This window comes from Amia ocellicauda, unplaced genomic scaffold, assembly GCF_036373705.1.
Source record: "Amia ocellicauda isolate fAmiCal2 unplaced genomic scaffold, fAmiCal2.hap1 HAP1_SCAFFOLD_108, whole genome shotgun sequence".
In the NCBI taxonomy this organism is placed as follows: domain Eukaryota; kingdom Metazoa; phylum Chordata; class Actinopteri; order Amiiformes; family Amiidae; genus Amia; species Amia ocellicauda.
This window is the reverse complement of record NW_027102673.1, coordinates 1-119,338: the sequence shown is the minus strand read 5'-3', so window position 1 is coordinate 119,338 and position 119,338 is coordinate 1. Positions and strand designations below refer to the sequence as shown.

At 42.6% G+C, this 119,338-nt stretch overlaps 26 non-coding genes and 8 pseudogenes across 26 annotated transcripts; 10 read left to right on the top strand and 24 right to left on the bottom strand.

Annotated features, from left to right (window-relative positions):
* The first annotated feature begins 15,811 nt into the window (after positions 1-15,811).
* Positions 15,812-15,888, top strand: LOC136720704 (small nucleolar RNA SNORD66). The gene has a single exon (XR_010805612.1). It is a non-coding gene; the product is annotated as a small nucleolar RNA SNORD66 (small nucleolar RNA).
* Positions 15,889-44,495: 28,607 nt separating this feature from the next.
* Positions 44,496-44,614, top strand: LOC136720691 (uncharacterized; annotated as a pseudogene).
* A 216-nt stretch (positions 44,615-44,830) lies between these two features.
* Positions 44,831-44,949, top strand: LOC136720699 (uncharacterized; annotated as a pseudogene).
* Positions 44,950-45,158: 209 nt separating this feature from the next.
* Positions 45,159-45,277, top strand: LOC136720709 (uncharacterized; annotated as a pseudogene).
* A 210-nt stretch (positions 45,278-45,487) lies between these two features.
* On the top strand, positions 45,488-45,606 carry LOC136720690 (uncharacterized; annotated as a pseudogene).
* Positions 45,607-45,823: 217 nt separating this feature from the next.
* On the top strand, positions 45,824-45,942 carry LOC136720695 (uncharacterized; annotated as a pseudogene).
* Positions 45,943-46,157: 215 nt separating this feature from the next.
* On the top strand, positions 46,158-46,276 carry LOC136720707 (uncharacterized; annotated as a pseudogene).
* Positions 46,277-46,494: 218 nt separating this feature from the next.
* On the top strand, positions 46,495-46,613 carry LOC136720700 (uncharacterized; annotated as a pseudogene).
* A 209-nt stretch (positions 46,614-46,822) lies between these two features.
* LOC136720693 (uncharacterized) lies at positions 46,823-46,941 on the top strand (annotated as a pseudogene).
* A 975-nt stretch (positions 46,942-47,916) lies between these two features.
* Positions 47,917-48,023, top strand: LOC136720702 (U6 spliceosomal RNA). Its single transcript, XR_010805610.1, has one exon. It is a non-coding gene; the product is annotated as a U6 spliceosomal RNA (small nuclear RNA).
* Positions 48,024-49,417: 1,394 nt separating this feature from the next.
* trnak-uuu (transfer RNA lysine (anticodon UUU)) lies at positions 49,418-49,490 on the bottom strand. Its single transcript has one exon. It is a non-coding gene; the product is annotated as a tRNA-Lys (tRNA).
* A 235-nt stretch (positions 49,491-49,725) lies between these two features.
* trnay-gua (transfer RNA tyrosine (anticodon GUA)) lies at positions 49,726-49,814 on the bottom strand. Its single transcript is given in 2 exon segments — positions 49,726-49,761; positions 49,778-49,814. It is a non-coding gene; the product is annotated as a tRNA-Tyr (tRNA).
* Positions 49,815-53,208: 3,394 nt separating this feature from the next.
* Positions 53,209-53,297, bottom strand: trnay-gua (transfer RNA tyrosine (anticodon GUA)). Its single transcript is given in 2 exon segments — positions 53,209-53,244; positions 53,261-53,297. It is a non-coding gene; the product is annotated as a tRNA-Tyr (tRNA).
* A 3,337-nt stretch (positions 53,298-56,634) lies between these two features.
* On the bottom strand, positions 56,635-56,707 carry trnak-uuu (transfer RNA lysine (anticodon UUU)). Its single transcript has one exon. It is a non-coding gene; the product is annotated as a tRNA-Lys (tRNA).
* Positions 56,708-60,278: 3,571 nt separating this feature from the next.
* Positions 60,279-60,351, bottom strand: trnak-uuu (transfer RNA lysine (anticodon UUU)). The gene has a single exon. It is a non-coding gene; the product is annotated as a tRNA-Lys (tRNA).
* A 235-nt stretch (positions 60,352-60,586) lies between these two features.
* On the bottom strand, positions 60,587-60,675 carry trnay-gua (transfer RNA tyrosine (anticodon GUA)). The gene is given in 2 exon segments: positions 60,587-60,622; positions 60,639-60,675. It is a non-coding gene; the product is annotated as a tRNA-Tyr (tRNA).
* A 3,244-nt stretch (positions 60,676-63,919) lies between these two features.
* Positions 63,920-63,992, bottom strand: trnak-uuu (transfer RNA lysine (anticodon UUU)). Its single transcript has one exon. It is a non-coding gene; the product is annotated as a tRNA-Lys (tRNA).
* Positions 63,993-64,218: 226 nt separating this feature from the next.
* trnay-gua (transfer RNA tyrosine (anticodon GUA)) lies at positions 64,219-64,307 on the bottom strand. The gene is given in 2 exon segments: positions 64,219-64,254; positions 64,271-64,307. It is a non-coding gene; the product is annotated as a tRNA-Tyr (tRNA).
* Positions 64,308-67,551: 3,244 nt separating this feature from the next.
* On the bottom strand, positions 67,552-67,624 carry trnak-uuu (transfer RNA lysine (anticodon UUU)). The gene has a single exon. It is a non-coding gene; the product is annotated as a tRNA-Lys (tRNA).
* A 235-nt stretch (positions 67,625-67,859) lies between these two features.
* trnay-gua (transfer RNA tyrosine (anticodon GUA)) lies at positions 67,860-67,948 on the bottom strand. Its single transcript is given in 2 exon segments — positions 67,860-67,895; positions 67,912-67,948. It is a non-coding gene; the product is annotated as a tRNA-Tyr (tRNA).
* Positions 67,949-71,508: 3,560 nt separating this feature from the next.
* On the bottom strand, positions 71,509-71,597 carry trnay-gua (transfer RNA tyrosine (anticodon GUA)). Its single transcript is given in 2 exon segments — positions 71,509-71,544; positions 71,561-71,597. It is a non-coding gene; the product is annotated as a tRNA-Tyr (tRNA).
* Positions 71,598-74,823: 3,226 nt separating this feature from the next.
* On the bottom strand, positions 74,824-74,896 carry trnak-uuu (transfer RNA lysine (anticodon UUU)). Its single transcript has one exon. It is a non-coding gene; the product is annotated as a tRNA-Lys (tRNA).
* A 235-nt stretch (positions 74,897-75,131) lies between these two features.
* trnay-gua (transfer RNA tyrosine (anticodon GUA)) lies at positions 75,132-75,220 on the bottom strand. The gene is given in 2 exon segments: positions 75,132-75,167; positions 75,184-75,220. It is a non-coding gene; the product is annotated as a tRNA-Tyr (tRNA).
* Positions 75,221-78,341: 3,121 nt separating this feature from the next.
* Positions 78,342-78,414, bottom strand: trnak-uuu (transfer RNA lysine (anticodon UUU)). Its single transcript has one exon. It is a non-coding gene; the product is annotated as a tRNA-Lys (tRNA).
* A 235-nt stretch (positions 78,415-78,649) lies between these two features.
* trnay-gua (transfer RNA tyrosine (anticodon GUA)) lies at positions 78,650-78,738 on the bottom strand. Its single transcript is given in 2 exon segments — positions 78,650-78,685; positions 78,702-78,738. It is a non-coding gene; the product is annotated as a tRNA-Tyr (tRNA).
* An 11,729-nt stretch (positions 78,739-90,467) lies between these two features.
* trnak-uuu (transfer RNA lysine (anticodon UUU)) lies at positions 90,468-90,540 on the bottom strand. The gene has a single exon. It is a non-coding gene; the product is annotated as a tRNA-Lys (tRNA).
* A 235-nt stretch (positions 90,541-90,775) lies between these two features.
* Positions 90,776-90,864, bottom strand: trnay-gua (transfer RNA tyrosine (anticodon GUA)). Its single transcript is given in 2 exon segments — positions 90,776-90,811; positions 90,828-90,864. It is a non-coding gene; the product is annotated as a tRNA-Tyr (tRNA).
* A 3,122-nt stretch (positions 90,865-93,986) lies between these two features.
* Positions 93,987-94,059, bottom strand: trnak-uuu (transfer RNA lysine (anticodon UUU)). Its single transcript has one exon. It is a non-coding gene; the product is annotated as a tRNA-Lys (tRNA).
* A 235-nt stretch (positions 94,060-94,294) lies between these two features.
* trnay-gua (transfer RNA tyrosine (anticodon GUA)) lies at positions 94,295-94,383 on the bottom strand. The gene is given in 2 exon segments: positions 94,295-94,330; positions 94,347-94,383. It is a non-coding gene; the product is annotated as a tRNA-Tyr (tRNA).
* Positions 94,384-103,394: 9,011 nt separating this feature from the next.
* trnak-cuu (transfer RNA lysine (anticodon CUU)) lies at positions 103,395-103,467 on the bottom strand. Its single transcript has one exon. It is a non-coding gene; the product is annotated as a tRNA-Lys (tRNA).
* Positions 103,468-103,702: 235 nt separating this feature from the next.
* Positions 103,703-103,791, bottom strand: trnay-gua (transfer RNA tyrosine (anticodon GUA)). Its single transcript is given in 2 exon segments — positions 103,703-103,738; positions 103,755-103,791. It is a non-coding gene; the product is annotated as a tRNA-Tyr (tRNA).
* Positions 103,792-111,389: 7,598 nt separating this feature from the next.
* Positions 111,390-111,462, bottom strand: trnak-uuu (transfer RNA lysine (anticodon UUU)). Its single transcript has one exon. It is a non-coding gene; the product is annotated as a tRNA-Lys (tRNA).
* A 235-nt stretch (positions 111,463-111,697) lies between these two features.
* On the bottom strand, positions 111,698-111,786 carry trnay-gua (transfer RNA tyrosine (anticodon GUA)). Its single transcript is given in 2 exon segments — positions 111,698-111,733; positions 111,750-111,786. It is a non-coding gene; the product is annotated as a tRNA-Tyr (tRNA).
* A 7,376-nt stretch (positions 111,787-119,162) lies between these two features.
* On the bottom strand, positions 119,163-119,235 carry trnak-uuu (transfer RNA lysine (anticodon UUU)). Its single transcript has one exon. It is a non-coding gene; the product is annotated as a tRNA-Lys (tRNA).
* Positions 119,236-119,338: the final 103 nt, after the last annotated feature.

Here is a 119,338-nt window from a genome sequence, read left to right as displayed (position 1 = left end):
ACTGGTCCTCTCCCGCCTGGACTACTGCAACTCCCTCCTGGCCGGCCTGCCTGCAACTACTACCCGCTGCTCCAGCTCATCCAGAACTCTGCGGCTCACCTGGTAATCTCTTTCCCTCGCACACACTACTCCACTGCTCCGCTCCCGCCACTGGCTCCCGATACCGACACAATATTATTATTATTTTTTTTATTTCTTGGCAGACGCCCTTATCCAGGGCGACTTACAAAATAAGTGCAATACAAAGTGCAAGAATACAGTTAAATACAAGGCATCAAACATTACAGATTCAAATTTACATTAAACAAAGCAATTCAAGATATAATACATTTTACAACTTCCAATTTATACAGTTAAGTGCAGTAAGTGCGGACATACATCCTGGAAAGTAAAGCTAAGTGCTGTCAAGATGTAAGGTACAGTCAAGGGTTACGGGAAAGGGAGCAAGGAGGAAAATCAATCAATAATCCAAGAAGCATGACAAAATGCTATGAAGTGCTATCTAACGGGGATTAAAGGGACTAATATTACAAGTACTGTCTGAAAAGATGTCTTGAGTTAGCGCCGGAAGGATATATTAGTTGTAATATTAGTCCCTTTACTCTCCTGTAAGGTAGCACTTCACAACATTTTACCATGCTTCTTGCCTTGTATTACTAATACTTGTATTATTGATTTCCCCCTTGCTCCCTTTCCCGTAGCCCTTGACTGGGACCTAACATCTTGACAGCACTTAGCTTTCACTTTCCAGGATGTACGACTTTACTTATTGTATTTACTTGTGTAAATTGGAAGTTGTAAAATGTATTATGTTTTGAATTGCCTTGTATAATGTAAATTTTAATTTGTAATGGTTGATGCCTTGTACTGAATTGTATTCTTGCACTTTGTATTGCGCTTCTATTTTGTAAGTCGCCCTGGATAAGGGCGTCTGCCAAGAAAAAAAAATAATACTAATAATGTGTATTCCGAACATACAGTGAGGGGAAAAAAGTATTTGATCCCCTGCTGATTTTGTACGTTTGCCCACTGACAAAAAAATGATCAGTCTATAATTTTAATGGTAGGTGTATTTTAACAGTGAGAGACAGAATAACAACAAAAAAATCCAGAAAAACGCATTTCAAAAAGTTATAAATTGATTTGCATGTTAATGAGGGAAATAAGTATTTGATCCCCTATCAATCAGCAAGATTTCTGGCTCCCAGGTGTCTTTAATACAGGTAATGAGCTGAGGTTAGGAGCACTCTCTTAAAGGGAGCACTCTCTTAAACGTACAAAATCAGCAGGGAATCAAATACTTTTTTCCCTCACTGTAACCCATTATCAATACAAATAAGGGGAATGTTTTTTTTTCTTTCTCTCAATGTTCTAACACTCCTCAAACAACAAAAATGCAGTAGAAGAAAAGACATTTGTGCTAGGAAAAAGAACAGAAAAAATTAGTCTACATCTCACCTTCTTTGTGGGTCTGGCCATAAGACTTCATCCACATCACATGCGATGTTGTCTTGAGCCAGGCAGCATGGAAAGTATCACTTGGAGTGCCATATCCAGGCCTGGCATGACCCCTGATCGAGGTCTCCACAAGCCTCCTCCATTGCCTGTAGAAGGGGTATGCGTTGGTGGGGCTGGCGATCATACACCTTCCAACGTCATACAGAGAAGAATTCTTCAATAGGATTCAAGAACGCAGATTATGGGGGCGATTGAGTGTGATGAAAAGTGGGTGACCTGTGAACCAATTGCGGACCACAGCAGCCCGGTGGAAACTAACATTGTCCCAGATGATAACGTACCTGGGCTGTTCTGGCACCCAGTCATTAGGGATTAGTCTGTTTGTGGAGGGTGTCCAGAAATGTGATGATGTGTGCAGTGTTGTATGGGCCAAGGATTGCATGATGGTGAAGGACCGCACACATTGTTACGTTGCCACCACATTGTCCTGGGATGTTGATGATTGCACGGTGTCCGATGATATTTCTGCCGTGGCCGCTTGTTTTTGCAAGGTTGAAACCTGCCTCGTCCACATATATTAGCTCACGATGCACTGAATCTGCTTCTAGCTCCATGACAAAACAATGTAGCACAGTATGAAAAGACAGGGATCAGTCAATATGATGTAGCACCATGCACTTCCAGATCCAGTACCAATGATAGGATAGTATATCTTACGTGCAGATATTCATATCTCAGTTGTTTTACACGGTCTGAGTTTTGTTCAAAAGGAACTCTGTATAGCTGCTTCATCCCAATTCTATTAAGTTTCAGTAGACGAGAGAGTGCAGAGAGACTCACTCTGTTGATGTTGTGGAATGTGTGTTATCTGCCATTATGTGGTCCTGCAGTTCTCTGAGTGTGATGCAGTTATTTTATATTTACAATGTGCGTCTCCTGCTCTGGGGTGAACAGTCGACCAGATACTGGTTTTCTTGCAGTCCTCTAAAAACATTTGAATGGTTTTATAGTTTTTCCCAATTGCATACACACTATTATACCACAATACTCCTAAACTGTTAACACAATGCCCATAATAAAAAGTCACATCTGCTAAACACACAGAGGGGAAAATTCTGGCCTAAAAACTATATACACAGCCCTCAAAATCAAAGAATTGGGTCAGAATCACACACACATACATCATATCTGTTTCTCACACTGAGCATTAAGAATACACTGTGTTTAGAAAAATAAAACTCTCTCCTCAAAATGGAAGATTCATGTAGGAAAACAAAAAGAATCCATCAACACAGACAGTAAAGAACTTTATATTATACAATGTTTGATCCTGGCCAGGCGTGGCACAGTGGTGTGTTGCCTTACAGCTCTAGGGGTCCCAGGTTCAAGACCCAGCTTGGGTTGCCTGTCTGTATGGAGTTTGCATGTTTTCCCCGGGTACATGTGGGTTTCCTCCCACCGTCCAACGACATGTGGGTTAGCTTAATTGGCCATACTAAATTGCCCTGTATGTGTGTGTTGCCCAGTGCTGGCCTGGCATCCTGCCCTGGGTGTGTTCCTGCCTTGCACCCTATGTGTGCTAGGATCAGCTCCAGCTTCCCTGCGACCCTAAGTGGTTTTGAAAATGGATGGATGCATGGATGATCCTGCCTACCCAAAAATTATCAATGTATTTATATATAACAAGCATAAAAATGCAATGACTGATAGCAGCCCACATGGTTATGTTTCCACCCCTTTGGCCAGGGACCTGCTCGCTGGCCAATGATGTTCCTTCCCCAGCACTGCCTCTTGAATCCTACCTCGTCCACATAGATGAACTCAATGTGGTCATCGCTGGCATCAAGCTTGAGTATTCTCTGACCATGTAGGAACAGTGATTAGAACATGGTGCATTACTGCACTTCCTGGACCTCTGTCTCTTCCAAGTGCACAATAGTACTGGAAACAGTTTCATACTCACTTGCATGTAAAAGTAGCACATCTCTTTCACACGATCAGAGTTCCTCTCAAATGGTACACGATATATTTGCTTCATGCTCATCCTGTGCCTTCTCAGCAAACGATCAATAGTGGATATTGAAACATGGTCTATGTTCTGAAACATCCCATTGTCCTCTATTATACACGTTTGGATTTCTCTGAGTCTAATCGCATTTTTTGCCAACACCATGTTGACTATTTCAGCCTCGTTTCTCCCACCAGCAGCTGGTCTTCTCAGCCCTGTATGCAAACAATACAATGTGATGTACAGACTTGCAGTACTCTTGTTGATATATGAAATCCAAATATTGTGCATGGTAAATTTATACCCACTCACCGGTTCGTAGTCCTGAATGTCCTGATGATTCCAGCCACAGTAAAGAGGCTCAAATTGGGCTGCACTCACTGCCCAGCTTTTCGCATACTCATCCCATGGTTGATTACACTATCAACCAGTGTGGCTCTTATTTCATTCAATATATTCCGTCGCCTTCATCGTCCTCTGTGTCTTCCCCTCCCTCTTCCCCTTTCTGCTCTTTGTGGCTCCATTTTTCTTGTACAATCATGAGTCCTCGTGTGACCTTTTTATATACTTGAGAGAACGAGGACAACTGAGTGAACAATTTGGTTAATTGGGTTTGCACAGGGTGGTGCGGTGGTTAGTGCTGCTACCTCACAACTCCATGGGTCATGGGATCTAGTCTGTTTGGAGTTTACATGTTCTCCCCGTGTCCGTGTGGGTTTTCTCCAGGCTCTGCAGTTTCCTCCCACTGTCCAAAGACATGCAGTTTAGGTTATGTTAAATTGCTGTGTATATGTTGCCCAGCGATGGCCTGGCATCCTGTCCTGGTTGTATTCCTGCCTTGTGCCCTATCACTGCCGGGATCGGCTCTGGCTGCCCCGCGACCCTCACAGGAATTGTGTGTTTTGAAAATGGATGGATGGGTTTGCAGACGTGAAGTGTGTTGTAGTACATTAGCACTTTGAGTTTTGTCTGATGACTCATGTATTGCACAAAAGGTACAGGTGTTTTCTCAATGACAATTGTGCCAACACATTGAGAGTTGCGAGTAATGTTTTGCAACATGAGTGAACTGGACTCACCAATTGAGTTGAAGCAAGGTGAAGGTGTGCATAGTCCTGCAGAAGTGGTTCTGGGATGTTAGCTTGAACCTCGGATCACTCTGTGCATGCTTTCGGTCACAGTGTATAAACGACTGAGAAACTGTAGTGAGAGATCCTTCTCATTATGAAAGTACAGTACATATTACTGTACCAGTAAGACTACAGCACTTACCGGTTTCCATCTCAAAATATCCCAATTATACCTGCAACAGTATAACAGCTCATATTTGATTGAACCCATTGCTCACTTGTTAAATACATTGCCTAAAAGTGTTAATTATTTCAGAGATAGTACTTCAAGAATCACTGTTAGTGTTTAAGCATTCAGAAAAACCTGAAAATTGTCACGAGTGGCAGTGAACAGTGGGTCCAGGGGTGTCGCAAATGGGAAACCCCACCATGCTCTCCCTGGCTTCACCATCAGGATTTATTTTGCCTGGGGCCCCCACATACCCTAGAATCACCTCTGACTGGGTCGCATGAAGTCTCGCTATGCCATCCCAACTGAGTTACACTCACTTATTTCCCCCTGCAGGTAAGGTCCCAGGACAGACGCCACCAGTAAATAAGAAAGGTCTTATTCTAGTCCATTAAATAAAATTCACCATGTACAATACAACAGGGGCAACTAGCAGGGCACCGTTCCCTCGATGTTTTTTTTACAATTAAAATTGCCTTTAATCACCTGGGCAAAAATAAAAATACAGAAACCTATACAAAAGCTGAAAATATAATAAACTATACTAAATTCCCAAATAAAACTAAGCCCAGACAATACCCCCTATATTCACAATCAAAAAACGTATGTATGAAACGATGGAGAATGGCGAGAGAATGGTCTCAATTACACAGTCCCAACCCGGCTCGGCCTCCGGTTCCGTCCCAGGCTAGAGATCCTCACAAACGAGCAGCTCGTCCGCACAAGCAGCCCCAATCCAGGACAAAGAGCAGTCTCAGGAGGAGGACACGCTCGCTCACTGGCAAGTGCTGCGATCACAAGCTCACAGGGATATTGAGTGCGTCCCTCTCACCCGTCCGCTATGTGCTTCTCCCTCCGGCTGCTGGTCCGGAGCCCCAAAGTGCCGTCTATCGCCGAGAAGCTGGAAACCGCAGAACCAAGAAGGCAAGTCCAGGAATACAGTCTTGTAGAAGCCAAGTCAATGTCTCTGGCCAGTAATAGTTCCTTAGATCCTCTTGTCGCTGTCGAGTCACTGCGTCCAGCGGCTAATGTTTCTCCAGGCAGCTCCCGATCTGCAGGGACCCGCTCCGACCCTGCGAGGAGTTAGTGCCTACCGGCTGGCACCCTCACAGCCGATATCCTCTCCTCTGTAACCCGTCCCGCAGTCACTGTCCCTGCTGGTGCTCCGCCGTGCCCCTTTGTTCTGGCAGGGCAGCCTTTATCTCCAGCTGAGTGTCCACAGGTGTAGTGGCCGTGAGGGAAGGCGGCCGCTGCTCAGTGATACAGGTGCGCCGCATCGGGGATCAAAGCTTCTGCCTGTTCAATAATAGTGAATATCAATAAAAGTCAATCAATCAGTGAATACAATCAATGAAAACAAACAATTTGAGAACATGACTCAATCAGTGAATAATTAAAATTAAATCAAATAAACAATAATAACAGTATAAGTGCAATAAAGAATCACATGGAGCCTTGGTACAGTCTGTGATTAATGCAACACTGTGGAGTAGTGCTTAGGGCTCTGGACTCATATTGTGGGTTTTGGGTTCAAATCCCAGGTGGGGCAGTGCTGTTGTACCCTTGAGCAAGGTACTTCACTTAGATTGCTCCAGTAAAATACCCAGTTGTATAGACCAACTCTGCCTCCTCCAGAACCGCTCCTTCTCATCCCTGGCACCTAAATGGTGGAACGACCTGCCCACCGAAGTCAAAACAGCAGAGTCCTTGACCTCATTCCGGCACTTACTCAAGACGCATCTCTTCCGACAGCACTTGTAATATTAGTCCTCTATCCCTGCTAGATAGCACTTCACAGTTTTATTATGCTTCTCGCGTTCTTGATTGTTTTACTCCTTGCTCCCTTTCCCGTAGCCCTTGACTGTGACCCTACATCTTGACAGCACTTAGCTTTCACTGTCAAGGATGTAGGAAGTCACTTACTGTACTTGTGTAAATTGTAAATTGAAATTTGTAAAATGTATTATTTTGAATTGCTGTTTTAGCTAAATTTAATTTGTAATGATTGATTGCCTTGTAGGAGGAGTAGAATTAGACACACGGAAAGGAACATAGAAACTCGCTGCCTAAATCCCACTGCTATTTATAAAATCACTATCCTCTTGCCAAATGCTAGCTTTATCAAAAGAAGGATCTGCAGATGAATTATTAAATAATTTCAACAATACACTAAGCACTGCTTTAGTAGCCCCATTAAGGACACGACAAATAAAAACCAACAAAACACTCACCGTGGTTCGACGAACAACCCGCGTTTTCTTTTTAATACAATAGCGACACTTACTAACCAGAAGGTAAAGCCTTCAGAGGTCATCCCCCCCAATTTCACCTGTAGTGACTTCGTGGATCATTTCAATAGCAAAGTTAACAGCATTAGAAAACAGATAGAACAGGAAACATACACAGATTTTATAGCTGACACATGCAGTCCTTCACAGCCCCTGCCTACCTTGGACTCGTTTAACGTAGTAAATCACCAGGAATTGGTCTCCTTAATTACTAAAATGAAAACAACAACCTGCGCACTAGACCCTATACGCACTAAACTGCTAAAACAATCTCTGCCATGAATTATTCACAGAATACACAATATTATCAATGTCTCTTTATTCTCAGGATCTGTTCCTGAATCATTTAAAATAGCTGTAATTAAACCACTTCTTAAGAAACCCAGTGTCGACCCTAACCAACTTAAACACTATCGACCTATCTCAAACCTTCCCTTCCTTTCTAAGGTTCTAGAGAAAGTAGTTGCAAACCAACTGCAAGCTTTTTTAACCGATAATCACCTTTATGAAGAATTTCAATCAGGCTTCCGTTCCGGCCTGAGTACAGAAACGGCCCTGTTAAAAGTATTGAATGACGTGTTTCAGTCCTCCAATGTAGGGCACACCAGTGTTATTATTTTATTAGACTTAAGTGCGGCTTTTGACACAATCGACCACAAAATCTTGATACACCGCTTAGAAAACCGTATTGGCCTATCTCGCAATGTGCTTTCATGGTTTAAATCATATCTGTCAAACAGACTCCAATATGCACAGATTAACGAGAACCACTCAAATTTAACTGAGGTTAAGTACGGAGTCCCACAGGGCTCAGTCCTCGGACCTGTACTTTTTTCATTGTACATGCTCCCTTTAGGTGATATCATTCGACGACATAATATTAACTTTCACAGTTACGCAGACGACACACAATTATATCTGTCAGTAAATCCTAACAACACCATAGACCTAGAAAAATGAATCTGCTGTCTGTCTGAGATTAAAACATGGATGAGAAAAAAAATTCTTATGCTTAATTCTGACAAAACAGAAGTCATAATTTTAGGAGACAAAAATCGAACTGTTCATCATTCACTAACAAAACTGAGTAATGATAACTTTAATTTCTCCCCTAAGGGGATGGCATGAAACCTGGGTGTCATCTGTGATCATAATCTATCTTTTGAATCACACATTCAGAATGTGTCGAGATCTTCCTTCCTCCAGCTTAGAAACATTGCTAGACTAAGACAATTCCTCTCGTTACAGGACACTGAGAAATTGATACACGCATTTGTTACATCTAGATTGGACTACTGTAATGCCATTCTGTCAGGCAGCACAAACAGAGCTATTTGTGCACTTCAGTCCAAAATGCTGCTGCAAGAATCCTAACAAAAACATAAAAACATGAACACATCACTCCAGTATTGGCTTCTCTTCACTGGCTGCCCGTGCACTACAGGATAGACTTTAAAGTGCTCTTATTAACATGTAAAGCACTAAAGGGACTGGCACCTCCCTACCTGTCTGATGAGGCACAACCCATCCCAGAAGCACCTCACAATGGAGGGTCAACGGGGCATCCACACCCAAGGTTTGATGAGCCATCGCAACCCAAAGCCTGTTGATGGTCCAAACCCTCCACCCCCGATGGCCAGCGAGAGGCCTCCTCCACAGGGAAGACCACAGCCAGCAGCACCGATAAAGAACTTTCTGATCTCCTTGCTGCTGTAATAAGTATACTGCCTGGAGGGGAGGCAACCATTAGGCCTAGGCCCTAGGCCGTGGACCCCCAGAGATTCATTTTCTCCTACATGCCATTCTTAGGAGTTTTCTTGTTTTTCTCTCCTCCGTTCCTAAATGCTTTATTTACTTAAATGTTCACTCACTTTATTCTAGATCATGTAAAATGTTTACAGGTCTATATTTGATTTTATTGTATTTATGTTTTTTATTTTGCTGTACGTTTGTTGTATGTTTACCAGTCTGTAAAGCACTCTGTGGCTACCCTGCGAAGGGCGCTATACAAATAAAAATTGATTGATTGATTGATTGATTGATTGTACTTCACTGTATTTTTGCAGTTATGTTGTAAGTCGCCCTGGATAAGGGCGTCTGCCAAGAAATAAAAATATTAATAATAATAATAATAATAAATGGGTACAAATGTAAGTCGCCCTGGATAAGAGCGTCTGCTAAATGACAAATAATGTAATGTAAACTCTGCCACCTACTGTTTGACATGTTAAATAGATAAATTCTGTGATCAAATTGCATTTCAACGATACAAACCAAGACCAGTTAGGGGAATTAAGAATTAAATATTTGAGACCCAAAGAAAGTAGAGATTAACTTTAAAGCTTTCCTTTTATACAAGTTAAAATGGTATTTCCACAACACAGTCCTTAATTCCTGTCATTTCTTTGGGGATTGTGTGCTGGAAATAAATCACATTGACCATTTATAATGTGCTCTTTTTAGGGGTTTTAACAACTGATACAGAAAACATTGTCAATAATGTATAATATCCTTACAAAAATGAATTATCTATAGCTGTACTTTAAGATTTACTTGCTTATTTATTTGGTGATCCTATTTTTGAACCCAGAAACATTGTGGAAATATCTCAGGTTCATGTTTAACTTACAGTTTCTCTGCTGTTCCTATGGATGTTTTACACCATCCCCCTTAAAGTATTCTTTATTTATTAATATGCTGTAAATGCATTGTTTGCTAGGGCTGTTAAGAGGGACATGAAGTCTTTGAAAATTGATATGTTTCACTGACTATTCAAAATGTATCAACACTATTTTCCTGGAAATTACACAAAATTAAAGGTGAAAAATGCACGTTACTGAGACTAATGTGTTAATATATTTCTATATTGGATAATAATAATCATAGTAATGCAGTAAACTAGGTATTTTGAATAGATGAGTAATGCATTACATGCATTTGCTGGCAGTTTGTAATAGCAGGACTTTCTTTATGTTTGTACACTTATGTCCTCATTACTGGCATATTCCACTGAGGAGCTGTTTCCAATTGTCAACGGTGACTGTTGGGGTAAAATTGCCTCCTATGTATTGTATATACCCACTGTATAACTGTTAGAAAATATAGGAAACTTTCCAGTAAGTTACTAGTTAGGAACTGTGAGTTATTCATAACTTTACTTATTATCTATGTCTTATGCACACTGCTGAAATAGCTTGCAGAACTGCTTGTAATCCAAGCAGCTGTGGCAGACACAAAACATGTTGTTCGTACAGTATGTGCTACATTTTCCCCTTCCCGAAACACAAATATATTATGGGTTACACACATCCTCGGACAATAACATTCCCACGAGGCATGACATGTGCACCTGCTTGTGGGAACACTGCAAAATCAGTACTATTATGGTGTGTAACTACATATCGGGACTGCCCCGTAACTATCACTGAAGATGTTTGTTAGACTGTATAAAGGCTGTGTGAAACTTTCAATAAACTGAAGATAAACGAACAGACTACTTCTGTGTCTGTGCATTTTTCTTCCCGAGCGCTCGTCTCCTGCTGAAAAGTCTCCCCTGTAGCTGAAATGCTGACTGACCTGACTGCCCGATTCACTGGGATCCGAAGGGCTGCTTCAACTGAAGCGTTGTACCTTAACAGTGACCTTGACAGATTTCCCTTCAAATAACCGAGATGTTTGATAGAGTCAGAGGGACATTAGTTATAGAATCAATAGCAAACTGTGATCACAATATGGTCATCTTTGAGGCATTCTTTCTAGAAACAAGGCCCAAGTCTAAAGCAATGGTCTACAATTTTGGTCTACCTTGAAGGTATGAGGCGACACTTGGAAGAGGTAGACTGGAGCACACTGGATCAGATTCAGTTGAAAATGGATGGGTATATTTAAGAATATACTACTTGAGGCTCAGGAGAAATTTATACCAAAACTTAGCAAATTGAGGACCAAAAAACATTGGCCAAAATGGTTTAATGGAAGTATGCAAAAAAATTTGAAGAGAGAGAAAATGTGGTATAGCGCATACAAAAGGGATAGAGACTAAACAAAATACAAAGAATATGTTGAACTGCAAATAGATCTTAAGAAAGGGATCAGGAAAGCAAAGAGGGAAATAGAAAGAAACATAGCTCTATAACTAATGCAAAGAGCTTTTTTCAATACTACAACAGCAAGAGGTCAATAAAGGATGAAGTGAAACAGATAGAGGGCAAAAATTGAAGTATTTTGGAAAATGAACAAGATATGGTAAATGTTCTAAATGAGTATTTTAGAGGTTTTTACAAAAGAAAAAACAGATAACATGCCACAGGATAATAACCAGTCCAGTCAAACCCTAAGAGAGATCAGGAAAAATGAGGTGGAGGTACTACAGGGACTAGCAGAATTAAAAACAAACAAATCACCTAGGCCAGATGGTATATTTCCAACAGTACTTAAAGAAATGTGGGAAATTATTTACAGGCCGCTAACTCAAATATTCCAAAAGACACTTAGAACAGGGGATGTGCCAACTGACTGGAAGATAGCAAATGTCATACCAATCCACAAGAAAGGGGACAAAACTGAGCCAGGAAATTACAGACCAATCAGTCTCACCTGCATTACTTGTAAAATGTTGGAAAAAATGATTAGACAGAAATAGAGGAGCATTTTAATGAAAACCATATTCTTGGAGATAGTCAACATGGGTTTAGACGAGGCAGATCATGTCTTACAAATGTATTAGAGTTTTTTGAACATGCAACTGCAGCTGTAGATCATGTGAAAACACATGATATGATATACGTACATTTTCAAAAAGCTTCTGATAAGGTTCCACACCAAAGACTGATCCTCAAATTGGAAGCTGTAGGAATTCAGGGTAATGTAAGTAGTAGATTATGAACTGGTTGATGTAGAGGAAACAGAGGGTGTCGATTAGAGGAGTTGCTTCTATCTGGAGTGAGGTTGTTAGTGGAGATCCACAGGGATCAGTGTTAGGGCCATTGCTTTTAAATCAAGGGCAGTGATGTTCAGACTGTACGATGCACTAGTTAGAGCTGATGTCCTACTGAGATGTCCTACTGAGAGACTGAGGAACTGAACCTTTTCACCCTGGAACAGAGGAGACTACATGGGGACTTGATTCAAGTCTTCAAAATCATGAAAGGCATCGACCACATCAAACCAGAGGAGCTTTTCCAGATCAGCAGAGACACAAAAAGAAATTGGGCTTCAAAGCATTCAAGACGGAAAACAGGAGACACTTCTTCACACATAGAGTTGTCACAATCTGGAACAAACTCCCCAGTAGGGTTTCCAAAATCGGGGGAAAATTCCAGGCCAGGGTTTTTGGAGTTTAAATTTCATAAACCCTGGGTCCCCGGGGCATCTGTGATTGAAGCCAGATTATCTCATAGGCATATAAATTGAATAAATAATCAAAATGGAAACAAAATTAAATAAATAAAAAACACACTGTTAGACACATCAAACGTATGCTTGAACTCCTCGGATCTTAGTTTTCCCCCTTATTTTAATCATTAAACTACAACCTGGCCATATCATCAATGTTATTCTAAATAAGTAAAATAATACATGTCATTTTTGTGTCTGTATTTTATGTGAAGCTAAAATTAAACACGAACTCAGTTCATTCACAGAGTTATTATGTATTGATCATTTGTATGAACTGAAGTGACCTTGTAGAGCCCCCAGCTGTTTGCAATACGTTGTTTGCATACTTTTTGCATTTGTAGGAAGTAGAACCAAACCGAGCTTGGATCAGAACATTTTTTTTGAACTCCTCGTATTTTGCAACAGTGCTCAATTATATTGTAGGTTACGGAATGAACATCAATCTTCTCACCGAATGAAAAAACACAAGAGCTCACTGAGGCTCTGTGCACGCAAGTATGATTTTTGTTGGTTTGTTTCTCAGCCCCGGTTTTATACCCATGCCAAACCCGGGCTTGTGAGATTGACAAATCGTCCGGGTTGCCCGGGTTTTCGGTACCACGGGTCCCCGGGCTGGAAACACTACTCCCCAGTGATGTGGTTGAAGCTGAAAATTTGGGAACAATTAAAATCAGACTGGATAGGATCCTTGGATCACTTAGTTATTAATGGACACCAAACGAGCACGATGTGGCAAATGACCTCCTCTCGTTTGTAAACTTTCTTATGTTGTTATGTTAAATATTTGAAAAAGATTTGGAAATGCTTGTGCTCTGTGCAACGGAAATGATAACAGTGCTACTCTTGGGACAAGAAAAGGTTCACATATATGTCGCTTATGCTCACAATGTATTTAATTTACCAGCAATTCAATGAATTGTGCACTGTGCGGTAGATATACCAGATCACAGAGTGTGGAGGGGGTGATGTGGGGAAGTGTGGGCCCCTGCTTTGGACCCTGGGGCCCTGCAGAGGTCTGCGGCCCGGTGTGGGTGCCTAGGCTGGTGTTGGTGCCTGCTGACCACTGTCCACCCTTGACCAGGAGACGGCGCTACAATCAGGCCCTATTTAATGCATGGGATTACCGGCGCAGTTCTGTCCTATCAGAGTTGGTTTCTCTGCTTGAAGGTGGGACTAAGCAGACTGACAATCCAGAGAGCCTTTCACGGGTTCAATTACTGTAAAGACAAAGCGGGGGAAAGTAATAGCGAAGTTTGGAAACAGGACGGACATCAGCTCTCATCTCAAGAACCCCGATCCTGTGCTGTTGCTTCAGAGGAAACACTGCGCTGATCTAAGAGGATTTCACAGACGCAATGTCTCATTTCAAGGGATATATCAAAACTGCAAGCGCCTTGCTTCAGTCACTGCGTGAAAGAAGCTGCAATCTGTGGCCCGAAGGTGGACATTGCATTGCGCATATATGTCACTTTCCCAGTTGCGTGGCTGTGCAGGTCGCTCTGTGTGTAACCCGGCCTGTGCAGAACAGGGCGCCTCTACAGTGGGGCTGACAGACTGAGCACTCACTCTGAAGCCCTTAAAGCACCACCTGGGTTTTGGTGACATCATCAAAGACTTGGCTTCCTGAAAATCCAGAGGAAAACACATGTAAGGTAGGCCCTCTCTCTAGACTTACAGCCTTGTATTGATGAATAGGGTTGTTCCGCTCATTTTACAGGAGGGGGTGCCAGCCTACTAGCTCTGCTGTTGATCGGGAGTTACAGGCCACTCGTGTGTGTTGTGGACTTGGACTGAGGGACACTTGTGCTGCTCGTTGCTTGTTGTGTTGGCGCTGATGTGATAAGCCATGCAGATCAAATGTTGATCCTTAATGATCAGTAGTGCGACTCTTCACCAGCAAAAGACAGCATCCAGGGAAAGCCACGCTGCCCGCCTCTCAGACTCGGGTCGGGTTGTAAAAGTGCGCAGTGTGAGCCTGGCTGAGGGACTGATTCTTTTGTGAGGCGATGCGAACCGATTGAGTGACTCGATTCAGTGTGTTTGGACACAAATGGAAATTGGGCTTCAAGCCATTCAAGACAGAAAACAGGAGACACTTGTTCACACAGAGAGTTATTACAATCTGGAACAGACTCCCCAGCGATGTGGTTGAAGCCACAATTTGGGAACATTCAGAAATAGACTGGATGTGATCCTTGGATCATTTAGTTATTAATGGACACCAAACGAGCTGATGGGTCGAGTGGCCTCTCGTTTCTGAACTGTATTATGTTGTTCTGATATGTGTTGGGTATGACGTCAGTTGTTGTCAGTTGCATACGTAACAGTTGCTGGAATTCGATTCTGTTTGCTCTGTGGATATTGCCTAATTAGAGCTGATAGTGTGTTTGGAGACGGAGTCGTACGGTTGATTGATTTTACCTCTGAGTAATTTCAGTGTTCCCGAGAGCCTTTTGGTTGTATTGAATTCAAAAGCATGGCAGCGATTGCAAACTTCAAGTTTTGTCTTGAAGACTCCGCAAGATTCAGGTAGGCCGTTTCATTAATCTATCTTTTTCTTTTCATTGCAGCAGGGTATGTATAGCCTACATTTTTTTAAATGACATATTGTGAATAATAATGTTCTTCACCAGTACAAGATCGTGTGAATTGCTCCTAAGCATAGGTGTGTAGCTACAAATTGAACCATTATTCTCGTTTATTGATTACTGTATGAGAGGATGTGAATATGGTGAACTGGATATGGTATAAATACAAAATAAACCTGGGTCATTTCAACGCCGAATGGTAGGGATTTTGAGCCGACGTCTAAAATGTATTGCTTTCATTATTTCGTAATCCTCGGCACAACCAAGACTCCTGTGGAAATGTTGTTGCTTTCAAATTATGTTGCAGGTGTAATTATGTCCCTGATGAGAAGGAGAAAAATGAGCGTCAGTTCCTGCTGGACTTAGAGTTCATCTGTGACAGGCTGCAGAAACTCCGCATTAGCGATGTGGTCCTGGCTAAGGTATGCAGCCCCCTGCTTGTCTAGGAGACCCTAGAGTTTTATTTTCATGTTTTTATATATAAATCCTTCTGATTGAGATGGTTACCTGCATTGTTCTGATGGATCTGTTTAATGCTGATCTTGGACATTTGTCTCATTTGTACTTTTTGTCAACTGCTGTCTAATTGCGATTGTTATTTAGATGACTGTATGTGTGTTACCTGCCTACAATTAAGAAGGCTCCCACAGTGGGTGATGACCCCGAGGTCATTAAGACCCAGGTATGTAGGAGCAGAGGACACGGTTCATGTTTGGGGGGGTGGGAATAATAATTTGCTAGTCTAGTAAAGGGGATTGTGGGTAAAATTGGAGCCCCACTGATGATCTATTTGTAGTGCATTGGTGTCTGGGCCACTGACCTCTACTGATGGAGAAGATGAACTGAGGGGCTGAGTACGCTCACATGCACCCACCTCTCCAGAACAAATAAAAACACGGACTTGGCCGAGGTTTGCAGAACTAACTCTTTTTCCTTCCTTCCCTCCTCCCCCCTTTCCCCTTCAACAGGAGCTCTTCCGCAGGGTGAGTGGTATTCTGAACAAGCTGACCCCACAGATGTTCCAGCCGTGGATGCGTCAAGTGAACGAGCTGACCATCGACACGGAGCAGCGACTCCAGGGTGTCATGGAGCTCATCTTCGAGAAGGCCGTCTCCGAACCCAACTTCTCCGCCTCATACGCCAATATGTGCCAGTGCCTTCTGAGGGTGAGAGAAGGAGGGTGACGGGGAGAGTGAAGTGAAAGAGGGAGGGAGGGAATGGTAGAGGATTGTGAAGATGCTATTTGTGTAAATTTGAACTTGTAAAATGTATTACGACTTGAACTGCTCTGTATTATTGCACTTTGTATTGCTCTTATATTGGACAAGGACATCTGCTAGGAAATAAATAATAATAATAATAATAATAATAATAATAATAATAATAATAATAATAATAATAATAATAATAATAATACATGGATCAGATTTGTTTAGCTCTGGAATTGTAATTTGTGGGAGTTCAGTTTTGAATGGACTAGCAGATGCCTGTCTTGTGATGCGCATATCAAGAGTTTTCACTCCGATACCTATTAAAGCTGGAAGCCAGCCTAGCACACCATCTTGCTTAGGGTTTATGTTGTTCCTGCTCCCCTTTCTGTAGCTCAAAGTCCCAGCCGTTGACAAGCCGGGAGAGACGGTGCCTTTCCGCTCTCTGCTTTTGAACCGCTGCCAGAAGGAGTTTGAGACGGAGGAGGATGGAGACGAGGTCTTGGAGAAGAAGCAGAAGTTGCTGGATGCATCCTTGGTGGTAGGAACATTTGAACGTATTTTTAGGGCTGCCTCGATTAATCAATTAATCGGGTCTATGAATCAACTAATTGAATTGACGATCAACATTTTTTCTATTTAATCGAGCTGATTTAAAAAACAAAAATGTCATAATAGTGATATACGGTTAACAGTAGAATCACAGAGTTTTTGAACCACCTACAACAGCCGATAGCTCTTTAAATGCTGTGGTATAATGAAAGGCAAACAATCAAATAAAACTAGCATAAGTAGTATTTACATTTAAATATGAACATAAAACATTCAAATGATTGGTATAAATAAGATCAAAGCACTTTGTTTTCTGAAGGCGTCCACAGCACAATCAAAACTAAAGAAACAAGTGTTTAATCACTCAATCTGACTACACCTGTAATGCTATACAATGCGTGTGTTTTTCAAGCACATGAAAGACTGTAGACTGTAGGTGAGGTAGAGATCGTGACAGCTAAAACGCTTCTTAGGCATATTTGATACATATATTTAGTAAAAGTAAAGAACGGGTCTGCACAGAGTATTCAGGAACCCAGAGTAATTAACATTAAATCAGTCAAACTGAGCAGCCCTGCGCTTGTATAGTGTTAATTATAATGATTTAGTGTTTTTTATTTAATATTCATTTATATATTTTTCTCCTTTCCCATTCAGCATTGTTCTACTGTATTATCAATGACTAGTATTTATTAAAGTATAACTGTGTGGCACAACCACTTAAAGACTGTAACACTTATTGTAATTTGAATCGACTGACAACCCAAGTATTTATTTTAAATATAAACAGGGTTTGTACGCTAGTCTGGATGTCTGGAAAAAGTCTGAAAAAAAAAAACTGATTTCCAGTGCTTGAAAATGCTTGTAGAATCATGCCTCTGTTATGATAGTATGTAATTAAGTGCCGTGTGTGCGCAGGGTGAGGAGTGGCAGCGTCTACGTGACGAGCTGCAGGAGGCCAAGTGCAAGGCCCAGCAGCGCTCACTAGGCAACATCAGGTTCATTGGGGAGCTGTTCAAGGTGAAGATGCTGATAAAGACCACCATGCACAATTGCATCGTCAAGCTGTTGAAGAACCACGAAGAGTCCCTGGAGTGCCTGTGCCTACTCCTCTCCACTATCGGCAAAGACCTGGACTTGGAAACCGCCAAGGTAAGGCAGTTCCGGCCGTCGTGCCAGACTGAGCCCTGGCTAAACATCCAGCAACGTGATGAGGCCTATTGACAGTGGTCTGAATAAGTGTTTCTGAGCATCTGCAGACGCCTTCTTGAAGGAATGCTGCTTCACTTGGTGGTATAAAGTTACTTTTGTACCTGCTGTCTGCTCAGTTTTCTAATCGACCTTTTCACCAGCCCCGCATGGACCAGTACTTCAGCCAGATGGAGCAGATCATCAAAGAAAGGAAGACCTCCTCTTGAATCCGCTTCATGCTGCAGGACGTCTTGGACCTGAGAAGAGTAAGTCATGAGTGTTGGGAGAATAGAAACCTTCCTTGCTTTCAGCTTCCCAGCCCCCCAATCCCTGTCTGCCTCTCGTTCTCTCTCTCTACCATGGTCACTGACTCTTTCTCCTCTTCTTCAGGATAACTGGGTGCCCAGGAGGGGTGACCAGGGTCCTAAGACAATCGACCAGGTCCACAAGGATGCAGAGCAGGAGGTGCACCGTGAGCAGATCAAGGTGCAGCAGAAGCTCATGATCAAGATGTACAACCGACGTGAAGCGAACTCCAGCGAAAGTGTCCTGTCACGCGTCGGTCAGGCCTGAGCAGAGCAGGCCAGGAAGAGAGGGCCTTTTGTGAAAGCACTAGAAATAGAAGCACCAGTCCTTCTCTGGCGAAGATGAAAGCATCAACATACAATCATTACATTTCTTTCCCTTCTCTGTCTAATCTACAAAATAAAATGAAAATGGATATCTATATCTATACTATATTGAATAATAATAATGGTGGTGCACTGTAGATCAGAGTGTGGAGGGAGGACTGTCTTCACAGCACCAGCTGCTGGTGGGTCAATCCTGTTTAAAATAATCTCGGTACAAAGAAGTACGTGGGGAGTGAAATATGTGTTATAATGTGGAGTTATTTCAAGTACAACAACGTTTCAGATACAAGCAGGCTACATATGTAGTTCAGACTACAGGACTTGCAGAAATAGTGTGATGATCACTGGCCAGAGATGTAAACTCAGTTTCACCGACCTCGGTTAGCACTAGTCTCGGAGTTCTCTACCTCATATAAAATCTGATAGTCAGAGACAAGTACTAAACTGTGTTTGTGAAGCCACCGGTAAGAAATTGTGAGCAGAAGCTCAATAGATGTACAGGGGGACAGGAACTGCTACAAATTAGAAAAAGGATGTTTTAAGACCAATTCAAATAGTATCTAATGAATGTAAGCAGTTCAGCATGTTAAATGCCTTTTAAATAATTGTAGCTTCAAAGCAGCTTTATAGCTTTTTTCTGGAAGGATTTATGAGAGGACTTTGAATTTGAGCTGACAGGAAGGTCAAAGGTCATCAGAAAGGGCATTTTCAGGTACATACATGGGTTCCTATATGTGCTCCATTGTAAGTATGAGCCTAAGTGCACTATGAAAGGAGTTATGAGTTAGTTCTCACTTTGATCTTAAGTAGAGGTCAATGGTCACAGTGGAGGACATTTGTGAACAGACCTCATATGAGTTACTATCTGAGTTCTGTAGCAATCATCAGCCTAAAGGAAGGGTCAAAGTTCAAGCATTTATTCAGAAGAACATATTTGGCACTTTATGACATGTATGATGACTGTGATGACTTTTGAAAGCTGTAAGCCAAAAATCAAAAAATCACCTTTGACCTGAAAGGAAAGGTCGGAGGTGAAGTTGAAGGTTGAAGAGCCGTTATTAATATTTTATATAAACTGTATTATGTTTTATATTAATAATAATATGCAGACAAGCAAAGTAAATGTATTATGGTAGCAACAACCATTTTGTAAGTTGTTCAGGGCATACCCTCTAGACATTCCTGTCAATAATAGAAAAGATCAAACTGCAGAGAGAGAGGGCCCACAGATGTTTGTTAAAAGTCTGTGGACTTAATCTTTTCTCCAGATAGGCAGGAACTGTTTTTGTTAATGAACGATTGACAGTTGTTAAATAAGATCCGTGGGATCGGACCTTTCCTAGTATATCAAAGGAAGACATCTGTTCTTTGAATCCCACACCTCTACCAAGGAAGACTACCATGAACATTACAAGGGTCAGAAATCTGACCTCAAGATAACACTCTGGCAAACCCCCAGTGACAGACTCCGGCCACAGACCCACATGTCCTGCAATGTATATAAGGCTGACCACTTGTGCTGTTCAATAAGTCTCTGCTGAGGTAGAGTGCTTCCATGCTGGGCCCCTTTCAGGCCTGGCATGTTAAATAAATAAATGTACCATCTATGCATCCAGACTGGGTTCTTCAAAGGTCATGCTTGGAAAGAGCCCATCTGGTTACATATATGTGTTCTATAGTGACAAACATTATATCTGCCACCCGTAAAGCGTTATAGGCTGTCAAATGTCAAAAAAATTTTTTTTACAGTATCCCATGATCCTTAGCTCCGATAGCAAGCTAGATAGCATTTTTGGAAGCTTCATACACACTTTTCTATCTATGTTCCATTCATATTACTCTTAAATGCATGCTGGAAGGAGAAATGAGATGTTCAACATCTGAAAACAAGTTCTAACATAAACAGCATGCAGTACTTGGCTCTCAGTGGGTCAAAGGATAGATATATATTCAGAAAGATAATCTATGGTTTACTATTAGTGTTAAATTGTAAGTATGGTGCTAAAAGTAAGCTATCAGCAGTTATTAGATGTAAAAAATGTTAGGGTCCTTGGGGGCCTCAAGAGGATCTGGACCTGGAGCAATAGCATACATTCTCAGATATTGTACAAAAAGTGTTTATCGTGATGTTTGAAAAACTGAAGGAGGAGACGCGTTTAAAAAAGTGGTCAGAAACGAGAAGACGGAAAAATTATTAAGAAACCAAGAAAGAACGAGATAACTAACTTAAATCCAATAACTATAACTAAATACAACTAGGATCAAAAATCGTTAACTATTAGTGTAACTATCCGAAAACCCATAACTAAACAACACTGCCCCTTACCAGGGGATTGAGAATGACTGGATGAAACCCAAGACAGCCTCCCAGGACCAGGATTGTGTGACAGCTGTTTCCTCTGAATCTGTCAGCATGACACATGTTAAAAAAAAGAGACTCATCCTGAGTTTTTGCTTTCCCTCACAGGAAAAGCACTGTAACTTCGAAGGTCACCTGGGATGGATTTCCTGGTATCACTCAACTTGAAGAGTGTAATTTTAGGACAGAATTGACCCATGTCTAAGGAGGTGTTCAGGCTGGCTTGTCCCCCACTAGGATGTCCAGAGTAAGGGATCCTGGCTCCTGCAGATGAGGAGGAGAGAATCAGGACAGTCAGGACCTCACACAGACGTCCAGAGGCCCAGAGTGGCCAACATGCTCTGTTGTGCACATCTGCCTTAAGCACAGAGAGCAGTCTTACACATCGCAGCTGTCTGGAATCAAGATACGGACCTGCCCTCCGCAAATCACCAAACCTCTTTGCTGGAATTTTTGTTTGGTGATGTTCCAATCCTGCAAAATATAAAAACATAGAAGCACTGAATGTCATTGCCAGAAATGATGGGACAGATGGGACTTCTCATTCCTGACGTTTAAATTACTAGACTAGATGGGGCGCTGTTGAGCATGGTTTCGGTGTAGACGTGTGAAGAGAGCTCCTGCGATATTTAGATTTTTTTTTCCAGCAAACAGGTTATTTTCTTTTATTTATTTTAAGCAATAAGCTGCAGTATATTATAAGTGTATTATTGTTTTAAAAACATGTCTAAACAAAAGAGCAAGAAGGGGCCAGCGACAGAGGCAACTCAACCCGAGTTAGATTCAGGCCTGACAGGGGGTGGCAATCCCTCACCAGAGAGTGGCGGAGACCTGGCCTTTCTTGTCGCAGCGGTGAGCAAAATACAGAGCTCCATTAAATCGTTTCAATCTGAGACGCGAGAGTCTATTGCTACTCTTCAGGGCACCGTCGATTCGTATGGCAGCCGACTGCAGGAGGTAGAGAGATCTCTGAGCGACTGAAGACTCTGTATAGGAAGTTGAAGAAAGTGTGTTGTGATTATTATATAATGTTTTATATTAATACTAGCATTAGAAGTAGTTTTGTATACAGACTGAGCAGATTCGATTTAGCAGGACAAGTAAAGGGTCAACAAGGTCGATTTGTTAGAAACTCCTGTCAGTAATGAAAGATCACACAGTGCCGAAATAGCCTACAGCTGTCTGCTGAGAATTTGTTTATGACTTAATCGTTTCTCCAGATAGGCAGGAATTGTTTCTGTTAACGAGCGATTGACATTAGGTAAATGACGACCGTGGGATCGCATCTTCCTAGTGCACATCAAAGACGGACATCTGCTTTGGATCCATCACCTCTTCAGGGGAGAACAGATCATAAAACGGACCCGGACATGTATCTTCTGATTGGATGAACGGCCATAAGATGTTACGTCATTTTCCTATAAAGTTGTACTCATGTTTGTAAACATTAAGTCTCACTGAAGGAATTATTTCTGACGTGGAGCTTCCGAGCGGCTCGATTAAAGTTCTATTTGCTTTATCTCCACGACTTCTCCACTTATTTCCCATACGGTTCTACACATACATATATATATAACAGATCGGGCTTTTTTCTGGAAAACCATAACTCTGGTCTTGTCCAGATTGACTGCCAGGGCCCATTTCTGACAGTACTGCTCTAGTAGCGCCAGGTTCTGCTAAAGCCCCTGCTCTGTGGGCGACAGCAGCACCAGGTCGTCTGCGTAGAGCAGGAACTTGATCTCTGTGTCATGGAGAGTTAGGCCGTGGGCGTCAGACTGCTCCAACACTGTGGCCAACTCATTGATGTAGATGTTGCAGCCCTGTCTCACTCCCCGCCCCTGAGTGAAGAACTCTGTTCTTGAGTTGCCAATTTGAACTCTGCATTTGTTTTCAGAAAACATTGATTTAATGATGTCATAAACTTGACCCCCTACACCACTCTGTAGAAGTTTATAAAATAGTCCTTTGTGCCAGATTGAGTCAAATGCCTTTCTAAAGTCTACAAAACAGGCAAATATTTTTCCTTTATTGTTTTGGGTATATATATATATATATATATATATATATATATATATATATATACATATATATATACGTATATATGTATATATACATATATATATATATATATATATATATATATATATATATATATATACGTATATATATATATATTTATATATACATACATACATTCATACATGCTAGAAAGTCATTACTATGTTATCTTAAAGGCTAACTAAGCAGAACATATATCATTATAGAACAGAGTTCATAGGTCTACACATGGTTTTAGGGAACAGGCACGTAGGTCATACCGTTTGACATTGTCTCCAAGGTTCTCATCGTTAAAATAACAAAGTGAAATCAAACTACCTTATGGCCTCCTGACCTTCTAGCTTGACCTTATCTTTCTGGAGTATGCAAGAGAGAAAAACAGGTGTGAGAAAAGAATTTCTAACTTTCCTTCCATATATACATACATACATACATACATACATACATACATACATACATACATACATACATACACATACATACATACAGAAAATAAATAATAGAATTATGAATCACAATAAGATGTAATGAAGTACAGAAAAAGAAAATGTAATAAAAGGTGATCTTTAATACATACAAATAAAGAAAATAGGTTTACTATTTCCAGATTCCTTTTTTGAAATACAATGACATGCATTACAAACGAGTATTTACATTATAATTACAGCCGGTGCTCATGTGTCACTGTGTCCCTCAGGCTGTGGTAGGCGCTGACATATTGGGCAGCCAGGGTGGCTGTGTGTCCCTCCCCCAGGAGGACTGAGCGTTTTTCTTTTTTCTCAGTTTTGTCACAGGTTGGGTGGGCATCCATTATGTTGTTACAGAATGTGTCCCTTATTTTGGGCTAAAGTTTTCCGTGGAGGGGAACGTGAATCAGTTTGTACCATTTTTGGGAGGATCTGCCTTGTTGGGGCGGAGCTGTGATCCAGGTGAACAGCAGATCGGGCATAGGTGGGCATGTGGGCAGAGGAGTAGGAAGGCCGGTCAACCAAATAAGCTTGCTAAGGTACGCAGAAGCAGCAAACAGCCCCCCCATCCAGCCAGCCAGCCACTCTGGCTGGCAGTGACTGAGTGGTTGACAGACGGCAAGCAACGGAATGTACGTGCTCTGTGATGTCATAGCAGTCAGCTGAGAGAGGCTCGTGATGTCATCGCTGAGCTGGCTGGCTGGCGGGCTGGCTGGCTCTGTGTTTGTGTGTGTGTGTGTGTGTGTGTGTGTGTCTGTCTGTCTGTCTGTCAATTCATTTCAATTCAATTCAAAGGTGCTTTAATGGCATGATCTATCACAATATTGCCAAAGCAGATACAAATGTTCTATCAAACAAGACAAAACATTGCAATACAAGATTCAGTGGAACAAATATCATACACATTGAAATAAAATTACGTAGAATATAAACCATATTTGTTGTTTGTATCAAAATTTGTGTCATGACATCAGAAAAATCACTGTTTTTATTTTGTTTTGCAAATGGAGTCCCACAGGCTGGTGTCTACACACTATCTCGCAGGCTGTGGCAGGTGGATACATATTGTGCTGCTAAGATGGCAGTGCGCTCCTCCTCTCCCAGCAGGACGGGGAGTTTGCAGCAATCGGGGATCATGTTGAACTCAGGGATTTGCATTTTGAATATTTTAAAGTATGTCTCCCTGATTTTTGTGTATTTAGGGCAGGACAGCAGGAAATGCGCCTCTGTTTCGACCTCCCCTAGGTCACACTGGCTGCACAGCCGCTCTTCTCTGGCAACCCAGAATTTTCTGTTGCGGCCTTTTTCAATGGCGAGGCTGTGGTCAGTGAGCCTGTATTTAGTTAGATTTTGTCTCTCTTTTATATTTTGGATTTTTAAGTATTCAGCCAATGTAATGTTTCTATTCTGGGCCCGGTAGCATTCTAATTTGTTTTGTAATTCTAATTCGTGTCTCCATTCTTTTGTGTATTTGCTTTTCAGGTACATGTCAATTTTCCCAATTGTTGTTGTTTTGGTCATTGTGTGTTCGGGCTCTGTGAGCCTCAGAGCCAGCCGGCCAAGGGGGTCCTTGTCTGGGGAGAGGTGGTAGCTCAGTGGAGCCTTGTATTGTTAGGACTGGGTCTCTGCTGTGTTTAGGTGCAGCCAGAACTTGGCTGCTCTTTCTTGTGCAGAGTGAAGAGTCCTAATTCGGCTCTGCAGGCGATGTTGGGGGCGTTTCTGTGTACGTGTAAGATGTTTTTAATAAATTCTAGGTGGAATATTTCCGTGGGGCTTTTGTCCCAATTTTTGTTATTGAGGTTCATGAGGGGACCCCACACTTCGCTCCCATATAGCAGGATTGGTTAGATGATGGAGTTGAATATTTTAATCCAAATAGTTATTGGTATTGTTGTTTTCCCAAATCGTGTCTTTATGGCATAAAATGCCCGTCGTGCCTTGTCTTTTAATGCGTTTATATCCAGGCTGAAGCTCCCTGACACACTGATGGTCAGGCCAAGGTAGTTGTATCTGGTGCAGTGCTCAAATACAGTGCTGCCCAGAGTGAAGCAGTACCTGTTTCCCTGAGATCGGGCTTTTTTCTGGAAAACCATAACTCTGGTCTTGTCCAGATTGACTGCCAGGGCCCATTTCTGACAGTACTGCTCTAGCAGAGCCAGGTTCTGCTGAAGCCCCTGCTCTGTGGGCGACAGCAGCACCAGGTCGTCTGCGTAGAGCAGGAACTTGATCTCTGTGTCGTGGAGAGTGAGGCCGGGGGCGTCAGACTGCTCCAACACTGTGGCCAACTCGATGATGTAGATGTTGAACAGTGTTGGACTCAGACTGCAGCCCTGTCTCACTCCCCGCCTCTGAGTGAAGAACTCTGTTCTTGAGTTGCCAATTTGAACTCCGCATTTGTTTTCAGAATACATTGATTTAATGATGTCATAAACTATACCCCCTACACCACTCTGTAGAAGTTTATAAAATAGTCCTTTGTGCCAGATTGAGTCAAATGCCTTTCTAAAGTCTACAAAACAGGCAAATATTTTTCCTTTATTGTTTTGGGTATATTTATTTATGAGGGAGTGTAGAGTGTAAATATGATCGGTTGTGCGGTGTATTGGTAGGAAGCCAATCTGACTCTTATTCAGGACACTGTGCTCGGTAAGGAAGGCCAGTATCCGGGCGTTGATGATACTGCAGAACACCTTCCCCAGGTTACTGCTCACACAGATGCCCCGGTAGTTATTGGGGTCTAATTTGTCTCCACTTTTAAAAATCGGGGTGATCAATCCTTGATTCCAGACCTCAGGGAAACACCCGGCTCTCAGCACCAGGTTAAAGCGTTTGAGCAGAACCTCCTGCAGCTGCGGGCTGCTGTGCTTCAGCATCTCAGGGCTGATGCTGTCGGGGCCGCTGGCTTTCCTGGGTTTGAGGATTTTGAGTTGATGTTTTAGGTCCTGTATTTTGTAATTGGGTTATCTAAGGGATTTTGATTATTCTTAATGATTTCTTCCAATTTATTTAGGTTTTTTAATATTTTAACCTGTTCTGGGTTTGGATTGTTTTCAACATTTTGGTAAAGTTTTTCAAAGTGTGTTTTCCAGATTTCTCCATTTTGAATTGGTATTTCATTTTTTGTTTTTGGGGTATTTATTCTGCCCATATAGTGGTCTTTTTTCTTCCTGAAGAGTTGCTTGTAGTGCCGCAGGGCCTGGCAGTAGCTGGCCTGGTTGTCGGGCTCTCTGTGTTTAGTGTTGGAGAGATGTCTCAGGTGTTTCCTAGAAGTTTCACACTCCTGGTCACACCACTGTTCTTTTTTTCTTTTAGACGATTTTATATTTTGGTTTTTAATTGTTTTAATGTTTCATTTTAAAGCCAGTCTTTCAAATATTTCATTCAATGTTTTGGTGGCTGAGTTTATTCCGTTTTGGTTTATTTGATAGTGTGAGGATTGATATCTGTCTAACATGTTTTCAATCTCATCACTATTCAGGGCTCTTGTGTAGTTCTCTGTGCTGGGCTCTGACCATCTGTAACTGGGGGGCAGGGAGACCAGTTTTGTGGGAAGTTTGGCTCTGATTTGTGGCTGCGCTGATCTTTTTAGGTAAAGTGTTATTTGGCTGTGGTCTGATAGTGGAGATTGTTGTCTGACTATAAACGCATTGATGGCTTGTGGGTCCAGGTCACTTATGGCGTAGTCCACCACACTTCTGCCCAGAGCCGAGCAGTATGTGAATCTCCCCAGAGAGTCCCCCCTGGTCCTGCCATTGATGATATATAGACCCAGGCTTTTACATAGGCGCACTACCTGCTTCCCGCTCTTGTTTACCACGCTGTCCTGGCTGTGTCTCAGTGTGGAGGTGTGTGTGTGGCACAGCGGGGAGTCTCAGAACAGGTGTGTGTTCCCCTCTGCATTGATGTAGTCCATCTCTCTGCCAGTCCTGGCATTGAGATCGCCACACAGCAGTACAGAGCCCAGGGTCTGGAAGTGGCAGATTTCTTTTTGAATCTCTTGAAAGCCTTCCTCATTATAGTAGGGGGAGTCTGCGGGTGGCATATAAATTGCACATAGGTATATATCTGTGTTATTTTGTAGGGTGTCTTTTCTGATTTTCAACCGCAGGTGTGTGTCTCCTCTCTGTACTGGGCATAGGGCTGCTCGGAGCTCCTCCCTGTACCACACGATAATCCCCCCCGAGGCCCTGCCACACCTGACTTTGGGTTTTTTATAGGAGGGCACAATCAGCTCCCTGTATACATTGGGACAGGATGTAGACATATCTGCACAGCACCAAGTCTCTACAAGAATGAAAACATCTGAACTATTTACAGTGTTGATCAGTTCAGGGTCTGTGCTCTTCATTCCAAAAGTTGAGGAGCGTAAACCCTGGATATTCCAACTGCTTATTTTAAAGGACATGTTAATATATTTTATTATACTTGTCTCTTCTACATAAGAAAGTTTAATTTGTGGTCTACAACTGATATTATATTACTATTAATAATTATATATGGATATACATAATGTATAGAATTCTATTATTATTATTGGTAGCGTTATCACTCACAGATTTAATCTTTGCATCAAAATATCAGAATAATTAAATTACATTTTTTCTTACTCTCCATCTCCACAACCATATATATGTGTGTTGAGGCTCAGTTAACTCAGCAGTGTGGTACAGATGACACTGAGGAGTTGCCTTATCTGGGCCAGCTGGGCGGCATTGGGCCTCCAGGCTCTGGAAGCCGCTGCTGCGTGGCTGTGTGGCTGTGCTGGTCCTCGGCTGTCCGCTCTGCTGTGCTGGACGGGCCCTCTGGGGATGGGGGGTGGGGCCGCGGGGTCTCAGGGGCTGGGGCTGGAGTGGGGCCGGTGGCTGGGGATGTGGCCGGGGGCTGGGGGGTTTGCTCCTGGTCTCGAGGTGGGGGTGTGTGGGGTTTCGGCACAGGGTTGTGTCCTTGAGGACCTTTGCGAAGATCCTCACACCCGTCTTGTTGAGGTGGTCGTGGTCATACAGGTGATGTGGCTGGATGTCTCAGTGGTGTGCCAGGTGTACATTGGGGAGGAGGGCACATCTTCGGGACACATCTGCGTTGATGGCCTGGATGATGTGCAGGGGCATGTCTGTGCGGGGCAGCAGTGTGGAGATGGTGATTTTGGCAGTTGGGAATTCCTCTGTGGCTTTCGTTGCCACCTGTCTCAGGGCTGAGGCCACATCGCCCATGCGGGCACTCAGGTCGTTAGTGCCGGTGTGGATGAGGATGTGTTTGACCTGGCACAGCCTCCTCTTGGAGAGCAGCTCCAGGGCTCTCTGTGCTGTCGGGCACCAAAGCTTTTTCACTTTTCACCCAGGGAAGAGGCACCTCTCATCCAGGAACTTCCCATTGGAGTCGCTCAGAATGACCACCTCTGTGTTGACCTGCCACTCCGGGTTTGCGTCGGAAGTGGTGGGGGCAGCGGGTGTGTTTTGGGGGAGTGGCGTTTCAGGGGTTTGTGTATTAGTGGCAGGTCTGGTGATAGTGGGGGTGTCAGGAGTGGTGGGGAGTGTGGGTGGATCAGTGGGTGTGTCAGTGTTGGAGGTGTCAGGGGTTGGAGGTGTTGTGGGGTCAGTGCAGTGTAGTCTCTGTGCTCCAGTGATGTGTAGCTCCTCTCTTAGCTCCTCCAGCTGGCTCTGCAGGCTCCTTAGCTGGCTGTGCTGGGGTGTCCTGGTCAGCTCTTCCCTCGCTCTGCACAGCTCCGTCCTCAGGGTTTGACTCTGCTCCTCCAGGTCTCTCACTGCTGCTCTCAGCTCATGGATCTCAGCCTTGTGCTGCATCTTTAGTCTGTGCATCTCATCCCGGAGCTGCGCAAACTCCAGCTCCAGCACTGATAGGCATTCCTTTAGTGTTTTAATGTTGCTGGAGAGTTTTGGGTAGACAGGAGGGCAGTCTGTGGGAGATTGGGCACTGTCTGGCTCCGTGTGGCTGGGGGCAGACTGCAGGGTGGCCGGCTCTGGCACTTGTTTCTCTACCTCAGTCTGCTGCTTTGAGGTGTGGAAGCCGAGAGATAATTGGTCCAGGCTGCTCTCGCTGCCCTGCACCATGATGGTCCCATTGTGGTATACATTAAAAGTGAGCATCACACTGTCTGTGTCTTTCTCTACCAGCACTGAGATCTGCCTGCCTCTGCTAATGCCCCTCTTGTTGTTATTGGGGTATGTCTGGCACAGGGTTTTGTGAAAGGCGGTGTAGAACAGTAGATTGTTCTTGACCCTGTTTTCTCCTTTACCGGTGTAGTCTAGGATGAGGGTCTCAGGAGATGCTCTCATCACAGCTTGTTTGTGTAGTCCTTCTTAGCCTGTGTAGAGCGAATGTCTTCAGGGTATCGGATTTCAAAAGGCAGCTCTGCAGTCAGACTGCTGTTCGATAGATTTGTATCAGTCTCAGTGGCAGTTGGGCTCTCTCCTACTGTCACTCTATTCAAAGTGAGCTCTGCATTTTCATTAGCTGAGTCAACTACTGAGAATGCTTATTTATTTTATTTATATATATTGTTTTGTTTAATAATTTGTGTCTATAGGTGAAAGGTCTTACCTCCAATTCTTGTCTTCAGCTTTTCTTTTCTGACTTTTCTTCCTGAACTGTCTCTCTGCTTTCTACTTTTTGTGTTTTTATTAAAATTATTATTTTTTGAATACTTTTTCTTCTGAATTTCTATTCCATGTCTTCTGTGTATGTTTATAGTGCTATATATTCATTTGTAAATGACAAATTAAATCTGCTTATGTATAAAAACAAATGTTTTTTAGGAGCTCATATTCCTCTCTCTCTCTCTCTCTCTCTCTCTTTCTCTCTCTCCCTCTCAATTCAATTCATTTGTATTGTCAAAGCAATTGGACATACATACATATACATATATATATATATATATATATATATATACACACATACATACATACATATATACATATACACGGAAAATGAATAATAGAATTATGAATCACGTAATCAAGTACAGAAAAAGAAAATGTAATAAAATGTGATCTTTAATACATACAAATAAAGAAAATAGGTTTACTATTTCCAGATTCCTTTTTTGAAATACAACGACATGCATTACAAACGAGTATTTACATTATATTTACAGTCGGTGCTCGTGTGTCACTGTGTCCCTCAGGCTGTGGTAGGCGCTGACATATTGGGCAGCCAGGGTGGCTGTGTGTCCCTACCCCAGGAGGACTGAGCGTTTTTCTTTTTTCTCAGTTTTGTCACAGGTTGGGTGGGCATCCATTATGTTGTTACAGAATGTGTCCCTTATTTTGGGCTAAAGTTTTCCGTGGAGGGGAACGTGAATCAGTTTGTACCATTTTTGGGAGGATCTGCCTTGTTGGGGCGGAGCTGTGATCCAGGTGAACAGCAGATCGGGCATAGGTGGGCATGTGGGCAGAGGAGTAGGAAGGCCGGTCAAGCAAATAAGCTTGCTAAGGTACGCAGAAGCAGCAAGCAGCCCCCCCATCCAGCCAGCCAGCCAGTCTGGCTGGCAGTGACTGGGTGGTTGACAGACGGCAAGCAATGGAATGTACGTGCTCTGTGATGTCATAGAAGTCAGCTGAGAGAGGCTCGTGATGTCATCGCTGAGCTGGCTGGCTGGCTGGCTCTGTGTGTGTGTGTGTGTGTGTGTCTGTGTCTGTCTGTTTTTCTGTTTGTCAGTCTGTCTGTTTGTCTCTCTCTCTCTCTCCCTCTCAATTCTATTCATTTGTATTGTCAAAGCAATTGGACATACATACATTCATACATATATATATATATATATATATATATATATATATATATATATATATATATATACATACATACATACATGCTAGAAAGTCATTACTATGTTATCTTAAAGGCTAACTAAGCAGAACATATATCATTATAGAACAGAGTTCATAGGTCTACACATGGTATTAGGGAACAGGCACGTAGGTCATTCTGTTTGACATTGTCTCCAAGGTTCTCATTGTAAATAACAAAGAGAAATCAAACTACCTTATGGCCTCCTGACCTTCTAGCTTGACCTTATCTTTCTTAAGTATACAAGAAAGAAAAACAGTTGTGAGAAAAGAAATTCTAACTTTCCTTCCACACATACATACATACATACATACATACATACATACAAACCAGAGGCATGCAAAAAAATATAAAGAGGAAGAAAATGTTGTATAGCACATACAAAAGGGATGGTGATGAAACAAAATACATAGAATATGTTGAGCTGCAAAGAGATCTTAAGAAAGGGATCAGGAAAGCAAAGAGGGAAATAGAAAGAAACATAGCTCTTGGAGCTACAACCAATGCAATGAGCTTTTTTCAAAATTACAACAGCAAGCGGTCAATTAAGGAGGAGGTGAAACAGATAAAGAGCAAAAATGGAGGTATCTTGGAAAACGAACAAGATGTGTCAAATATTCTAAATGAGTATTTCACAGAGGTTTTTAGAAAAGAAGAAACAGATGACATGCCACAGGTTGACAATCAATCCAGTCAAACCCTAAGAGAGATCAGGATAAATGAGGAGGAGGTACTAAAGGGACTAGCAGAATTAAAATCAAACAAATCACCTGGGCCAGATGGGATATTTCCAACAGTACTTAAAGAAATGAGGGAAATTATGTATAGGCTGCTAACTCGATTATTCCAAATGACACTTAGAACAGGGGATGTTCCCACTGACTGGAAGACAGCAAATTTCATACCAATCCACAAGAAAGGGGACAAAACTGAGCCAGGAAATTACAGACCAATCAGTCTCACCTGCATCACCTGTAAAATGTTGGAAAAAATGATTAGACAGAAAATAAGAGGAGCATCTCAATGAAAACCATATTCTTGGAGATAGTCAACTTGGGTTTAGACGAGGCAGATCATGTCTTACTTACATAATAAATTTTTTTGAACATGCAACTGCAGCTGTAGATCACGTGAAAGCATATGATATGATATACTTAGATTTCCAAAAAGCTTTTGATAAGGTTCCACACCAAAGACTGATCCTCAAATTGGAAGCTGTAGGCATTCAGGGTAATGTAAGTAGATGGATTATGAACTGGTTGATGTATAGGAAACAGATTAGAGGAGTCACTTCTAACTGGAGTGAGGTTGTTAGTGGAGTTCCACAGGGATCAGTACTAGGGCCTTTGCTTTTTCTAATCTATATTAATGATCTGGACTCTGGGATACTTAGCAACCTTGTCAAATTTGCAGATGATACTAAAATAGGTGGCTCAGCAGATACAATCTTGGCAGCACATGCTATTCAGAGGAACTTAGATAAATTCAGTTGTGGGCTGACACCTCGCAAATGAAATTCAATGTGGACAAGTGCAAGGTAATACATGCAGGAAACAAAAATGTCCACTATAATTACACTATGGGAGGTACAGATCTAGATGAAGTAATGCATGAGAAAGACCTAGGAATCTATGTGGATTCACTTTCTCCATCCAAACAATGTGGGGAAGCAATACAAAAGGCATACAGAATGCTAGGGTATATCGTCAAAAGTGTAGAATTTAAAACAAGGGAAGTAATGTTAAGACTGTACAATGCGCTAGTTAAACCTCATCTGGAATACTGTGTACAGTTCTGGGCACCACACTTCAAGAAGGATATTGCTGCTTTAGAGGCAGTTCAGAGGAGAGCAACCAGACTTATTCCAGGTCTGAAGGGAAAGTCCTACTCGGAGAGACTGAGGGAACTGAACCTTTTCACCCTGGAACAGAGGAGATTACGTGGGGACTTGATCCAAGTCTTCAAAATCATGAAAGGTTCCTCAAACCAGAGGAGCTTTTCCAGATCAGCAGGGACACACACACCAGGGGACACAAATGGAAATTGGGCTTCAAGGCATTCAAGATGGAAAGTGGTAGAAGCTGAAAGTTTGGGAACATTTAAAAATAGACTGGATAGGATCCATGGATCACTTAGATATTAATGGACACCAAACGAGCATGATGGGTCGAATGGCCTCCTCTCGTTTGTAAACTTTCTTATGTTCTTATGTTCTTATGTTCTTATGAATGTTCCCTAAGCATGTTTCAAATGTTCCCTAATTTATGTTACAAATGTGCCTTAGCACCTCTCTCTCTCTGTCTCTCTCTCTCTCTCTCTCTCTCTCTCTCTCTCTCTGTCTCAATTCAGTGCATTTGTATTGTCAAAGCAATTGGACATGCATACATACATACATACATATATATGGAAAATAAACAATATGTGTACATCTCTGCATTAATGGTGCCCTAACAGATGTGCAAGTTACATGACAGACAGACAGACAAACACTCACACACACTTTCACACACACACACACACACACACACTTTCACAGACAGACAGACAGACAGACAGACAGACACACACACACACTATCACAGACAGACACACACACTTACAGACACACACACAGACACACTTTCACACACACACAGGGGAATAGGCACCCCACCCTGACACGTATAGAAGACTGGATAGGGAGATATAAATAGCAACGGGGAGACTCTTGTACTTGGTGTGGCTCTATCCATATAGTGGGGCCAGCAGCCACTTAGCAGGTGTAGCAATAGAAGCTCAGCCTGGGGAGACTGGATTTAGCATTTCCTCTCCATTTTGATAAGTATCCTTAATCATTTCTGCAAAATACTTCTATGATACCTATGTATGTTTTTTACTTGTACTATATTATACTATCAAGTATCAGTGTACACATACAATGTGACCTGTTACATTAATACAGAGGCCATGGAAGGCCAGATCAGTAATAGCCACTGTCCCCTGATATTACACTTTTTTACAATCACTTTGGCACTCATTTCAGAACCTTGATGTCATTTTTCAAAACTCTAGACACAAAACTCACACCCAATGATCAAAATGCACATTTTTCAATTGCTTGGATACAATACACATCAACCTCAGATCATTTGTTCATTGAACTAAAATGACACAACTTAACATCAAAGAATTACCATTTCAAAATGCAATTCACACATTACATCTGAGATCACTGTCTATTCATTTCATTACAAAGATCTAACTATCAATTGATACAGCTGCTCAAAATGATAAGTGACTGTTGCATTACTCTTAATTCATAGTTTTATGGAAACTGACGAAGAGTATTCCATGTTTCGATAATGAAAGTTTCAGGATAATGAGATCCATTGACACCAATAACCGAGGAGCATGAACCAGTTGGACTACATTATCTATGGATGTAATATTTCATCATCATTCATCATCATGTAGCACTTTTCCACACCATGTTTTCAGTGTGGAAGGAAAGTTGGAAATTCTTTCTCTAATACCTGTTTTTCTTTCTTGTATACTTAAGAAAGATAAGGTCAAGCTAGAAGGTCAGGCCAGAAGGTAGTTTGATTTCTGTTTTTTATTTACGATGAGAATCTTGGAGACAATGTCAAACAGTATGATTGAAGTGCCTGCTCCCTAATCCATGTGTTGATCTATGAACTCTGTCCTATAATGATATAAATTCTGCTTAGCTAACTTTTAAGATAACATAGTAATGACTTTCTGATTATAACCAGCTCTTTGATTTTTGTGTATAAAAGCTCTGACTGTTAAAATGAAGGCAGAGTGACTTTGGGATCTTCTTGAGTCACTGTTCCTCTCCACGCTGCGTGTATTAAAGGCATTGCAACTAACGCTCCAACCTGGTTGAAGATGATTGTTCTTCCACATCAGATTTGACATTACTGTATGTATGCAGGCCCTTGTAATTGCTTTTCCAATACTGCCAACTGGTTATTGATGATTGATTTCACATTGTGGTACGAGTATCGAGTGAAATGAGTGCTATCCACCCCAGCAACACAGTGATAACATGGAGCCGGCAGGTCATCCAGGTCACAATAGAGGTAAAGCAGTGGGAGGAGGAAGACGTGGTGGTCAAAGGAATGGAAGGGGACATGCACCCCTTCTGAGAGGTGGTCATGGGCCTCGTCATAGAGGAGGGCTTAGGGCTCACCAGAGAGGCAGCCATGGGCCTCATTTGAGAGGTGTTGGGGGAACGTGGTAGAGGACAAGGCCACGGACCAGACAGCGGCAGCAACAGCAAATAGTGTCCAGTGAAATCCGAGAAATAGTTGTAGAGCATGTTATAAATCATGGCATGACCATGACTGAGGCAGCTACAATGATTCAATCAAACCTCAGAATCAACTCAGGATCAACTGTGGCCTCAATCATCAGAAATTTCCGTACTGAGAAGCGGCAAGTCTTCAGCATGCACAAAACATTAGGCTACTCTCAATTGTCAAATGACTGTATACTGCATACCAATGTGTAGCACAGAGTATAGTGTGCCTTTTGAAAGAAATGCAGACAGAGTGAAGCAGCTGATGACTGAATATGTTCAGGTATGTTCAGTTTCAAGATGCCTCTTGTGAAAAATGGTTGTGAGAACCTGAACCTGAACACAGGGCTGATGGAAATTTAGAAGTACGGTAATCAATCCTTTGTTTTGCTTTTTACACTAAGCCAGGTGAGGAACACTGCAGTTGACATTTTACTGTAGTTTTGTTCTTTTTTGTAGCTAATTATTGTTGCATGGATTCAAAGAAACCTATGGTGTGATTTGATTGTATTGTATTGTATTGTATTTCAGATTTTGTTCAATGATTCCACTGTGTCTGTAGTATTCTCTCTACTAGTCCTTTTACAGTGATGTATTTATGTGTAGTACCATAATGAAACATGTATCACATATTTTGTACTACAATATTTAATGATTGTACGAACAACTACACAGTGAAACTATCGGTATCTTCTGTTTTACTATGTTACTATGGTATTTCATGATAAATGAGTTATTTGAACCAACAAGTCTGCAAGTGCAAGGTTTCTTTAAAGATATGAATGCACAATGCAATGTCTTGAACATTGGACAGCCTGTGTTACAAGTGATGACCGTTTTGAGTTTTGTGTCTAGAGTTTTGAAAAATGACATCAAGGTTCTGAAATTAGTGACAAAGTGATTGTAAAAAACTGTATATTCATCCTATTTAATGTGCTCTTTTAAAATGTACTTTTCTTTTTTATGTTGCCATTTCTGTTCTACCAATGTTTCAGTTGTTAGCCAAAGATTGACAGAGTACATCTCATACACACAGGCCAGACAGCAAGGATTTCTTTTTGAAATTCAATTAAAAATGCTGCATGAACTCATCAATACGATTAGAGCTCCTGAAAGCAATATAACTAACTCACTCTACAGCATCTCATTAGCAGTGAAAAGAAACCAAGAAAGTTGGGACAGTCGACTGTTTACCACTATGTAACATCACCTTTTCTTTTAATAACACTTATTAAGCACTTGGGCACTGAAGACACCACTTGGTTAAGTTTAGCAAGCGGGATTTTCCCCCATTCATCCATTATGCATTTCCTCAGCTGCGCAACTGCACAGGGCCTTCATTGTCTTAATTTGCACTAGTGCGCCACACATTCTCAATTTGGAGACAGGTCAGGACTGCAGGCAGGCCATGCTAGCACCCGCACTCTCTGCCTATGCAACCATGCGCTTGAAATCTGGGCAGAATGTGGTTTGGCGTTATCCTGTATGTATGTGTGTGTGTGTGTGTGTCTGTCTCTGTGTGAAAGTTAGTGTGTGTGTCTGTACGTGTGTGTGCCTGTCTCTGTGTGAAAGTGAGTGTGTGTGTGTGTATGTCTCTCTGTGAAAGTGTGTGTGTGTGGGGGTGTGACAGTGTGTGTGAGTGTCTGTCTGTCTGTCTGTCTGTTTGTCTGTCATATAACTCGCACATCTGTGAGGGCACCATTTTTGCAGAAGAGATGTACACATTTTGGAGCAACATATGCTGCCATCCAGACCTCATCTTTTCCAGTGACGTCCCTGCATTTTCAAAAAGATCACATTTTATTACATTTTGTTTATCTGTACTTTATTACATCTTATTGTGATTTATACTTGTAATGTTTCTTTTCCATATATATGTATGTACAGTGGGGGAAAAAAGTATTTGATCCCCTGCTGATTTTGTACGTTTGCCCACTGACAAAGAAATGATCAGTCTATAATTTTAATGGTAGGTGTATTTTAACAGTGAGAGACAGAATAACAGCCAAAAAATCCAGAAAAATGCATTTCAAAAAAGTTATAAATTGATTTGCATGTTAATGAAGGAAATAAGTATTTGACCCATTTTCAATGCCCTGGCTTAGGGAAGGAGGTTCTCACCCATGATTTGACGGTACATGGCCCCGTCCATCGTCCCTTTGATGCGGTGCAGTTGTCCTGTCCCCTTAGCAGACTTTATACTCGAGTGGTCTATGCGATTACACCCTGTTGGTGTTATTAAGAACGCCAAGTACCAGAATGCAGAGCGGGACTGTTTTTTGTGCCGTGACTTGTCGGGGGAAAAACGCGCAGAAAAAACGGATGAGAAGGTGAAGGTAGTATGGCGGTGATGCACGCGTTGGTGAAGTGGGAAAGCGGGGTCGACAAAGACTCTTACAGCGTGATTCCCACTGCTTGCTTTCGCAATTTTGATTTATTCAGCATTGCTGATGATGACGAAGAGACGACTCGAAACTTCAGAGCAGAGTGGAGAGACATGAACAAACCTCCAAAAGGTGGATGGCCTGTCCATGAAGCGCAGATCATTATGACTGGTAAAAATGTTTATTTAAAAAAAAAAAACATTAAAGTCTTTACATGCTATTTGATATATACAATCACAGTATATTTGAAATGAATGTTTAAGTTATTAATGTGTTGTACTTCTAACATACTCTTATAACATGGTAGGTGGTGGTGAGGGCACTAAAAACTCGTCATACTTGACTGGCATTTGTAAGAACGATTTATTGTGTGTTGTGCTTTACAATAAAATCCCCCAAATCACAAAATAAATTAAACCAGATATAATTTAACTTCAGTTTTGATTCAGTGTTGGCTGTTCATCTTAATTTGTATGGTCAAAGCACAGTATTTTTATGACAAATAAATATAATCCCCAAATATCTGTGGACATAATGCAGGGTTTTATTTATTTTATTTTTATTTTAGGAAAAGAAGGTGAACTAAGAAGAAAACTTAATGACCTAACAAAAATGCCCTCTCCTAAAATGAAGAGAGTACCTAAAACAAACAAAAAACTTCAAATTTCAGATGATAGTGACCTTGATGAACCACAGTTACCGGTGAGATAATTACTGCAAATATTAAATAAATGTATTGCAGGATTGTTTTTTTTTAATCATTTTCATATATATATATATATATATATATATATAATTTCATTTTAAACTCTTTTTCTCTCTGAATACAGCACAAAATAAGAAAGAAAACCGATGGAGCTTCAAGAATTAGATCCCATCACATTCTACAGACATTTAAAGAGTCCAGTGAAGTTGAGCTACAGCAAAAAGTTAAGCAGCTCGAAAAGGAAAACACAAGACTTAAAAATGAAAACCAATGTCTTCGAAACCGTATGGTTGATGGTAAGTTTTTTTATTTATAGCAAATAATTCCTTACCTTGATAAATGTTATTCTTAAGTAATTTAGATTCCAGAGTAATGTATTATAGTTGATCATACTGAAGTAATCTAGAACCACAATACAGACTCGTAATGTGCACTGTCTAATAGTTTAATAATACTGATTATTAAATAAAGTTTTTCAACATAACTTCATAATCCTACATTAATGACTATATGCATTACATTAGACCTGGTAATTGTTGTATTTTATCTTTTTTATTTTTTTCGTAGCTAATGTTAATGACCCACAAAAAGGTCAGTTTGCCAATAACATAGAGCAAGTCTCTCAAGTATAATTGCAGGCATTGATGGTTTTGTTTTCACTTTGTATTAAATATATTACTAGAAATGATTATCAATCAATTTTGGACAATCTGAAAAAAATTGTAACAAAAGCCACATTTATCAGCAATGAAGACAAAAGTGTGTCACCATCAAGTGGTTCTGACAGCCCCACAGCAAATTGTTCTGAATCTGACAAAGAATCACCAAAACAGGTGTAACACTCTTGGTCTACAATATTACAAAGACAAGGTAAAAATATATATATTGAAAACAAATATTGGTTGTAAACAATCTAATGATGCTACATTATCAGGTATATTCATAGTTATAGTTGATAATAAGAATGTAATTGAATTATGGGTGTCACAGATTCACTGACTTTATTATGTCTGTAAATTAATAAACTTAGAATTGAGACATACTGTGGTCTTTAATAACACATTTCTGTAACAAAATCACAGCCTCACTGATAATGTCTGAGTATTCCACTTAACATAATATAAGAATAGTTTGGGGATAAACTTGTTTTTTATTTACCATTGTCTTTTAGGTGGAAATATTCCCAGGCACTGGAGTTTACATTGACAAACTGTCCTGGATCCTTGCAGAGAGGTGCAGCACGAATACGTCATATGCAAGAACCCTGACGGTTGCTGTCTTTGACTTTCCAACATTACTAAAGAGCAATCTTCGTGGTGGTGGCAGAAAGAGAGATCCAACTTCGGAGACATTAAGATCCTCATTGATGTTATTGAGGATCATATACAGCTGCCTTCGGAAGGACACGACGTGTTTCAGTTGCGGGGCTTTGCAGCCCAGCGGGACCCTCTTAATGCCGGACATCAGCTGCCCGAGCCGGTGCGGATGAACAGAGGGACGTTAGACAGCGTTACCTTCCGGGCAGGAGCAGCGAGCGGCAACACCGGGGTGAAAGTGTCGTCTAACACTGTGCCATTAGCCACTAGCTGATTGAGCAGATCAGTGGTTTTTAAGAAGATAACAATGGCAGCAGACTTGATATTTTCACACCCTGCTACCTCCCCAACCGCTAACACACACTGCTCTAGGGGGCAGAACTGCACCGGAGCGATCTTGACTCCATGGCGTCGGGTCAGTTTTTCTTATCAAAGACGCATTCAGGGGGTCCGACCCCCCGACCCGGGAAGAACTACCGGTACTCCCCCCTCCCCTCCCCTGTTCCCCCACAATAAGAAAAGCACTGAAAACAGAAGACAAAATAAACAAACTGAAAAAAGTAAAGCAACAAAAAAACGCAGCCAAAGGACAGAGCTCTCAGCAGCACTCCCGCTCACTGCAGACCCCTCCCACACACTCCCAGCTGAGAGAGAGAGAGAGAGAGAGTGTTAGTGTCTGTCTGTCTCTCTCTCTCTGTAGATGCATCATAGGGAACATATGTAACAATCTCTCTTTTTGTTTACCAAAAATGAGAATTAATGTATTTCAAGTGGGTGTTGCCTTGGTTGGAAACGTTTTAAGATTATTTATGAAGTGTAAAGTGGATTTGTCTCAGTTCTCTGTAGTTTTCAATGTATGTGCCATTCAGTAGCGTTCATGTTACAGATATGCCCTATGCAGTGGTAGGGTCAATAAAATGTCAGTAAAACTTTATTTTAGCAATTATGGAGGGGAAGAACTGCAAATAGAGGGTCCCCACTAATTATCTAACTTACCAACAACGTTTAAAATTAGGTCTTGCGAAGCTGCCAAATAATGCTGTATAATCGTATGTGTCTTCATACAACGGCTGCTATAGTCTGATAGCTTTGATTATATATATATATATATATATTTTCTTGTGAACCACAAATGCTATTTGCTTGATTTTTACAGAGTATGTTATAAATACCATTCTTATGAAGCCTGACAAATTGTATGCTGTAATTATGAATATTTTCAAATCATTTGTTTGTTTTTCCTAACATGTTACAAATGTTCCCTATGTGAAAGATGCATTATATCTTAATAATGTCTAAACAATTAAAGATATACAGATTATTATTTTTGGTAAAGTTATAATACATTGCTATTAACTATGTGTGTCAGTAAAAGTTTAAATTTCCTAAAGGATTTTTATTGATCTTGCAAAATAAGTGTTTAGGGAACATTTGTAACATAGAGGTGGGTTAGCCACCGAGTAAGGGCAGCGGCTCCGGCTCCAGCACCATCACCATGTCGCTGGAAAAGCACTAAGTGAGCTCACAGTGAGCTCAGTGTAATGTCTGCTCTGGTGAGCTCACAGTGTGACCTAGTCGTGAGTTCACGTCTTCACTGGGTAGTCCTTGACAACTTAATTGACTCAAATCTTGGGCTTAATTGGTCAAAATGACCATTGGTTGAAGGTACTCAGGGACTGATGTGTAGAGAGACTTATTAAACCTGCAGGATTGTGGTTTTCCCAGATCAGAATTAACCAGATCACCACAAAGGAACATGGTAGGTGCTATTGCAACACACATTACACAAATACATTGAAATCCAAGTTTGCAGTGGTCCTTGGGCCATTGTGTGGTGATCCAGATCACTTCAGCAGGAATTTTGCAGCGGTCTGGACTACCTCTCTCTCTCTCTCTCTCTCAATTCAGTGCATTTGTATTGTCAAAGCAATTGGACATGCATACATACATACATACGTCTGATGAGTCTCGATTTCAGAGTCAGAATTTGGTGTATACAGAATGAGAACATGGATCCATCATGCCTTGTTACCACTGTGCAGGCTGGTGGTGGTGGTGTAATGGTGTGGGGGATGTTTTCTTGGCACACTTTAGGCCCCTTAGTGCCAATCGGGCATCGTTTAAATGCCACGGCCCATTGTTTCTGACCATGTCCATCCCTTTATGACCACCATGTACCCGTCCTCTGATGGCTACTTCCAGCAGGATAATGCACCATGTCACAAAGGTCGAATCATTTCAAATTGGTTTCTTGAACATGACAATGAGTTCACTGTACTAAACTGGCAACCACAGTCACCAGATCTCAACCCAATAGAGCATCTTTGGGATGTGGTGTGTAGCGTTATGTTGGGTGTATTTGGATAAGAGTATTTGGGCTCTGAGCTGAAGCACGGATCTAAAGAAGACCTCTCCCCCCCAAAGTTATCAGATTTCCTTAGCTCATCAGCTTGGAACTGGTTTGCATCAAAGTGACAGTTTTGGGGAGGATGGCACCGAGAAGAGGCCAAATAGTTTGTTATTCTGCTATGAGATGTCTGGAGAAAGGGGCCTGTTGGTGATAAAAACTCTTTGAAGTGGATGAGAGCTGAAATCCCGACATAGAGCTACGAACCCAGGCCAACCGGCATTTCCAAAAGATGGCATGGATTGACATCAGTCATAAATCAAGCCCCCCTCCAATAGGACACTGGGGGCTGAAACCGAAATCCAATCTCAAGAACTCAGGAACCAATCACCTATTGATCTGACAGACTATAAAGGACAAACACGGCCTTTCTTTCTCTCTCTCTCTCACCTGAACCAGTAACTCGCTGCCACAGCATAACCTGTAGCTCTGTTGCCAGAACCGGAACCAGAAACCAACCAAGTCTTTGCCGGCAACAGAAGAGTTAAACTGGGAGAAGGAGATTGAGCCGTACGAAGAATTCTTTTAAAGGACTTTATTAAATAAAGAACTTTACAGACTGCACTGCCCGCCTGTGCCCACCTGATCAGTGGAGTTTTACAGCTGGACAATTGACTAAGTCGACTGAATACGAAAGTGTCAGTCATTTAAATAGCTAATTGAGTCTTAAGAAACTTGACCCTTGGAACAAACAGGGCCCTGCTTTCCTCAAAGACTTCATCTTCAAGTAACTACGGTGGAACCCCAGCTTACAAAGAAGATTTTGTGCACAACCTTGGAGCCTTCAAACCAGTGGAAAATCTGTTTGGAAACGACTCTACTTTCGCGAAACCCCAACTTCCAGGTGCATCGACTGAGTGGAAGTTCTTGGACAAAGCCGAACCGGACTGCCTTTGTTCCAACCACACGGAACTCGTGCCGTGTGCTGTTATCTGAGCCGGAAGCCAGAGAGGCCTATCTGCGACGAAGTTCACATAAGTTTAACAGTTTGGAGTTCATGATTCATGACATTTGAGAAATCAATTAGAAATGTTAATCTGTGATTCATAACTCTAGAATGTGTAATATCATTTAGTTTTCTTAAATATAAATGTGTGTTGCATTAAACTGTTTTGTTGATAATTTTAGAAATAAAATCTGTCAACGCCGAGAAATATCTTCTCATTCCTGTTTTACTGTTTATTCTGAAATTGACACAAGTTAATAGACATTAGATTAGTGGTGGCCCTGCCTATCCTTAATCATTGAATAATAATCAGTTAAGGAAAATTGTGGTAACAAGTAATGATAGGATCTTTCTTGGCACCTAAACGTAAATGAGACTGATATATATATATATATATATATATATATATATATATATATATATATATATATATATATATAATGAGAAGTTACCTGACATAAATACTAACCTGCGTAGTTATTTAATGTGTGACTAATAATACTAACGAGAGACTCACCTTCGTCTTACTAACCGGTATTGTAGTCAATGTGTTTATAACCTTTTTTGTTTAACGATTTGTGTGTTATCATATGCGATCCCATGGTCTTTGATTTGGTCACGGAAGTGATTTGTCTTTGATTTGTTGATCTAGAGTTGAATTTTAATTAGTTTTTCCCTTTTGTATAATTAGTGTAGTGCTACATTTAGTCTTTGTTTTGAATAAATTTGACAATTTATATCTTTGGAAATGGTGTCTGCGTCAAATTATTACAGAAATTGAGTTCTACAAGATTCCAGGATTCGTGATAAGGTGATACTATAAATACACTTCTATAATTGAAATTTATAAGTGTACCTTACGCTACATAATTGGTGCCCCGTGAGAGGAATCTTAGACTGAAAAGAACTAAGTTCTGTAATAGTTATTGGAGAGCTTTGTCCAGAAATCCAGATTCCAAAGGTTAGTAACAAGAAAACTTTTGTAGGCACGATACACTGTTTGTACTCTAGGGGACGCTCTAGAATTGCCCACGTGGTATGTGTATTTTTCTTTTTTTTTTTTTTTTTGCTGGAAGTTCTGTCAATACCCTCCAGCCTTTAAGAGACATCATGCAGCCAGGCCTCTTGGCTTGCGGCCACACCGTTCTGAACGCGCCCGATTTCATCAGATCTCGGAAGCTAAATGGAGCAGCGCCTGATCAGTACTTGGATGGGAGACCTCCTGGAAATACCAGGTACTGCAAGCTTTTTACGTCTCCTGGGTAACTTCATCGTAGATCTTAATACTCTCTTTCTGTCTGGAGGAGATATAATTGATGAAATGTACACGTACCCGGCTACTTTCAACACCCTTTGCTGCACTGATATTTTTTCCTCCATTTTTCTTTTTCTTTTTTCTTTTTTCTGGAAGTTCCGTCAATATCCGCCAGCCTTTAAGAGACATCATGCAACCAGGCCTCTCGGCTTGCGGACACACAGTCCTGAACGCGCCCAATCTCGTCAGATCTCGGAAACTAAACGGGGCAGGACCTGGTCAGTACTTGGATGGGAGATCTCCAGGAAATACCAGGTGCTGCCAGCTTTTTACGTCTCCTGGGGAACTTCATCGTAGCTCTTAATACTCTCTTTCTGTCTGGAGAAGATATAATTGAAGAATTGTACACGTACCCGGCTACTTTCAACACCCTTTGCTGCACTGGTATTTTTCCCTCTATTTTTCTTTTTTTTTTTGCTGGAAGTTCCGTCAATACCCGCCAGCCTTTAAGAGACATCATGCAGCCAGGCATCTTGGCTTGCGGCCACACCATCCTGAACGCGACCGATCTCGTCAGATCTCGGAAGCTAAACGGGGCAGGACCTGGTCAGTACTTGAATGTGAGACCTCCTGGAAATACCTGGTGCTGCAAGCTTTTACGTCTCCTGGGTAACTTCATCGTAGCTCTTAATACTCTCTTTCTGTCTGAAGGAGATATAATTGAAGTATTATTCACATACCCGGCTTCTTTCAACACCCTTTGCTGCACTGGTATTTTTCCCTTCATTTTTCTTTTTTTTTTTTTGTTGGAAGTTCCATCAATACCCGCCAGCCTTTAAGAGATATCATGCAGCCAGCCCTCTTGGCTTGCGTCCACACCGTCCTGAACGCGCCCGATCTCGACAGATCTCGGAAGCTAAACGGGGCAGGGCCTGGTCAGTACTTTGATGGGTGATCTCCTGGAAATACCAGGTGCTGCCAGCTTTTTACGTCTCCTGGGAAACTTCATCGTAGCTCTTAATACTCTCTTTCTGTCTGGAGGTGTTATAATTTAGGAATTGTACACGTACCCGGCTACTATCAACAGCCTTTGCTGCACTGATATTTTTCCCTCCATTTTTCTTTATTTTTATTTTTTTTTGCTGGAAGTTCCGTCAATACCCGCCAGCCTTTAAGAGACATCATGCAGCCAGGCCTCTTTGCTTGCGGCCACACTGTCCTGAACGCGCCCAATCTTGTGAGATCTTGGAAGCAAATCGTGGCAGGGCCTGGTCAGTATTTGGATGGGTGACCTCCTGGAAATACCAGGTACTGCAAACTTTTTACGTCTCCTGGGTTACTTCATCGTAGTTCTTAATTCTCTCTTTCTGTCAGGAGGAGATATAATTGAAGAATTGTACACGTACCCGGCTACTGTCAACACCCTTTGCTGCACTGATATTTTTCCCTCCATTTTTCATTTTTTTTTTTTTTTTGCTGGAAGTTACGTCAATACCCGCCAGCCATTAAGAGACATCATGCAGCCTGGCCTCTTGGCTTGCGGCCTCACCGTTCTGAACACGCCCGATCTCATCAGATCTCGGAAGCTAAACGGGGCAGGGCCTGATCAGTACTTGCATGGGAGACCTCCTGGAAATACCAGGTACTGCAAGCTTTTTACGTCTCCTGGGTAACTTCATTGTAGCTCTTAATTCTCTCTTTCTGTCTGGAGGAGATATAATTGAAGAATTGTACACGTACCCGGCTTCTTTCAACACCCTTTGCTGCACTGATATTTTTCCATCCATTTTTCTTTTTTTTTTTTTTTTTTTTGCTGGAAGTTCCGTCAATACCCGCCAGCCTTTAAGAGACATCATGCAGCCAGGCGTCTCGGCTTGCGGCCTCACCGTCCTGAACGCTACCGATCTTGTCAGATCTCGGAAGCTAAACGGGGCAGGGCCTGGTCAGTACTTGGATGGGTGACCTCCTGGAAATACCAGGTGCTGCAAGCTTTTTATGTCTCCTGGGTAACTTCATTGTAGCTCTTAATTCTCTCTTTCTGTCTGGAGGAGATATAATTGAAGAAATGTACACGTACCCGGCTACTTTCAACACCCTTTGCTGAACTGATATTTTTCCCTCCATTTTTCTTTTTTTATTTGCTGGAAGTTCCGTCAACACCCGTCTGCCTTAAAGAGACATCATGCAGCCAGGCCTCTCGGCTTGCGGCTACACCGTCCTGGACGCACCCCGTCTCGTCAGATCTCGGAACTTAAACGGGTCAGGGCCTGGTCAGTACTTGGATGGGAGACCTCCTGGAAATACCAGGTGCTGCAAGCTTTTTACGTCACTTGGGTAACTTCATCGTAGCTCTTAATACTCTCTTTCTGTCTGGAGGAGATATAATTGAAGAATTTTACACGTATCCCGCTACTTACAACACCCTTTGCTGCACTGATATTGTTCCCTCCATTTTTTTTTTTTTTTTTTTTTTTTTTTGCTGGAAGTTCCGTCAATACCCACCAGCCTTTAAGCGACATCATGCAGCCAGGCCTCTCTGCTTTTGGCCACACCATCCTGAACGCGCCCGATCTCGTCAGATCTCGGAAGCTAAACGGGGCAGGCGACCGATTGTCATTTCTCACTACTTCTTTCTTAGCAGACGCCCTCTTCCTGTGCGACTTGCCAAGGCACAAGAGATTTTTATAATGGTGCAATTCAGAATCAAATTACCCACCAAGGCTTAGTACCAATGACGTGTTCAAGACGTTACACAGGTGCAGTGGAGAAATCTACAGGTCACGCACGTCCTGCAGCCCACATTGTGAGCTAATCATTGCAGACCAGGTATGGAGTCATCGTTAATGGCTCAGGGGAGGGGGGCTGTAAGGGAACATCAAGATACGATACGATACGATACACCTCACCTCACCAGCGCAGCCCCGGCCGCTCCGCCTGGCGGCTGGCAGGGGGGAAGCATCTCTGCCCACTACTTCGGCGTATCGGGGATTGTAGTGGATTTCTGCTCCGTTTTCCAATGACACTTGGGATTACGGTTGATTGATTACCTCTCCGGATTTGCACATTCCCCCAGCATGCCTCTGCCCGGCATGGGGATGGGGTGAAGTGTCCCTGTCTGCCATGGTGGTACGGACGTTTGGTGAAAGAGAGGCGCTAGAGTCTCTCCAGGGAAGGCCCCCGGCCTCACCGCCAACGAGCAGGGAGTGGGACAGGCTTCCCGGCCCCAAACAGCGAGTCGCCTCGCTCCCCCGGCCCACCTGGGTACAAAGGCGGGTGCTCTCTAACCCAGCCCTTGTGTTCGCGACGGCAATACGTATAATAAAACTGGAACGATACAGAGAAGATTTGCATGGCCCCTGTGCAAGGATGACACGCAAATTCGTGAAGCGTTCCATATCTTGGTCAGTTTCTCGGTAGCGCGCCGGTTCCCATTGTCCTTGCGGGCATCTGGTGCTTGCGTCGCGGGCGGTTTCTCACACCGTGGGTATCTCTCCCTCTCGCGCCCGTGCTCGGTGGTGTCGAGTCCTCTCGCACTCCTGCGTCACAGCGGATCTCTCGACCCCGTTCGGCGCAAGCGAATTTTCCCTCCGTTTTTGTTCTTTCCACTGCTAGCGCTGCCTCTGTGAAGGCGGATGGTGCTTGTGAGAAGTCAACAGCGTGTCCACCGAAAAGGGTGTCTGACTCCTGGTTTTGGATCCGGAAGGGTTGATAACAGACCGAAACGGTTACAATATGATACTGCTTAGATTAATTGTGAATATGTATTGTGATCGTGCTCGGCTCAGGTGTGCGTTCAGTCCGCACACAAAACATTTCGGTCGCGAAACGTCTAATCAAATCGAATAAAATGGCGGGGATAGCATGTTTGATCCGTGTGCTATTGTTTTTCAACAATTGTAATGCCCTTTGTAACGTTTAACCACTTCGTTACATACAGCTTGTTATAGGATATTTTGAACTGAACCTATTTTGCTGTGAATTTATATTTACTGCGAATAGTTTATTGTGGCTGGTCTTGGTCTGTCTGCACTAAATAAATGATTTGTATCAAGGGATTATTTAGTTTGTCTGTGTACTTTTTTACCTAACCACTAAAGGCCACTCCTTGCACTTCACACATTTGCCCTTTTAATTACTCCCTTACTGACATACATTAACATGCAATGTGCGTGTGATAATAGTTTTAGCAGCCTGTTGCCATTCAGCTGAGACAATAACTAGTAAATCCTTTTATTTATTTTTTCATGTTGGTGCGCCGCGAAGGTTTTTGGTCTCAGCAAAGTGTGCCGTGGCATTACAACGCTTGGGAACCACTGGCTTGGCTTGTTGGGCATCCAGGTATGCACTGAGATTACGATCGGCACGATGATTGTCGTTCTCAGGAGAATTGTGTTTCTTTGCTGATCACGTTCTCTGTCGCTTTTTACACAGTTCTTACAAGTGGCACATTGGGGATGAGGAGCAGAGCATGCTGACACGCATAGCTGTGGACTTCTGCATGGCATGGGGCCACAGGTCATTCCAAGTATTTCAAGACGACTGCAAATGTGTGGACACGTTGTGTTGGCCCAACCCTCACAGATTGTGCCAAGTCAAGTAGAGATGCATGTTGTGCTGTTCTAAAGTGACACGTCGTCAACGGCAAAAACACCTCTCAGAGTTCCTGGCTTGACTTGCCTCTGGAAGACAACAGGCTGGATATTTGCCGAAAGAAGCAAAGAGGACTAGACACCTCGCCTAGACGCAACTGCAGATTTCATTGTCATTTTACCATCATGGCCCTCGGTCAACAAGGCACCCAAACAGGGACTTGAACCCTGGACCCTCGGATTAAAAGTCTGATGCTCTACCGGCTGAACTACCCGGGCTTCAGTGAGGTGCTTCACAATGTGTTGGCTTCATGATATTTCCAGACCGCTTTCTGGACGGTTTAGAAAACTGGGCTCAGGGTGAAAAGGGTCACATGCATATGAGATGTGTGGGCAATGCGAGTTCTCCACAACAAATCCGAATTTCCGGGGTTTTTTCCTTGTCCTCATGCAATTCCAATGGCTTGACATTTGGGAGCTCGTCCAAAACCGATGTCAAACCATAATCACGCCTTTCTTCGAGCCGGAATTGAACCAGCGACCTAAGGAAGCCCGCTGCCTGAAACCTACAGTCCTCCACTCTACCAACTGAGCTATCAAAGGGAAGCTTCTCACCGTCTTCCTCTGGAAGTCTCTGTGGCTGTGCAAAGCCAAGAAGCACCGTGGCTTGGCTCAGTGGTTTTCAACCCGTGTACCGTGAGTACTACCCAATTGTGTCGTGAGATTTTTATCCCCTGAAAAATATTATGTCATTTTGTTTGGTCAACTTCATAAATCTTGTATCAAATCAAACTTATTCAAATGTGTGAAAATATTACATTTATACATCACCTGTAGAAAGCGTTTCATAACTGAAATGTTGTGTTTGCCGGACTGAACGCACACCTACACTGAGTTGCAGTGCTATCAGTTGTATCGTAAGGTACACTTATAAATTTCAATTTAAGAAGTGAATTTATAGTATCACCTTATCACGAATCCTGGAATCTTGTAGAACTCAATTTCTGTAATAATTGGACACAGACACCAATTCCAAAGATATAAATTGTTAAATTTATTCAAAACCAAAGACTAAATGTAGCACTACACTAATTATACAAAAGGGAAAAGCTAATTAAAATTCAACTCTAGATCAACAAATCAAAGACAAATCACTTCCGTGACCAAATCAAAGACCATGGGATCGCATATGATAACACACAAATCGTTAAACAAAAAAGGTTATAAACACATTAACTACAATACCGGTTAGTAAGACGAAGGTGAGTCTCTCGTTAGTATTGTTAGTCAGACATTAAATAACTACGCAGGTTAGTATTTATGTCAGGTAACTTCTCGTGATATATATATCAGTCTCATTTACGTTTAGGTGCCGAGAAAGATCCTATCATTACTTGTTACCACAATTTCCCTTAACTGATTATTATTCAATGATCAAGGATAGGCAGGGCCACCAATAATCTAACGTCTATTGACTTGTGTCAATTTCAGACTAAACAGTTAAACAGGAATGAGAAGATATTTCTCGGGGTTGACAGATTTTATTTCTAAAATTATCAACAAAACAGTTTAATGCAACACACATTTATATTTAAGAAAACTAAATGATATTACACATTCAAGAGTTATGAATCACAGAATAACATTTCTAATTGATTTCTCAAATGTCATGAATCATGAACTCCAAACTGTTAAACTTATCTGAACTTCGTCGCAGAGAGGCCTCTCTGTCTTCGGGCTCAGATCACAGCACACGGCACATGGTCCGTGTGGTTTGGAACAAAGGCAGTGCGGTTCGGCTTTGTCCAAGAACTTCCACTCAGTCGATGCACCTGGAAGTTGGGGTTCCGCGAAATTAGAGTCTTTTCCAAACAGATTTTCCACTGGTTTGAAGGCTCCAAGGTTGTGCACAAAATCTTCTTTGTAAGCAGGGTTCCACCGTAGTTACTTGAAGACAAAGTCTTTGAGGAAAGCAGGGCCCTGTTCGTTCCAAGGGTCAAGTTTCTTAAGACTCAAATAGCTATTTAAATGACTGAACACTTTCATATACATTCGACTTACTCAATTGTCCAGCTGTAAAACTCCACTGATCAGGTGGGCACAGGCGGGCATGCGCAGTCTGTAAAGTTCTTTATTTAATAAAGTCCTTTAAAAGAATTCTTCGTACGGCTCAATCTCCTTCTCCCAGTTTAACTCTTCTGTTGCTGGCAAAGACTTGGTTGGTTTCTGGTTCCGGTTCGGGCAACAGAGCTACAGGTTGAGCTGTGGCAGCGAGTTACTGGTTCAGGTGAGAGAGAAAGAGAGAGAGAGAGAGAGAGAGAGAGAGAGAGAGAGAGAGAGAGACTGTGCACTGTTCCTTATAGTCTGTCAGATCAATAGGTGATTGGTTCTTGAGTTCTTGAGATTGGATTTCGGTTTCAGCCCCCAGTGTCCTAATGGAGGGGGGCTTGATTTATGACTGATGTCAATCCATGCCATCTTTTGGAAATGCCGGTTGGCCCGGGTTCGTAGCTCTATGTCGGGATTTCGGCTCTCGTCCACTTCAAAGAGTTTTTATCACCTACAGGCCCCTTTCTCCAGACATCTCATAGCAGGATTCAACCTATTTGGCCTCTTCTCGGTGCCATCCTCCCCAAAACTGTCACTTTGTCTCATTTGGCTTTGGTTTCCCCCCTCTGTGTTGAATAATCGGGCTCTAAATAGCCCCGGCGTTTCTCCTGCAGTTCTTCGTTCTTTCCACTGCTAGCGCTGCCTTTGTGAAGGCAGATGGTGCTTGTGAGAAGTCAACAGCGTGTCCACCGAAAAGGGTGTCTGACTCCTGGTTTTGGATCCGGAAGGGTTGATAACAGACCGAAACGGTTACAATATGATACTGCTTAGATTAACTGTGGATATGTATTGTGATCGTGCTCGGCTCAGGTGTGCATTCAGTCTGCACACAAAACATTTCGGTCGCGAAACGTCTAATCAAATCGAATAAAACGGCGGGGATAGCATGTTTGATCCGTGTGCTATTGTTTTTCAACAATTGTAATGCCCTTTGTAACGTTTAACCACTTCGTTAAATACAGCTTGTTATAGGATATTGTGAACTGAACCTATTTTGCTGTGAATTTATATTTACTGCGAATAGTTTATTGTGGCTGGTCTTGGTCTGTCTGCACTAAATAAATGATTTGTATCAAGGGATTATTTAGTTTGTCTGTGTACTATTTTACCTAACCACTAAGGGCCACTCCTTGCACTTCACACATTTGCCCTTTTAATTACTCCCTTACTGACATACTTTAACATGCAATGTGCATGTGATAATAGTTTTAGCAGCCTGTTGCCATTCAGGTGAGACAATACCTAGTAAATCCTTTTTTTTTTTTTTCATGTTGGTGCGCCGCGAAGGTTTTTGGTCTCAGCAAAGTGTGCCGTGGCATTACAATGCTTGGGAACCACTGGCTTGGCTTGTTGGGCATCCAGGTATGCACTGAGATTACGATCGGCACGATGATTGTCGTTCTCAGGAGAATTGTGTTTCTTTGCTGATCACGTTCTCTGTCGCTTTTTACACAGTTCTTACAAGTGGCACATTGGGGATGAGGAGCAGAGCATGCTGACACGCATAGCTGTGGACTTCTGCATGGCATGGGGCCACAGGTCATTCCAAGTATTTCAAGACGCCTGCAAATGTGTGGACACGTTGTGTTGGCCCAACCCTCACAGATTGTGCCAAGTCAAGTAGAGATGCATGTTGTGCTGTTCTAAAGTGACACGTCGTCAACGGCAAAAACATCTCTAAGAGTTCCTGGCTTGACTTGCCTCTGGAAGACAACACTTGCCCAGGCTGGATATTGAAAAGGGTCACATGCATATGAGATGTTTGGCCAATGCGAGTTTTCCACAGCAAATCCGAATTTCCGGTGTTTTCTCCTTGTCCTCATGCAATTCCAATGGCTTGACATTTGGGAGCTCGTCAAAAAACCGATGTCAAACCATAATCACGCCTTCCTTCGAGCAGGAATTGAACCAGCGACCTAAGGATGCCCGCTGCCTGAAACCTACAGTCCTCCACTCTACCAACTGAGCTATCAAAGGGAAGCTTCTCACTGTCTTCCCCTGGCAGTCTCAGTGGCCGTGCAACGCCAAGAAGCACCGTGGCTTGGCTCAGTGGTTTTCAACCCGTGTGCCGTGAGGACTACCCAATTGTGTCGTGAGATTTTTATCCCCTGAAAAATATTATGTCATTTTGTTTGGTCAACTTCATAAATCTTGTATCAAATCAAACTTATTCAAATGTGTGAAAATATTACATTTATACATCACCTGTAGAAAGCGTTTCATAACTGAAATTTTGTGTTTGCCGGACTGAACGCACACCTACACTGAGTTGCAGTGCTATCAGTTGTATCGTAAGGTACACTTATAAATTTCAATTTAAGAAGTGAATTTATAGTATCACCTTATCACGAATCCTGGAATCTTGTAGAACTCAATTTCTGTAATAATTGGACACAGACACCAATTCCAAAGATATAAATTGTTAAATTTATTCAAAACCAAAGACTAAATGTAGCACTACACTAATTATACAAAAGGGAAAAGCTAATTAAAATTCAACTCTAGATCAACAAATCAAAGACAAATCACTTCCGTGACCAAATCAAAGACCATGGGATCGCATATGATAACACACAAATCGTTAAACAAAAAAGGTTATAAACACATTAACTACAATACCGGTTAGTAAGACGAAGGTGAGTCTCTCGTTAGTATTGTTAGTCAGACATTAAATAACTACGCAGGTTAGTATTTATGTCAGGTAACTTCTCGTTATATATATATCAGTCTCATTTACGTTTAGGTGCCGAGAAAGATCCTATCATTACTTGTTACCACAATTTCCCTTAACTGATTATTATTCAATGATCAAGGATAGGCAGGGCCACCAATAATCTAACGTCTATTGACTTGTGTCAATTTCAGACTAAACAGTTAAACAGGAATGAGAAGATATTTCTCGGGGTTGACAGATTTTATTTCTAAAATTATCAACAAAACAGTTTAATGCAACACACATTTATATTTAAGAAAACTAAATGATATTACACATTCTAGAGTTATGAATCACAGAATAACATTTCTAACTGATTTCTCAAATGTCATGAATCATGAACTCCAAACTGTTAAACTTATCTGAACTTCGTCGCAGAGAGGCCTCTCTGTCTTCGGGCTCAGATCACAGCACACGGCACATGGTCCGTGTGGTTTGGAACAAAGGCAGTGCGGTTCGGCTTTGTCCGAGAACTTCCACTCAGTCGATGCACCTGGAAGTTGGGGTTTCGCGAAATTAGAGTCTTTTCCAAACAGATTTTCCACTGGTTTGAAGGCTCCAAGGTTGTGCACAAAATCTTCTTTGTAAGCAGGGTTCCACCGTAGTTACTTGAAGACAAAGTCTTTGAGGAAAGCAGGGCCCTGTTCGTTCCAAGGGTCAAGTTTCTTAAGACTCAAATAGCTATTTAAATGACTGAACACTTTCATATACATTCGACTTACTCAATTGTCCAGCTGTAAAACTCCACTGATCAGGTGGGCACAGGCGGGCATGCGCAGTCTGTAAAGTTCTTTATTTAATAAAGTCCTTTAAAAGAATTCTTCGTACGGCTCAATCTCCTTCTCCCAGTTTAACTCTTCTGTTGCCGGCAAAGACTTGGTTGGTTTCTGGTTCCGGTTTGGGCAACAGAGCTACAGGTTGAGCTGTGGCAGCAAGTTACTGGTTCAGGTGAGAGAGAAAGAGAGAGAGAGAGAGAGAGAGAGAGAGACTGTGCACTGTTCCTTATAGTCTGTCAGATCAATAGGTGATTGGTTCTTGAGTTCTTGAGATTGGATTTCGGTTTCAGCCCCCAGTGTCCTAATGGAGGGGGGCTTGATTTATGACTGATGTCAATCCATGCCATCTTTTGGAAATGCCGGTTGGCCCGGGTTCGTAGCTCTATGTCGGGATTTCGGCTCTCGTCCACTTCAAAGAGTTTTTATCACCTACAGGCCCCTTTCTCCAGACATCTCATAGCAGGATTCAACCTATTTGGCCTCTTCTCGGTGCCATCCTCCCCAAAACTGTCACTTTGTCTCATTTGGCTTTGGTTTCCCCCCTCTGTGTTGAATAATCGGGCTCTAAATAGCCCCGGCGTTTCTCCTGCAGTTCTTCGTTCTTTCCACTGCTAGCGCTGCCTTTGTGAAGGCAGATGGTGCTTGTGAGAAGTCAACAGCGTGTCCACCGAAAAGGGTGTCTGACTCCTGGTTTTGGATCCGGAAGGGTTGATAACAGACCGAAACGGTTACAATATGATACTGCTTAGATTAACTGTGGATATGTATTGTGATCGTGCTCGGCTCAGGTGTGCGTTCCGTCTGCACACAAAACATTTCGGTCGCGAAACGTCTAATCGAATCGAATAAAACGGCGGGGATAGCATGTTTGATCCGTGTGCTATTGTTTTTCAACAATTGTAATGCCCTTTGTAACGTTTAACCACTTCGTAACATACAGCTTGTTATAGGATATTGTGAACTGAACCTATTTTGCTGTGAATTTATATTTACTGCGAATAGTTTATTGTGGCTGGTCTTGGTCTGTCTGCACTAAATAAATGATTTGTATCAAGGGATTATTTAGTTTGTCTGTGTAATTTTTTACCTAACCACTAAGGGCCACTCCTTGCACTTCACACATTTGCCCTTTTAATTACTCCCTTACTGACATACTTTAACATGCAATGTGCGTGTGATATTAGTTTTAGCAGCCTGTTGCCATTCAGGTGAGACAATACCTAGTAAATCCTTTTTTTTTTTTTTCATGTTGGTGCGCCGCGAAGGTTTTTGGTCTCAGCAAAGTGTGCCGTGGCATTACAACGCTTGGGAACCACTGGCTTGGCTTGTTGGGCATCCAGGTATGCACTGAGATTACGATCGGCACGATGATTGTCGTTCTCAGGAGAATTGTGTTTCTTTGCTGATCACGTTCTCTGTCGCTTTTTACACAGTTCTTACAAGTGGCACATTGGGGATGAGGAGCAGAGCATGCTGACACGCATAGCTGTGGACTTCTGCATGGCATGGGGCCACAGGTCATTCCAAGTATTTCAAGACGCCTACAAATGTGTGGACACGTTGTGTTGGCCCAACCCTCACAGATTGTGCCAAGTCAAGTAGAGATGCATGTTGTGCTGTTCTAAAGTGACACGTCGTCAACGGCAAAAACATCTCTCAGAGTTCCTGGCTTGACTTGCCTCTGGAAGACAACACTTGCCCAGGCTGGATATTTGCCGAAAGAAGCAAAGAGGACTAGACACCTTGTCTAGACGCAACTGCATATTTCATTGTCACCTGGAAGGCCATCCAGGCTTTTCACCATTATGGCCCTCGGTCAACAAGGCGCCCAAACAGGGACTCGAACCCTGGACCCTCAGATTAAAAGTCTGATGCTCTACCAGCTGAGCTACCCGGGCTTCAGTGAAGTGCTTTACAATGTGTTGGCTTCATGATTGTTCCAGACCGCTTTCTGGCCGGTTTAGAAAACTGGGCTCAGGGTGAAAAGGGTCACATGCATATGAGATGTTTGGGCAATGCGAGTTTTCCACTGCAAATCCGAATTTCCGGTGTTTTCTCCTTGTCCTCATGCAATTCCAATGGCTTGACATTTGGGAGCTCGTCCAAAACCGATGTCAAACCATAATCACGCCTTCCTTCGAGCGACCTAAGGATGCCCGCTGCCTGAAACCTACAGTCCTCCGCTCTACCAACTGAGCTATCGAAGGGAAACTTCTCAACGTCTTCCCCTGGCAGTCTCAGTGGCCGTGCAAAGCCAAGAAGCACCGTGGCTTGGCTCAGTGGTTTTCAACCCGTGTGCCGTGAGGACTACCCAATTGTGTCGTGAGATTTTTATCCCCTGAAAAATATTATGTCATTTTGTTTGGTCAACTTCATAAATCTTGTATCAAATCAAACTTATTCAAATGTGTGAAAATATTACATTTATACATCACCTGTAGAAAGCGTTTCATAACTGAAATGTTGTGTTTGCCGGACTGAACGCACACCTACACTGAGTTGCAGTGCTATCAGTTGTATCGTAAGGTACACTTATAAATTTCAATTTAAGAAGTGAATTTATAGTATCACCTTATCACGAATCCTGGAATCTTGTAGAACTCAATTTCTGTGATAATTGGACACAGACACCAATTCCAAAGATATAAATTGTTAAATTTATTCAAAAACAAAGACTAAATGTAGCACTACACTAATTATACAAAAGGGAAAAGCTAATTAAAATTCAACTCTAGATCAACAAATCAAAGACAAATCACTTCCGTGACCAAATCAAAGACCATGGGATCGCATATGATAACACACAAATCGTTAAACAAAAAAGGTTATAAACACATTAACTACAATACCGGTTAGTAAGACGAAGGTGAGTCTCTCGTTAGTATTGTTAGTCAGACATTAAATAACTACGCAGGTTAGTATTTATGTCAGGTAACTTCTCGTTATATATATATCAGTCTCATTTACGTTTAGGTGCCGAGAAAGATCCTATCGTTACTTGTTACCACAATTTCCCTTAACTGATTATTATTCAATGATCAAGGATAGGCAGGGCCACCAATAATCTAACGTCTATTGACTTGTGTCAATTTCAGACTAAACAGTTAAACAGGAATGAGAAGATATTTCTCGGGGTTGACAGATTTTATTTCTAAAATTATCAACAAAACAGTTTAATGCAACACACATTTATATTTAAGAAAACTAAATGATATTACACATTCTAGAGTTTTGAATCACAGAATAACATTTCTAATTGATTTCTCAAATGTCATGAATCATGAACTCCAAACTGTTAAACTTATCTGAACTTCGTCGCAGAGAGGCCTCTCTGTCTTCGGGCTCAGATCACAGCACACGGCACATGGTCCGTGTGGTTTGGAACAAAGGCAGTGCGGTTCGGCTTTGTCCAAGAACTTCCACTCAGTCGAAGCACCTGGAAGTTGGGGTTTCGCGAAATTAGAGTCTTTTCCAAACAGATTTTCCACTGGTTTGAAGGCTCCAAGGTTGTGCACAAAATCTTCTTTGTAAGCAGGGTTCCACCGTAGTTACTTGAAGACAAAGTCTTTGAGGAAAGCAGGGCCCTGTTCGTTCCAAGGGTCAAGTTTCTTAAGACTCAAATAGCTATTTAAATGACTGAACACTTTCATATACATTCGACTTACTCAATTGTCCAGCTGTAAAACTCCACTGATCAGGTGGGCACAGGCGGGCATGCGCAGTCTGTAAAGTTCTTTATTTAATAAAGTCCTTTAAAAGAATTCTTCGTACGGCTCAATCTCCTTCTCCCAGTTTAACTCTTCTGTTGCCGGCAAAGACTTGGTTGGTTTCTGGTTCCGGTTCGGGCAACAGAGCTACTGGTTGAACTGTGGCAGCGAGTTACTGGTTCAGGTGAGAGAGAAAGAGAGAGAGAGAGAAAGAGAGAGAGAGAGAGAGAGAGAGACTGTGCACTGTTCCTTATAGTCTGTCAGATCAATAGGTGATTGGTTCTTGAGTTCTTGAGATTGGATTTCGGTTTCAGCCCCCAGTGTCCTAATGGAGGGGGGCTTGATTTATGACTGATGTCAATCCATGCCATCTTTTGGAAATGCCGGTTGGCCCGGGTTCGTAGCTCTATGTCGGGATTTCGGCTCTCGTCCACTTCAAAGAGTTTTTATCACCTACAGGCCCCTTTCTCCAGACATCTCATAGCAGGATTCAACCTATTTGGCCTCTTCTCGGTGCCATCCTCCCCAAAACTGTCACTTTGATGCAAACCAGTTCCAAGCTGATGAGCAAAGGAAATCTGATAACTTTGGGGGTGGAGAGGTCTTCTTTAGATCAGTGCTTCAGCTCAGAGCCCAAATGCTCTTATCAAAATACACCCAACATAATGCTACACAGTGGAACTGCAAGGCAATTGATTAAAGGGACATGTGGTGAATTCCTTTTTATCTTTATACTGTTGTTGGATGTCTCCTGTTCCTCTAAGTCTCATTTGGCCTTGGTTTTCCCCCTCTGTGTTGAATAATCGGGCTCTAAATAGCCCCGGCGTTTCTCCTGCAGTTCTTCGTTCTTTCCACTGCTAGCGCTGCCTTTGTGCAGCTTGTTATAGGATATTGTGAACTGAACCTATTTTGCTGTGAATTTATATTTACTGCGAATAGTTTATTGTGGCTGGTCTTGGTCTGTCTGCACTAAATAAATGATATGTATCAAGGGATTATTTAGTTTGTCTGTGTACTTTTTTACTTAACCACTAAGGGCCACTCCTTGCACTTCACACATTTGCCCTTTTAATTACTCCCTTACTGACATACTTTAACATGCAATGTGCGTGTGATAATAGCTTTAGCAGCCTGTTGCCATTCAGGTGAGACAATACCTAGTAAATCCTTTTTTTTTTTTTTCATGTTGGTGCGCCGCGAAGGTTTTTGGTCTCAGCAAAGTGTGCCGTGGCATTACAACGCTTGGGAACCACTGGCTTGGCTTGTTGGGCATCCAGGTATGCACTGAGATTACGATCGGCACGATGATTGTCGTTCTCAGGAGAATTGTGTTTCTTTGCTGATCACGTTCTCTGTCGCTTTTTATACAGTTCTTACAAGTAGCACATTGGGGATGAGGAGCAGAGCATGCTGACACGCATAGCTGTGGACTTCTGCATGGCACGGGGCCACAGGTCATTCCAAGTATTTCAAGACGCCTGCAAATGTGTGGACACGTTGTGTTGGCCCAACCCTCACAGATTGTGCCAAATCAAGTAGAGATGCATGTTGTGCTGTTCTAAAGTGACACGTCGTCAACGGCAAAAACATCTCTCAGAGTTCCTGGCTTGACTTGCCTCTGGAAGACAACACTTGCCCAGGCAGGATATTTGCCGAAAGAAGCAAAGAGGACTAGACACCTTGCCTAGACACAACTGCATATTTCATTGTCACCTGGAAGGCCATCCAGGCTTTTCACCATCACGGCCCTCGGTCAACAAGGCACCCGAACAGGGACTCGAACCCTGGACCCTCAGATTAAAAGTCTGATGCTCTACCGGCTGAGCTACCCGGGCTTCAGTGAAGTGCTTCACAATGTGTTGGCTTCATGATTGTTCCAGACCGCTTTCTGGCCGGTTTAGAAAACTGGGCTCAGGGTGAAAAGGGCCACATGCATATGAGATGTTTGGGCAATGCGAGTTCTCCACAGCAAATCCGAATTTCCAGTGTTTTCTCCTTGTCCTCATGCAATTCCAATGGCTTGACATTTGGGAGCTCGTCCAAAACCGATGTCAAACCATAATCACGCCTTCCTTCGAGCCGGAATTGAACCAGCGACCTAAGGATGCCCGCTGTCTGAAACCTACAGTCCTCCGCTCTACCAACTGAGCTATCGAAGGGAAGACTCTCACCGTCTTCCCCTGGCAGTCTCAGTGGCCGTGCAAAGCCAAGAAGCACCGTGGCTTGGCTCAGTGGTTTTCAACCCGTGTGCCGTGAGGACTACCCAATTGTGTCGTGAGATTTTTATCCCCTGAAAAATATTATGTCATTTTGTTTGGTCAACTTCATAAATCTTGTATCAAATCAAACTTATTCAAATGTGTGAAAATATTACATTTATACATCACCTGTAGAAAGCGTTTCATAACTGAAATGTTGTGTTTGCCGGACTGAACGCACACCTACACTGAGTTGCAGTGCTATCAGTTGTATCGTAAGGTACACTTATAAATTTCAATTTAAGAAGTGAATTTATAGTATCACCTTATCACGAATCCTGGAATCTTGTAGAACTCAATTTCTGTAATAATTGGACACAGACACCAATTCCAAAGATATAAATTGTTAAATTTATTCAAAAACAAAGACTAAATGTAGCACTACACTAATTATACAAAAGGGAAAAGCTAATTAAAATTCAACTCTAGATCAACAAATCAAAGACAAATCACTTCCGTGACCAAATCAAAGACCATGGGATCGCATATGATAACACACAAATCGTTAAACAAAAAAGGTTATAAACACATTAACTACAATACCGGTTAGTAAGACGAAGGTGAGTCTCTCGTTAGTATTGTTAGTCAGACATTAAATAACTACGCAGGTTAGTATTTATGTCAGGTAACTTCTCGTTATATATATATCAGTCTCATTTACGTTTAGGTGCCGAGAAAGATCCTATCGTTACTTGTTACCACAATTTCCCTTAACTGATTATTATTCAATGATCAAGGATAGGCAGGGCCACCAATAATCTAACGTCTATTGACTTGTGTCAATTTCATACTAAACAGTTAAACAGGAATGAGAAGATATTTCTCGGGGTTGACAGATTTTATTTCTAAAATTATCAACAAAACAGTTTAATGCAACACACATTTATATTTAAGAAAACTAAATGATATTACACATTCTAGAGTTTTGAATCACAGAATAACATTTCTAATTGATTTCTCAAATGTCATGAATCATGAACTCCAAACTGTTAAACTTATCTGAACTTCGTCGCAGAGAGGCCTCTCTGTCTTCGGGCTCAGATCACAGCACACGGCACATGGTCCGTGTGGTTTGGAACAAAGGCAGTGCGGTTCGGCTTTGTCCAAGAACTTCCACTCAGTCGATGCAGCTGGAAGTTGGGGTTTCGCGAAATTAGAGTCTTTTCCAAACAGATTTTCCACTGGTTTGAAGGCTCCAAGGTTGTGCACAAAATCTTCTTTATAAGCAGGGTTCCACCGTAGTTACTTGAAGACAAAGTCTTTGAGGAAAGCAGGGCCCTGTTCGTTCCAAGGGTCAAGTTTCTTAAGACTCAAATAGCTATTTAAATGACTGAACACTTTCATATACATTCGACTTACTCAATTGTCCAGCTGTAAAACTCCACTGATCAGGTGGGCACAGGCGGGCATGCGCAGTCTGTAAAGTTCTTTATTTAATAAAGTCCTTTAAAAGAATTCTTCGTACGGCTCAATCTCCTTCTCCCAGTTTAACTCTTCTGTTGCCGGCAAAGACTTGGTTGGTTTCTGGTTCCGGTTCGGGCAACAGAGCTACAGGTTGAGCTGTGGCAGCGAGTTACTGGTTCAGGTGAGAGAGAAAGAGAGAGAGAGAGAGAGAGAGACTGTGCACTGTTCCTTATAGTCTGTCAGATCAATAGGTGATTGGTTCTTGAGTTCTTGAGATTGGATTTCGGTTTCAGCCCCCAGTGTCCTAATGGAGGGGGGCTTGATTTATGACTGATGTCAATCCATGCCATCTTTTGGAAATGCCGGTTGGCCCGGGTTCGTAGCTCTATGTCGGGATTTCGGCTCTCGTCCACTTCAAAGAGTTTTTGTCACCTACAGGCCCCTTTCTCCAGACATCTCATAGCAGGATTCAACCTATTTGGCCTCTTCTCGGTGCCATCCTCCCCAAAACTGTCACTTTGATGCAAACCAGTTCCAAGCTGATGAGCAAAGGAAATCTGATAACTTTGGGGGTGGAGAGGTCTTCTTTAGATCAGTGCTTCAGCTCAGAGCCCAAATGCTCTTATCAAAATACACCCAACATAACGCTACACAGTGGAACTGCAAGGCAATTGATTAAAGGGACATGTGGTGAATTCCTTTTTATCTTTATACTGTTGTTGGATGTCTCCTGTTCCTCTAAGTCTCATTTGGCCTTGGTTTTCCCCCTCTGTGTTGAATAATCGGGCTCTAAATAGCCCCGGCGTTTCTCCTGCAGTTCTTCGTTCTTTCCACTGCTAGCGCTGCCTTTGTGCAGCTTGTTATAGGATATTGTGAACTGAACCTATTTTGCTGTGAATTTATATTTACTGCGAATAGTTTATTGTGGCTGGTCTTGGTCTGTCTGCACTAAATAAATGATTTGTATCAAGGGATTATTTAGTTTGTCTGTGTACTTTTTTACCTAACCACTAAGGGCCACTCCTTGCACTTCACACATTTGCCCTTTTAATTACTCCCTTACTGACATACTTTAACATGCAATGTGCGTGTGATAATAGTTTTAGCAGCCTGTTGCCATTCAGGTGAGACAATACCTAGTAAATCCTTTTTTTTTTTTTTCATGTTGGTGCGCCGCGAAGGTTTTTGGTCTCAGCAAAGTGTGCCGTGGCATTACAACGCTTGGGAACCACTGGCTTGGCTTGTTGGGCATCCAGGTATGCACTGAGATTACGATCGGCACGATGATTGTTGTTCTCAGGAGAATTGTGTTTCTTTGCTGATCACGTTCTCTGTCGCTTTTTACACAGTTCTTACAAGTGGCACATTGGGGATGAAGAGCAGAGCATGCTGACACGCATAGCTGTGGACTTCTGCATGGCATGGGGCCACAGGTCATTCCAAGTATTTCAAGACGCCTGCAAATGTGTGGACACGTTGTGTTGGCCCAACCCTCACAGATTGTGCCAAGTCAAGTAGAGATGCATGTTGTGCTGTTCTAAAGTGACACGTCGTCAACGGCAAAAACATCTCTCAGAGTTCCTGGCTTGACTTGCCTCTGGAAGACAACACTTGCCCAGGCTGGATATTTGCCGAAAGAAGCAAAGAGGACTAGACACCTTGCCTAGACGCAACTGCATATTTCATTGTCACCTGGAAGGCCATCCAGGCTTTTCACCATCATGGCCCTGGGTCAACAAGACGCCCGAACAGGGACTCGAACCCTGGACCCTCAGATTAAAAGTCTGATGCTCTACCGGCTGAGCTACCCGGGCTTCAGTGAAGTGCTTCACAATGTGTTGGCTTCATGATTGTTCCAGACCGCTTTCTGGCCGGTTTAGAAAACTGGGCTCAGGGTCACATGCATATGAGATGTTTGGGCAATGCGAGTTCTCCACAGCAAATCCGAATTTCCGGTGTTTTCTCCTTGTCCTCATGCAATTCCAATGGCTTGACATTTGGGAGCTCGTCCAAAACCGATGTCAAACCATAATCACGCCTTCCTTCGAGCCGGAATTGAACCAGCGACCTAAGGATGCCCGCTGCCTGAAACCTACAGTCCTCCGCTCTACCAACTGAGCTATCGAAGGGAAGCTTCTCACCGTCTTCCCCTGGCAGTCTCAGTGGCCGTGCAAAGCCAAGAAGCACCGTGGCTTGGCTCAGTGGTTTTCAACCCGTGTGCCGTGAGGACTACCCAATTGTGTCGTGAGATTTTTATCCCCTGAAAAATATTATGTCATTTTGTTTGGTCAACTTCATAAATCTTGTATCAAATCAAACTTATTCAAATGTGTGAAAATATTACATTTATACATCACCTGTAGAAAGCGTTTCATAACTGAATTGTTGTGTTTGCCGGACTGAACGCACACCTACACTGAGTTGCAGTGCTATCAGTTGTATCGTAAGGTACACTTATAAATTTCAATTTAAGAAGTGAATTTATAGTATCACCTTATCACGAATCCTGGAATCTTGTAGAACTCAATTTCTGTAATAATTGGACACAGACACCAATTCCAAAGATATAAATTGTTAAATTTATTCAAAAACAAAGACTAAATGTAGCACTACACTAATTATACAAAAGGGAAAAGCTAATTAAAATTCAACTCTAGATCAACAAATCAAAGACAAATCACTTCCGTGACCAAATCAAAGACCATGGGATCGCATATGATAGCACACAAATCGTTTAACAAAAAAGGTTATAAACACATTAACTACAATACCGGTTAGTAAGACGAAGGTGAGTCTCTCGTTAGTATTGTTAGTCAGACATTAAATAACTACGCAGGTTAGTATTTATGTCAGGTAACTTCTCGTTATATATATATCAGTCTCATTTACGTTTAGGTGCCGAGAAAGATCCTATCGTTACTTGTTACCACAATTTCCCTTAACTGATTATTATTCAATGATCAAGGATAGGCAGGGCCACCAATAATCTAACGTCTATTGACTTGTGTCAATTTCAGACTAAACAGTTAAACAGGAATGAGAAGATATTTCTCGGGGTTGACAGATTTTATTTCTAAAATTATCAACAAAACAGTTTAATGCAACACACATTTATATTTAAGAAAACTAAATGATATTACACATTCTAGAGTTTTGAATCACAGAATAACATTTCTAATTGATTTCTCAAATGTCATGAATCATGAACTCCAAACTGTTAAACTTATCTGAACTTCGTCGCAGAGAGGCCTCTCTGTCTTCGGGCTCAGATCACAGCACACGGCACATGGTCCGTGTGGTTTGGAACAAAGGCAGTGCGGTTCGGCTTTGTCCAAGAACTTCCACTCAGTCGAAGCACCTGGAAGTTGGGGTTTCGCGAAATTAGAGTCTTTTCCTAACAGATTTTCCACTGGTTTGAAGGCTCCAAGGTTGTGCACAAAATCTTCTTTGTAAGCAGGGTTCCACCGTAGTTACTTGAAGACAAAGTCTTTGAGGAAAGCAGGGCCCTGTTCGTTCCAAGGGTCAAGTTTCTTAAGACTCAAATAGCTATTTAAATGACTGAACACTTTCATATACATTCGACTTACTCAATTGTCCAGCTGTAAAACTCCACTGATCAGGTGGGCACAGGCGGGCATGCGCAGTCTGTAAAGTTCTTTATTTAATAAAGTCCTTTAAAAGAATTCTTCGTACGGCTCAATCTCCTTCTCCCAGTTTAACTCTTCTGTTGCCGGCAAAGACTTGGTTGGTTTCTGGTTCCGGTTCGGGCAACAGAGCTACAGGTTGAGCTGTGGCAGCGAGTTACTGGTTCAGGTGAGAGAGAAAGAGAGAGAGAGAGATAGAGAGAGAGAGAGAGAGAGAGAGAGACTGTGCACTGTTCCTTATAGTCTGTCAGATCAATAGGTGATTGGTTCTTGAGTTCTTGAGATTGGATTTCGGTTTCAGCCCCCAGTGTCCTAATGGAGGGGGGCTTGATTTATGACTGATGTCAATCCATGCCATCTTTTGGAAATGCCGGTTGGCCCGGGTTCGTAGCTCTATGTCGGGATTTCGGCTCTCGTCCACTTCAAAGAGTTTTTATCACCTACAGGCCCCTTTCTCCAGACATCTCATAGCAGGATTCAACCTATTTGGCCTCTTCTCGGTGCCATCCTCCCCAAAACTGTCACTTTGATGCAAACCAGTTCCAAGCTGATGAGCAAAGGAAATCTGATAACTTTGGGGGTGGAGAGGTCTTCTTTAGATCAGTGTTTCAGCTCAGAGCCCAAATGCTCTTATCAAAATACACCCAACATAACGCTACACAGTGGAACTGCAAGGCAATTGATTAAAGGGACATGTGGTGAATTCCTTTTCATCTTTATACTGTTGTTGGATGTCTCCTGTTCCTCTAAGTCTCATTTGGCCTTGGTTTTCCCCCTCTGTGTTGAATAATCGGGCTCTAAATAGCCCCGGCGTTTCTCCTGCAGTTCTTCGTTCTTTCCACTGCTAGCGCTGCCTTTGTGCAGCTTGTTATAGGATATTGTGAACTGAACCTATTTTGCTGTGAATTTATATTTACTGCGAATAGTTTATTGTGGCTGGTCTTGGTCTGTCTGCACTAAATAAATGATTTGTATCAAGGGATTATTTAGTTTGTCTGTGTACTTTTTTACCTAACCACTAAGGGCCACTCCTTGCACTTCACACATTTGCCCTTTTAATTACTCCCTTACTGACATACTTTAACATGCAATGTGCGTGTGATAATAGTTTTAGCAGCCTGTTGCCATTCAGGTGAGACAATACCTAGTAAATCCTTTTTTTTTTTTTTCATGTTGGTGCGCCGCGAAGGTTTTTGGTCTCAGCAAAGTGTGCCGTGGCATTACAACGCTTGGGAACCACTGGCTTGGCTTGTTGGGCATCCAGGTATGCACTGAGATTACGATCGGCACGATGATTGTCGTTCTCAGGAGAATTGTGTTTCTTTGCTGATCATGTTCTCTGTCGCTTTTTACAAAGTTCTTACAAGTGGCACATTGGGGATGAGGAGCAGAGCATGCTGACACGCATAGCTGTGGACTTCTGCATGGCATGGGGCCACAGGTCATTCCAAGTATTTCAAGACGCCTGCAAATGTGTGGACACGTTGTGTTGGCCCAACCCTCACAGATTGTGCCAAGTCAAGTAGAGATGCATGTTGTGCTGTTCTAAAGTGACACGTCGTCAACGGCAAAAACATCTCTCAGAGTTCCTGGCTTGACTTGCCCAGGCTGGATATTTGCCGAAAGAAGCAAAGAGGACTAGACACCTTGCCTAGACACAACTGCATATTTCATTGTCACCTGGAAGGCCATCCAGGCTTTTCACCATCATGGCTCTCGGTCAACAAGGCACCCGAACAGGGACTCGAACCCTGGACCCTCAGATTAAAAGTCTGATGCTCTACCGGCTGAGCTACCTGGGCTTCAGTGAAGTGCTTCACAATGTGTTGGCTTCATGATTGTTCCAGACCGCTTTCTGGCCGGTTTAAAAAACAGGGCTCAGGGTGAAAAGGGTCACATGCATATGAGATGTTTGGGCAATGCGAGTTCTCCACAGCAAATCCGAATTTCCGGTGTTTTCTCCTTGTCCTCATGCAATTCCAATGGCTTGACATTTGGGAGCTCGTCCAAAACCGATGTCAAACCATAATCACGCCTTCCTTCGAGCCGGAATTGAACCAGCGACCTAAGGATGCCCGCTGTCTGAAACCTACAGTCCTCCGCTCTACCAACTGAGCTATCGAAGGGAAGCTTCTCACCGTCTTCCCCTGGCAGTCTCAGTGGCCGTGCAAAGCCAAGAGGCACCGTGGCTTGGCTCAGTGGTTTTCAACCCGTGTGCCGTGAGGACTACCCAATTGTGTCGTGAGATTTTTATCCCCTGAAAAATATTATGTCATTTTGTTTGGTCAACTTCATAAATCTTGTATCAAATCAAACTTATTCAAATGTGTGAAAATATTACATTTATACATCACCTGTAGAAAGCGTTTCATAACTGAAATGTTGTGTTTGCCGGACTGAACGCACACCTACACTGAGTTGCAGTGCTATCAGTTGTATCGTAAGGTACACTTATAAATTTCAATTTAAGAAGTGAATTTATAGTATCACCTTATCACGAATCCTGGAATCTTGTAGAACTCAATTTCTGTGATAATTGGACACAGACACCAATTCCAAAGATATAAATTGTTAAATTTATTCAAAAACAAAGACTAAATGTAGCACTACACTAATTATACAAAAGGGAAAAGCTAATTAAAATTCAACTCTAGATCAACAAATCAAAGACAAATCACTTCCGTGACCAAATCAAAGACCATGGGATCGCATATGATAACACACAAATCGTTAAACAAAAAAGGTTATAAACACATTAACTACAATACCGGTTAGTAAGACGAAGGTGAGTCTCTCGTTAGTATTGTTAGTCAGACATTAAATAACTACGCAGGTTAGTATTTATGTCAGGTAACTTCTCGTTATATATATATCAGTCTCATTTACGTTTAGGTGCCGAGAAAGATCCTATCATTACTTGTTACCACAATTTCCCTTAACTGATTATTATTCAATGATCAAGGATAGGCAGGGCCACCAATAATCTAACGTCTATTGACTTGTGTCAATTTCAGACTAAACAGTTAAACGGGAATGAGAAGATATTTCTCGGGGTTGACAGATTTTATTTCTAAAATTATCAACAAAACAGTTTAATGCAACACACATTTATATTTAAGAAAACTAAATGATATTACACATTCTAGAGTTTTGAATCACAGAATAACATTTCTAATTGATTTCTCAAATGTCATGAATCATGAACTCCAAACTGTTAAACTTATCTGAACTTCGTCGCAGAGAGGCCTCTCTGTCTTCGGGCTCAGATCACAGCACACGACACATGGTCCGTGTGGTTTGGAACAAAGGCAGTGCGGTTCGGCTTTGTCCAAGAACTTCCACTCAGTCGATGCACCTGGAAATTGGGGTTTCGCGAAATTAGAGTCTTTTCCAAACAGATTTTCCACTGGTTTGAAGGCTCCAAGGTTGTGCACAAAATCTTCTTTGTAAGCAGGGTTCCACCGTAGTTACTTGAAGACAAAGTCTTTGAGGAAAGCAGGGCCCTGTTCGTTCCAAGGGTCAAGTTTCTTAAGACTCAAATAGCTATTTAAATGACTGAACACTTTCATATACATTCGACTTACTCAATTGTCCAGCTGTAAAACTCCACTGATCAGGTGGGCACAGGCGGGCATGCGCAGTCTGTAAAGTTCTTTATTTAATAAAGTCCTTTAAAAGAATTCTTCGTACGGCTCAATCTCCTTCTCCCAGTTTAACTCTTCTGTTGCCGGCAAAGACTTGGTTGGTTTCTGGTTCCGGTTCGGGCAACAGAGCTACAGGTTGAGCTGTGGCAGCGAGTTACTGGTTCAGGTGAGAGAGAAAGAGAGAGAGAGAGATAGAGAGAGAGAGAGAGAGAGAGAGAGACTGTGCACTGTTCCTTATAGTCTGTCAGATCAATAGGTGATTGGTTCTTGAGTTCTTGAGATTGGATTTCGGTTTCAGCCCCCAGTGTCCTAATGGAGGGGGGCTTGATTTATGACTGATGTCAATCCATGCCATCTTTTGGAAATGCCGGTTGGCCCGGGTTCGTAGCTCTATGTCGGGATTTCGGCTCTCGTCCACTTCAAAGAGTTTTTATCACCTACAGGCCCCTTTCTCCAGACATCTCATAGCAGGATTCAACCTATTTGGCCTCTTCTCGGTGCCATCCTCCCCAAAACTGTCACTTTGATGCAAACCAGTTCCAAGCTGATGAGCAAAGGAAATCTGATAACTTTGGGGGTGGAGAGGTCTTCTTTAGATCAGTGCTTCAGCTCAGAGCCCAAATGCTCTTATCAAAATACACCCAACATAACGCTACACAGTGGAACTGCAAGGCAATTGATTAAAGGGACATGTGGTGAATTCCTTTTCATCTTTATACTGTTGTTGGATGTCTCCTGTTCCTCTAAGTCTCATTTGGCCTTGGTTTTCCCCCTCTGTGTTGAATAATCGGGCTCTAAATAGCCCCGGCGTTTCTCCTGCAGTTCTTCGTTCTTTCCACTGCTAGCGCTGCCTTTGTGCAGCTTGTTATAGGATATTGTGAACTGAACCTATTTTGCTGTGAATTTATATTTACTGCGAATAGTTTATTGTGGCTGGTCTTGGTCTGTCTGCACTAAATAAATGATTTGTATCAAGGGATTATTTAGTTTGTCTGTGTACTTTTTTACCTAACCACTAAGGGCCACTCCTTGCACTTCACACATTTGCCCTTTTAATTACTCCCTTACTGACATACTTTAACATGCAATGTGCGTGTGATAATAGTTTTAGCAGCCTGTTGCCATTCAGGTGAGACAATACCTAGTAAATCCTTTTTTTTTTTTTTCATGTTGGTGCGCCGCGAAGGTTTTTGGTCTCAGCAAAGTGTGCCGTGGCATTACAACGCTTGGGAACCACTGGCTTGGCTTGTTGGGCATCCAGGTATGCACTGAGATTACGATCGGCACGATGATTGTCGTTCTCAGGAGAATTGTGTTTCTTTGCTGATCATGTTCTCTGTCGCTTTTTACAAAGTTCTTACAAGTGGCACATTGGGGATGAGGAGCAGAGCATGCTGACACGCATAGCTGTGGACTTCTGCATGGCATGGGGCCACAGGTCATTCCAAGTATTTCAAGACGCCTGCAAATGTGTGGACACGTTGTGTTGGCCCAACCCTCACAGATTGTGCCAAGTCAAGTAGAGATGCATGTTGTGCTGTTCTAAAGTGACACGTCGTCAACGGCAAAAACATCTCTCAGAGTTCCTGGCTTGACTTGCCTCTGGAAGACAACACTTGCCCAGGCTGGATATTTGCCGAAAGAAGCAAAGAGGACTAGACACCTTGCCTAGACACAACTGCATATTTCATTGTCACCTGGAAGGCCATCCAGGCTTTTCACCATCATGGCTCTCGGTCAACAAGGCGCCCGAACCCTGGACCCTCAGATTAAAAGTCTGATGCTCTACCGGCTGAGCTACCCGGGCTTCAGTGAAGTGCTTCACAATGTGTTGGCTTCATGATTGTTCCAGACCGCTTTCTGGCCGGTTTAAAAAACAGGGCTCAGGGTGAAAAGGGTCACATGCATATGAGATGTTTGGGCAATGCGAGTTCTCCACAGCAAATCCGAATTTCCGGTGTTTTCTCCTTGTCCTCATGCAATTCCAATGGCTTGACATTTGGGAGCTCGTCCAAAACCGATGTCAAACCATAATCACGCCTTCCTTCGAGCCGGAATTGAACCAGCGACCTAAGGATGCCCGCTGTCTGAAACCTACAGTCCTCCGCTCTACCAACTGAGCTATCGAAGGGAAGCTTCTCACCGTCTTCCCCTGGCAGTCTCAGTGGCTGTGCAAAGCCAAGAGGCACCGTGGCTTGGCTCAGTGGTTTTCAACCCGTGTGCCGTGAGGACTACCCAATTGTGTCGTGAGATTTTTATCCCCTGAAAAATATTATGTCATTTTGTTTGGTCAACTTCATAAATCTTGTATCAAATCAAACTTATTCAAATGTGTGAAAATATTACATTTATACATCACCTGTAGAAAGCGTTTCATAACTGAAATGTTGTGTTTGCCGGACTGAACGCACACCTACACTGAGTTGCAGTGCTATCAGTTGTATCGTAAGGTACACTTATAAATTTCAATTTAAGAAGTGAATTTATAGTATCACCTTATCACGAATCCTGGAATCTTGTAGAACTCAATTTCTGTGATAATTGGACACAGACACCAATTCCAAAGATATAAATTGTTAAATTTATTCAAAAACAAAGACTAAATGTAGCACTACACTAATTATACAAAAGGGAAAAGCTAATTAAAATTCAACTCTAGATCAACAAATCAAAGACAAATCACTTCCGTGACCAAATCAAAGACCATGGGATCGCATATGATAACACACAAATCGTTAAACAAAAAAGGTTATAAACACATTAACTACAATACCGGTTAGTAAGACGAAGGTGAGTCTCTCGTTAGTATTGTTAGTCAGACATTAAATAACTACGCAGGTTAGTATTTATGTCAGGTAACTTCTCGTTATATATATATCAGTCTCATTTACGTTTAGGTGCCGAGAAAGATCCTATCATTACTTGTTACCACAATTTCCCTTAACTGATTATTATTCAATGATCAAGGATAGGCAGGGCCACCAATAATCTAACGTCTATTGACTTGTGTCAATTTCAGACTAAACAGTTAAACAGGAATGAGAAGATATTTCTCGGGGTTGACAGATTTTATTTCTAAAATTATCAACAAAACAGTTTAATGCAACACACATTTATATTTAAGAAAACTAAATGATATTACACATTCTAGAGTTTTGAATCACAGAATAACATTTCTAATTGATTTCTCAAATGTCATGAATCATGAACTCCAAACTGTTAAACTTATCTGAACTTCGTCGCAGAGAGGCCTCTCTGTCTTCGGGCTCAGATCACAGCACACGACACATGGTCCGTGTGGTTTGGAACAAAGGCAGTGCGGTTCGGCTTTGTCCAAGAACTTCCACTCAGTCGATGCACCTGGAAATTGGGGTTTCGCGAAATTAGAGTCTTTTCCAAACAGATTTTCCACTGGTTTGAAGGCTCCAAGGTTGTGCACAAAATCTTCTTTGTAAGCAGGGTTCCACCGTAGTTACTTGAAGACAAAGTCTTTGAGGAAAGCAGGGCCCTGTTCGTTCCAAGGGTCAAGTTTCTTAAGACTCAAATAGCTATTTAAATGACTGAACACTTTCATATACATTCGACTTACTCAATTGTCCAGCTGTAAAACTCCACTGATCAGGTGGGCACAGGCGGGCATGCGCAGTCTGTAAAGTTCTTTCTTTAATATAGTCCTTTAATAGAATTCTTCGTACGGCTCAATCTCCTTCTCCCAGTTTAACTCTTCTGTTGCCGGCAAAGACTTGGTTGGTTTCTGGTTCCGGTTCGGGCAACAGAGCTACAGGTTGAGCTGTGGCAGCGAGTTACTGGTTCAGGTGAGAGAGAAAGAGAGAGAGAGAGAGAGAGAGACTGTGCACTGTTCCTTATAGTCTGTCAGATCAATAGGTGATTGGTTCTTGAGTTCTTGAGATTGGATTTCGGTTTCAGCCCCCAGTGTCCTAATGGAGGGGGGCTTGATTTATGACTGATGTCAATCCATGCCATCTTTTGGAAATGCCGGTTGGCCCGGGTTCGTAGCTCTATGTCGGGATTTCGGCTCTCGTCCACTTCAAAGAGTTTTTATCACCTACAGGCCCCTTTCTCCAGACATCTCATAGCAGGATTCAACCTATTTGGCCTCTTCTCGGTGCCATCCTCCCCAAAACTGTCACTTTGATGCAAACCAGTTCCAAGCTGATGAGCAAAGGAAATCTGATAACTTTGGGGGTGGAGAGGTCTTCTTTAGATCAGTGCTTCAGCTCAGAGCCCAAATGCTCTTATCAAAATACACCCAACATAACGCTACACAGTGGAACTGCAAGGCAATTGATTAAAGGGACATGTGGTGAATTCCTTTTTATCTTTATACTGTTGTTGGATGTCTCCTGTTCCTCTAAGTCTCATTTGGCCTTGGTTTTCCCCCTCTGTGTTGAATAATCGGGCTCTAAATAGCCCCGGCGTTTCTCCTGCAGTTCTTCGTTCTTTCCACTGCTAGCGCTGCCTTTGTGCAGCTTCTTATAGGATATTGTGAACTGAACCTATTTTGCTGTGAATTTATATTTACTGCGAATAGTTTATTGTGGCTGGTCTTGGTCTGTCTGCACTAAATAAATTATTTGTATCAAGGGATTATTTAGTTTGTCTGTGTACTTTTTTACCTAACCACTAAGGGCCACTCCTTGCACTTCACACATTTGCCCTTTTAATTACTCCCTTACTGACATACTTTAACATGCAATGTGCGTGTGATAATAGTTTTAGCAGCCTGTTGCCATTCAGGTGAGACAATACCTAGTAAATCCTTTTTTTTTCTTTTTCATGTTGGTGCGCCGCGAAGGTTTTTGGTCTCAGTAAAGTGTGCCGTGGCATTACAACGCTTGGGAACCACTGGCTTGGCTTGTTGGGCATCCAGGTATGCACTGAGATTACGATCGGCACGATGATTGTCGTTCTCAGGAGAATTGTGTTTCTTTGCTGATCATGTTCTCTGTCGCTTTTTACAAAGTTCTTACAAGTGGCACATTGGGGATGAGGAGCAGAGCATGCTGACACGCATAGCTGTGGACTTCTGCATGGCATGGGGCCACAGGTCATTCCAAGTATTTCAAGACGCCTGCAAATGTGTGGACACGTTGTGTTGGCCCAACCCTCACAGATTGTGCCAAGTCAAGTAGAGATGCATGTTGTGCTGTTCTAAAGTGACACGTCGTCAGAGTTCCTGGCTTGACTTGCCTCTGGAAGACAACACTTGCCCAGGCTGGATATTTGCCAAAAGAAGCAAAGAGGACTAGACACCTTGCCTAGACGCAACTGCATATTTCATTGTCAACTGGAAGGCCATCCAGGCTTTTCACCATCAGGGCCCTCGGTCAACAAGGCACCCGAACAGGGACTCGAACCCTGGACCCTCAGATTAAAAGTCTGATGCTCTACCGGCTGAGCTACCCGGGCTTCAGTGAAGTGCTTCACAATGTGTGGGCTTCATGATTGTTCCAGACCGCTTTCTGGCCGGTTTAGAAAACTGGGCTCAGGGTGAAAAGGGTCACATGCATATGAGATGTTTGGGCAATGCGAGTTCTCCACAGCAAATCCGAATTTCCGGTGTTTTCTCCTTGTCCTCATGCAATTCCAATGGCTTGACATTTGGGAGCTCGTCCAAAACCGATGTCAAACCATAATCACGACTTCCTTCGAGCCGGAATTGAATCAGCGACCTAAGGATGCCCGCTGCCTGAAACCTACAGTCCTCCGTTCTACCAACTGAGCTATCGAAGGGAAGCTTCTCACCGTCTTCCCCTGGCAGTCTCAGTGGCCGTGCAAAGCCAAGAAGCACCGTGGCTTGGCTCAGTGGTTTTCAACCCGTGTGCCGTGAGGACTACCCAATTGTGTCGTGAGATTTTTATCCCCTGAAAAATATTATGTCATTTTGTTTGGTCAACTTCATAAATCTTGTATCAAATCAAACTTATTCAAATGTGTGAAAATATTACATTTATACATCACCTGTAGAAAGCGTTTCATAACTGAAATGTTGTGTTTGCCGGACTGAACGCACACCTACACTGAGTTGCAGTGCTATCAGTTGTATCGTAAGGTACACTTATAAATTTCAATTTAAGAAGTGAATTTATAGTATCACCTTATCACGAATCCTGGAATCTTGTAGAACTCAATTTCTGTAATAATTGGACACAGACACCAATTCCAAAGATATAAATTGTTAAATTTATTCAAAAACAAAGACTAAATGTAGCACTACACTAATTATACAAAAGGGAAAAGCTAATCAAAATTCAACTCTAGATCAACAAATCAAAGACAAATCACTTCCGTGACCAAATCAAAGACCATGGGATCGCATATGATAACACACAAATCGTTAAACAAAAAAGGTTATAAACACATTAACTACAATACCGGTTAGTAAGACGAAGGTGAGTCTCTCGTTAGTATTGTTAGTCAGACATTAAATAACTAGGCAGGTTAGTATTTATGTCAGGTAACTTCTCGTTATATATATATCAGTCTCATTTACGTTTAGGTGCCGAGAAAGATCCTATCGTTACTTGTTACCACAATTTCCCTTAACTGATTATTATTCAATGATCAAGGATAGGCAGGGCCACCAATAATCTAACGTCTATTGACTTGTGTCAATTTCAGACTAAACAGTTAAACAGGAATGAGAAGATATTTCTCAGGGTTGACAGATTTTATTTCTAAAATTATCAACAAAACAGTTTAATGCAACACATATTTATATTTAAGAAAACTAAATGATATTACACATTCTAGAGTTATGAATCACAGAATAACATTTCTAATTGATTTCTCAAATGTCATGAATCATGAACTCCAAACTGTTAAACTTATCTGAACTTCGTCGCAGAGAGGCCTCTCTGTCTTCGGGCTCAGATCACAGCACACGGCACATGGTCCGTGTGGTTTGGAACAAAGGCAGTGCGGTTCGGCTTTGTCCAAGAACTTCCACTCAGTCGATGCACCTGGAAGTTGGGGTTTCGCGAAATTAGAGTCTTTTCCAAACAGATTTTCCACTGGTTTGAAGGCTCCAAGTTTGTGCACAAAATCTTCTTTGTAAGCAGGGTTCCACCGTAGTTACTTGAAGCAAAGTCTTTGAGGAAATCAGGGCCCTGTTCGTTCCAAGGGTCAAGTTTCTTAAGACTCAAATAGCTATTTAAATGACTGAACACTTTCATATACATTCGACTTACTCAATTGTCCAACTGTAAAACTCCACTGATCAGGTGGGCACAGGCGGGCATGCGCAGTCTGTAAAGTTCTTTATTTAATAAAGTCCTTTAAAAGAATTCTTCGTACGGCTCAATCTCCTTCTCCCAGTTTAACTCTTCTGTTGCCGGCAAAGACTTGGTTGGTTTCTGGTTCTGGTTCGGGCAACAGAGCTACAGGTTGAGCTGTGGCAGCGAGTTACTGGTTCAGGTGAGAGAGAAAGAGAGAGAGAGAGAGAGAGAGAGAGAGAGAGACTGTGCACTGTTCCTTATAGTCTGTCAGATCAATAGGTGATTGGTTCTTGAGTTCTTGAGATTGGATTTCGGTTTCAGCCCCCAGTGTCCTAATGGAGGGGGGCTTGATTTATGACTGATGTCAATCCATGCCATCTTTTGGAAATGCCGGTTGGCCCGGGTTCGTAGCTCTATGTCGGGATTTCGGCTCTCGTCCACTTCAAAGAGTTTTTATCACCTACAGGCCCCTTTCTCCAGACATCTCATAGCAGGATTCAACCTATTTGGCCTCTTCTCGGTGCCATCCTCCCCAAAACTGTCACTTTGATGCAAACCAGTTCCAAGCTGATGAGCAAAGGAAATCTGATAACTTTGGGGGTGGAGAGGTCTTCTTTAGATCAGTGCTTCAGCTCAGAGCCCAAATGCTCTTATCAAAATACACCCAACATAACGCTACACAGTGGAACTGCAAGGCAATTGATTAAAGGGACATGTGGTGAATTCCTTTTTATCTTTATACTGTTGTTGGATGTCTCCTGTTCCTCTAAGTCTCATTTGGCCCTGGTTTTCCCCCTCTGTGTTGAATAATCGGGCTCTAAATAGCCCCGGCGTTTCTCCTGCAGTTCTTCGTTCTTTCCACTGCTAGCGCTGCCTTTGTGCAGCTTGTTATAGGATATTGTGAACTGAACCTATTTTGCTGTGAATTTATATTTACTGCGAATAGTTTATTGTGGCTGGTCTTGGTCTGTCTGCACTAAATAAATTATTTGTATCAAGGGATTATTTAGTTTGTCTGTGTACTTTTTTACCTAACCACTAAGGGCCACTCCTTGCACTTCACACATTTGCCCTTTTAATTACTCCCTTACTGACATACTTTAACATGCAATGTGCGTGTGATAATAGTTTTAGCAGCCTGTTGCCATTCGAGACACACACGAGATTACGATCGGCACGATGATTGTCGTTCTCAGGAGAATTGTGTTTCTTTGCTGATCATGTTCTCTGTCGCTTTTTACAAAGTTCTTACAAGTGGCACATTGGGGATGAGGAGCAGAGCATGCTGACACGCATAGCTGTGGACTTCTGCATGGCATGGGGCCACAGGTCATTCCAAGTATTTCAAGACGCCTGCAAATGTGTGGACACGTTGTATTGGCCCAACCCTCACAGATTGTGCCAAGTCAAGTAGAGATGGATGTTGTGCTGTTCTAAAGTGACACGTCGTCAACGGCAAAAACATCTCTCAGAGTTCCTGGCTTGACTTGCCTCTGGAAGACAACACTTGCCCAGGCTGGATATTTGCCGAAAGAAGCAAACAGGACTAGACACCTTGCCTAGACGCAACTGCATATTTCATTGTCACCTGGAAGGCCATCCAGGCTTTTCACCATCATGGCCCTCGGTCAACAAGGCACCCGAACAGGGACTCGAACCCTGGACCCTCAGATTAAAAGTCTGATGCTCTACCGGCTGAGCTACCCGGGCTTCAGTGAAGTGCTTCACAATGTGTTGGCTTCATGATTGTTCCAGACCGCTTTCTGGCCGGTTTAGAAAACTGGGCTCAGGGTGAAAAGGGTCACATGCATATGAGATGTTTGGGCAATGCGAGTTCTCCACAGCAAATCCGAATTTCCGGTGTTTTCTCCTTGTCCTCATGCAATTCCAATGGCTTGACATTTGGGAGCTCGTCCAAAACCGATGTCAAACCATAATCACGCCTTCCTTCGAGCCGGAATTGAACCAGCGACCTAAGGATGCCCGCTGCCTGAAACCTACAGTCCTCCGTTCTACCTACTGAGCTATCGAAGGGAAGCTTCTCACCATCTTCCCCTGGCAGTCTCAGTGGCCGTGCAAAGCCAAGAAGCACCGTGGCTTGGCTCAGTGGTTTTCAACCCGTGTGCCGTGAGGACTACCCAATTGTGTCGTGAGATTTTTATCCCCTGAAAAATATTATGTCATTTTGTTTGGTCAACTTCATAAATCTTGTATCAAATCAAACTTATTCAAATGTGTGAAAATATTACATTTATACATCACCTGTAGAAAGCGTTTCATAACTGAAATGTTGTGTTTGCCGGACTGAACGCACACCTACACTGAGTTGCAGTGCTATCTGTTGCATCGTAAGGTACACTTATAAATTTCAATTTAAGAAGTGAATTTATAGTATCACCTTATCACGAATCCTGGAATCTTGTAGAACTCAATTTCTGTAATAATTGGACACAGACACCAATTCCAAAGATATAAATTGTTAAATTTATTCAAAAACAAAGACTAAATGTAGCACTACACTAATTATACAAAAGGGAAAAGCTAATCAAAATTCAACTCTAGATCAACAAATCAAAGACAAATCACTTCCGTGACCAAATCAAAGACCATGGGATCGCATATGATAACACACAAATCGTTAAACAAAAAAGGTTATAAACACATTAACTACAATACCGGTTAGTAAGACGAAGGTGAGTCTCTCGTTAGTATTGTTAGTCAGACATTAAATAACTACGCAGGTTAGTATTTATGTCAGGTAACTTCTCGTTATATATATATCAGTCTCATTTACGTTTAGGTGCCGAGAAAGATCCTATCGTTACTTGTTACCACAATTTCCCTTAACTGATTATTATTCAATGATCAAGGATAGGCAGGGCCACCAATAATCTAACGACTATTGACTTGTGTCAATTTCAGACTAAACAGTTAAACAGGAATGAGAAGATATTTCTCGGGGTTGACAGATTTTATTTCTAAAATTATCAACAAAACAGTTTAATGCAACACAAATTTATATTTAAGAAAACTAAATGATATTACACATTCTAGAGTTATGAATCACAGAATAACATTTCTAATTGATTTCTCAAATGTCATGAATCATGAACTCCAAACTGTTAAACTTATCTGAACTTCGTCGCAGAGAGGCCTCTCTGTCTTCGGGCTCAGATCACAGCACACGGCACATGGTCCGTGTGGTTTGGAACAAAGGCAGTGCGGTTCAGCTTTGTCCAAGAACTTCCACTCAGTCGATGCACCTGGAAGTTGGGGTTTCGCGAAATTAGAGTCTTTTCCAAACAGATTTTCCACTGGTTTGAAGGCTCCAAGGTTGTGCACAAAATCTTCTTTGTAAGCAGGGTTCCACCGTAGTTACTTGAAGACAAAGTCTTTGAGGAAAGCAGGGCCCTGTTCGTTCCAAGGGTCAAGTTTCTTAAGACTCAAATAGCTATTTAAATGACTGAACACTTTCATATACATTCGACTTACTCAATTGTCCAGCTGTAAAACTCCACTGATCAGGTGGGCACAGGCGGGCATGCGCAGTCTGTAAAGTTCTTTATTTAATAAAGTCCTTTAAAAGAATTCTTCGTACGGCTCAATCTCCTTCTCCCAGTTTAACTCTTCTGTTGCCGGCAAAGACTTGGTTGGTTTCTGGTTCCGGTTCGGGCAACAGAGCTACAGGTTGAGCTGTGGCAGCGAGTTACTGGTTCAGGTGAGAGAGAAAGAGAGAGAGAGAGAGAGACTGTGCACTGTTCCTTATAGTCTGTCAGATCAATAGGTGATTGGTTCTTGAGTTCTTGAGATTGGATTTCGGTTTCAGCCCCCAGTGTCCTAATGGAGGGGGGCTTGATTTATGACTGATGTCAATCCATGCCATCTTTTGGAAATGCCGGTTGGCCCGGGTTCGTAGCTCTATGTCGGGATTTCGTCTCGTCCACTTCAAACAGTTTTTATCACCTACAGTCCCCTTTCTCCAGACATCTCATAGCAGGATTCAACCTATTTGGCCTCTTCTCGGTGCCATCCTCCCCAAAACTGTCACTTTGATGCAAACCAGTTCCAAGCTGATGAGCAAAGGAAATCTGATAACTTTGGGGGTGGAGAGGTCTTCTTTAGATCAGTGCTTCAGCTCAGAGCCCAAATGCTCTTATCAAAATACACCCAACATAACGCTACACAGTGGAACTGCAAGGCAATTGATTAAAGGGACATGTGGTGAATTCCTTTTTATCTTTATACTGTTGTCGGATGTCTCCTGTTCCTCTAAGTCTCATTTGGCCCTGGTTTTCCCCCTCTGTGTTGAATAATCGGGCTCTAAATAGCCCCGGCGTTTCTCCTGCAGTTCTTCGTTCTTTCCACTGCTAGCGCTGCCTTTGTGAAGGCAGATGGTGCTTGTGAGAAGTCAACAGGGTGTCCACCGAAAAGGGTGTCTGACTCCTGGTTTTGGATCCGGAAGGGTTGATAACAGACCGAAACGGTTACAATATGATACTGCTTAGATTAACTGTGGATATGTATTGTGATCATGCTCGGCTCAGGTGTGCGTTCAGTCTGCACACAAAACATTTCGGTCGCGAAACGTCTAATCAAATCGAATAAAACGGCGGGGATAGCATGTTTGATCCGTGTGCTATTGTTTTTCAACAATTGTAATGCCCTTTGTAACGTTTAACCACTTCGTTAAATACAGCTTGTTATAGGATATTGTGAACTGAACCTATTTTGCTGTGAATTTATATTTACTGCGAATAGTTTATTGTGTCTGGTCTTGGTCTGTCTGCACTAAATAAATTATTTGTATCAAGGGATTATTTAGTTTGTCTGTGTACTTTTTTACCTAACCACTAAGGGCCACTCCTTGCACTTCACACATTTGCCCTTTTAATTACTCCCTTACTGACATACTTTAACATGCAATGTGCGTGTGATAATAGTTTTAGCAGCCTGTTGCCATTCAGGTGAGACAATACCTAGTAAATCCTTTTTTTTTTTTTTCATGTTGGTGCGCCGCGAAGGTTTTTGGTCTCAGCAAAGTGTGCCGTGGCATTACAACGCTTGGGAACCACTGGCTTGGCTTGTTGGGCATCCAGGTATGCACTGAGATTACGATCGGCACGATGATTGTCGTTCTCAGGAGAATTGTGTTTCTTTGCTGATCACGTTCTCTGTCGCTTTTTACACAGTTCTTACAAGTGGCACATTGGGGATGAAGAGCAGAGCATGCTGACACGCATAGCTGTGGACTTCTGCATGGCATGGGGCCACAGGTCATTCCAAGTATTTCAAGACGCCTGCAAATGTGTGGACACGTTGTGTTGGCCCAACCCTCACAGATTGTGCCAAGTCAAGTAGAGATGCATGTTGTGCTGTTCTAAAGTGACACGTCGTCAACGGCAAAAACATCTCTCAGAGTTCCTGGCTTGACTTGCCTCTGGAAGACAACACTTGCCCAGGCTGGATATTTGCCGAAAGAAGCAAAGAGGACTAGACACCTTGCCTAGACGCAACTGCATATTTCATTGTCACCTGGAAGGCCATCCAGGCTTTTCACCATCATGGCCCTCGGTCAACAAGGCGCCCGAACACGGACTCGAACCCTGGACCCTCAGATTAAGAGTCTGATGCTCTAACACACAAATCGTTAAACAAAAAAGGTTATAAACACATTAACTACAATACCGGTTAGTAAGACGAAGGTGAGTCTCTCGTTAGTATTGTTAGTCAGACATTAAATAACTACGCAGGTTAGTATTTATGTCAGGTAACTTCTCGTTATATATATATCAGTCTCATTTACGTTTAGGTGCCGAGAAAGATCCTATCGTTACTTGTTACCACAATTTCCCTTAACTGATTATTATTCAATGATCAAGGATAGGCAGGGCCACCAATAATCTAACGTCTATTGACTTGTGTCAATTTCATACTAATCAGTTAAACAGGAATGAGAAGATATTTCTCGGGGTTGACAGATTTTATTTCTAAAATTATCAACAAAACAGTTTAATGCAACACACATTTATATTTAAGAAAACTAAATGATATTACACATTCTAGAGTTATGAATCACAGAATAACATTTCTAATTGATTTCTCAAATGTCATGAATCATGAACTCCAAACTGTTAAACTTATCTGAACTTCGTCGCAGAGAGGCCTCTCTGTCTTCGGGCTCAGATCACAGCACACGGCACATGGTCCGTGTGGTTTGGAACAAAGGCAGTGCGGTTCGGCTTTGTCCAAGAACTTCCACTCAGTCGATGCAGCTGGAAGTTGGGGTTTCGCGAAATTAGAGTCTTTTCCAAACAGATTTTCCACTGGTTTGAAGGCTCCAAGGTTGTGCACAAAATCTTCTTTGTAAGCAGGGTTCCACCGTAGTTACTTGAAGACAAAGTCTTTGAGGAAAGCAGGGCCCTGTTCGTTCCAAGGGTCAAGTTTCTTAAGACTCAAATAGCTATTTAAATGACTGAACACTTTCATATACATTCGACTTACTCAATTGTCCAGCTGTAAAACTCCACTGATCAGGTGGGCACAGGCGGGCATGCGCAGTCTGTAAAGTTCTTTATTTAATAAAGTCCTTTAAAAGAATTCTTCGTACGGCTCAATCTCCTTCTCCCAGTTTAACTCTTCTGTTGCCGGCAAAGACTTGGTTGGTTTCTGGTTCCGGTTCGGGCAACAGAGCTACAGGTTGAGCTGTGGCAGCGAGTTACTGGTTCAGGTGAGAGAGAAAGAGAGAGAGAGAGAAAGAGAGAGAGAGAGAGAGAGAGAGAGAGAGAGACTGTGCACTGTTCCTTATAGTCTGTCAGATCAATAGGTGATTGGTTCTTGAGTTCTTGAGATTGGATTTCGGTTTCAGCCCCCAGTGTCCTAATGGAGGGGGGCTTGATTTATGACTGATGTCAATCCATGCCATCTTTTGGAAATGCCGGTTGGCCCGGGTTCGTAGCTCTATGTCGGGATTTCGGCTCTCGTCCACTTCAAAGAGTTTTTATCACCTACAGGCCCCTTTCTCCAGACATCTCATAGCAGGATTCAACCTATTTGGCCTCTTCTCGGTGCCATCCACCCCAAAACTGTCACTTTGATGCAAACCGGTTCCAAGCTGATGAGCAAAGGAAATCTGATAACTTTGGGGGTGGAGAGGTCTTCTTTAGATCAGTGCTTCAGCTCAGAGCCCAAATGCTCTTATCAAAATACACCCAACATAACGCTACACAGTGGAACTGCAAGGCAATTGATTAAAGGGACATGTGGTGAATTCCTTTTTATCTTTATACTGTTGTTGGATGTCTCCTGTTCCTCTAAGTCTCATTTGGCCCTGGTTTTCCCCCTCTGTGTTGAATAATCGGGCTCTAAATAGCCCCGGCGTTTCTCCTGCAGTTCTTCGTTCTTTCCACTGCTAGCGCTGCCTTTGTGCAGCTTGTTATAGGATATTGTGAACTGAACCTATTTTGCTGTGAATTTATATTTACTGCGAATAGTTTATTGTGGCTGGTCTTGGTCTGTCTGCACTAAATAAATGATTTGTATCAAGGGATTATTTAGTTTGTCAGTGTACTTTTTTACCTAACCACTAAGGGCCACTCCTTGCACTTCACACATTTGCCCTTTTAATTACTCCCTTACTGACATACTTTAACATGCAATGTGCGTGTGATAATAGTTTTAGCAGCCTGTTGCCATTCAGGTGAGACAATACCTAGTAAATCCTTTTTTTTTTTTTTCATGTTGGTGCGCCGCGAAGGTTTTTGGTCTCAGCAAAGTGTTCCGTGGCATTACAACGCTTGGGAACCACTGGCTTGGCTTGTTGGGCATCCAGGTATGCACTGAGATTACGATCGGCACGATGATTGTCGTTCTCAGGAGGATTGTGTTTCTTTGCTGATCACGTTCTCTGTCGCTATTTACACAGTTCTTACAAGTGGCACATTGGGGATGAAGAGCAGAGCATGCTGACACGCATAGCTGTGGACTTCTGCATGGCATGGGGCCACAGGTCATTCCAAGTATTTCAAGACGCCTGCAAATGTGTGGACACGTTGTGTTGGCCCAACCCTCACAGATTGTGCCAAGTCAAGTAGAGATGCATGTTGTGCTGTTCTAAAGTGACACGTCGTCAACGGCAAAAACATCTCTCAGAGTTCCTGACTTGACTTGCCTCTGGAAGACAACACTTGCCCAGGCTGGATATTTGCCGAAAGAAGCAAAGAGGACTAGACACCTTGCCTAGACGCAACTGCATATTTCATTGTCACCTGGAAGGCCATCCAGGCTTTTCACCATCATGGCCCTCGGTCAACAAGGCGCCCGAACAGGGACTCGAACCCTGGACCCTCAGATTAAAAGTCTGATGCTCTAACACACAAATCGTTAAACAAAAAAGGTTATAAACACATTAACTACAATACCGGTTAGTAAGACGAAGGTGAGTCTCTCGTTAGTATTGTTAGTCAGACATTAAATAACTACGCAGGTTAGTATTTATGTCAGGTAACTTCTCGTTATATATATATCAGTCTCATTTACGTTTAGGTGCCGAGAAAGATCCTATCGTTACTTGTTACCACAATTTCCCTTAACTGATTATTATTCAATGATCAAGGATAGGCAGGGCCACCAATAATCTAACGTCTATTGACTTGTGTCAATTTCAGACTAAACAGTTAAACAGGAATGAGAAGATATTTCTCGGGGTTGACAGATTTTATTTCTAAAATTATCAACAAAACAGTTTAATGCAACACACATTTATATTTAAGAAAACTAAATGATATTACACATTCTAGAGTTATGAATCACAGAATAACATTTCTAATTGATTTCTCAAATGTCATGAATCATGAACTCCAAACTGTTAAACTTATCTGAACTTCGTCGCAGAGAGGCCTCTCTGTCTTCGGGCTCAGATCACAGCACACGGCACATGGTCCGTGTGGTTTGGAACAAAGGCAGTGCGGTTCGGCTTTGTCCAAGAACTTCCACTCAGTCGATGCAGCTGGAAGTTGGGGTTTCGCGAAATTAGAGTCTTTTCCAAACAGATTTTCCACTGGTTTGAAGGCTCCAAGGTTGTGCACAAAATCTTCTTTGTAAGCAGGGTTCCACCGTAGTTACTTGAAGACAAAGTCTTTGAGGAAAGCAGGGCCCTGTTCGTTCCAAGGGTCAAGTTTCTTAAGACTCAAATAGCTATTTAAATGACTGAACACTTTCATATACATTCGACTTACTCAATTGTCCAGCTGTAAAACTCCACTGATCAGGTGGGCACAGGCGGGCATGCGCAGTCTGTAAAGTTCTTTATTTAATAAAGTCCTTTAAAAGAATTCTTCGTACGGCTCAATCTCCTTCTCCCAGTTTAACTCTTCTGTTGCCGGCAAAGACTTGGTTGGTTTCTGGTTCCGGTTCGGGCAACAGAGCTACAGGTTGAGCTGTGGCAGCGAGTTACTGGTTCAGGTGAGAGAGAAAGAGAGAGAGAGAGAAAGAGAGAGAGAGAGAGAGAGAGAGACTGTGCACTGTTCCTTATAGTCTGTCAGATCAATAGGTGATTGGTTCTTGAGTTCTTGAGATTGGATTTCGGTTTCAGCCCCCAGTGTCCTAATGGAGGGGGGCTTGATTTATGACTGATGTCAATCCATGCCATCTTTTGGAAATGCCGGTTGGCCCGGGTTCGTAGCTCTATGTCGGGATTTCGGCTCTCGTCCACTTCAAAGAGTTTTTATCACCTACAGGCCCCTTTCTCCAGACATCTCATAGCAGGATTCAACCTATTTGGCCTCTTCTCGGTGCCATCCACCCCAAAACTGTCACTTTGATGCAAACCGGTTCCAAGCTGATGAGCAAAGGAAATCTGATAACTTTGGGGGTGGAGAGGTCTTCTTTAGATCAGTGCTTCAGCTCAGAGCCCAAATGCTCTTATCAAAATACACCCAACATAACGCTACACAGTGGAACTGCAAGGCAATTGATTAAAGGGACATGTGGTGAATTCCTTTTTATCTTTATACTGTTGTTGGATGTCTCCTGTTCCTCTAAGTCTCATTTGGCCCTGGTTTTCCCCCTCTGTGTTGAATAATCGGGCTCTAAATAGCCCCGGCGTTTCTCCTGCAGTTCTTCGTTCTTTCCACTGCTAGCGCTGCCTTTGTGCAGCTTGTTATAGGATATTGTGAACTGAACCTATTTTGCTGTGAATTTATATTTACTGCGAATAGTTTATTGTGGCTGGTCTTGGTCTGTCTGCACTAAATAAATGATTTGTATCAAGGGATTATTTAGTTTGTCAGTGTACTTTTTTACCTAACCACTAAGGGCCACTCCTTGCACTTCACACATTTGCCCTTTTAATTACTCCCTTACTGACATACTTTAACATGCAATGTGCGTGTGATAATAGTTTTAGCAGCCTGTTGCCATTCAGGTGAGACAATACCTAGTAAATCCTTTTTTTTTTTTTTCATGTTGGTGCGCCGCGAAGGTTTTTGGTCTCAGCAAAGTGTTCCGTGGCATTACAACGCTTGGGAACCACTGGCTTGGCTTGTTGGGCATCCAGGTATGCACTGAGATTACGATCGGCACGATGATTGTCGTTCTCAGGAGGATTGTGTTTCTTTGCTGATCACGTTCTCTGTCGCTATTTACACAGTTCTTACAAGTGGCACATTGGGGATGAAGAGCAGAGCATGCTGACACGCATAGCTGTGGACTTCTGCATGGCATGGGGCCACAGGTCATTCCAAGTATTTCAAGACGCCTGCAAATGTGTGGACACGTTGTGTTGGCCCAACCCTCACAGATTGTGCCAAGTCAAGTAGAGATGCATGTTGTGCTGTTCTAAAGTGACATGTCGTCAACGGCAAAAACATCTCTCAGAGTTCCTGACTTGACTTGCCTCTGGAAGACAACACTTGCCCAGGCTGGATATTTGCCGAAAGAAGCAAAGAGGACTAGACACCTTGCCTAGACGCAACTGCATATTTCATTGTCACCTGGAAGGCCATCCAGGCTTTTCACCATCATGGCCCTCGGTCAACAAGGCGCCCGAACAGGGACTCGAACCCTGGACCCTCAGATTAAAAGTCTGATGCTCTAACACACAAATCGTTAAACAAAAAAGGTTATAAACACATTAACTACAATACCGGTTAGTAAGACGAAGGTGAGTCTCTCGTTAGTATTGTTAGTCAGACATTAAATAACTACGCAGGTTAGTATTTATGTCAGGTAACTTCTCGTTATATATATATCAGTCTCATTTACGTTTAGGTGCCGAGAAAGATCCTATCGTTACTTGTTACCACAATTTCCCTTAACTGATTATTATTCAATGATCAAGGATAGGCAGGGCCACCAATAATCTAACGTCTATTGACTTGTGTCAATTTCAGACTAAACAGTTAAACAGGAATGAGAAGATATTTCTCGGGGTTGACAGATTTTATTTCTAAAATTATCAACAAAACAGTTTAATGCAACACACATTTATATTTAAGAAAACTAAATGATATTACACATTCTAGAGTTATGAATCACAGAATAACATTTCTAATTGATTTCTCAAATGTCATGAATCATGAACTCCAAACTGTTAAACTTATCTGAACTTCGTCGCAGAGAGGCCTCTCTGTCTTCGGGCTCAGATCACAGCACACGGCACATGGTCCGTGTGGTTTGGAACAAAGGCAGTGCGGTTCGGCTTTGTCCAAGAACTTCCACTCAGTCGATGCAGCTGGAAGTTGGGGTTTCGCGAAATTAGAGTCTTTTCCAAACAGATTTTCCACTGGTTTGAAGGCTCCAAGGTTGTGCACAAAATCTTCTTTGTAAGCAGGGTTCCACCGTAGTTACTTGAAGACAAAGTCTTTGAGGAAAGCAGGGCCCTGTTCGTTCCAAGGGTCAAGTTTCTTAAGACTCAAATAGCTATTTAAATGACTGAACACTTTCATATACATTCGACTTACTCAATTGTCCAGCTGTAAAACTCCACTGATCAGGTGGGCACAGGCGGGCATGCGCAGTCTGTAAAGTTCTTTATTTAATAAAGTCCTTTAAAAGAATTCTTCGTACGGCTCAATCTCCTTCTCCCAGTTTAACTCTTCTGTTGCCGGCAAAGACTTGGTTGGTTTCTGGTTCCGGTTCGGGCAACAGAGCTACAGGTTGAGCTGTGGCAGCGAGTTACTGGTTCAGGTGAGAGAGAAAGAGAGAGAGAGAGAAAGAGAGAGAGAGAGAGAGAGAGAGAGACTGTGCACTGTTCCTTATAGTCTGTCAGATCAATAGGTGATTGGTTCTTGAGTTCTTGAGATTGGATTTCGGTTTCAGCCCCCAGTGTCCTAATGGAGGGGGGCTTGATTTATGACTGATGTCAATCCATGCCATCTTTTGGAAATGCCGGTTGGCCCGGGTTCGTAGCACTATGTCGGGATTTCGGCTCTCGTCCACTTCAAAGAGTTTTTATCACCTACAGGCCCCTTTCTCCAGACATCTCATTGCAGGATTCAACCTATTTGGCCTCTTCTCGGTGCCATCCTCCCCAAAACTGTCACTTTGATGCAAACCAGTTCCAAGCTGATGAGCAAAGGAAATCTGATAACTTTGGGGGTGGAGAGGTCTTCTTTAGATCAGTGCTTCAGCTCAGAGCCCTAATGCTCTTATCAAAATACACCCAACATAACGCTACACAGTGGAACTGCAAGGCAATTGATTAAAGGGACATGTGGTGAATTCCTTTTTATCTTTATACTGTTGTTGGATGTCTCCTGTTCCTCTAAGTCTCATTTGGCCTTGGTTTTCCCCCTCTGTGTTGAATAATCGGGCTCTAAATAGCCCCGGCGTTTCTCCTGCAGTTCTTCGTTCTTTCCACTGCTAGCGCTGCCTTTGTGCAGCTTGTTATAGGATATTGTGAACTGAACCTATTTTGCTGTGAATTTATATTTACTGCGAATAGTTTATTGTGGCTGGTCTTGGTCTGTCTGCACTAAATAAATGATTTGTATCAAGGGATTATTTAGTTTGTCTGTGTACTTTTTTACCTAACCACTAAGGGCCACTCCTTGCACTTCACACATTTGCCCTTTAAATTACTCCCTTACTGACATACTTTAACATGCAATGTGCGTGTGATAATAGTTTTAGCAGCCTGTTGCCATTCAGGTGAGACAATACCTAGTAAATCCGTTTTTTTTTTTTTCATGTTGGTGCGCCGCGAAGGTTTTTGGTCTCAGCAAAGTGTGCCGTGGCATTACAACGCTTGGGAACCACTGGCTTGGCTTGTTGGGCATCCAGGTATGCACTGAGATTACGATCGGCACGATGATTGTCGTTCTCAGGAGAATTGTGTTTCTTTGCTGATCATGTTCTCTGTCGCTTTTTACAAAGTTCTTACAAGTGGCACATTGGGGATGAGGAGCAGAGCATGCTGACACGCATAGCTGTGGACTTCTGCATGGCATGGGGCCACAGGTCATTCCAAGTATTTCAAGACGCCTGCAAATGTGTGGACACGTTGTGTTGGCCCAACCCTCACAGATTGTGCCAAGTCAAGTAGAGATGCATGTTGTGCTGTTCTAAAGTGACACGTCGTCAACGGCAAAAACATCTCTCAGAGTTCCTGGCTTGACTTGCCTCTGGAAGACAACACTTGCCCAGGCTGGATATTTGCCGAAAGAAGCAAAGAGGACTAGACACCTTGCCTAGACGCAACTGCATATTTCATTGTCACCTGGAAGGCCATCCAGGCTTTTCACCATCATGGCCCTCGGTCAAAAAGGCGCCCGAACAGGGACTCGAACCCTGGACCCTCAGATTAAAAGTCTGATGCTCTACCGGCTGAGCTACCCGGGCTTCAGTGAAGTGCTTCACAATGTGTTGGCTTCATGATTGTTCCAGACCGCTTTCTGGCCGGTTTAGAAAACTGGGCTCAGGGTGAAAAGGGTCACATGCATATGAGATGTTTGGGCAATGCGAGTTCTCCACAGCAAATCCGAATTTCCGGTGTTTTCTCCTTGTCCTCATGCAATTCCAATGGCTTGACATTTGGGAGCTCGTCCAAAACCGATGTCAAACCATAATCACGCCTTCCTTCGAGCCGGAATTGAACCAGCAACCTAAGGATGCCCGCTGCCTGAAACCTACAGTCCTCCGCTCTACCAACTGAGCTATCGAAGGGAAGCTTCTCACCGTCTTCCCCTGGCAGTCTCAGTGGCCGTGCAAAGCCAAGAAGCACCGTGGCTTGGCTCAGTGGTTTTCAACCCGTGTGCCGTGAGGACTACCCAATTGTGTCGTGAGATTTTTATCCCCTGAAAAATATTATGTCATTTTGTTTGGTCAACTTCATAAATCTTGTATCAAATCAAACTTATTCAAATGTGTGAAAATATTACATTTATACATCACCTGTAGAAAGCGTTTCATAACTGAAATGTTGTGTTTGCCGGACTGAACGCACACCTACACTGAGTTGCAGTGCTATCAGTTGTATCGTAAGGTACACTTATAAATTTCAATTTAAGAAGTGAATTTATAGTATCACCTTATCACGAATCCTGGAATCTTGTAGAACTCAATTTCTGTAATAATTGGACACAGACACCAATTCCAAAGATATAAATTGTTAAATTTATTCAAAAACAAAGACTAAATGTAGCACTACACTAATTATACAAAAGGGAAAAGCTAATCAAAATTCAACTCTAGATCAACAAATCAAAGACAAATCACTTCCGTGACCAAATCAAAGACCATGGGATCGCATATGATAACACACAAATCGTTAAACAAAAAAGGTTATAAACACATTAACTACAATACCGGTTAGTAAGACGAAGGTGAGTCTCTCGTTAGTATTGTTAGTCAGACATTAAATAACTACGCAGGTTAGTATTTATGTCAGGTAACTTCTCGTTATATATATATCAGTCTCATTTACGTTTAGGTGCCGAGAAAGATCCTATCGTTACTTGTTACCACAATTTCCCTTAACTGATTATTATTCAATGATCAAGGATAGGCAGGGCCACCAATAATCTAACGTCTATTGACTTGTGTCAATTTCATACTAATCAGTTAAACAGGAATGAGAAGATATTTCTCGGGGTTGACAGATTTTATTTCTAAAATTATCAACAAAACAGTTTAATGCAACACACATTTATATTTAAGAAAACTAAATGATATTACACATTCTAGAGTTATGAATCACAGAATAACATTTCTAATTGATTTCTCAAATGTCATGAATCATGAACTCCAAACTGTTAAACTTATCTGAACTTCGTCGCAGAGAGGCCTCTCTGTCTTCGGGCTCAGATCACAGCACACGGCACATGGTCCGTGTGGTTTGGAACAAAGGCAGTGCGGTTCGGCTTTGTCCAAGAACTTCCACTCAGTCGATGCACCTGGAAGTTGGGGTTTCGCGAAATTAGAGTCTTTTCCAAACAGATTTTCCACTGGTTTGAAGGCTCCAAGGTTGTGCACAAAATCTTCTTTGTAAGCAGGGTTCCACCGTAGTTACTTGAAGACAAAGTCTTTGAGGAAAGCAGGGCCCTGTTCGTTCCAAGGGTCAAGTTTCTTAAGACTCAAATAGCTATTTAAATGACTGAACACTTTCATATACATTCGACTTACTCAATTGTCCAGCTGTAAAACTCCACTGATCAGGTGGGCACAGGCGGGCATGCGCAGTCTGTAAAGTTCTTTATTTAATAAAGTCCTTTAAAAGAATTCTTCGTACGGCTCAATCTCCTTCTCCCAGTTTAACTCTTCTGTTGCCGGCAAAGACTTGGTTGGTTTCTGGTTCCGGTTCGGGCAACAGAGCTACAGGTTGAGCTGTGGCAGCGAGTTACTGGTTCAGGTGAGAGAGAAAGAGAGAGAGAGAGAGAGAGAGAGAGAGAGAGACTGTGCACTGTTCCTTATAGTCTGTCAGATCAATAGGTGATTGGTTCTTGAGTTCTTGAGATTGGATTTCGGTTTCAGCCCCCAGTGTCCTAATGGAGGGGGGCTTGATTTATGACTGATGTCAATCCATGCCATCTTTTGGAAATGCCGGTTGGCCCGGGTTCGTAGCTCTATGTCGGGATTTCGGCTCTCGTCCACTTCAAAGAGTTTTTATCACCTACAGGCCCCTTTCTCCAGACATCTCATAGCAGGATTCAACCTATTTGGCCTCTTCTCGGTGCCATCCTCCCCAAAACTGTCACTTTGATGCAAACCAGTTCCAAGCTGATGAGCAAAGGAAATCTGATAACTTTGGGGGTGGAGAGGTCTTCTTTAGATCAGTGCTTCAGCTCAGAGCCCAAATGCTCTTATCAAAATACACCCAACATAACGCTACACAGTGGAACTGCAAGGCAATTGATTAAAGGGACATGTGGTGAATTCCTTTTTATCTTTATACTGTTGTTGGATGTCTCCTGTTCCTCTAAGTCTCATTTGGCCCTGGTTTTCCCCCTCTGTGTTGAATAATCGGGCTCTAAATAGCCCCGGCGTTTCTCCTGCAGTTCTTCGTTCTTTCCACTGCTAGCGCTGCCTTTGTGCAGCTTGTTATAGGATATTGTGAACTGAACCTATTTTGCTGTGAATTTATATTTACTGCGAATAGTTTATTGTGGCTGGTCTTGGTCTGTCTGCACTAAATAAATTATTTGTATCAAGGGATTATTTAGTTTGTCTGTGTACTTTTTTACCTAACCACTAAGGGCCACTCCTTGCACTTCACACATTTGCCCTTTTAATTACTCCCTTACTGACATACTTTAACATGCAATGTGCGTGTGATAATAGTTTTAGCAGCCTGTTGCCATTCGAGACACACACGAGATTACGATCGGCACGATGATTGTCGTTCTCAGGAGAATTGTGTTTCTTTGCTGATCATGTTCTCTGTCGCTTTTTACAAAGTTCTTACAAGTGGCACATTGGGGATGAGGAGCAGAGCATGCTGACACGCATAGCTGTGGACTTCTGCATGGCATGGGGCCACAGGTCATTCCAAGTATTTCAAGACGCCTGCAAATGTGTGGACACGTTGTATTGGCCCAACCCTCACAGATTGTGCCAAGTCAAGTAGAGATGGATGTTGTGCTGTTCTAAAGTGACACGTCGTCAACGGCAAAAACATCTCTCAGAGTTCCTGGCTTGACTTGCCTCTGGAAGACAACACTTGCCCAGGCTGGATATTTGCCGAAAGAAGCAAACAGGACTAGACACCTTGCCTAGACGCAACTGCATATTTCATTGTCACCTGGAAGGCCATCCAGGCTTTTCACCATCATGGCCCTCGGTCAACAAGGCACCCGAACAGGGACTCGAACCCTGGACCCTCAGATTAAAAGTCTGATGCTCTACCGGCTGAGCTACCCGGGCTTCAGTGAAGTGCTTCACAATGTGTTGGCTTCATGATTGTTCCAGACCGCTTTCTGGCCGGTTTAGAAAACTGGGCTCAGGGTGAAAAGGGTCACATGCATATGAGATGTTTGGGCAATGCGAGTTCTCCACAGCAAATCCGAATTTCCGGTGTTTTCTCCTTGTCCTCATGCAATTCCAATGGCTTGACATTTGGGAGCTCGTCCAAAACCGATGTCAAACCATAATCACGCCTTCCTTCGAGCCGGAATTGAACCAGCGACCTAAGGATGCCCGCTGCCTGAAACCTACAGTCCTCCGCTCTACCTACTGAGCTATCGAAGGGAAGCTTCTCACCATCTTCCCCTGGCAGTCTCAGTGGCCGTGCAAAGCCAAGAAGCACCGTGGCTTGGCTCAGTGGTTTTCAACCCGTGTGCCGTGAGGACTACCCAATTGTGTCGTGAGATTTTTATCCCCTGAAAAATATTATGTCATTTTGTTTGGTCAACTTCATAAATCTTGTATCAAATCAAACTTATTCAAATGTGTGAAAATATTACATTTATACATCACCTGTAGAAAGCGTTTCATAACTGAAATGTTGTGTTTGCCGGACTGAACGCACACCTACACTGAGTTGCAGTGCTATCTGTTGCATCGTAAGGTACACTTATAAATTTCAATTTAAGAAGTGAATTTATAGTATCACCTTATCACGAATCCTGGAATCTTGTAGAACTCAATTTCTGTAATAATTGGACACAGACACCAATTCCAAAGATATAAATTGTTAAATTTATTCAAAAACAAAGACTAAATGTAGCACTACACTAATTATACAAAAGGGAAAAGCTAATCAAAATTCAACTCTAGATCAACAAATCAAAGACAAATCACTTCCGTGACCAAATCAAAGACCATGGGATCGCATATGATAACACACAAATCGTTAAACAAAAAAGGTTATAAACACATTAACTACAATACCGGTTAGTAAGACGAAGGTGAGTCTCTCGTTAGTATTGTTAGTCAGACATTAAATAACTACGCAGGTTAGTATTTATGTCAGGTAACTTCTCGTTATATATATATCAGTCTCATTTACGTTTAGGTGCCGAGAAAGATCCTATCGTTACTTGTTACCACAATTTCCCTTAACTGATTATTATTCAATGATCAAGGATAGGCAGGGCCACCAATAATCTAACGACTATTGACTTGTGTCAATTTCAGACTAAACAGTTAAACAGGAATGAGAAGATATTTCTCGGGGTTGACAGATTTTATTTCTAAAATTATCAACAAAACAGTTTAATGCAACACAAATTTATATTTAAGAAAACTAAATGATATTACACATTCTAGAGTTATGAATCACAGAATAACATTTCTAATTGATTTCTCAAATGTCATGAATCATGAACTCCAAACTGTTAAACTTATCTGAACTTCGTCGCAGAGAGGCCTCTCTGTCTTCGGGCTCAGATCACAGCACACGGCACATGGTCCGTGTGGTTTGGAACAAAGGCAGTGCGGTTCAGCTTTGTCCAAGAACTTCCACTCAGTCGATGCACCTGGAAGTTGGGGTTTCGCGAAATTAGAGTCTTTTCCAAACAGATTTTCCACTGGTTTGAAGGCTCCAAGGTTGTGCACAAAATCTTCTTTGTAAGCAGGGTTCCACCGTAGTTACTTGAAGACAAAGTCTTTGAGGAAAGCAGGGCCCTGTTCGTTCCAAGGGTCAAGTTTCTTAAGACTCAAATAGCTATTTAAATGACTGAACACTTTCATATACATTCGACTTACTCAATTGTCCAGCTGTAAAACTCCACTGATCAGGTGGTCACAGGCGGGCATGCGCAGTCTGTAAAGTTCTTTATTTAATAAAGTCCTTTAAAAGAATTCTTCGTACGGCTCAATCTCCTTCTCCCAGTTTAACTCTTCTGTTGCCGGCAAAGACTTGGTTGGTTTCTGGTTCCGGTTCGGGCAACAGAGCTACAGGTTGAGCTGTGGCAGCGAGTTACTGGTTCAGGTGAGAGAGAAAGAGAGAGAGAGAGAGAGACTGTGCACTGTTCCTTATAGTCTGTCAGATCAATAGGTGATTGGTTCTTGAGTTCTTGAGATTGGATTTCGGTTTCAGCCCCCAGTGTCCTAATGGAGGGGGGCTTGATTTATGACTGATGTCAATCCATGCCATCTTTTGGAAATGCCGGTTGGCCCGGGTTCGTAGCTCTATGTCGGGATTTCGTCTCGTCCACTTCAAACAGTTTTTATCACCTACAGGCCCCTTTCTCCAGACATCTCATAGCAGGATTCAACCTATTTGGCCTCTTCTCGGTGCCATCCTCCCCAAAACTGTCACTTTGATGCAAACCAGTTCCAAGCTGATGAGCAAAGGAAATCTGATAACTTTGGGGGTGGAGAGGTCTTCTTTAGATCACTGCTTCAGCTCAGAGCCCAAATGCTCTTATCAAAATACACCCAACATAACGCTACACAGTGGAACTGCAAGGCAATTGATTAAAGGGACATGTGGTGAATTCCTTTTTATCTTTATACTGTTGTCGGATGTCTCCTGTTCCTCTAAGTCTCATTTGGCCCTGGTTTTCCCCCTCTGTGTTGAATAATCGGGCTCTAAATAGCCCCGGCGTTTCTCCTGCAGTTCTTCGTTCTTTCCACTGCTAGCGCTGCCTTTGTGAAGGCAGATGGTGCTTGTGAGAAGTCAACAGGGTGTCCACCGAAAAGGGTGTCTGACTCCTGGTTTTGGATCCGGAAGGGTTGATAACAGACCGAAACGGTTACAATATGATACTGCTTAGATTAACTGTGGATATGTATTGTGATCATGCTCGGCTCAGGTGTGCGTTCAGTCTGCACACAAAACATTTCGGTCGCGAAACGTCTAATCAAATCGAATAAAACGGCGGGGATAGCATGTTTGATCCGTGTGCTATTGTTTTTCAACAATTGTAATGCCCTTTGTAACGTTTAACCACTTCGTTAAATACAGCTTGTTATAGGATATTGTGAACTGAACCTATTTTGCTGTGAATTTATATTTACTGCGAATAGTTTATTGTGTCTGGTCTTGGTCTGTCTGCACTAAATAAATTATTTGTATCAAGGGATTATTTAGTTTGTCTGTGTACTTTTTTACCTAACCACTAAGGGCCACTCCTTGCACTTCACACATTTGCCCTTTTAATTACTCCCTTACTGACATACTTTAACATGCAATGTGCGTGTGATAATAGTTTTAGCAGCCTGTTGCCATTCAGGTGAGACAATACCTAGTAAATCCTTTTTTTTTTTTTTCATGTTGGTGCGCCGCGAAGGTTTTTGGTCTCAGCAAAGTGTGCCGTGGCATTACAACGCTTGGGAACCACTGGCTTGGCTTGTTGGGCATCCAGGTATGCACTGAGATTACGATCGGCACGATGATTGTCGTTCTCAGGAGAATTGTGTTTCTTTGCTGATCACGTTCTCTGTCGCTTTTTACACAGTTCTTACAAGTGGCACATTGGGGATGAAGAGCAGAGCATGCTGACACGCATAGCTGTGGACTTCTGCATGGCATGGGGCCACAGGTCATTCCAAGTATTTCAAGACGCCTGCAAATGTGTGGACACGTTGTGTTGGCCCAACCCTCACAGATTGTGCCAAGTCAAGTAGAGATGCATGTTGTGCTGTTCTAAAGTGACACGTCGTCAACGGCAAAAACATCTCTCAGAGTTCCTGGCTTGACTTGCCTCTGGAAGACAACACTTGCCCAGGCTGGATATTTGCCGAAAGAAGCAAAGAGGACTAGACACCTTGCCTAGACGCAACTGCATATTTCATTGTCACCTGGAAGGCCATCCAGGCTTTTCACCATCATGGCCCTCGGTCAACAAGGCGCCCGAACACGGACTCGAACCCTGGACCCTCAGATTAAGAGTCTGATGCTCTAACACACAAATCGTTAAACAAAAAAGGTTATAAACACATTAACTACAATACCGGTTAGTAAGACGAAGGTGAGTCTCTCGTTAGTATTGTTAGTCAGACATTAAATAACTACGCAGGTTAGTATTTATGTCAGGTAACTTCTCGTTATATATATATCAGTCTCATTTACGTTTAGGTGCCGAGAAAGATCCTATCGTTACTTGTTACCACAATTTCCCTTAACTGATTATTATTCAATGATCAAGGATAGGCAGGGCCACCAATAATCTAACGTCTATTGACTTGTGTCAATTTCATACTAATCAGTTAAACAGGAATGAGAAGATATTTCTCGGGGTTGACAGATTTTATTTCTAAAATTATCAACAAAACAGTTTAATGCAACACACATTTATATTTAAGAAAACTAAATGATATTACACATTCTAGAGTTATGAATCACAGAATAACATTTCTAATTGATTTCTCAAATGTCATGAATCATGAACTCCAAACTGTTAAACTTATCTGAACTTCGTCGCAGAGAGGCCTCTCTGTCTTCGGGCTCAGATCACAGCACACGGCACATGGTCCGTGTGGTTTGGAACAAAGGCAGTGCGGTTCGGCTTTGTCCAAGAACTTCCACTCAGTCGATGCAGCTGGAAGTTGGGGTTTCGCGAAATTAGAGTCTTTTCCAAACAGATTTTCCACTGGTTTGAAGGCTCCAAGGTTGTGCACAAAATCTTCTTTGTAAGCAGGGTTCCACCGTAGTTACTTGAAGACAAAGTCTTTGAGGAAAGCAGGGCCCTGTTCGTTCCAAGGGTCAAGTTTCTTAAGACTCAAATAGCTATTTAAATGACTGAACACTTTCATATACATTCGACTTACTCAATTGTCCAGCTGTAAAACTCCACTGATCAGGTGGGCACAGGCGGGCATGCGCAGTCTGTAAAGTTCTTTATTTAATAAAGTCCTTTAAAAGAATTCTTCGTACGGCTCAATCTCCTTCTCCCAGTTTAACTCTTCTGTTGCCGGCAAAGACTTGGTTGGTTTCTGGTTCCGGTTCGGGCAACAGAGCTACAGGTTGAGCTGTGGCAGCGAGTTACTGGTTCAGGTGAGAGAGAAAGAGAGAGAGAGAGAAAGAGAGAGAGAGAGAGAGAGAGAGAGAGAGAGACTGTGCACTGTTCCTTATAGTCTGTCAGATCAATAGGTGATTGGTTCTTGAGTTCTTGAGATTGGATTTCGGTTTCAGCCCCCAGTGTCCTAATGGAGGGGGGCTTGATTTATGACTGATGTCAATCCATGCCATCTTTTGGAAATGCCGGTTGGCCCGGGTTCGTAGCTCTATGTCGGGATTTCGGCTCTCGTCCACTTCAAAGAGTTTTTATCACCTACAGGCCCCTTTCTCCAGACATCTCATAGCAGGATTCAACCTATTTGGCCTCTTCTCGGTGCCATCCACCCCAAAACTGTCACTTTGATGCAAACCGGTTCCAAGCTGATGAGCAAAGGAAATCTGATAACTTTGGGGGTGGAGAGGTCTTCTTTAGATCAGTGCTTCAGCTCAGAGCCCAAATGCTCTTATCAAAATACACCCAACATAACGCTACACAGTGGAACTGCAAGGCAATTGATTAAAGGGACATGTGGTGAATTCCTTTTTATCTTTATACTGTTGTTGGATGTCTCCTGTTCCTCTAAGTCTCATTTGGCCCTGGTTTTCCCCCTCTGTGTTGAATAATCGGGCTCTAAATAGCCCCGGCGTTTCTCCTGCAGTTCTTCGTTCTTTCCACTGCTAGCGCTGCCTTTGTGCAGCTTGTTATAGGATATTGTGAACTGAACCTATTTTGCTGTGAATTTATATTTACTGCGAATAGTTTATTGTGGCTGGTCTTGGTCTGTCTGCACTAAATAAATGATTTGTATCAAGGGATTATTTAGTTTGTCAGTGTACTTTTTTACCTAACCACTAAGGGCCACTCCTTGCACTTCACACATTTGCCCTTTTAATTACTCCCTTACTGACATACTTTAACATGCAATGTGCGTGTGATAATAGTTTTAGCAGCCTGTTGCCATTCAGGTGAGACAATACCTAGTAAATCCTTTTTTTTTTTTTTCATGTTGGTGCGCCGCGAAGGTTTTTGGTCTCAGCAAAGTGTTCCGTGGCATTACAACGCTTGGGAACCACTGGCTTGGCTTGTTGGGCATCCAGGTATGCACTGAGATTACGATCGGCACGATGATTGTCGTTCTCAGGAGGATTGTGTTTCTTTGCTGATCACGTTCTCTGTCGCTATTTACACAGTTCTTACAAGTGGCACATTGGGGATGAAGAGCAGAGCATGCTGACACGCATAGCTGTGGACTTCTGCATGGCATGGGGCCACAGGTCATTCCAAGTATTTCAAGACGCCTGCAAATGTGTGGACACGTTGTGTTGGCCCAACCCTCACAGATTGTGCCAAGTCAAGTAGAGATGCATGTTGTGCTGTTCTAAAGTGACACGTCGTCAACGGCAAAAACATCTCTCAGAGTTCCTGACTTGACTTGCCTCTGGAAGACAACACTTGCCCAGGCTGGATATTTGCCGAAAGAAGCAAAGAGGACTAGACACCTTGCCTAGACGCAACTGCATATTTCATTGTCACCTGGAAGGCCATCCAGGCTTTTCACCATCATGGCCCTCGGTCAACAAGGCGCCCGAACAGGGACTCGAACCCTGGACCCTCAGATTAAAAGTCTGATGCTCTAACACACAAATCGTTAAACAAAAAAGGTTATAAACACATTAACTACAATACCGGTTAGTAAGACGAAGGTGAGTCTCTCGTTAGTATTGTTAGTCAGACATTAAATAACTACGCAGGTTAGTATTTATGTCAGGTAACTTCTCGTTATATATATATCAGTCTCATTTACGTTTAGGTGCCGAGAAAGATCCTATCGTTACTTGTTACCACAATTTCCCTTAACTGATTATTATTCAATGATCAAGGATAGGCAGGGCCACCAATAATCTAACGTCTATTGACTTGTGTCAATTTCAGACTAAACAGTTAAACAGGAATGAGAAGATATTTCTCGGGGTTGACAGATTTTATTTCTAAAATTATCAACAAAACAGTTTAATGCAACACACATTTATATTTAAGAAAACTAAATGATATTACACATTCTAGAGTTATGAATCACAGAATAACATTTCTAATTGATTTCTCAAATGTCATGAATCATGAACTCCAAACTGTTAAACTTATCTGAACTTCGTCGCAGAGAGGCCTCTCTGTCTTCGGGCTCAGATCACAGCACACGGCACATGGTCCGTGTGGTTTGGAACAAAGGCAGTGCGGTTCGGCTTTGTCCAAGAACTTCCACTCAGTCGATGCAGCTGGAAGTTGGGGTTTCGCGAAATTAGAGTCTTTTCCAAACAGATTTTCCACTGGTTTGAAGGCTCCAAGGTTGTGCACAAAATCTTCTTTGTAAGCAGGGTTCCACCGTAGTTACTTGAAGACAAAGTCTTTGAGGAAAGCAGGGCCCTGTTCGTTCCAAGGGTCAAGTTTCTTAAGACTCAAATAGCTATTTAAATGACTGAACACTTTCATATACATTCGACTTACTCAATTGTCCAGCTGTAAAACTCCACTGATCAGGTGGGCACAGGCGGGCATGCGCAGTCTGTAAAGTTCTTTATTTAATAAAGTCCTTTAAAAGAATTCTTCGTACGGCTCAATCTCCTTCTCCCAGTTTAACTCTTCTGTTGCCGGCAAAGACTTGGTTGGTTTCTGGTTCCGGTTCGGGCAACAGAGCTACAGGTTGAGCTGTGGCAGCGAGTTACTGGTTCAGGTGAGAGAGAAAGAGAGAGAGAGAGAAAGAGAGAGAGAGAGAGAGAGAGAGAGAGAGAGACTGTGCACTGTTCCTTATAGTCTGTCAGATCAATAGGTGATTGGTTCTTGAGTTCTTGAGATTGGATTTCGGTTTCAGCCCCCAGTGTCCTAATGGAGGGGGGCTTGATTTATGACTGATGTCAATCCATGCCATCTTTTGGAAATGCCGGTTGGCCCGGGTTCGTAGCTCTATGTCGGGATTTCGGCTCTCGTCCACTTCAAAGAGTTTTTATCACCTACAGGCCCCTTTCTCCAGACATCTCATAGCAGGATTCAACCTATTTGGCCTCTTCTCGGTGCCATCCACCCCAAAACTGTCACTTTGATGCAAACCGGTTCCAAGCTGATGAGCAAAGGAAATCTGATAACTTTGGGGGTGGAGAGGTCTTCTTTAGATCAGTGCTTCAGCTCAGAGCCCAAATGCTCTTATCAAAATACACCCAACATAACGCTACACAGTGGAACTGCAAGGCAATTGATTAAAGGGACATGTGGTGAATTCCTTTTTATCTTTATACTGTTGTTGGATGTCTCCTGTTCCTCTAAGTCTCATTTGGCCCTGGTTTTCCCCCTCTGTGTTGAATAATCGGGCTCTAAATAGCCCCGGCGTTTCTCCTGCAGTTCTTCGTTCTTTCCACTGCTAGCGCTGCCTTTGTGCAGCTTGTTATAGGATATTGTGAACTGAACCTATTTTGCTGTGAATTTATATTTACTGCGAATAGTTTATTGTGGCTGGTCTTGGTCTGTCTGCACTAAATAAATGATTTGTATCAAGGGATTATTTAGTTTGTCAGTGTACTTTTTTACCTAACCACTAAGGGCCACTCCTTGCACTTCACACATTTGCCCTTTAAATTACTCCCTTACTGACATACTTTAACATGCAATGTGCGTGTGATAATAGTTTTAGCAGCCTGTTGCCATTCAGGTGAGACAATACCTAGTAAATCCGTTTTTTTTTTTTTCATGTTGGTGCGCCGCGAAGGTTTTTGGTCTCAGCAAAGTGTGCCGTGGCATTACAACGCTTGGGAACCACTGGCTTGGCTTGTTGGGCATCCAGGTATGCACTGAGATTACGATCGGCACGATGATTGTCGTTCTCAGGAGAATTGTGTTTCTTTGCTGATCATGTTCTCTGTCGCTTTTTACAAAGTTCTTACAAGTGGCACATTGGGGATGAGGAGCAGAGCATGCTGACACGCATAGCTGTGGACTTCTGCATGGCATGGGGCCACAGGTCATTCCAAGTATTTCAAGACGCCTGCAAATGTGTGGACACGTTGTGTTGGCCCAACCCTCACAGATTGTGCCAAGTCAAGTAGAGATGCATGTTGTGCTGTTCTAAAGTGACACGTCGTCAACGGCAAAAACATCTCTCAGAGTTCCTGGCTTGACTTGCCTCTGGAAGACAACACTTGCCCAGGCTGGATATTTGCCGAAAGAAGCAAAGAGGACTAGACACCTTGCCTAGACGCAACTGCATATTTCATTGTCACCTGGAAGGCCATCCAGGCTTTTCACCATCATGGCCCTCGGTCAACAAGGCGCCCGAACAGGGACTCGAACCCTGGACCCTCAGATTAAGAGTCTGATGCTCTACCGGCTGAGCTACCCGGGCTTCAGTGAAGTGCTTCACAATGTGTTGGCTTCATGATTGTTCCAGACCGCTTTCTGGCCGGTTTAGAAAACTGGGCTCAGGGTGAAAAGGGTCACATGCATATGAGATGTTTGGGCAATGCGAGTTCTCCACAGCAAATCCGAATTTCCGGTGTTTTCTCCTTGTCCTCATGCAATTCCAATGGCTTGACATTTGGGAGCTCGTCCAAAACCGATGTCAAACCATAATCACGCCTTCCTTCGAGCCGGAATTGAACCAGCAACCTAAGGATGCCCGCTGCCTGAAACCTACAGTCCTCCGCTCTACCAACTGAGCTATCGAAGGGAAGCTTCTCACCGTCTTCCCCTGGCAGTCTCAGTGGCCGTGCAAAGCCAAGAAGCACCGTGGCTTGGCTCAGTGGTTTTCAACCCGTGTGCCGTGAGGACTACCCAATTGTGTCGTGAGATTTTTATCCCCTGAAAAATATTATGTCATTTTGTTTGGTCAACTTCATAAATCTTGTATCAAATCAAACTTATTCAAATGTGTGAAAATATTACATTTATACATCACCTGTAGAAAGCGTTTCATAACTGAAATGTTGTGTTTGCCGGACTGAACGCACACCTACACTGAGTTGCAGTGCTATCAGTTGTATCGTAAGGTACACTTATAAATTTCAATTTAAGAAGTGAATTTATAGTATCACCTTATCACGAATCCTGGAATCTTGTAGAACTCAATTTCTGTAATAATTGGACACAGACACCAATTCCAAAGATATAAATTGTTAAATTTATTCAAAAACAAAGACTAAATGTAGCACTACACTAATTATACAAAAGGGAAAAGCTAATCAAAATTCAACTCTAGATCAACAAATCAAAGACAAATCACTTCCGTGACCAAATCAAAGACCATGGGATCGCATATGATAACACACAAATCGTTAAACAAAAAAGGTTATAAACACATTAACTACAATACCGGTTAGTAAGACGAAGGTGAGTCTCTCGTTAGTATTGTTAGTCAGACATTAAATAACTACGCAGGTTAGTATTTATGTCAGGTAACTTCTCGTTATATATATATCAGTCTCATTTACGTTTAGGTGCCGAGAAAGATCCTATCGTTACTTGTTACCACAATTTCCCTTAACTGATTATTATTCAATGATCAAGGATAGGCAGGGCCACCAATAATCTAACGTCTATTGACTTGTGTCAATTTCAGACTAAACAGTTAAACAGGAATGAGAAGATATTTCTCGGGGTTGACAGATTTTATTTCTAAAATTATCAACAAAACAGTTTAATGCAACACACATTTATATTTAAGAAAACTAAATGATATTACACATTCTAGAGTTATGAATCACAGAATAACATTTCTAATTGATTTCTCAAATGTCATGAATCATGAACTCCAAACTGTTAAACTTATCTGAACTTCGTCGCAGAGAGGCCTCTCTGTCTTCGGGCTCAGATCACAGCACACGGCACATGGTCCGTGTGGTTTGGAACAAAGGCAGTGCGGTTCGGCTTTGTCCAAGAACTTCCACTCAGTCGATGCACCTGGAAGTTGGGGTTTCGCGAAATTAGAGTCTTTTCCAAACAGATTTTCCACTGGTTTGAAGGCTCCAAGGTTGTGCACAAAATCTTCTTTGTAAGCAGGGTTCCACCGTAGTTACTTGAAGACAAAGTCTTTGAGGAAAGCAGGGCCCTGTTCGTTCCAAGGGTCAAGTTTCTTAAGACTCAAATAGCTATTTAAATGACTGAACACTTTCATATACATTCGACTTACTCAATTGTCCAGCTGTAAAACTCCACTGATCAGGTGGGCACAGGCGGGCATGCGCAGTCTGTAAAGTTCTTTATTTAATAAAGTCCTTTAAAAGAATTCTTCGTACGGCTCAATCTCCTTCTCCCAGTTTAACTCTTCTGTTGCCGGCAAAGACTTGGTTGGTTTCTGGTTCCGGTTCGGGCAACAGAGCTACAGGTTGAGCTGTGGCAGCGAGTTACTGGTTCAGGTGAGAGAGAAAGAGAGAGAGAGAGAGAGAGAGAGAGAGAGAGAGACTGTGCACTGTTCCTTATAGTCTGTCAGATCAATAGGTGATTGGTTCTTGAGTTCTTGAGATTGGATTTCGGTTTCAGCCCCCAGTGTCCTAATGGAGGGGGGCTTGATTTATGACTGATGTCAATCCATGCCATCATTTGGAAATGCCGGTTGGCCCGGGTTCGTAGCTCTATGTCGGGATTTCGGCTCTCGTCCACTTCAAAGAGTTTTTATCACCTACAGGCCCCTTTCTCCAGACATCTCATAGCAGGATTCAACCTATTTGGCCTCTTCTCGGTGCCATCCTCCCCAAAACTGTCACTTTGATGCAAACCAGTTCCAAGCTGATGAGCAAAGGAAATCTGATAACTTTGGGGGTGGAGAGGTCTTCTTTAGATCAGTGCTTCAGCTCAGAGCCCAAATGCTCTTATCAAAATACACCCAACATAACGCTACACAGTGGAACTGCAAGGCAATTGATTAAAGGGACATGTGGTGAATTCCTTTTCATCTTTATACTGTTGTTGGATGTCTCCTGTTCCTCTAAGTCTCATTTGGCTTTGGTTTCCCCCCTCTGTGTTGAATAATCGGGCTCTAAATAGCCCCGGCGTTTCTTCTGCAGTTCTTCGTACTTTCCACTGCTAGCGATGCCTTTGTGCAGCTTGTTATAGGATATTGTGAACTGAAACTGTTAAACTTATCTGAACTTCGTCGCAGAGAGGCCTCTCTGTCTTCGGGCTCAGATCACAGCACACGGCACATGGTCCGTGTGGTTTGGAACAAAGGCAGTGCGGTTCGGCTTTGTCCAAGAACTTCCACTCAGTCGATGTACCTGGAAGTTGGGGTTTCGCGAAATTAGAGTCTTTTCCAAACAGATTTTCCACTGGTTTGAAGGCTCCAAGGTTGTGCACAAAATCTTCTTTGTAAGCAGGGTTCCACCGTAGTTACTTGAAGACAAAGTCTTTGAGGAAAGCAGGGCCCTGTTCGTTCCAAGGGTCAAGTTTCTTAAGACTCAAATAGCTATTTAAATGACTGAACACTTTCATATACATTCGACTTACTCAATTGTCCAGCTGTAAAACTCCACTGATCAGGTGGGCACAGGCGGGCATGCGCAGTCTGTAAAGTTCTTTATTTAATAAAGTCCTTTAAAAGAATTCTTCGTACGGCTCAATCTCCTTCTCCCAGTTTAACTCTTCTGTTGCCGGCAAAGACTTGGTTGGTTTCTGGTTCCGGTTCGGGCAACAGAGCTACAGGTTGAGCTGTGGCAGCGAGTTACTGGTTCAGGTGAGAGAAAGAGAGAGAGAGAGAAAGAGAGAGAGAGAGAGAGAGAGAGAGAGAGAGAGAGAGACTGTGCACTGTTCCTTATAGTCTGTCAGATCAATAGATGATTGGTTCTTGAGTTCTTGAGATTGGATTTCGGTTTCAGCCCCCAGTGTCCTAATGGAGGGGGGCTTGATTTATGACTGATGTCAATCCATGCCATCTTTTGGAAATGCCGGTTGGCCCGGGTTCGTAGCACTATGTCGGGATTTCGGCTCTCGTCCACTTCAAAGAGTTTTTATCACCTACAGGCCCCTTTCTCCAGACATCTCATAGCAGGATTCAACCTATTTGGCCTCTTCTCGGTGCCATCCTCCCCAAAACTGTCACTTTGATGCAAACCAGTTCCAAGCTGATGAGCAAAGGAAATCTGATAACTTTGGGGGTGGAGAGGTCTTCTTTAGATCAGTGCTTCAGCTCAGAGCCCAAATGCTCTTATCAAAATACACCCAACATAACGCTACACAGTGGAACTGCAAGGCAATTGATTAAAGGGACATGTGGTGAATTCCTTTTTATCTTTATACTGTTGTTGGATGTCTCCTGTTCCTCTAAGTCTCATTTGGCCTTGGTTTTCCCCCTCTGTGTTGAATAATCGGGCTCTAAATAGCACCGGCGTTTCTCCTGCAGTTCTTCGTTCTTTCCACTGCTAGCGCTGCCTTTGTGAAGGCAGATGGTGCTTGTGAGAAGTCAACAGCATGTCCACCGAAAAGGGTGTCTGACTCCTGGTTTTGGATCCGGAAGGGTTGATAACAGACCGAAACGGTTACAATATGATACTGCTTAGATTAACTGTGGATATGTATTGTGATCGTGCTCGGCTCAGGTGTGCGTTCAGTCTGCACACAATACATTTCGGTCGCGAAACGTTTAATCAAATCGAATAAAATGGCGGGGATAGCATGTTTGATCCGTGTGCTATTGTTTTTCTAAAATTGTAATGCCCTTTGTAACGTTTAACTACTTCGTTAAATACAGCTTGTTATAGGATATTGTGAACTGAACCTATTTTGCTGTGAATTTATATTTACTGCGAATAGTTTATTGTGGCTGGTCTTGGTCTGTCTGCACTAAATAAATGATTTGTATCAAGGGATTATTTAGTTTGTCTGTGTACTTTTTTACCTAACCACTAAGGGCCACTCCTTGCACTTCACACATTTGCCCTTTTAATTACTCCCTTACTGACATACTTTAACATGCAATGTGCGTGTGATAATAGTTTTAGCAGCCTGTTGCCATTCAGGTGAGACAATACCTAGTAAATCCTTTTTTTTTTTTTTCATGTTGGTGCGCCGCGAAGGTTTTTGGTCTCAGCAAAGTGTTCCGTGGCATTACAACGCTTGGGAACCACTGGCTTGGCTTGTTGGGCATCCAGGTATGCACTGAGATTACGATCGGCACGATGATTGTCGTTCTCAGGAGAATTGTGTTTCTTTGCTGATCACGTTCTCTGTCGCTTTTTACACAGTTCTTACAAGTGGCACATTGGGGATGAAGAGCAGAGCATGCTGACACGCATAGCTGTGGACTTCTGCATGGCATGGGGCCACAGGTCATTCCAAGTATTTCAAGACGCCTGCAAATGTGTGGACACGTTGTGTTGGCCCAACCCTCACAGATTGTGCCAAGTCAAGTAGAGATGCATGTTGTGCTGTTCTAAAGTGACACGTCGTCAACGGCAAAAACATCTCTCAGAGTTCCTGGCTTGACTTGCCTCTGGAAGACAACACTTGCCCAGGCTGGATATTTGCCGAAAGAAGCAAAGAGGACTAGAAACCTTGCCTAGACGCAACTGCATATTTCATTGTCACCTGGAAGGCCATCCAGGCTTTTCACCATCATGGCCCTCGGTCAACAAGGCGCCCGAACAGGGACTCGAACCCTGGACCCTCAGATTAAAAGTCTGATGCTCTAACACACAAATCGTTAAACAAAAAAGGTTATAAACACATTAACTACAATACCGGTTAGTAAGACGAAGGTGAGTCTCTCGTTAGTATTGTTAGTCAGACATTAAATAACTACGCAGGTTAGTATTTATGTCAGGTAACTTCTCGTTATATATATATCAGTCTCATTTACGTTTAGGTGCCGAGAAAGATCCTATCATTACTTGTTACCACAATTTCCCTTAACTGATTATTATTCAATGATCAAGGATAGGCAGGGCCACCAATAATCTAACGTCTATTGACTTGTGTCAATTTCAGACTAAACAGTTAAACAGGAATGAGAAGATATTTCTCGGGGTTGACAGATTTTATTTCTAAAATTATCAACAAAACAGTTTAATGCAACACACATTTATATTTAAGAAAACTAAATGATATTACACATTCTAGAGTTTTGAATCACAGAATAACATTTCTAATTGATTTCTCAAATGTCATGAATCATGAACTCCAAACTTTTAAACTTATCTGAACTTCGTCGCAGAGAGGCCTCTCTGTCTTCGGGCTCAGATCACAGCACACGGCACATGGTCCGTGTGGTTTGGAACAAAGGCAGTGCGGTTCGGCTTTGTCCAAGAACTTCCACTCAGTCGATGCACCTGGAAATTGGGGTTTCGCGAAATTAGAGTCTTTTCCAAACAGATTTTCCACTGGTTTGAAGGCTCCAAGGTTGTGCACAAAATCTTCTTTGTAAGCAGGGTTCCACCGTAGTTACTTGAAGACAAAGTCTTTGAGGAAAGCAGGGCCCTGTTCGTTCCAAGGGTCAAGTTTCTTAAGACTCAAATAGCTATTTAAATGACTGAACACTTTCATATACATTCGACTTACTCAATTGTCCAGCTGTAAAACTCCACTGATCAGGTGGGCACAGGCGGGCATGCGCAGTCTGTAAAGTTCTTTCTTTAATATAGTCCTTTAATAGAATTCTTCGTACGGCTCAATCTCCTTCTCCCAGTTTAACTCTTCTGTTGCCGGCAAAGACTTGGTTGGTTTCTGGTTCCGGTTCGGGCAACAGAGCTACAGGTTGAGCTGTGGCAGCGAGTTACTGGTTCAGGTGAGAGAGAAAGAGAGAGAGAGAGAGAGAGAGAGAGAGAGAGAGAGACTGTGCACTGTTCCTTATAGTCTGTCAGATCAATAGGTGATTGGTTCTTGAGTTCTTGAGATTGGATTTCGGTTTCAGCCCCCAGTGTCCTAATGGAGGGGGGCTTGATTTATGACTGATGTCAATCCATGCCATCATTTGGAAATGCCGGTTGGCCCGGGTTCGTAGCTCTATGTCGGGATTTCGGCTCTCGTCCACTTCAAAGAGTTTTTATCACCTACAGGCCCCTTTCTCCAGACATCTCATAGCAGGATTCAACCTATTTGGCCTCTTCTCGGTGCCATCCTCCCCAAAACTGTCACTTTGATGCAAACCAGTTCCAAGCTGATGAGCAAAGGAAATCTGATAACTTTGGGGGTGGAGAGGTCTTCTTTAGATCAGTGCTTCAGCTCAGAGCCCAAATGCTCTTATCAAAATACACCCAACATAACGCTACACAGTGGAACTGCAAGGCAATTGATTAAAGGGACATGTGGTGAATTCCTTTTCATCTTTATACTGTTGTTGGATGTCTCCTGTTCCTCTAAGTCTCATTTGGCTTTGGTTTCCCCCCTCTGTGTTGAATAATCGGGCTCTAAATAGCCCCGGCGTTTCTTCTGCAGTTCTTCGTACTTTCCACTGCTAGCGATGCCTTTGTGCAGCTTGTTATAGGATATTGTGAACTGAACCTATTTTGCTGTGAATTTATATTTACTGCGAATAGTTTATTGTGGCTGGTCTTGGTCTGTCTGCACTAAATAAATGATTTGTATCAAGGGATTATTTAGTTTGTCTGTGTACTTTTTTACCTAACCACTAAGGGCCACTCCTTGCACTTCACACATTTGCCCTTTTAATTACTCCCTTACTGACATACTTTAACATGCAATGTGCGTGTGATAATAGTTTTAGCAGCCTGTTGCCATTCAGGTGAGACAATACCTAGTAAATCCTTTTTTTTTTTTTTCATGTTGGTGCGCCGCGAAGGTTTTTGGTCTCAGCAAAGTGTGCCGTGGCATTACAACGCTTGGGAACCACTGGCTTGGCTTGTTGGGCATCCAGGTATGCACTGAGATTACGATCGGCACGATGATTGTCGTTCTCAGGAGAATTGTGTTTCTTTGCTGATCATGTTCTCTGTCGCTTTTTACAAAGTTCTTACAAGTGGCACATTGGGGATGAGGCATAGCTGTGGACTTCTGCATGGCATGGGGCCACAGGTCATTCCAAGTATTTCAAGACGCCTGCAAATGTGTGGACACGTTGTGTTGGCCCAAACCCTCACAGATTGTGCCAAGTCAAGTAGAGATGCATGTTGTGCTGTTCTAAAGTGACACGTCGTCAACGGCAAAAACATCTCTCAGAGTTCCTGGCTTGACTTGCCTCTGGAAGACAACACTTGCCCAGGCTGGATATTTGCCGAAAGAAGCAAAGAGGACTAGACACCTTGCCTAGACGCAACTGCATATTTCATTGTCACCTGGAAGGCCATCCAGGCTTTTCACCATCATGGCTCTCGGTCAACAAGGCGCCCGAACAGGGACTCGAACCCTGGACCCTCAGATTAAAAGTCTGATGCTCTACCGGCTGAGCTACCCGGGCTTCAGTGAAGTGCTTCACAATGTGTTGGCTTCATGATTGTTCCAGACCGCTTTCTGGCCGGTTTAGAAAACTGGGCTCAGGGTGAAAAGGGTCACATGCATATGAGATGTTTGGGCAATGCGAGTTCTCCACAGCAAATCCGAATTTCCGGTGTTTTCTCCTTGTCCTCATGCAATTCCAATGGCTTGACATTTGGGAGCTCGTCCAAAACCGATGTCAAACCATAATCACGCCTTCCTTCGAGCCGGAATTGAACCAGCGACCTAAGGATGCCCGCTGCCTGAAACCTACAGTCCTCCGCTCTACCAACTGAGCTATCGAAGTGAAGCTTCTCACCATCTTCCCCTGGCAGTCTCAGTGGCCGTGCAAAGCCAAGAAGCACCGTGGCTTGGCTCAGTGGTTTTCAACCCGTGTGCCGTGAGGACTACCCAATTGTGTCGTGAGATTTTTATCCCCTGAAAAATATTATGTCATTTTGTTTGGTCAACTTCATAAATCTTGTATCAAATCAAACTTATTCAAATGTGTGAAAATATTACATTTATACATCACCTGTAGAAAGCGTTTCATAACTGAAATGTTGTGTTTGCCGGACTGAACGCACACCTACACTGAGTTGCAGTGCTATCAGTTGTATCGTAAGGTACACTTATAAATTTCAATTTAAGAAGTGAATTTATAGTATCACCTTATCACGAATCCTGGAATCTTGTAGAACTCAATTTCTGTAATAATTGGACACAGACACCAATTCCAAAGATATAAATTGTTAAATTTATTCAAAAACAAAGACTAAATGTAGCACTACACTAATTATACAAAAGGGAAAAGCTAATCAAAATTCAACTCTAGATCAACAAATCAAAGACAAATCACTTCCGTGACCAAATCAAAGACCATGGGATCGCATATGATAACACACAAATCGTTAAACAAAAAATGTCATAAACACATTAACTACAATACCGGTTAGTAAGACGAAGGTGAGTCTCTCGTTAGTATTGTTAGTCAGACATTAAATAACTACGCAGGTTAGTATTTATGTCAGGTAACTTCTCGTTATATATATATCAGTCTCATTTACGTTTAGGTGCCGAGAAAGATCCTATCGTTACTTGTTACCACAATTTCCCTTAACTGATTATTATTCAATGATCAAGGATAGGCAGGGCCACCAATAATCTAACGTCTATTGACTTGTGTCAATTTCATACTAAACAGTTAAACAGGAATGAGAAGATATTTCTCGGGGTTGACAGATTTTATTTCTAAAATTATCAACAAAACAGTTTAATGCAACACACATTTATATTTAAGAAAACTAAATGATATTACACATTCTAGAGTTATGAATCACAGAATAACATTTCTAATTGATTTCTCAAATGTCATGAATCATGAACTCCAAACTGTTAAACTTATCTGAACTTCGTCGCAGAGAGGCCTCTCTGTCTTCGGGCTCAGATCACAGCACACGGCACATGGTCCGTGTGGTTTGGAACAAAGGCAGTGCGGTTCGGCTTTGTCCAAGAACTTCCACTCAGTCGATGCACCTGGAAGTTGGGGTTTCGCGAAATTAGAGTCTTTTCCAAACAGATTTTCCACTGGTTTGAAGGCTCCAAGGTTGTGCACAAAATCTTCTTTGTAAGCAGGGTTCCACCGTAGTTACTTGAAGACAAAGTCTTTGAGGAAAGCAGGGCCCTGTTCGTTCCAAGGGTCAAGTTTCTTAAGACTCAAATAGCTATTTAAATGACTGAACACTTTCATATACATTCGACTTACTCAATTGTCCAGCTGTAAAACTCCACTGATCAGGTGGGCACAGGCGGGCATGCGCAGTCTGTAAAGTTCTTTATTTAATAAAGTCCTTTAAAAGAATTCTTCGTACGGCTCAATCTCCTTCTCCCAGTTTAACTCTTCTGTTGCCGGCAAAGACTTGGTTGGTTTCTGGTTCCGGTTCGGGCAACAGAGCTACAGGTTGAGCTGTGGCAGCGAGTTACTGGTTCAGGTGAGAGAGAAAGAGAGAGAGAGAGAAAGAGAGAGAGAGAGAGAGAGAGAGAGAGACTGTGCACTGTTCCTTATAGTCTGTCAGATCAATAGGTGATTGGTTCTTGAGTTCTTGAGATTGGATTTCGGTTTCAGCCCCCAGTGTCCTAATGGAGGGGGGCTTGATTTATGACTGATGTCAATCCATGCCATCTTTTGGAAATGCCGGTTGGCCCGGGTTCGTAGCTCTATGTCGGGATTTCGGCTCTCGTCCACTTCAAAGAGTTTTTATCACCTACAGGCCCCTTTCTCCAGACATCTCATAGCAGGATTCAACCTATTTGGCCTCTTCTCGGTGCCATCCTCCCCAAAACTGTCACTTTGATGCAAACCAGTTCCAAGCTGATGAGCAAAGGAAATCTGATAACTTTGGGGGTGGAGAGGTCTTCTTTAGATCAGTGCTTCAGCTCAGAGCCCAAATGCTCTTATCAAAATACACCCAACATAACGCTACACAGTGGAACTGCAAGGCAATTGATTAAAGGGACATGTGGTGAATTCCTTTTTATCTTTATACTGTTGTTGGATGTCTCCTGTTCCTCTAAGTCTCATTTGGCCTTGGTTTTCCCCCTCTGTGTTGAATAATCGGGCTCTAAATAGCCCCGGCGTTTCTCCTGCAGTTCTTCGTTCTTTCCACTGCTAGCGCTGCCTTTGTGCAGCTTGTTATAGGATATTGTGAACTGAACCTATTTTGCTGTGAATTTATATTTACTGCGAATAGTTTATTGTGGCTGGTCTTGGTCTGTCTGCACTAAATAAATGATTTGTATCAAGGGATTATTTAGTTTGTCTGTGTACTTTTTTACCTAACCACTAAGGACCACTCCTTGCACTTCACACATTTGCCCTTTTAATTACTCCCTTACTGACATACTTTAACATGCAATGTGCGTGTGATAATAGTTTTAGCAGCCTGTTGCCATTCAGGTGAGACAATACCTAGTAAATCCTTTTTTTTTTTTTTCATGTTGGTGCGCCGCGAAGGTTTTTGGTCTCAGCAAAGTGTGCCGTGGCATTACAACGCTTGGGAACCACTGGCTTGGCTTGTTGGGCATCCAGGTATGCACTGAGATTACGATCGGCACGATGATTGTCGTTCTCAGGAGAATTGTGTTTCTTTGCTGATCACGTTCTCTGTCGCTTTTTACACAGTTCTTACAAGTGGCACATTGGGGATGAAGAGCAGAGCATGCTGACACGCATAGCTGTGGACTTCTGCATGGCATGGGGCCACAGGTCATTCCAAGTATTTCAAGACGCCTGCAAATGTGTGGACACGTTGTGTTGGCCCAACCCTCACAGATTGTGCCAAGTCAAGTAGAGATGCATGTTGTGCTGTTCTAAAGTGACACGTCGTCAACGGCAAAAACATCTCTCAGAGTTCCTGGCTTGACTTGCCTCTGGAAGACAACACTTGCCCAGGCTGGATATTTGCCGAAAGAAGCAAAGAGGACTAGACACCTTGCCTAGACGCAACTGCATATTTCATTGTCACCTGGAAGGCCATCCAGGCTTTTCACCATCATGGCCCTCGGTCAACAAGGCGCCCGAACAGGGACTCGAACCCTGGACCCTCAGATTAAAAGTCTGATGCTCTAACACACAAATCGTTAAACAAAAAAGGTTATAAACACATTAACTACAATACCGGTTAGTAAGACGAAGGTGAGTCTCTCGTTAGTATTGTTAGTCAGACATTAAATAACTACGCAGGTTAGTATTTATGTCAGGTAACTTCTCGTTATATATATATCAGTCTCATTTACGTTTAGGTGCCGAGAAAGATCCTATCATTACTTGTTACCACAATTTCCCTTAACTGATTATTATTCAATGATCAAGGATAGGCAGGGCCACCAATAATCTAACGTCTATTGACTTGTGTCAATTTCAGACTAAACAGTTAAACAGGAATGAGAAGATATTTCTCGGGGTTGACAGATTTTATTTCTAAAATTATCAACAAAACAGTTTAATGCAACACACATTTATATTTAAGAAAACTAAATGATATTACACATTCTAGAGTTATGAATCACAGAATAACATTTCTAATTGATTTCTCAAATGTCATGAATCATGAACTCCAAACTGTTAAACTTATCTGAACTTCGTCGCAGAGAGGCCTCTCTGTCTTCGGGCTCAGATCACAGCACACGGCACATGGTCCGTGTGGTTTGGAACAAAGGCAGTGCGGTTCGGCTTTGTCCAAGAACTTCCACTCAGTCGATGCACCTGGAAGTTGGGGTTTCGCGAAATTAGAGTCTTTTCCAAACAGATTTTCCACTGGTTTGAAGGCTCCAAGGTTGTGCACAAAATCTTCTTTGTAAGCAGGGTTCCACCGTAGTTACTTGAAGACAAAGTCTTTGAGGAAAGCAGGGCCCTGTTCGTTCCAAGGGTCAAGTTTCTTAAGACTCAAATAGCTATTTAAATGACTGAACACTTTCATATACATTCGACTTACTCAATTGTCCAGCTGTAAAACTCCACTGATCAGGTGGGCACAGGCGGGCATGCGCAGTCTGTAAAGTTCTTTATTTAATAAAGTCCTTTAAAAGAATTCTTCGTACGGCTCAATCTCCTTCTCCCAGTTTAACTCTTCTGTTGCCGGCAAAGACTTGGTTGGTTTCTGGTTCCGGTTCGGGCAACAGAGCTACAGGTTGAGCTGTGGCAGCGAGTTACTGGTTCAGGTGAGAGAGAGAGAGAGAGAGAGAGAGAGAGAGAGACTGTGCACTGTTCCTTATAGTCTGTCAGATCAATAGGTGATTGGTTCTTGAGTTCTTGAGATTGGATTTCGGTTTCAGCCCCCAGTGTCCTAATGGAGGGGGGCTTGATTTATGACTGATGTCAATCCATGCCATCTTTTGGAAATGCCGGTTGGCCCGGGTTCGTAGCTCTATGTCGGGATTTCGGCTCTCGTCCACTTCAAAGAGTTTTTATCACCTACAGGCCCCTTTCTCCAGACATCTCATAGCAGGATTCAACCTATTTGGCCTCTTCTCGGTGCCATCCACCCCAAAACTGTCACTTTGATGCAAACCGGTTCCAAGCTGATGAGCAAAGGAAATCTGATAACTTTGGGGGTGGAGAGGTCTTCTTTAGATCAGTGCTTCAGCTCAGAGCCCAAATGCTCTTATCAAAATACACCCAACATAACGCTACACAGTGGAACTGCAAGGCAATTGATTAAAGGGACATGTGGTGAATTCCTTTTTATCTTTATACTGTTGTTGGATGTCTCCTGTTCCTCTAAGTCTCATTTGGCCCTGGTTTTCCCCCTCTGTGTTGAATAATCGGGCTCTAAATAGCCCCGGCGTTTCTCCTGCAGTTCTTCGTTCTTTCCACTGCTAGCGCTGCCTTTGTGCAGCTTGTTATAGGATATTGTGAACTGAACCTATTTTGCTGTGAATTTATATTTACTGCGAATAGTTTATTGTGGCTGGTCTTGGTCTGTCTGCACTAAATAAATGATTTGTATCAAGGGATTATTTAGTTTGTCTGTGTACTTTTTTACCTAACCACTAAGGGCCACTCCTTGCACTTCACACATTTGCCCTTTTAATTACTCCCTTACTGACATACTTTAACATGCAATGTGCGTGTGATAATAGTTTTAGCAGCCTGTTGCCATTCAGGTGAGACAATACCTAGTAAATCCTTTTTTTTTTTTTTCATGTTGGTGCGCCGCGAAGGTTTTTGGTCTCAGCAAAGTGTTCCGTGGCATTACAACGCTTGGGAACCACTGGCTTGGCTTGTTGGGCATCCAGGTATGCACTGAGATTACGATCGGCACGATGATTGTCGTTCTCAGGAGAATTGTGTTTCTTTGCTGATCACGTTCTCTGTCGCTTTTTACACAGTTCTTACAAGTGGCACATTGGGGATGAAGAGCAGAGCATGCTGACACGCATAGCTGTGGACTTCTGCATGGCATGGGGCCACAGGTCATTCCAAGTATTTCAAGACGCCTGCAAATGTGTGGACACGTTGTGTTGGCCCAACCCTCACAGATTGTGCCAAGTCAAGTAGAGATGCATGTTGTGCTGTTCTAAAGTGACATGTCGTCAACGGCAAAAACATCTCTCAGAGTTCCTGACTTGACTTGCATCTGGAAGACAACACTTGCCCAGGCTGGATATTTGCCGAAAGAAGCAAAGAGGACTAGACACCTTGCCTAGACGCAACTGCATATTTCATTGTCACCTGGAAGGCCATCCAGGCTTTTCACCATCATGGCCCTCGGTCAACAAGGCGCCCGAACAGGGACTCGAACCCTGGACCCTCAGATTAAAAGTCTGATGCTCTAACACACAAATCGTTAAACAAAAAAGGTTATAAACACATTAACTACAATACCGGTTAGTAAGACGAAGGTGAGTCTCTCGTTAGTATTGGCCTCTTCTCGGTGCCATCCACCCCAAAACTGTCACTTTGATGCAAACCGGTTCCAAGCTGATGAGCAAAGGAAATCTGATAACTTTGGGGGTGGAGAGGTCTTCTTTAGATCAGTGCTTCAGCTCAGAGCCCAAATGCTCTCATCAAAATACACCCAACATAACGCTACACAGTGGAACTGCAAGGCAATTGATTAAAGGGACATGTGGTGAATTCCTTTTTATCTTTATTCTGTTGTTGGATGTCTCCTGTTCCTCTAAGTCTCATTTGGCCTTGGTTTTCCCCCTCTGTGTTGAATAATCGGGCTCTAAATAGCCCCGGCGTTTCTCCTGCAGTTCTTCGTTCTATCCACTGCTAGCGCTGCCTTTGTGCAGCTTGTTATAGGATATTGTGAACTGAACCTATTTTGCTGTGAATTTATATTTACTGCGAATAGTTTATTGTGGCTGGTCTTGGTCTGTCTGCACTAAATAAATGATTTGTATCAAGGGATTATTTAGTTTGTCTGTGTACTTTTTTACCTAACCACTAAGGGCCACTCCTTGCACTTCACACATTTGCCCTTTTAATAACTCCCTTACTGACATACTTTAACATGCAATGTGCGTGTGATAATAGTTTTAGCAGCCTGTTGCCATTCAGGTGAGACAATACCTAGTAAATCCTTTTTTTTTTTTTTCATGTTGGTGCGCCGCGAAGGTTTTTGGTCTCAGCAAAGTGTGCCGTGGCATTACAACGCTTGGGAACCACTGGCTTGGCTTGTTGGGCATCCAGGTATGCACTGAGATTACGATCGGCACGATGATTGTCATTCTCAGGAGAATTGTGTTTCTTTGCTGATCATGTTCTCTGTCGCTTTTTACAAAGTTCTTACAAGTGGCACATTGGGGATGAGGAGCAGAGCATGCTGACACGCATACCTGTGGACTTCTGCATGGCATGGGGCCACAGGTCATTCCAAGTATTTCAAGACGCCTGCAAATGTGTGGACACGTTGTGTTGGCCCAACCCTCACAGATTGTGCCAAGTCAAGTAGAGATGGATGTTGTGCTGTTCTAAAGTGACACGTCGTCAACGGCAAAAACATCTCTCAGAGTTCCTGGCTTGACTTGCCTCTGGAAGACAACACTTGCCCAGGCTGGATATTTGCCGAAAGAAGCAAAGAGGACTAGACACCTTGCCTAGACGCAACTGCATATTTCATTGTCACCTGGAAGGCCATCCAGGCTTTTCACCATCATGGCCCTCGGTCAACAAGGCACCCGAACAGGGACTCGAACCCTGGACCCTCAGATTAAAAGTCTGATGCTCTACCGGCTGAGCTACCCGGGCTTCAGTGAAGTGCTTCACAATGTGTTGGCTTCATGATTGTTCCACACCGCTTACTGGCCGATTTAGAAAACTGGGCTCAGGGTGAAAAGGGTCACATGCATAT